This window comes from Vulpes lagopus, chromosome 11, assembly GCF_018345385.1.
Source record: "Vulpes lagopus strain Blue_001 chromosome 11, ASM1834538v1, whole genome shotgun sequence".
In the NCBI taxonomy this organism is placed as follows: domain Eukaryota; kingdom Metazoa; phylum Chordata; class Mammalia; order Carnivora; family Canidae; genus Vulpes; species Vulpes lagopus.
Window position 1 is genome coordinate 90351536 of NC_054834.1, and position 120838 is coordinate 90472373.

The 120838-nt window shown below is 38.6% G+C and overlaps 1 protein-coding gene across 1 annotated transcript; it reads right to left on the reverse strand.

The window, feature by feature from the left end:
• Positions 1–21186: 21186 nt before the first annotated feature.
• On the reverse strand, positions 21187–100115 carry TTC21B (tetratricopeptide repeat domain 21B). Its single transcript, XM_041722765.1, has 29 exons — positions 99984–100115; positions 95487–95616; positions 95287–95397; positions 91912–92078; positions 89454–89576; positions 86514–86671; positions 81129–81213; positions 79450–79548; positions 77581–77773; positions 76829–76926; positions 76310–76510; positions 72502–72631; positions 69010–69167; positions 67313–67537; positions 65256–65494; positions 63812–63884; positions 63229–63339; positions 62151–62289; positions 57477–57583; positions 50955–51143; positions 48601–48711; positions 47313–47394; positions 39271–39421; positions 38903–39064; positions 36666–36861; positions 33242–33466; positions 27454–27574; positions 23490–23557; positions 21187–22285 (listed from the first exon to the last, which is right to left on the reverse strand). Exons 1-29 carry the CDS (start codon positions 100002–100004, stop codon positions 22208–22210), a joined length of 3951 nt encoding a protein of 1316 aa, XP_041578699.1. The 5' UTR covers positions 100005–100115; the 3' UTR covers positions 21187–22207.
• Positions 100116–120838: the final 20723 nt, after the last annotated feature.

Sequence of the window (120838 nt, forward strand, 5' to 3'; positions counted from 1 at the left end):
CAGAGAACACTAGCATGGACCCTGCACAAGGATGACACTCAAATTCATGGAGCATTCCATATTAAAAAAAAAAAAAAAAAGGAAATTACTCCATTTATCTATATCTTTGGGGAATGATGAGATGTTTTATATAAGAGATTCATCACTTAACCTGATGACTACTTCTTTTTAGTTCACTCACCTCTCTTCTTTTTAATATAAACACTTTCTGTAGAACTTTCTAGTTTGTACAGTGAATAGAAATTAATGATATACCTTTAAGCATAGGATCTCCAAGTATCCATCAACTATTTTACTGTGATGTAACTTAGTAATGTCCGTCAGGGCCTTTGGGGAGTAAAGGCTTAGCATCATACAAATCCCATTAAACTCCACATGTTTACAAAGCTCGTCTGCCTTTTATTGGTATCTCCCTTCTCAGTCTTCTGTCGTTTCCTCCTCCATGATTGTTTTAGCTGTTCTACCCTTTCTTGGCCATCCCCATGCCTACCACATTGACATGCTCTCCCATCAGAAAAGAATCCATGGGGCAGCCCCGGTGGCTCAGCCGGTAGCGCCCCCTTCAGCCCAGGGTGTGATCCTGGAGACCTGGGATCGAGTCAGGTTCCCTGCATGGAGCCTGCTTCTCCCTCTGCCTGTGTCTTTGCCTCTCTTTCACTCTCTCTCTCTGTGTCTCTAATAAATAAATAAAATCTTAAAAAAAAAAAAAGAAAAGAATCCATGGACTTTGTGACAACCATGTAGAGTAGTTATTTCTTCTTACTTCCTGCTGTGTATCCACCTCAAATACCCAGGGGAAATTCTAAAAGCATAGTGGTATCCAGATTGGAAAATCCTTTCTGATTGAAATTATTTTAAATCAAACTGTGATGACTTTTATTAGGATTTCCTGTCCGCTGATAGATAAATGTGCCCCATTTGGACTGTATAGTTCATTTCATTCTACAAGGTGATCAACCAGGACACCAGACAAAATTTTATCGGTATTTACTTTATCGTGCTACTCCTGCATGTTACTAGTGAGTTCAAAATAAGTTTTATTTTCTTTGCTCTCTTCTGCTAACTCCAAAATTTTCCAGAGGCTAATAACATCTGAATCTTAATAAGGTCCTAGCTATAGCAACAGCAAAATTTAGCATAGCTGAAGAGATATGAATAAAACTTCCCAGGCTTTTTTCTCATTAGAATGCTGCTCTCCAGAGACATAGAGTAAGCCTCATGAATGAAGCTCTCTCTCTCTATCTACATGCTTAACCGTAACAAAATTTCAGTGAGCAACTTTTCATTGGAGGCCCTCCAAAGTTGATCTTTTAGCATGGCCTACATAAACTATGACCCACAAACATAAACCTTTCAAACACTAAATACAATGCCCTGTTCACAGTAGGTACTTTATAAATAGTAGAGCTCCACTTCCCTTTCCTTACTCCTTAAAGTAACCTCAGTCAGTAAACATTTCAACCTCATTTTTCAGAACGGAAATTAAAAATAACAATAACCACTCAGCCCAACCTGGTCAGAATGGAAGAAGGTACATCCAACTACCCACACTGGTTACAGAAGCTCAGTGGTAAAACAATTTCTGAACTGGTCTGCATACTTCCAGCTTAGACGCTTCCTTAAGTATCGGCCACCATCCCTCTTTGCAGAACTGTAACTGCTAGAGTTGAGGAAGTGTTGGGAAGTCTGGGCTGTGCCCCATGTCATGCGCTGCCAAGTCAACCAGATGGCCATCAGAACAGCGTGAGGACAACTGAATGCCCACATGAGTGATTCTGAGTTTGTAAGCACAGTCAGAGTGTACACAGGAGAGCAACGCTTAAAAGGTCTAAAAAGCCTAAACTGCAATATGCTGGACTCCCACAGTCACACTCCAATTCAATAAGGTGTTCAATCAGTATTAATGAAAGGTCTTTTTAGGGGTTCACGTGTTATTTTCCTGAAAGGAACAAAACATGTCAGAAGACTATCTTCTAATTCCTATCTTAGTTTCTTCAATATTATTAAAAAATAATGTACAGTAAACTCTGGTGCCATACTGAGGCAATGCTTCTGTGTAAACCTAACATTTATTACACTCTCAAGTCACAAATATGATTATATCATAAATTTACATGCAATGCATAGTCCCTAAAGAAAGAATTCCATTCCTTAAAAAAATGACAAAGCATTTAGGCATATTTCTGAGCAGTAACATTCAAATAAAGATTACCAACAAGTGATAAGTGACCATTTTCAATGAAGAAAACCACAGAAAACAATTGAATCAGTTTACCATTTGTAGCAGAAATAAAATAATCCATACTTGATGTATTCTGTGATACTTTAATAACTTTCCAATCACGGAAAATGCAAAAAATAAATGTGTGTGTATCTAATACTTGTCTTCTGATATACATGTAAGTACAATAACTCTCATGGCAATCAAAAGTTGTATATAATTTTTAAATTTGATTTAGGAATGTTCAGTGGAAAGCCACTTTTAAAGCATCATATGACAATAATTAAAACATCTACAGTTGATTAAATTTAAGAATATTCTTTTACTTTCCACCTTGAAGGTCAATAATTAATTCATGTTATTATAATTTATTTGTAATTTACCTCAATTTAATACTTGCAGAATTAACATATCTGCAACTTATCTTTCTGTAATTCAAAGTTCTTTCTAGGTTTCTGAAAATATTGATATTTTCTTCCCCTTGTATAGAGGAGTTACTTTTTTGGAGGTGGAGAGTTGCTTTGAAAAAAAAACCCACATGTGAAACATGAGTGGGCATCCAATTACACACTATTTTAGTTTAAAATGAGAGGGGATGGTGGTGGGAAATACTCACAAAAAGATATCTGTCATGCAGACTCTTCAATTCTTTCATTTTATATTTTCTTTCTTTTTCCCTCCTTAATGAATGAGAGGAAAATAAATCTTTGGCGTTCCAAGGAAGTGATTCTGAAGTGGAACCTCCATCAGATCATCTAGAACGACTGTCCACCAACATTATATTAAAGGCAGTAAATAAGGTTGTTCCTAAGGCTCTGAAAGCCAGAGCTTCTGTCAGTGGCCATGACTGAGGCTCATCATGGTTTGGACACTGCAGCTGAAACCTCAAGACTTATGCACTGAGCAACAATGAAGATATTGTACAATCAACTAGGATTACAGTGAAGAAAAACAAAGTGCTTTCAGATTGTAAAAGAAAATGATCATCACGAGGAAAGGGAAGTCACTGTTGGATTTAAAAGGCAACCAGAGAAAAATAAAAACAAAAATAAATATAAAACATCAGCACCCTACCCCAGAGGATGTTAAAATCACAAAGAAAAATTTCCAAAGGAAATCTAAGAAGCTCACAGATGAAAAAGCATTCACACAATCCATTTTAGCATGTGCACTCTGCTAAATGGTCTGCAAAATTAGAAAAAGAAACTGATTCATTGTCGAGGTGCATTATCTGAGAGAGTACACAGTGTCCAGAAATTCTGTTGCTTCTTTCATCAGAATCAATGTGAGGTTTGCATTAGTAGTGATGGTGAAGTTATTTTATAAGAAGAAGGAAGAGGAGGAGGAGGAGAGGGAGGAGGGGGGCAGGGGAGAGGAGGAAGGGAAGAAAAGAAAGCTAGAGAAGGAGTATCAAGCCAAGAAGCAAAAGAGAGGGTCAACAATGTTTATTTCCGAACGCTTATTGAAATATAATGAAGTGTGTTCTTTCTCCTTCAACTAAGATATAAAAGTTAAAAATCTCCAGGACTCCAGAAAGAGATTGTTTCTGCAAACGATGCACATTTTAAATACCATTCAATAGCCATTGTTGAGGGACACCTGGGTGGCTCAGTGATTGAGCATCTGCCTTCGCTCAGGTTGTGACCCAGGGTCTGGGGATCGAGTCCCCACATTGGGCTCCCTGCATGGAGCCTGCCTCTCCCTCTGCCTGTGTCTCTGCCCCCCTCTCTCTCTGTGTCTCTCATGAATAAATAAAATCTTAAAAAAAAAAAAAGCTATTTTTGAAATCTGGCTCATGAAAAACTTGCCAGAGGGCAGGGGCAAAACAGGCGAAGGGAGCAGAAGATACAGGCTTCCAGTTCTGCAATGAAAAAGTCACGGGGATGAAAGTTACAGCACAGGGAACATAGTCCGCGGCATTGACCAGTCCTGTGTGGTGACAGATTGTAGCTACACTTGTGGTGAACATAGTCTAGACTTGTCCAATCACTATGTCCTATATCTGAAGCTAATACAACACTGCGTCTCAACTATTCTTCAGTACAAAAAAAAAAAAAAAACAACTCAAAAAAGCTGCAGTTACACATTTCATGAGGCAAAGGGCATGAGGCTCCCCAGTTAGGTGTGCAGTATCTTGCCACTGTTTTGTTTCAGGTACACCTGAGTCAAGATTTGCAACAGGGGTTCTTGTCCTTTTATGTCCCATTACACCTGATGCAAATATTATTCTCCTAGCAGTAACAGGCACCACTACAGTAATCATGAATCCTTTCAGAGAAGTTGATGTTAAGTGTTAGAACTTTTTAGTGGGAAACTGAGAAGGGGCTGCAGCTTTAAACATGTTGCTCAGGAGCTTCTGATAGGACACCCAGGTGTTGTAAGCCTTTCCCCTTTTGAGTATCACCAATCTTCTCAAAGGTTATAAACTCCTTTCCCTCTTAAGAATAACTGATCTTTGAATGAAGATAAAGAATTCACTTTTTTTTTTTTTTCTCCATGCCAGGTTAACAAGCTTCAAAACATGTTATGTATATGCTGGATTCACCAACGGCCTTCACTAACCCACATTTGGTAGGGCTTGAACTTTGAGATATTATATTTATATATATATATATATATATATTTTTTTTTTTTTTTTTTTTTTTTCTTATAGCAATGAAAGACTTATACCTATCCATCACTTCGTTGTGATCACCAGCAGAAGAAAGTTGTCTGGGACTAAGGGTATAGACAGGCCATGGGATAGAATAAAGTTTCACTTTGGCCTATCCGTTCAGCAATTCTAACCAAAGCTAATATACCACAGATCAAAGTCATATGTTTACAGCGATATTAATGACAACCTCCGTTCTAAGTAAATTATCTGGGCCTTTCATTCAGATGTTTGGATCTTAGGAAGATGAAGGAAGCAGTCAGGCGAGCCTTGGCTGTGACGACATTCCTTAGCATCACTAGCACCTGAAACAACTAGCTTTGGGAGCGACTTAAGTCTTTAAGTGCTTAATGACTATTTTTCTATCCCAATGATCGAAAAACTGTACAAAAAAGTAATCTCCTTATAGATAGGCATCGCATCCCACCAGTGGATCCTGTAGTAGGCATCTTCTTCTTTAGGATCAAAGCATTCCTTCCCCAGCTGCCAGGACCCTGGCTGCTTCTGGCTCACAGCTAAGCCCTTTTTTTGGGGAATTATCCTTGGCCTAAGATATATCTCTTACTGGAGTCGGGGGAGGGATGGCCTGCACACAATGCAGGGCCAACAGGAGGGTGGAGCAAGTGAGCAACTGGCCTTGGCGTTCAATTTAAGGGGGAGCCACAAAACTCAGTAGTCAAGTAATATCTTAATGTGCTATTTTTAAAAATAACAAATATAAAGCATCCACGATGATCAACTATCACAATTTTAAATAAAGACAGCATGGGTAACAACCAATTTCTCCTTTTGCCTGAGGCTGCAATATGGCTCCACACAGCATTCTTACTGATCCCATCCTCAATATGTTCGATATTTTGTTCATTGTGGACATTGTATTAATTTAGATTTTGAAAAATAGTGCATTAAAATATTTATCTTGGTTACTGAGTTTTTTGGCACCCCTGAATTTTGTCCTTGAGCAGAGTGACTCCCCTACCTCACCCTAGTCCCAGTCCTGGCAGGTGGTACCATTGCTTGGCTCATTTGCCCTATAGAGAGAGGGACAATGTTGGAGGGCCATCCCATCGAGAGTCCCTGTAGGACTGGCTGAAGCCTTTCTTGTGACTTCATTGAGGTCCAATCCTTCTTCCCTCATTACCTTCCCAGGGTTATTCCAAAGAACACCCCTATAGGCGAGTCTCTGTTTCTGCATGTGTTTCTCCTAAAACATCCCCATAGAAGAGAGGTGAAAATCAAAACTCAGAGAAGCTGTGGACTTGCCCAGGTTCTCACAGTTCCTAAGAGGTGGGGATGAGAACCCAGGAATGTCTCTAACTGGAAGCCAGTGTTCCTCTTTGTAACATCCTATAGACTAGGATCAGAATTTGGGACTATTGTCAAATAGCCAAAGGTCAAGCCCAGACACCAACAATCCGCATGCATTTACCTAACAGTGAAAGCAATCCTCTGATTATGTCAGACCCTCCAGAGGATAGAATAATACCCGCCCCACCTGGCCCACCTTCCAACAAAGGTAACTACATCCCAATCCCCAGAACCACTGAATATGTTAATTGACTCGGGAAAATAGATTTTTCAGATGTGATTACATCAAGGATCTTGAGATGGGCAGATTATACTGCATTTCCAGGTGGGTCCTATATAATAATTATAAGGGTCCTTTTTAGGGAAAGAGATGTGACGATAGAAGCAGAGGACAGAGGGGTGTGACCATGAGCCAAAGAAGAATGCAGGCATCCTCTAGAATCTGGAAAAGTCAGGGAACCGATTCTCCCCTAGAGCCTCCAAAAGAAACAAGGTTCTCCTTCCACCTTGATTTTAGCTCCATAAGACCCATTTGGACTTCTGACCTCCAGAAGTTTGAGAATATAAGTTTGTGCTGTTTTAAGCCACTCGGTTTGTGGTAATCTGTTATGGCAGCACTAGAAAAGGAAAACGATCCCAAAGGCAGCATCTTTGACCCCACGTCACGGCACTGGTCACATCACGCAGAGTTGGAATGAATCCCTAACAGAAATCTGACAGAACCAGCAGAGGAATTTAACAGTAACTTCTCTGTTGTGTTATATGAAAAAAAAATTTTTTTTTAAAGAACATGGATATGTGGAAGGATTGATGATCTTGTTCTGGCTCCAGATGGTCATGTTCTCCTAATGACAGATGGAAGTCTAGGACAGGCGGGCTCATCTACATGGGAGGAGGAGAGAAATGATTAATACGAGGAGGCCAGCAAGATCCAAGATCTCTTTGAAGCACGCTTTTTTTGCTTTTCAGATTCTTCACTAATTCTCTTTGAACTGTGAATATTGTTATGTTCCCAATATTTTATCATAGGACCAACTACTCTGTTTTTCCTCTCTCTCCTTGCTGCAACTAAAGAGTTTAGAGTTGTAGCTTCTCTTGCACTTAGACGAAGGTAGGCATTCTTTGTTGTTCCTGTCAATTAGATATTGGGTCTGGTGTGCCATCCGTTTTATTATAAAAAAGCTGAATATATTAAGGAGGCTTTTATTTGTTTGTTTGTTAAAACTCCTTATAAGGAAAAGGACAAAATACTTCTGCTAGAAGCCAAAACAAGAGAAGGTGGGGCCCAAGAACATATCTTAAACGGAAACAGAAAACAGTAGGGCTTCCCTACAGGGAAGAAAGGGGTGCTGTCATTGGGATGGACAAGAAAAGGGGAGAGGAAAGTACCGTGTGTCTGTAAACCAGGGCTGAGACAGGGAGGAGAAGGGGTCAGGGGAGGTGGTGATATCGGAGTAGATGGGACCTCGAGCAAGCTTGCCATGATGTTCTCACCTCAGGTGTGTCCCAGCACGATGTGGAACTGCCACCAGTAGCCCCGTAGGAGCAGTCCTCACTGGCAAGTATTAGCTTTTATCTAAATAAGCATCACACCAGTGAGAATGGGGAAAATTAATAAGACAGGAAACCACAAATGTTGGAGAGGATGTGGAGAAAGGGGAACCCTCCTGCACTGTTGGTGGGAATGTGAACTGGTGCAGCCACTCTGGAAAACTGCCTGGAGGTTCCTCAAAGAGTTAAAAATAGACCTGCCCTACGACCCAGCAATTGCACTGTTGGGGATTTACCCCAAAGATACAGATGCAGTGAAACGCCGGGACACCTGCACCCCGATGTTTACAGCAGCAATGTCCTCAATAGCCAAACTGTGGAAGAAGCTTCGACATCCATCAACAGATGAGTGGATAAAGAAGATGTGGTCTGTATACACAATGGAATATTCCTCAGCCATTAGAAACGACAAATACCCACCATTTGCTTCGATGTGGAGGGACCTGGAGGGTATTATGCTGAGTGAAATAAGTCAATCGGAAAAGGACAAACATTATATAGTCTCATTCATTTGGGGAATATAAAAATTAGTGAAAGGGAATAAAGGGAAAGGAGAGAAAATGAGTGAAAATATCAGTGAGGGTGACAAAACATATGAGACTCCTAACTCTGGGAAATGAACAAGGGGTGGTGGAAGGGGAGGTGGGCTGGGGGTTGGGTGACTGGGTGATGGGCACTGAGGGGGGCACTTGGCGGGATGAGCCCTGGGTGTTATGCCATATGTTGGCAAATTGAACTCCAAGAAGAAAGGAAACTTTGCTAGCATCCCCAAAAGGCCAAATAAATAAATAAATAAATAGGCATCTCCTGACATTGACGGGAGCCCAAGAAAAGGGGGTTGGAGTCCTGGACACTTGACGGGATGGCATCAACAAATCCTTGGGAGTTGAACGCAACCAGCCGAACGTGGTTACCCTCCCAGGATCTGTCTTTCACCTGAGCTGGGATAATGTTTAATGGCCTCCTTGTACATGATAATAACATGTAAATATAAGGGCTCTCCTGCACAGAGGGGATATACAGGTCAAAGGTCTTGTTACAGCTCAACATCTTCTTTGAAATAGCTTGTTAATCAATATGGAGGAGCACTGGTCATTATGGCTCCTTTCCCCTGATTTGGAAAAGGATAGGCCGGACCGTTGTGAAGCCAGGAGACTGTCAGCAAGGCAGGCCCCTCTGAACTCCCAGCCAGCACTGAAGTGGTGCAGCACCCCGGTATGTCCCAGTTGGGTTTTTCTAGACATCTGGGAGAAAGAAAACAGATGGGAGAATTATGACTTTGGACAAATAATTTGCCACGTTAAAAATTATGGTATCAGTGAAACTTGAGTAATTTTTCCCATTATTTAACTGAAGTTTGTGCTTTTTCATGTAGTTGGTCAGTGATACTAGTGCCTGCGTGCCTTTTTTATTTTTATTTATTTTCTTTTCTCTTTTTAAAAAGATTTTATTTATTTATTCATGAGAGACACACAGAGAGAGGCAGAGACACAGGCAGAGGGAGAAGCAGGCTCCCTGCAGGGAGCCCCATGTGGGACTCGATCCCAGGACCTTGGGATTATGACCTGAGCTGAAGGCAGATGCTCAACTGCTGAGGCGCCCAGGTGCCCCTGCTTGAGTGCCTTGAAAAAATATATATTGTATTAAATACTGTGGAGGAAGATGTGCAGAAAAGGTCAGAGGGCATGCTTATAGTGGAGCCTCTGGGCTGCTTGCCCAGAACTTTCTGTTCCAAAGAGGTAGGCATGGGTACCTGTTTCACTGGGCAGCCTCTCTCGTGGCCAGAGTGGGAGAGAGGTGGGGCCAACGGGCTGCACATCCGTCCCTGCAGGTGGCTAAACCCCTAACACGGAAGCAGTGAAATGTCCGTGAGAAATGAAGAGCATGTCTTCCCTGTTTGAGCTGCTTCTTTTGTCTGGCACAGATGTCTCCAGTGAACATTGTTGAATGACATGAATTAGCAAATGGAGGCTAGAAGGATGAATGAATACAGACATGCAGAACACAGCAGAGGCAAAGGGCAGAGTCCTGCCCACAATCCAGGCCCTGCTTCCAGGTTTTTCCTGCCTCCAGCTCCAGGGCTGACCTTGGTAGCCCTCCATGATGTCCTAGGAACCTCCTGTCTACCTTGGGCCATTCTGTGTTGGTTTCTGTTACTTGTAAATTGTAACCACTAGGGACACCTGGGTGGCTCAGTGGTTGAGCGTCTGCCTTTGGCTCAGGTCGTGATCCCAGAGTCCAGGGATTGAGTCCCACATGAGACTTCCCCACAGGGAGCCTGCTTCTCCCTCTGCCTGTGTCTCTGTCTCTAAGTGTCTTTCATGAATAAATAAAATCTTTAAGAAACTTGTAATCATTCATAATGGGGGAGTTTAGAGTCTACTTTGTGACGAACATGAAAAAAATCTATAGCACTTATTCTCCCTCTTTATATATGTGTATATTTATATGAATGTACATGTGTGCATGTGGGTGTGTGTATAGTATCATGTACATACATGTCTCTCCAAATGAACCAGATAAATCAGCATCCCTGAGCTCTCTTCCTTATATGTAAAATGAAGGGATTAGATTAAATGATTTGAATTTTTAAGAGGTAATGCTTTCTAGGAATTATGCCAATGATTTGTATAGAAGGTATAACGTTGCCAGAAAACAGTGCCCAAGACAGGCACTTTGGAAATTCTTATATTTTCCATGTTGTGTCATTGCTGAATACAGTTGGGCGGCTCTTTTGGAAGTGCATTCCGAGGTGGTCGCACATTATTTTAACTCCCTCCACCGAGGCAGCCCTCCAGTCTGATGAAAAGGTGACTGAGGGTGCTGGTAACACCAGTTTGGGCAGAAGGCAAAATTTGGCTGTAAAATAGCAGTGAGGTTTCCCCTGAACCGGCCCTGGAGGCAGACCCCAGGGCGTGCCACGTTGAGACAGAAGGAATCATCCGTGACAATGTGGTGCCAGATTGGAAGGTCTGGAGGGGGGATAACCTGCAGCAGTTGCTCACACGTGGCTGCCCTCCTTTAGGATGGGACCTCGGTGTCCCTCTCACATTAAAGCACAGGGCTGTGCCTGCACCATGTGGTCAATAGGCACTGGGTAATTAGGCCAAATTCATAGTGACAGCCATGGGTGTTTGAACTTTTATTAGTGTCAGGTGCTTGGCATGTATTTTCTTACTTCACACTGTTGACAATCTTCTTTTAACTCCCATTTCAAACATTAGGAAAGAGGGACTTCAAGAACTTAAGCAACTTGTCCCAAACCCCACTGCTAGAAAGGTGACAGAGGATGTGAAGCCAGGTTGCCTGACTCCAGAGCCCCCCATGCTCTCCTGCCTCCCCCTTCTCAGCCACAATTGGAGGCAAGTGAGAAGGGCGTCTGCCCTCTGCCGGATTTGACCTCGCGGTTGTAAAGACCCTCCGTTACCTAATACTGATCTGAGCTGCCACGTTCTCCCGAAGAGCACTGTGAGTGCCTAGAAAATAAAGTGAGAGGATCGTAAATAATGGTCCAAAACATTGTGCATAAAAATATTTTCACCGTGCGAAGCTACGTGCACTTCTAGCTGTTGTTTTTGACTTTGTATTTTCAGAATGCCTTTAGGGGCAGCGCATCTGCTCTAATGCTCCCGTGTACGTGTCTCGGGGTCCCTGTGGGTGTTACTGGCACAACGTTACTGCCCCCCCTTCTCCCATAGGCCTGAAGTTAGGGCAATCCTGCCACCCACTGAAGCTCGCCGCTGGAAAGCTAATAGCTTTGGCAAAACAGCAGAGGGGTTGGCTATTTATTTATTATTTATTTTTCAAGTCAGTGTGGGGGAAAGGGACTGGGACAGGTTCCTCCCAGACGCCTGGTTTCTAGCCCGCACGCCCGCGATCCCAGCCCTCCCGCGCCCGGGGAGGACCCGCCGCGGCGCCTGCCCGCGTCGCTATGGCAACGAGGCTCCGCGGGCCGGCGCCGTCATCGAGCAGGACGGGCTTTTAGAACTTGCGGGGAAAGTGCGCTTTCATGTAGGAGGAAGGGAAAGGCGAGCGGCTTAATTAACGTGTCCCAGTTTAACCTGGGGATACAGGCCCTTCCACGGTCGCAGCAGAGCGCGCGCAGCTCCGTTAGGAGACTGAGGCATCAAAGGGGGGGGCATTTCTCTGTCGCGTGTGAAGTGTACAAAGTGGGCAGACAGGCAGGGACGGGCTGTGTTGGAGCCTCTGCGAAAGGTTTTTCACTTTATAAAACCGTCTCGGCTGGAGAGGGCAGAGAAGCACCGCGCCCCTCCCGCATCCGCAGAGGCGGCCTGGGTGATGCGTTGCTAGGCAACGGCGCGCAGGCCCCGGGCGCCTGGAAATGCGCGCGGCCGACCTGGGGGCAGCGCGGCCTCGGCGGCCCCAGGCCCCGGCCCAGGCCCTGCACGCGGGGAAATAGCTACAAAACGTAAACACAGAAATAAAGACTCCGGGCCATGCATCTAACTTACTCAAGCCAAGACCGGGATTCTCTTCATGAAAAACGGCAACAGTATGCAAAAAATAGTAGGTTGGGGGGATCCCTGGGTGGCGCAGCGGTTTGGCGCCTGCCTTTGGCCCAGGGCGTGATCCTGGAGACCCGGGATCGAATCCCACATCGGGCTCCTGGTGCATGGAGCCTGCTTCTCCCTCCGCCTGTGTCTCTGCCTCTCTCTCTCTCTCTCTATGACTATCATAAATTAAAAAAAAAAAAAAAATCTTTAAAAAAAAAAAATCTTAAAAAAAAAAAATAGTAGGTTGGGGGGAAAAACGGTGTGAGTGGCTGTAAATCCAGAAACTTGTATTTTGAATAATCTAGGAAGCAACCCTTCCCGTGTTTTTGGAGACGTTGGTAACCGCCACGGAAACTATCACAGCAAAGGGTCTGCAAATATGTTATGTTTAAATAACGTAAGGGCAAACAAAAGAGAAACCAGTTTACGATAATGAGACCTGCTACATTTTTTTTTTTTCCCATGAAAAGCTCAAGTCTCAGTCCTCAGCACCTGATGTTTTTGCTTAAGCTCCAGAGTCTCCCATTCTCTTTCCTGCCACTCCGTCATTAATGTGACACTGGCTGGTGGGAGAAGGGATGGCATTTATTTTGCAAGTAGATGAATATTTGGAGGGAAATTGCAAAGCTGGTTTATGGAGCAAAACGTACTCTAAAAAAAAAAGGTACTCTAGTCAGCAATAAATTATTTAGTTTGATTTTAAAAATACCTCGTACCACTGCAAAATGCTCATGGCAACACGTTATGATAGGTTGTTAAATTTATCAACATTAAAATCAATCAAAATTGGTGGTGCTCAGGAAGGCAGGGGACTGCAAATCCATCTTCAGGTCTTTCAGTAGTTTTTTTTTTTTTTTTTTTTTTTTGTCATGAGTTTTGGGTGAACCAATTCTGAAACTATTTTAGATGGATTATAGGATAGGAGAAATGAACAAATATGTCGAGGTTGTTGGGACTCGGGGTATCACTGTTGAAGAAGGGATGTACAAATGAAGACTAGGGGAAAGCAAGAAAGAATCCAAAATAAACCAGAATCAGACAAATGGACGTCATTTTGTGATTTCTGAAATATGGGAGTACAGGTGTGCGCATGTGTACCCTATGTGTATGCATATACATATGTACGTGTACATATACATGCATGTTTTTTATTTGTTCAGTGTTTAAATTTCTTTTTATTTTTTTTAAGATTTTATTTATTTATTCATGAGAGACACAGAGAGAGAGAGGCAGAACACAGGCAGAGGGAGAAGCAGACTCCATGCAGGGAGCCTGACACGGGACTTGATCCCGGGTCTTCAGGATCACACCCCGGGGCTGAAGGTGGCGCCAAACTGGTGAGCCACCAGGGATGCCTAATTTCTTTTTATTTAAAAAAAATTTTTTTAAAAGATTTTATTTGGGAGAATGAGCAAGGGGAGGGGAGGAGGAGAGAGAGAGCACAAGCATGGGGAGGTGCAGAGGGAGAAGTAGACTCCCTGTGGAGCAGGGACCTGGACGTGGGGCTGGATCCCAGGATCATGACCTGAGCTGAAGGCAAATGCTTCGCTGACTGAGCCATCCAGGTGCCCTTAAATTTCTTTTTAAAAGTTTTGTTTACTGGAGAAAGAGAAAGAGTGGGCAGGGAGAGGGGCAGAGGGAGAGGGAGAGAATCTCAAAGACTCCCGGCCTAACAGAGCCTAACATGGAGCTCTATCTCACACCCCTGAGATTGTGACCTGAGCCCAAAGAGCCAGATGCTTAACCAACTGTGCACCCCGCCCAGGTGCCCCTGCTCCAAGTGTTTAGAAGCAATTTACCCTAGTAGCAGTGAGCACTTAGCAGTAAGATCTTGATCTCTAATACCATTCCTTCACTAAAGTGAACCATGGCTCCTCAGAGAAACTGCTGATTGCAGGCCTGGGGCAGGATAATTAGAAGTTTAACCTAGGACATTTTGTTATGCTAGAAAGTAGGGAAGTACTTTAAAAAAAAAAAAAAAGACAGGGACATGTCACAAGGCCACAGGAGCCAGCGTAAAGCAGCTCCTGCTGGCAAAATCTGAAACAATTTGAGCACCAAAATAGGGACATTAATGACTTATGAGTCATTGGGGGGGAAAAAGAATTCATAAATAATAGTCCATAAATAATAGATTAATTCATAAAAAGTAAAATATAATAATAAATAAGAAAGGGAGGGGCTCTTGCTTGCAGTAAAATGCTGAGGGCTGGCTGGTTGGTACATGTGGAGGAAGTGCTGATGATAGACTAGACAGTCTTTTATAACCATCACAGTAAAGAGGCAATCGGGCAAGAATCATGCTAATCTAGGGGATATTTTTGAAGAAGAGTAGACTATTTGTATGATCTAGAAGTATCTTCTCACAGATTGGGTACTAGTTACAAGGGAAAAAACAAGGTCAGAGTGGGAAAATTTGGCTGGGGAATCAAAATAGATGTCACCAATGAGGACCGATGGACACTGTGTGCTTCCAGAAGATACCCTGAGGACAAGGCATTGCTTATATAGTATTATGGCCAGGTATGCTCAGTGTAAATCTAATCATGAGGAAATATCAGATAATCCCCAAAGGGGGAACAACTCTACAAAAGAAAAGGAAGGGCTGGATGACTGCATCCTTCAAACCTGGCTGTGTTACAAAAGACTGTGGGAATTGGCCCAGATTGGACAAGACTAAAGACACCTGACAAGCAATGCAGTCCCTGATCCCAGAGTGGAACCGGACGGGAATGACAAGGATGCTATAAAGGGTGTTATGGGATCAACTGATAGTCAAGTGGGAGATTACAAGTATTGTTATCAAAAAAAAAAAACAAAAAAAACAAGTATTGTTATCTATGTTAAATTTACTGAAGCTCACAACTGTACTGTGATTGGAGAACATCCCTATTCCTGGGAAACCCACAAGAAAGTACTTCGGAGGACAGGGGCAGGTGTAATATATGCAACTTACTCTCACAATGCTCAGAAAGAAACATTATGTATAGGTATGAGTATGTAAGTGTGTGTGGATAAATGTATATATAAACATACATAACCACGCAGAGAAGGCACAAAGGATGGAGCCAGTGAGGTGAAACAAAGGCAATATTTTAATATGTAGCTGGGTAAGTGGCAGGTGGGTGCTCTTTGTCTTATTCACGCACCTTCTGTGAGTTTGAAAAGATTTCTAAATGAAAAGTTAAAAGTCAACCAAAAAAGGAAAAAGAAATTCTTTTTTTAGTGAAAACAAAACCAATTTGTACTGGAAATAAAATAATGAATATTTGACATTTCAAGAAATCTGTGAAAGCAACAATAATCCAACATATACAAAAAGCTACCACATGGTAACTCCGAGTTACGTGTTTAGCCGGAGAAGTGCTATCAGGATCCAGACACACTCTGTTTGTAACATTTCTTCCTCTTGCCTCTTTGTGGGGCATATGTTCAATCATTTTAACTTTGCTCTTGGGTGTTCTCAAAATCCTGGACTTCCCCAATTCCTAAATTCCCCTCCAAATGCCCCCTGCAATTTGTGACTTAAGTCAACATGAAAAATTGACCAGACGTTTTTCAAGAAATTATTGCAGAGGAGAAGTTTTAATTCATTGACTAGAGCAATTTCAAGTATTTAACTTAAACTGTTTGGAAAGAGCATTTATATAACTGCTTAGCATTTTAGCTCTTTTTCCTGCAAAGGTTTTAAACTTGGTGTGTTTTTCAAAGAAATTTTAATCTCTAACTGAGAAGCAGGACCTGTTTACCCTGCCCCATTATAAATAAGGATACTACTGACTACTTCCCAGCTCTGTTTATGATTCAAAAAAAATTTTTTTTTACAGCTTCTTACATCATTTACCCATTAAAAATAAAAGTAGCCTGCCTTTGGCGGAAACTGAAATAGTAATTACCTTCTTAAAATACCCTTCTGTTTTTTTTAAAAAAACAGTTTCTTTTATGTTGCCAAAACAATTTGTTTGAAGAAAGATAAAAATAACATGCACACTCTTTGAAAACAGCTTGGTTTAAAGATCGCCATATATTCTAAGGTTATACCACTCGGAAGGAAGACATTTAGAACCTGCTCATTACTCAGCTTTCATTTATGGGATCAAATTGCTTTTATGGGCATCGTGCCAGATTCATTTATGTGCACTGGAAGGCAGATTGTAGAGTGAAGCATTTTTCTCGAAAACATCTGGTTCTTAAGAAGAGTATTAAAAGGTGGGTAGCACTTTTTCTGCCCGTAACTATGATTTATTATGTTACAGTAACCCCCCTCTAATCCTGCAGGCAGACTTCCAGCAATCACAACCAGGAACATGGAAGTAAGTGAAAAATACTTCAGAGCCCAAGGAAAACAGAAGCCCCTAAATTCCATGCATATGAAGGAGTGGTACTGCACTTAGGTCAAAGTCCATTTCATTTATTAAAAACTATTGGAACCAATTAGCATAAGGGCTCCTCAGGCCACCTTTGAGCAGCATATCTCTTTTCTGCTGTTATTCGGTTCTGATATTCTTACAAACATCACACATCCCTGCAAACTCTGATTCATCTAAATGCCCCTGGAACCTCATCCTTTTCCTACTCCAGTTTTTCCGCCTCTTTCTTATACCTTCACAGTCTGTTGGCTTTAAGTATTCTGTAAATATTCCGAGATGCCCAAGCAGCTTCTATCTTAGCAAACAAAATAACAAAGACACTCATCACATCCCCCTGCAGCCGCATGCCGCCACTCCCTGACCCTCAGCTCTGTATCTAAACATTTTCCTACGTCATCTAGGTCTATAGTTCCTCACCTTCCATTCACAGGGCTTTCACTAACCCACAAGAAATCTTTGTTCAAATTAGAAGCGGGGGGGCCGGGGGGCTGCACCTGGGTGTCTCAGTGATTGAGCATCTGCCTTTGGCTCAGGTCCTGACCCCGGGGTCCTGGGATCAAATTCCACATCGGGCTCCCCACAGGGAACCTGCTTCTCCCTCTGCCTATGTCTCTGTCATGAATAAATAAAATCGTTAAAAGAAAAATTAGAAGAGGGAGCCCTCTTCCTGGAGGGAGGGGGGGGGCAGTTGCAGGGCATAAGACTTGGGTGCTGGATTTCAGCCTCCACCCACTCTCCCCTCAGCTGGATCCCTACCATTTAGGACACAAACTACCCAACCATACTTTGTGGCCCTGTGTGATTTCCGTTATTTCCTATGGCTTCTTATTAAATTTGGTAGGATGACACTAAAACTCTAGCAGATTATGAACCAAAAGTGCAGAGAAACTGGCTTTGCTCTCAATTTTCCTGCAGTTGTGAGACTGTGCTCTTTACCCATCCATTTTGACAAGAGAAAATTTCTACCCTCCATAGTAATTTCCATGTTCTTTGGTTATCTTGGCTAATACCACTCCTGCAGAGTCTTTTTCTATCTTCTACATCCTGAATCTTTTCCTCTGACAAGTGACATACACCAGATTACATTTTGCGTAAACAATTAGTAGTAAAGTGTGGGTGTTAAGAGTTGAAAGAATGTTAGCTTTTGTTTAGATTTTCCTACTCATCTTTGCTCAGCTAAACAACTTTAAAAAATCAGCAGGAAGCAAGTCTGAGAATGTTATTCTCTAAAAAAACAAAACACTTTTTTAGTGTATATGCTCATTGCAGTTCATTTGTAAAATAAATAAATTTGATTATTTTAGCAAAGAAATACATTTCTGGTTATTTCAGCAGTCAGATATAACGAGTTAAAATTTGAGTTAATTTCTTTTTTCAAAAAAGATTTATTTGAGAGAGAGCACGAGTGGGCTGGGGGGAGTGGCAGAGGGAGAGGGAGAAGCAGTCTCCCCGCTGAGCTAGGGAGCCTGATGTGGGGCTTGATCCCAGGACCCTGAGATCAAGGTGTCCCCCCAGAATTGGGTTAATTTCATCTGATTTTGCATATATCTATATCTATGCATCTATTTTTTGTAGGTTAGTATTTTATATACGGTTGTTTCCTGCTATTTGAAGCTTATTATTTTGTGAGAATTTTAGCAGTTAAAAATCTTTGAAGAAACTTTTTAAAAACACATAAAAACATCTTTGAAAATAGTTTTTGATGACTACATAGTACTCTATTGCTGGGTAAACTTTAACGTATTTGACCACTTCATTTATGTTGAGTGTTTTGGTAACAATAAACAAAAAAACTGAAAAAACAAAAAAATAAGCTTTCTGCTGCTACTTTTTTTATTAACTGCAAACTTTGAGAAATTTCCAAATATCTCCTATGAAAAACTTCTCTAAGTGGGATTACTCAAAGGACAAGCTCTTAATTCCTATTGCCAAAAAGCCCTCAGGAAGGCTGCGCTACATGGCGCCAGAGCAGGGTACGAATGTGCTAGTTTCCTTGCACCTTTGCCCATCCTTCTTTAAAAATCAAACATTTATTACTTTATTAGCACCAGCACTGCTACGTAATCCCATCACAAGGCTATTCACTTGTCGTCTCCAGTCCCAAACTGAGAGTTCCTGTCAGTCTTCATTGGCCAGTTGGTTTTCCACTGTGACTCTATTATTTATGCCCTAATGCAAAGTTCACCCTAGCTTCCTCAGCTGGACCTGCAGAAAACCCTTCCAGAATTGCTCGAGGTTCTTGACTTCTAGGGAAGAAAGCGACTCCTTCTTGGGACCCAGTTCACCAGCTGGCTTACAGTCAAAGTGCATTAAACCTGTAACTGCTTCCTTACCATGAGGGGATGGTACTCTGATCCCAGATTGGGTTATGCTCCTCTGGCTCTCTGTCCTTAGTGGGGCTGCCAAACTCTCATTTAACCGGAGTCCTTCAATTAGTAGTAGTTCAGAGCAGTCTGAGCTCCCACTTTCCTGGACGCATGATCTTAGGTATGTCACGTAAGGCTTGGTCATAAACCTCACTTCAGAGAACAAGAAAACATCGGAGACTGGGTAAGTGCTAATCAGAATTTAAAAAGGGTGATATGATGTCGGATGGCAGGATGGCTACTATAGATCGTGGGCCTGGACATGGACATGGCCTCTGAGGAGGGGACAATAAACTGATGCCTCAAAGAAAGAAAGAATAAGGGCAGCCCGGGTGGCTCAGCGGTTTAGCGCTGCCTTCAGCCCAGGGCGTGATCCTGGGGCCCGAGGATCGAGTCCCATGTCGGGCTCCCTGCATGGGGCCTGCTTCTCCCTCTGCCTGTGTCTCTGCCTCTCTCTCTGTGTCTCTCATGAATAAATAAAATATTTTAAAAAAGAAGGAATAAGCCTAGAGTGGGAAGTTTGGGAGACAGGAAGCATGGTAAGGGAGGGGAGAGTGGGGAGAGAACCCCAGGTCAGAGGAGGCCAAGGCAGAGGCAGAGATGGATGGAATGAGATTACGCATGTATAAAGAGTACAGTATAGTGTTTGGTGAGGGGAGGGGAGAGGATGGTGGGGGGCGGGGGGGGGGAACAAAGGGAGTAGGGAGGGGAGGAGGGCGAGCATGAACCTGGACCCCGTATGGCTGAGCAGTCTTGGGGAACTCACTTGTCCTCTTGATCTCACCTCAGATTTCATCTTTTTCTTCCGTGAGGGCTTTTCTCAGTTGCAGCTACTACTTGGCCCTGTTCCATTCGTAATAAATAAGTAGAGGCATTACTTATTAAGAGCCTAAGTGAGCCAGATTCATTATAGGTTTTAAGTATGTTCTCTCATTTAATCCTTATGACAACCTGAGGCAGATTATCCTTATATGCTTTTTTACGGGCGAGAAAACAGAAGCTCAGAGAACCTCCGTACCTGGAGAAAGATTAAACACCTAGTGGTAGAGGCAAATTGAAACCCAGGCTGGCGGGACTTCGCATCCGTGTACTTCACTGCTGCACTACGCCACTCCTCAAGTAGACTTCCCTTCAGGAGTTTCACGTTTGTAAGAACTCTTCATTCCACTCAGTTCACCTTGTTCCTCATTACTTGCCTGTCTCTGTGACAGAAAGCTCAGTTTCTTCCACCAGCCAGATGTAGACAAGAGCGGTTGTCCTTATAGACCCAATCTCTCCTACTTACGCAAAATGTCTTAATATAGGAAGCAGGGTGTGGGCTTTGAAGTCGTCTGACACTTTTACTGTGACCTTGGGCAAATCATTTAGTTGAAGCTCCATCCTCCTCAACTGAAAAATAAGAGTATTATTTCTCTGGAGGGTGGAGTGAGAATTAAAAGACCTGATGCAAGTCAAGTTCCTAGAATAGTACCTAACAAGCGGCAGGTACAAAACAGTCAGTGGTCACTAAAGAAACAAAACCAAGCTCCCTATTTTGCAGATAGGAAGACTGATTTGGAAGTGTCTTGCTGGGGGAAGAAAGATTCTACTTTCTGTCTCCAATTTCTAGGACTCTAGCGTCCCATGATGCAAATTCACTGGAACTGCTTAAGGTGGTACCCTGTTATATAACATCCTTAACAACGTTCATTCAGTTCAATCACAAAGAGCTAATCCCGCCACAGTTCCAGAATCATACAAAGGGATACTGGCACCTGTGTTCTAGGGTCATGGGGATCAACTGTAAAAAGACATGTGAAATGCTTCATAAATGCTCTTATATATTTTCATGAAACGCCATAAATAAGGTAGGTGAAAAAGAAGAATGATTAGGATTTTATGATATATATTAACTGGAATTAAAAGGATTCTGGGAGGGACACCTGGGTGGTTCAGCGGTTGAGTGTCCTCCTTCAGCTCAGGGCGTTGATCCCAGGGTCCAGGGATAGAGTCCCACATAGGGCTCCCTGTGAGGAGCCTGCTTCTCTCTCTGCCTCTCTCTCTGTGTCTCTCATGAATCAATAAATAAAATCTTAAAAAAAAGAACAACAACAACAACTGGGAATTCTGGGAAATTGCAGAAGTAATCAAAAACAAGAGACTATAGCTCAAAAGAAATAAACGCAGGACACTTAAAAGCAGCATGTGAGTTAAAAATACTCTGTATTTATTAAAAATGCAAATGAAATAGAAGACTCTACTTATGGTATTTTTAAAGACAACTGAAAAAGATGCAGATGACAAGTCGGAAATAATGCTAAAAATTGAGTTTATTAAGACTAGGTTAAATGTAACCTAAAAAGGCTGAGAACTGCTATGCCAGGGGCAGTAGGCATGGCAAGGTAAGCAGAGGCTTTCATAGGCTGTTTGGTGAGCCCCTGCTGACCAAAAATACTCAATCACCCTTCCCTGCCGCCAGATGTTAGTGTCTGAAGTTACACCAAGAGATCTAGCCTTTGGGCTAAGGTTAATTATTGCTACAAGAGTTTATTTAAACTGATTTCACACACAGATTATTTCCTACGATCACATTGGCATCAAAAGCATAAAGAATGAGTTCAAAAAAGGGAATGGAAATGCACATTCTTTATAATTTTCCAAAAAGATTTTTTTCTAGGAATGTTACATATTCCTACTACTCATTAACACTGCAAATTGTTTGGGGAGCTTACCCTGATTTTGCAAAACTGACCATGTCTTTTGAGTTCTAGGAGTAATACAAACCGTAAGCTTATAAAGTTTTTATTAAAATATATTTTCCCTTTTTCATAAATCATTTACAAGAAAATTTTACCAAACCTTTGAAACAACAGAGAGCGTTGCAAAAAATTTTAACAAAGAATAACAGCATTTTAAATATATTGCCTGAAGCAAACAACTAATATTCCTTAGAAAAGATACAGGATACTTAACTACCCGGTATTTAACAAAATATTCTTTATAGAAATTGGTTATAATCTTTACCACAGAGACACCAAATCTGATCCTAATCAAGAGTCAATCAAATAAATCCACTCCCACTGACCTTCTCCATCAGAAACCTACCCATTTGACATAGTATTTCTCTTTAAGATACAATAGCAGCCTCTGCTGGAGAAAGAAAAGTACACTTCTGTTACGAAGTTTAACTCAAACCTGATTCCTTTCATTTCCTGCTTGACCAACACACTAAATTAAAACACTTTTCAAGGCCTCAAAGATGTACGGGCCTTATCAAGTATATCCTTCCTGATTTTTGGATAAGTTGGATGTGCTTCAAGAACCTGCAAAAACAGAACAGAACAGAACAAAAGCACAAGAACTTGTAACTGATTACTGAGAATTAGAGAGCTATAAAACTTACTGGAAATGAGCATTATTGTTGAGATTTTGTTGTACTAATATTACAAATATAACAACACTTCTTAAAGGTGACATCTGAAATGTGACATGACTCGCAGTAACAGTAATTAGATGACAACAATAGAACACAAATATATGTGAGAAATACAACAAATATAATGAAGTCCTTAATAGATCAGTTGCAAAAAACAAGTATGTATCAGTGATTTTAAATATTTAGAAAATGTAGCTATTCACATGATATTTACGGAGTAATTTCTGACCAGGAGCACAATCAGATTTACCTGGAGGGATTCTGAAACATAGAAATTTCCAGGCCTACTGAGTCTGGGAGTGGGGAGATGGTCATTTTAAAAAAAGAATTCCACGAACGATTCTAATGTATAACCTTACGTTAATGTACAACCTTAACCTCAATGTGAAATACTACCTTACAGAGAGGTTCCATAATCAATAGCAATTACTGAAGCCAAGTATTTACCATAATGATGCTGATACAGCGATCTGGGATAGGAGACATTACATAATTCTTTTCTAAGGAGCTTTTCTTGGAGCTCCTAATGATGTTTAATATAAAATGCCTTCTCAGGAACAACAGGGCAATTCCTTATATATCAAGGGGGCAGTGCATATATAAAGCAACTGCAAATTCTAAAAGTGCAACTTAAATTTTTGTCACTTCAACAAGGGATCATTTAGCTAGGGATCAATTACAGATATGTAATTGAATGACTTCTAAATAACAAAAATATTTTTATCTCCAATTTATAAATCTGAATTCTCTACTACCCAGACTCAGACCCATTCACAAGAGCTTCTACTGAGAACAATGGCTTGGAGAATCCGTGGTTTTATTTCACATGCTTCTCCAGTCTCTGTCTTTAACATGATAAGAAGCATTTTATTATTGGAGCCCCAATTAAAAACATGTTTGATTTAAGTACACTTTATTAAGTTCTACACTTCTACACTTTGAAAAGTGGTAATCTCTCCCAGATGTATCTGATGAGTCATTTAACCAAAATACAACATCCTCTACCTCTATTCATCTACATCTTGCGATTAACTAAAAAGCAGGAAACTGTGCGGCTGAAAAATTTTAAGAGATCTAAATTGAAGTGTTACCTGGTGACATATGTCAATTGCATCCACATATCTTTTTGCTTTTAAGTAATTAAATGCCAGTTTGTATCCTGTTAAGACAAAAACACCATAATGAAGTAGTACTATTTATAGAGCACACTGCTAGCATTACCTTTTTTGCCTCCTCCTTTGTTTGTTTACTCCTTTGAGAAGTCTAAACGAGGCTGGTGACTACATGATAAGAGAGAAGTGATGGGATGATGGAAGGTGGAGCCACACAAAGAGCAAGCAGCAAAAAATGGAGTTGGAAAAAGGACTGCAGTGGGTTAGAAGACGGCCATGCTCCAAGAGTGGCTTTTGTAACTTACTAAAAAAGTCCCATTTATTTCAAATTATAGCACAAACTCATCACCGGGCAGTAAATGATAATAAAGCTATTCATTTATATAGTATAGATTTATTTAGCACTTAGGATGTTGGGCAAACTGACCCCTAAGTCAGGAGGTTTATATTCTATTAGAAAATAAAGCATGCTATTGAAGGAATTTTTTTTTAAGATTTTTTTATTTATTTATTCATGATAGACATAGAGAGAGAGAGGCAGAGACACAGGCAGAGGGAGAGAAGCAGGCTCCATGCAGGGAACCCGATGCAGGACTTGATCCAGGGACTCCAGGATCATGCCCTGGGCTGAAGGTGACGCTAAACCGCTGAGCCACCCAGGGATCCCACTATTTAAGGAATTATGTAAGTTAACCACTTTCAAAAGTGAAACAAATGGCTATGAAAGAAAGGTACCAGCCAAGACACCTGTAATAAGAAATCTGGCTTGGGAGGGGGCAGGTATCAGGCAATGCTTGAACTCTGAAGGATGAGGCCTAAACTGGGTCAATGCAACTGGAAGCATGAACACTCTCAGGCAGAGGGCACTGTGTGGATAGAAGGCAGTGGTAGGAGCCGCAGAAAGCAGATGGACCTGGGGTATCCAAAAGGACAGGGCAGTTAGGAGAGCGGCCCAGAAAGGGGTAGAGTAGTTGTCAGATATCCCACATCAACGATTAGTGACAATTATCAATTACTGATATTGAAATGTCGTGTTTCAAACACTGACATTTAAAATAAAGTTTTAGGGCAGCCCGGTGGCTCAGCAGTTTAGCACTGCCTTCAGCCCAGGGCATGATCCTGGAGACCTGTGATCGAGTCCCACGTCAGGCTCCCTGCATGGAGCCTGCTTCTCCCTCTGCCTGTGTCTCTGCCTCTCTCTCTCTCTCTCTCTCTCTCTCTCTCTCTGTGTGTGTCTCTCATGAATAAATAAATAAAATCTTTAAAAAAGAAAAATAAATAAAGTTTTAAAACATCCTTACTTTACCTCTTACAAATATAAATTAGGGACATTTGAATGCTACTTTTGGGCCCCAATAAAAGTACCAAAACATTTTTTTTTTTTTAAATTTCAAACAAATATTTGAAAAGAATTACTGGCTAATGTAATCATAGATGATAAAGGTAAGAAATAGGAATTGTCTAAAATTCATAATTTGATATAAACATACATAAACATACATACCCATAAAGTTGTCAAAGATAAAAACAGTAAGTTTCAGAGAGTTAAACTTATCATGACAAAAGAATTGTCAAATGGGCTAAAAATAAAGTTGGTGACATTTTAAAGGGAAAACAATTTAAGATGTCATGCCATGCCAATCATACTTTACATAGAAACTAGAGCCAAAAAAACCCGGATTTAAGTTTTGGTTGCTGGCTTTGAGACCTCAGCAAGTCAGGTGGGCTGTCAATTTCAAGTTCCTCATTGAACTCCACCTCCCATGCCCCCAACTCTTAGTGCAATTTTAAGATCAGATGAAATACTTGTGAAATGCTTCTAGAAGTTTTAGAGAACCACACAAATATTAGCAATTTAGTCAGCACTAAATTGGAAGCACAACGTTTTAATCCTGGAAGAAACCTGACAGATCACCTTGTCCAAAAAAATCGCAGAGAGGAAATAAAGGGCCAGACATGACAAAGAAAACATGTGCTGCAGCTGCATTACACCTGTCACACTCATACAAACTCAGTGGCAAGTAATTGGGGGAAAGAAGGCAGCAGAGGAGGGGAGAGGAGAGAGGAACATGAACGCTATAAACAGTCTAGTAGTGGGTGTCACATGGCCCAAGAATGGGTGCAGAGGGGCAGACAGAGATGTGTTCTCCCCCCGGATCTCTGTTCCTGCTGCTTCTCACAGTGACAGTATTCAAGCCTCAATCTTATGGGAAGAAGATGACTGTGATTTTAAGGATTTCCTGACAACTGAAAAGGTGAAATGCACTGTGAACTTGGCCAGGCAACTGCGGGTGTTAGATGCAACGACAATCTTAAGAAACTAAAGAATGAATTGAGGGCCTCAGGGAAAACTTACCATTAAGCAGTCAAGCAAATTGATAAAATCATCTCTAAAATACACAGATGACACAATGGAAGAACAAATGAGTTGGAACCTCTATATTTGCTGACGTCTTCCAAGGAACAAGATGTTTAAATAATTTAACTTCTAAATATATATCATCTATGGAATAGTGTCAAAATTACATATATTTTAAAGATATTTAAGGAATTTTCATTTTACAAGTTAACTTTATTCTGTAGGACACATGATACTTGAGAAGGAAAAATAGCATCAACAAATGGTATTGTATTAGTTCTCCTGTGCCCTAGCAAGTCTAGTAAAATAAGAGACCCCAGAAAAATATGTGGTGTGTGTGGGGGATTGTCTTGAACTAATGCAATTAGCAGTTAATGTAAAGATGACCTATTGGATTGCAAATTAAACCTGAGTCCATACCATGACATGGCTGCTAAAAAGACGGATGCCACCATAAGCCTGAGTTAACAACTATTAAAATACCTAATAAAAAAACAGCTTGATTATACATATAATTAGATCGTAAATTATACTTTGACCTGGTTCATTTCTGGAACAACAGGTCAGGAGGGGAACGGACAAACAAAACGGCCATTTCCAACCTTACTTGGCCATGAAATCTAATCTCCTCATACTCAGTGCTTTTTATTTTTTCTTTTTTGTAAAGGAATAACTATTAATATCTCACCAAGTATTCCAAAGCACAGATTGGGAAGCACTATTTTAGAGTTTCCAGGAGACAGCAACAAGGAGGGTGAAAGATTTGGAATCAAGTTTCAGGAAGGATGGGTGAGGAACAGAGATAGTCTGAAGAGAGGCCTTGGGTGAGAGACGCCTTGAGTGAGACTGGACAGAAAGCTGAATTATTAGAGCGCCACCATGTGTAAGAGGGAAAGGGCCCCATGGGCTGCCCCAGAGAAGCGACCTGGCCAGGTTCAATGCAGGGTATTTCAGCTCAGTACAAAGAAAGAGAAGAGCACAGGGACAGCTGCCCCACAATGTGGGGGGGAGGCTAGTCCCTAAGTACATTCCAGACGCTGTCTATCTGGTAGGGATGTTGCAGACCGCATTCCTTGAGTCTATCAGTGGAACAAGCTGATGTTTCTAGATGCTCAGGAAAAAAAACATGTCCCATGGTCCTGTTATTGTGGGACACGTGTCCCCTCTGTGACATCCATCACAACATACATGAGTGTATAAAGGCACAGAGGAAATCCTGCAGTAAAGAAACCTGCAGAACTTGATTTAATGAAACGTTTTCCTAGCTGCCCCGACACTGGCACGCCTTTTCCCCTAGCATTGCCATTTTGGAAACAGCAGAGGCTTAAGGGAGAGAAAGGGGCAGAATTAGATTAGATGTCCTTTAAGGTGACTGAGGACCAGTTTGAATCTCAGGAAATTATATTAACTATTAAGCTAATAACCTATTATAAATATAAAGTTTATTTTTCAGAAGAACTAATAAAGGAAGTTGGTTCTTAATGCATATTTTGTTCTTAAAAAAATCAACTGCATTTAAATGCAGATTAACAAATAGAACCCAAGTTTCCAGTGAAAATCTAGTATCTAATTTGTTAAACTCACCAACTGCTGGATTCGTCTGATTGCTGTGTTTCCACGCCATCTCATAGTTTAAGGCAGCGTCGGTATATGCTTGCTCTTTTTCCATAATGTATCCCATATATTCATAAGCTTTGCAGCAAGACTGAAGGAAAATAGTACATGTGTCAATAGATTACACTTGACTTTATGGGGGTACTTAGGACTGTAGAGGTCGACCACATTAACTCATTTAATTGGCACATAAAACAATGTTTTTCAACCTTGGCTATGCAATCAAATCATCTATGGGACTTAATAATAAAAGATCTAATCAAGCTCAACTCCCATTCCCCCCGAAGTTGGGATTCTTAGGTGACAGGCAAGGGAATGTATATTTATATATATATATGAAATATATAATATATAAAATATATAAAATATATATAATATATAAAATATATAATATATATAATACATATATAATATATATGTGTGTATATTATATATAATATAGTTTTTATCACAAATAATTTCAACTTAAAATTAACCATGTTAAAAATCCATGAATCTGTATCTTCAACAATTAAATCATGACTAATACTGTTTTAACCGCTAGCCTCATACCTGTGCTGTCCTTCTGTATTAGAAAATAAAATATCCTCAGTGTACTGTCTCATTCATACATCTTTTAGTATGCCTCTTTAAATATAAGGACTTCCTTTAAACATAACCAGTTTATCATACCTAAAATGTAACAACTCCTTGATATTACCAGATATCCAGTCATTTTTCAAATTTCAATGGTCTCAACATAATTATGTTTGGTTTTTAATTTGTTAGGATGATGAACCAAACAAGGCCCATACTCTGTGACTGGCTGAAATGTCTCTCAACTTCTTTTTGATCTAGAGGTTCCCCTCCATCTCTCTCTATGTGTCTTTTTTTCTTGCAGTTAAATGTAGCAAACAAGGATTTTTATCCTACAGTTTGTCACAACCCAGATTTAGTTGAGTGCATCCTTGTGGTGCTTCTCCTATGTTACTGATAGGTGGAAATTGTAATTAGAGCTAGAGATTTAAATTTGATTTCAATCTTTGGGTAAAGAGGTGAAAGACTTCATAGGTCAGTGCCCTACTGAGTCACACTGGAGCCTGAGGTAAAGGGAAAAAGGCACAAACAACTCTGCATACATGTTTTTGTGATTTTTTTTTTGTGTGTGTGTGTGTGTGTGTGGCACTGTCAGGAGGGATTCCTGACTTTTTTCTTTTTTTTTTTTTTTTAAAGATTTTATTTATCTATTTATGAGAGACAGAGAGAGAGAGAGAGAGAGAGAGAGAGAGGCAGAGACACAGGCAGAGGGAGAAGCAGGCCCCATGCATGGAGCCTGATGTGGGGCTCAATCCCGGGTCTCCAGGATCAGGCCCTGGGCTGAAGGCAGCCCTAAACTGCTGAGCCACCGAGCTGCCCTTTTGTGATTTTTTTAATTGCTAGTTTTTTCCCTAAACATTAATTTTTACAACTCAAACTGTAAAGTGGGGATATTGAAACTCATAACATTTTACATTTGAATATTGTCTTTATACCCAAACAAAATTTATAATAATTTAATTTTCCTGGGGGATCCCTGGGTGGCTCAGCAGTTTGGCGCCCACCTTCCGCCCAGGGTGTAATCCTGGAGTCCCGGATCAAGTCCCACGTCGGGTTCCCTGCGTGGAGCCTGCTTCTCCCTCTGCCTGTGCCTCTCTCTGTGTGTGTCTCTCATGAATAAATAAATAAAATCTTTAAAAAAATTTTTATTTTCCTGACTTTAATGGGAGAAAATATGTCAATATTTTCATTAAAATCATAACCCATCGAAAAATACATAAAAACATAGATTCGGAGGCATAATTTTTCCCTTTTGTTTCAGGTTTCAATACTGCTTAGCACAGCACTGTCAGTGCTATTTAACATTTTGATATTTTGATTTAAAAAATACTGCATTATTTATTATAATAATCTTTTATTATAATACTCTTGATTACCTTGATTAAATGATTATCTACAACGGAGTGAATGTTTATATTCCCCTGAAATTCATATGTTGAAATCCTCCCCCGCAGTGTGATGGCACCAGGAGATAGGATCTTTGAGAGGTAATTAGGTCATGAGGATGCAGCTCTCATGAGTGGGACTGGTATCCTTATAAGAGACCCCAGTCAGTTCTCTCACCCTCTGCTTTCACCATGTGAGCATACAACAAAAAGCTGGTGGCCTGCAACCCAGAAGAGCCCTCACCAGAACCTAATCAGGCTGGCATGCTGATCTCAGACTTTTAGCCTCTAGAACTGTGAAAAATCAATTTGTGTTGTTTATAAGCCACCCGGCCTAGAGTACTTTGTTACGGTAGCACCAGCTGCCTACGATAACTACTTAAAGTGCCCTTTTAAATTCTGGACCCCAAGTGAGGGTTTTACTTGCTCACCCCAGTCCAGCCCCATCACAGATGGCGTGTTCTTCCCTAGGAGGCACATAATACCAGATTCTCTTTTTATGATGTTATATCTATTCATTAATTTATCAGGGATTGGAAAATGGTGATAACCTATTGCTCTTTCTTCATTTATTAGCTGGAAACATCATGAGAACATCTCCTTTTATACTATATTGTTACCCATGGTATAGTTCACACGGAAAAGGTAAGATAAGTGCTTAATGCACTTCCTTTATTTGCCAGGTTTAGAAATAACAGTTCATCGGCATATTTCAGTGGTGACCAATTAGGTTTTTGATTTTCTTTTCTTTTTTGAATCTTTGTAAACTCATGGATTTAAACTTATTTGCAGTTTCAATCCACTGCAGTTACTATTCTTATCGAAAGTTAATGTGTTCCAACTTTGGCTAGTGTGTCTTCAAGTTGGCTCCTGAGTCCTTGACATGACTCTAATCATCTTCGATAGCTTCCTTGCCATCTGGTATGACAAGATGGTCTAGTGTCATCTTGTACATTTCTGTCCCAGATCTGGATGATCTCCATCTTTTAATTATACAATTCAAGGTTTCTAAGCTCTAGTTCCTGAATCTCATGCTTCCAATATTGACATGTCTAATCAGCCAAACTGGCGCCTCTAAAGTAGCCATTCGTGTTCAACCATGCAATATACTGCTGTCAGTGTTCTGGCAAACTGAAATTCTATCTGCATTGAAACCTTAATTCCCACATAATCTTGCTTAATCCTGGACTAGGCATGTAAGGGTCAGCCGTCTGGCAGTTAATATTTTTCTTTTTCTTTTCTGTTTTTTTTTTTTTTTTTTTGAGGTATAGTTGACTCACAATGTTACATTAGTTTTAGGTGTACAACAGAGTGATTTAACAAGTCTATACCTTATGTTATGCTCATCACAAGTGTAGCTACCATCTGTTACCATACAATCCTATTACAGTATCATTGACTATATTCCCTGGGCTGTACCTTTCATCTCCATGACTTATTCATCCCATAACTGGAAGTCTGAACCTCTCATTTCTCTTCACCCACTGCCCACCCCCCCAACTCCCAACCTTTCTGGTAACCATTAGTTTGTTCTTTGAATTTATGAGTCCGTTTCTGTTTTTTGTTTGTTTAGATTCCACACATAAGTGAAATCATATGATGTTTATCTTTCTCTTACTTCATTTAGCCTAATACCCTCTAGGTCTATCCATGATGTCACAAATGGCAAGGACTCATTCTATGGCTTAGTAATATTCCATTGTGTGTGCGTGTATGTGTGTGTATGCTACATCTTAGTATATGTGCTGCTGAAGCGAGCACAATGCTACATCTTCTTTATTTGTTCATCTATCTATATACACTTGGGTCACTTTTTAAAAAAGATTTATTTATTTTAAAAAAAGATGTATTTATTTTAGAGAGAGCATGAGTGAGGGGAGGGGCAGAAGAATGTGAAGGGGGGTAGGCGGGTGGAGGAGGTAGCAGATTTCCTGCTGAGCACAGAGCCTAACATGGGGCTTCATCATAGGACCCTGAGATCATGACCTGGACCAAAATCAAGAGTCGGATGCTTAATCAACTGAGCGACCCAGGTGCCCCATACTTGGGAGATACATACTCTATACATGTTATTGTAAATAATGCTGCAATAAACATGGGAGTGCATATGTCTTTTTGAATTAGTATTTTCATTTTCTTTGGGCAAATACCCAGTAGTGGAATTACTGGATCATATGGTATTTCTACTTTTAACTTTTAGGGGAATGTCCATCTGTTTTCCATAATGGCTGCTCCAATAAACATTTCTACCAACAGTACACAAGAGTTTCCTTTTCTCTACATACTTGCCAACACTTGTTATTTCTTATCTTTTGATTCTAACGTTTGTGACAAGTCTAAAATAATATTCCATCGTGGTTTGGATTCACATTTCCCTGATGGTTAGTGATGTTCAGCATCTTTTCATGTCTTCTTTGGAAAAATATCGATTCAGGTCCTCTGCCCATTTTTAAATTGGATTATTTGGAGGGGGCGGGGTTGGTATTGAGTTATACGACTTCTCTAAATCTTTGGATATTAACCTCTTATCAAATATATCACTGCAAATATCTTCTCCCACCTCACAGGTTGCTTTTTTGTTTTGTTGAAGATTTCCGTCTTGATGCACAAGCTTTTTATTTTGGTGTAGTCCCAATAGTTTATTTTTGTTTTGTTTCTCTTGCCTGAGGGGTCTGGAAGTTTAGATTTTTCAAGACCTATTAATGATAATCTGTTTTTCAAGGTCATTTTAACTTAAAATTAGATCTACAGACTATAAATTGATAAACGGCTTGATGTTTTAGGTTTTTATTTTTATTTATTTTTTTAAATATTTTATTTATTTGTTCCTGAGAGACACAGAGAGAGAGAGGCAGAGACACAGGCAGAGAGAGAAGCAGGCTCCATACAAGGAGCCTGATGTGGGACTTGATCCCAGGACTCCAAGATCACGCCCCGGGCCAAAGGCAGGCACTCAACCACTGAGCCGCCTAGGCGTCCCTGTTTTAGGTTTTTAAAGTTCGTAAGAAAGTAACTTAGTAGCATTAGACGACCATAGCTCTTTAAAAACAAAAGATCCACTTTGTAATCTAATTTGCTGGAAGAGAATAAAACAGATTTACTATGATTAAAACACTGAAGTAATTGGTATGGATCTGTAAAGATAAATATCCTCAAGTTTCTAAGTTGAGTACAATTATTTCTCAACAAATACTAACAAATTCTTAACTTAAAAAATGTTATAATAAGACACTCTTTTGGCAATGCCCAAATGCACTGTAGTTCCTAAGAGACCTTGGATTTCTACGGACCTGAAGATTCTCAATTTCATACCTAAAGATAAGGACTTTTTAATAAACAAATTAAATGCTGAAAAGACTTTTACCCAGAAAATATATTATGCATAGTGGATTCTAATAATGTGAAAACAACATGCAGCTGCAGTAAATTCATCTAGAGTATTTCTTAATGGGAGGGACAGGCGTCCGCAATTAACGTTCTTCTGCAATTTTCATTAGTTCTGGGATGAGCTGGATAATCACAGGCAAATGCTTGACATTCCATAAACACTTTCTGTAAGTGGGGCATACCACAGCTGAAACTTGAAACTGCATAAATCTCTATTTTTCTTTATTTTCAAGAACAAATGGCTTCTTTCTTCTCATTAATGTTTATTTCCTGATTGTGGTAAGAATAAACACTTTTCAAAAAAACCACACAAGAATCCTTAGAAATGGACCAACATTCTCTAATGACCTATTGCAGAAAGCTCCTACATCAAAAGTTAACGACTATTTTTTTACTCTTCAATCACCTACCTTATTATGACGCAGGCACCGTTTTAACAGCTCTTCCGCCATGTCGTATTTTGCTGATTGAATATAAATATCAGCAAGCAGCAGCCAGCCCTTCTCGAAGTCTTCAGCATCAATAGGATTCCAGTTCATCTTCGCAATTCGCTTCAGCTGGTTCCGGGCTCGTGGAGTCTGTTTCAAGATCACGTAAGCTGTTGCGATTCCCAAAATGGCTGGAACGTGATCCTTCTGTAAGAAAGCAACACTTCAGATCCCCTAGAGACTCTAGATTAATGCCCCATGTTTGAAAGGAAACATGGCAGGCAGCGAGTGCTCCACAACATGAGAACTGTCCTGTGGACTCGGTATCTGGCTCCGCATAGACCACTGTGCAGTGGCCTTTCATCAATACACCAAGTAGCCTCAAGCCACCATGAGGAAACTTGGTCAGGAAACACGTGGCCAAAATAAGTTAATAAGTATGCAGATACCATGACCACACGGTTCAGCTTGATAGTGTCTGGAAAACACAATGGTCCTTTAGAGAGAGTTCAGTGTCACAAAATGTCACTCTATGGAACCAACAAACTAGTAAGAATTGGTAATAAATGGAAGCCATTAGGGATCTACCCAGGAAACCCAGTATGTGTATATCCCTGCTAAAGCTAGGGTGGCTTCTTACGTTTCTGCCGAGGGACTGTGATGTTTTTATAACGAGGAAGGCTTCAGGTTAAAAGACAAAGGGTGAGAAACTGTGATACAGAAACTACAATATCATGACCGTAATAAAGGTGCACTGTGAGATAACAAGTTTGGGTGACCGATAAGGAATGCTACAAAAGGGCAGTAGAGTGGTATGTTCATGGCCCAACACTGATCATCAGGGTTGGAAGTCAGAAACAACCCCGGAGGAGAGAAGGACAATTCCTTAGAGCTTGATGAAAATAATTTTAATTTTGATAAGATAAAACTTATCTTAAAACTTAGATTTAATAATTTTAATAAGATAAAACTTATTTTGGTTGTAATTCTATGCCTACCAACAAACACCCAATGTGTAATTGGTTCCCCTAATTAAGGAATGGCAAAAGGTCTGAGGGCCAAATCCAGCCAACTGGTGGTAGATTTTGGAAACCTGAGGAGTATGTCATCAATTATTGAGCACCCCTGCCCTCTGCTTCCTCCTGGAGAAAGGAAAGACAGTAGAGGCCTGCTCTGAATTTGTCAGCCAGATCCTAGGACGGTCCAAGACAAGAAGGCTCCTGTAAAAAATGTCCGGATCTAGTCACATGCTAAAAATACCCCACAATATACATTTAAAACTAAGTTTTCTGATTTGAGAATATCACACACCTTGAGTTTGCTTAGAATTAGTTCCTCACAGCTTGATCACTCCTGAATGAACTCAAGAATAGTTTCTAAAGGTACAAACCCGAGTTCCAACCCCTGCATTAGACCCACGTGTCTCTTCCGGTGCAGACATCCCACGGTGTTCAGCTGGCTTTTCTCCTCTGTCACTCTGAGCTGCAGCAACTTGAGATTATGGAGGATAGTACGGCCATGCGACAAACAACGCACCCTCCTGGTTCAAGGTGACAGGATGAAAGCAGGTGGAAAGCTTTGCTTGGGTTTAATGTAGCTTCCACTGCTTCGTCCCGGGACTTCCTGTCACGTGCCTGTTTTTCCATCAATGTGGATGCCACATTGTGTTGTGAATATGCCCGACGCTTCCCTGCCTCCTTGCCTTTGCTCACATTTTCCCCTGCCCCTAAAGTGTATCTTCTCTGTCTCTGCCTGTGAAAATGTAATTTATCGTGGCTCTTCTTAGAGCATGCTTCTCCACAAAAGGGCCTCCCCAGTCTCCTAATACTACTTCCTACAGCACTTACGGCAACTCGAGGACAGAATGTACTAGATTCTGGTTTGTACAGTCTGTATGCTTTGCCTCATCTTCCCTGGATTACGATAAACTTGACAGAAGAGACTGCACTTGGTTCACCTCTGCGACTCCCACTGTGCCTAGCACCCACTGGCGGCTTAATGGGTATTCAGTATCTTTAATACACGCAGCTTAAGAATTAAAAGGAAACAGGGCAAGATAAAACTCACTGTTTCTGAAACTTCAGCTCATGCATCAGTCTTTGGCCCGTATGGTCAGTACACAGATTTGAGGGCAGGATATTACTAATCAGATATGTAAGACTGATAAAAATAATGCAGTCTCACCAACACAAAAAACTGGTGTTTCTAGGAAACCGCCGTGATGTCACTCACTGCTTTTGGTGTTCCCTCAAACCTCACAATTTAAACTCTCTCCCCTACTTCTGGTCTCTATTTGTCAGCCACTCTCATCAGTCCACTGCCACATGGCCCTCCACCCAACTCCCCCCGCCAAGAAAATGACTTCAGGGTCAGCAGAAGGGCTGCTCCAGGAAGCCACTGCTGCTGGTGCTACCTTGCTGGTTAGTTCCATGGTGGCTGGCAGTGGTGACTCAGCACCATCTAGGATACTTGTTCTCAAATGGCAACAGGAGCTGTGAGCTCCCCAAATCCCCCATGGGGTGTGGGAAGCAGGAGGAAGGGGCCACTGTAGGGAGTTTCTGGTAGCTTTCTGCTGCCACTGTGCCCTCTGAACCACACGGATACACAGCGGAGTTCTGTATATCCTCTGGAGACATAAATTATGGTATTATGGAGACATAAATTAGTGGCCTACACTACTGCTGAGTGGATGATCGTGAAACCCAAGGAGTATGCTCAGAACTAGCTACCACGCACTGCTGATGGAGTGGGGACCTAGAATCCCTTCCTTACTCCAAGCTGTATTGAAGAAATACAGCACTATGTGAGGGAGGGGAAAAGAGGGCACCCAGAGAGCGAGAAGGTGGATCTGGGCGAACCGAAAAGAGAAGAAAGCCTTTGCTCTAATTATTATTATTGTTGTTACTACTATTATTACTGCAGGGGGGGGTATTTCAGTGTCGCGAAAAAACACCACCATTGTTCGCATGACTGAATTACAAGTTGTCAGTATTGATCTCATTTAGCCCTAGAGTTGGGAACATTTCAAGTTTGCCTATGTGAAAAGGTGAGCTAGCAAGGCAGCCAGGTGTTTATTTTCACTTAGTCAATTAAGTGAAACAACACAGAAATCCTCCAGACAATAGAGCCAGTCCTCTGAGAGTTAATTTATGCCCTTTTGAAGAAGAATTTCCTTTCTCTAGAATTTACCATTCTAATAGAAAAAATATATCAACAACATATCAAAGTAGCAACAAAAGAGTATCTTCTGGAAACAAAGGTACGTTGTGTAGAATTATGGCAAGCTAGAGAGGCAATTTTTTCTTGTAATTAAGTCAATCTTCAGAACATAAACAGCTAATTGAAATACATATTTCTATACTGCCAAGGAAAGAGAATATAAAGCTGAAAAACAAAATCTACTGACCTCAGATGACGCTATTTCAGTGAAGGTATTCAATGCTTGCTCAACATTAGACTTCTGTTTGGTAGCGACCAGGCAATAGTTTTCCATTATGCGAAGCTGTACATGGCCCTGAATGGTCTGAGGTTTTAGTTCTTTAAGGAGTTTTTCTGCTGTTCTCACTGCTAACTGCACGGATTCTTGCTTCTCAGTTGAATTACTGTATACAATTAAAAATAAATCTCTCGTGTCTATTACTCATGAAGTACAATTCATTGAGATTAGAATGAGCCCCAGGGTACACTGGTTTCTCTTCTGTTCCTAATGCCAAGTACTCCTTTTGCAAAATATCACTCATTCTCTTCTAATACAAAGTGAACCACAGTTATAATGCATTATATTTAAACACAATTAATATAGCTTTAATAAAACATCATTAAACATTTATTTACTTTAGACTGAAGACAAACATTGGACGGTATCTACATGTGGTACGTGCGTTCGTTTCTGCTAATATCAAGCTAGAATTCAGGATAAGTAGAATCATACAATTACCAAGGGGTAGCTCTACTCAGAAAAATGAAAGGGAAGAAAGAAGGGAGTAAAAAAGTAACTAACCCTGCTGAAATACCTACTGTGTGCCAAGCACTGCAGTGTTTTTAGCCTGCCTATCAGACTTTGAGAAAAGAAACTACGTATCTAGGGTGCTTGGGTGGCTGTCTTCTGCTCAGGTCATGATTCCAGGGTCCTGGGATTGAGCCCAGCATCTGGCCTCCTAGGCTGGCTCCCTACTCAGCGGGGACCCTGCTTCTACCTCTCCCTCTGGCGCGGCCCCCCACCCTGACTCGCATTGTCTCTCAAATAAATAAGATCCTTATAAAATTATGTATCTGTCAAAAGGCTGTAAATTTCAAGTGTAATAATAATTTGAGTATGTAATAACAATTATCTTATTTTTTAAAGAAATATATAAACCAATTAATAAAAGGAAACTAAACTCTCAAAGCCTAATCACTAAAGCCATGGTCTTTTTCTCAGGCTTTAGGCTTTATCTTCTCTAAAACACTTCACACTGTTGGCGACCTTCTTCAGAGTTTCCCTCCTCTGCCTTCTGTAACACTACACAGTTTGGGGTCTCTTTCTACCACACTGCCCTTCCTCCTCCAATCCCCTTAAATGCTAGCATGCCCAAAATTAGTTCTCACTGCATTCTACTTGCAAAGAGGGCCATTCGTTGGGTTCTAACTACCTACTCTGGGCACACACTCCCCCAAACCTGTATCTCCAGCTGTGACCTCCCATTTGAGTTCCAGTTTTGTATTTTCAACTATTTCGCTAAGGATTTCCAGGAGGACAGCCTATAGTTGCATAACAGTATGTTACTTAACCTTTCTAAAACAAACATAAACATGCCTCCCCCTTGCTCTAAAACTTCCAATGGTCTCTATAATCCAAGCTTTCAAATCTGTCATTAAAATCTCTCAGCAGTCTGGTTCTAATTTGCTCACTCCTCTGTTCATCTTCCCCTGACTGCTTGGCACTGCTAAGATTTCTACGAATTCTTGTAACACTTAATATCCATCTCACCCATTTCTGCTTTGTCAGAGATTGGTTTTCGAATATTGTCTTGCCTCCTAGGTGAATTACCTGCTCCTGAAGGCAGAAACTACCTTATATACCTCATACATTTACATCCTTATATACCCCCATCATGCCTTGTCCAATTCTGAGAACAAGCAACAGACACAGGTTGACAGCAATGACATCATTTAAGCACAGTGCACAGGCTACCAGTAGGAGCTTCGAATCACGTAGAGCTCAGGCCACAACTTGCCCCCATCATTTACTATGACCTTAGACAAGTTAATTCTGAGCGTGGTTCACAACGCTGTAGCAGGGAGCAAATAGGACAATGCATATGAAGTATGAAGCACAGGGTGTGGCATAGAACTACCATTTGCTAAGCAGTTACCATTGTTGTGTGGACAGCTTTCACTCAAGTAATCACATTCTACAACTTACCTTGTTTTCAACTTGAGTAATTAGGGGGGCGTCTTCGTAACCTGCTTATTCTGATTCTAGAAACCTCCTAAAAGCATTTCATGCTTGTTTCAGAGAATAGCTATTCTAGCTATGATTTTTTTCATCTGACCTTTCATCAGTGCTGTCCTAGAATTGAGCCCTCCTTTAGAAGGTATCCTTGCTTCTTATCCCTAATAAGCGTTTTCAGAAAAGGGATACTTTGTCAAATGATAACTCACCCAAGGTCTCCATCCAGATTTTCAAATACTTCGCCTCCAACAGTTTCATTATCTGGATTCAGACAGATTTCTATCATGTTATAAAGGGCATTTTGACCCCAATCACTGTCTTTCCGAGCTTTATTAAAATGTCGAAGGGCATCATTTGGTTCCCCAGTATACCTTGTTAGATGTTTAAAAAAGAAAAAAAAAATCACTTATTTCAATCATTGACTACAAACTTTAAGTCATTTATAACCTCTTTGGTAAATAAAATCGTTAACATATTTTGAAATGCAGTTTTATCTTAAGACAAATGAAAGGTTATCTACTTTATTCACAAGGAAGAAAATAACTATTACATAGTATTTAATCACGAATAGATTTACCAAAGATATAGTCCTTTACAGTACTGAAATCCTGGCTCCAACTTTGCTCTGGAGTTACGTTTTTCAGCCATTGAGAAAAATCTTGGAACATCCTCAAGTTTGCCACATCTTCTCAGGAAATCAATTAAACGAGATAATGTCATATAATTATCTAGAAAGAAACAGTATTTCAGACATGGACAACATTTTATATTTCTTGTTTTGACAGTTATAATCCAATTTCATTAAAATATAGTTTACTTCAAATGAGCAGAATTTAAATACAAGCAAAATTAATGTCTTAGGGGTTATAAAGCCCTAAAGAGACTGTGTGAGCAACTGGATAAAGGTTCGGTTGGTCTGGACAGTGAGAGAAGCCAATCTACAAAATACAAGCCAATCTATTAAAATGTACATTTGTCATAACTTAATTTTCAGCTGTTCCTGGGACCCAAACCTACAAAGAGTCTCTGCATTGGTCATCTAAATCCTAAACTGTAAAATTCAGAAGGGTTGACGAGATTGCACAGGCCGAGTCTATCTCTGACCTCCTTTCTCACTCATTGCACCTAGGAAGGGGGTGAGAATGGTACCTTTTGGTGCTAATGTCTGGGGTGGGCAATTAGAAATTTTACTCTACACTTGCCCTATAATGTATATGTGACTAATTTACTGGATGTTAGCTTACCATAATATAACTGTAACAGATTAGTCCCAGTGTTTTAATCCTATTTTATCTTCTAAGAAAAAAGAATTGATTTAGTTCTTTGACGTCAAGTATAATTTCCTGGCAGATTCCTAGAAAGCCTTCTCCCAATTCTATCTAGTTCTTTCGCATCACTAAAATACTAAGTTTTGAGAAATATTTTAAAATGTTTTTAAGATTGCAAAAATAATACATGGACATTTTAGAAAATTTGGAAAAACACAGAAAACTATAAAGAAGAAAAAAATCACTCATATTCCCACCAGCTGGAAATTAAAACATTTTGGTACAATTCCTTTCATATATTTATGAGTGAAAATCATTCTGACAATACTTAAATGAACGCTTAAAAATTTGTTTCTTTGCTTACATATATACAAAATTGAAGGCACACTTGGGATTTTAATTTTGGTTCAACATTACACAGTAAACATTTCCCAACTGTCAATAAACGGTCTTCAAAAATGGTTGATTTAAATGGCTGCATAATAGTCTATTATATTGATGGCTCACATTTTATTTCTCTATAGTTGTGCTTTGTTAGGTATTTGGGCTCTCAAGTTTCAGTTAGCACAGGATTCGTAGTAGGAGATTTGCAAAAATCCTCATTATATAAGTTATGCCGATCATTTTTGTAGAGTGAGTGAGAATTAAAAGACACAAACAAATGCTTTTTAAGCAATTTAATCCTTGATTTTATGTTCCAAGAAGAGAAAATATCATATGATCTGGCAAGTCCACTTCTGGGTATATATATTCAAAAGAACTGAAAGCAGGGCATCAAGCAAATATTTGTACACCAGTATTTACAGCAGCATTACTCACAATAGCCAAAAGTGGAGACCACTCCAATGTTCATCATTTGATGAATGAATGAATGAATGAATGAATAAATAAATAAATAAATAAATAAGGGATATTATTCCACCTTAAAAAGGAAGAGAATTCTAACAACATGCCACAACTTGGATGAATCTTGGAAACATTACACCAAATGAAATGAGCCAGGCAAAAAATGACAAATACCACATTTCCACCTTACATAAAGTATAGTCGTCAAATTCATAGAGGGGAAGAATGGTGGTTGCCAGGGGATAGGGAGAGGGAACCTTGGGGAGTTAGTGTTTAATGGGTACAGAATTTTAGTTGGAATGACGAAAAAGTTCTGAAGATGAATAATGATAATGGTTGCAAAATAATTTGGATTTGCTTAATGTCACTGAACTGTACACTTAAAAATGGCTAAAATGGTAACTTTTATGCTATGTATTTTGTTATGTTACCACAATAAAAAAATATATAAAAAACCACTGTAGGCTCTCTATCATATGATGTCAAGATAATCTAGGTTATGACAACAGTATCATTTGCCTTCCTAGGCCTATAATCTTGGGTCTCAAGATTTTTTTCTTCCTGCTTTTTAGCATCACTAAAAAGTAGAGCATGATAAGAATAGAGTTTCAGAAAAAGAGGATTCAAATGTATCAGTCTTGTCATTTAGTTATACAAATTCAAGCAAATTACTCAAATTCTCTAAATCAAAGATTACTGATTTTCTTAAAATAGGAATATAATGTTGACCCTCAAAATGCCACTGAGGCCAAATAAAACAAGATCATGAGAGCTTTAAAAATACAATGGTCATTAGGAATATTTACAAGTTCAAAAGTTTTGATAGGAACTAGGGGTATCTACCTATAATAAGTTCATGGAATCTAGAAGCTGTATTGGATGAGGCTTAAAATTAAAATTAAAATTAAAAGGTTAAAATTTCTGGCCAGGGTAGCCCAGGTGGCTCAGCGGTTTAGGGCTGCCTTCAGCCCAGGGCATGATCCTGGAGACCCCGGATCGAGTTCCGCGTCCGACTCCCTGCATGGAGCCTGCTTCTCCCTCTGCCTGTGTCTCTGCCGCTCTCTCTCTCTCTCTCTCTGTCATTAATTAATAAATAAAATCTTGAAAAATAAAAATAAAAAAATAAAATTTCTTGCCAAAGTTTTTTTTTTTTAATGATATTGCTAATACATATGGTGCATCATATTGCTAATGTTTTCTAAAGTCAACGTTGGGAGGCTAGGTGATAATTATCACCTTGTAATATTACTGAAATGTATTACTATTCGAATACATTCAAATTATCATCACCACTGATAGATTAAATTACATTAATGTCTTTTGGTTAACCATGCAATCTGACAGCAGGCACGTTTCCGTACTTAAGGAATCCATTGAAAACTGAAATGTATTACATTAAAAAAAAAAAAAAACTTAGCCGTACTTGTTGGATAGTGAGAAAATATCAAAATAATTATAGTGTGATGTGATATGGCATGAATAAGGTGCTACATGGAATTACAAGGCACAGAATCCCTAACTTTGCCTGCGGGAGGCAGGAGGTTTCTCACACAATCAGCCTTCTGGGCAGCCTGAAGGCTAAGAGGAGGATCCCGCCAGGCAGCAAAGACATTCCGAGGGGGGCAGATGGTATGTGCGGAGACAGAGCAGTGGTGCTCAGGGAGTGCTGGTAAGTCCAAGGTTTCTAGATCTTAAAGCGGAGAAAGAGGGGTAAGAGGTGCAAATGGACCAGTAATTTAAGCCTAGCTTATTATCAAAAGAATGCTGATTTTAGACTACCCTGGAGAGCCATCCTCAATTTTAAGCCAAAGAACAGCTTTTGATTTATGAAAGTGAGATGAAGTCCTATGAAGGTGTGGGGCAGCAGGAGCCGAGAGGCTGAAGGTGAGTGTGGAACCTGCGCTGGCCGCCGGGTGAGCAGGGGCTAGGAGAGGCCGCCTGTGTGTGATAGAGGCTCCTCCACAGTCAGACCTGATGGGCCCTGTTCAGCAGTTGATGTGAAGGGAGGGAAAACCCAGAGAGAGACTTTGCCTGATGGAGATTTTGAAAGAGAAGAGGTGTCATCTGTCAAGAGAACAGTAATTCCACCCATAAGAAGGATTCTCCACTAAGATTAAGTCAAATTAGACAGTGTATTTCTGAAGTAAGCTAAAATACAGCATTAATTTAAGGTATGTGCTGCTAAGGATGACTTATAATCCATGCGGAAAGTATAAATACAGAGGTGTTAGAATAGTTCTGATAAAACAGATCTGTGAATGGAGTCCTACTAGGAATAAAGCATAGAACACAAGATTAAAAACATAACAACGACATAGACAATGACAATTTTCTTGACATTTTATATTTTTAAATGTCTAGATATTTGAGTCATTCATTGATCCATTCAGCCAATAAACATTTCTTTTGCACCATCTATGTGTCAGGCAATGTACCCAATGCCAGGGATAGTAAGATGAACGTGACGTGATCCCCACAAACTTGAGGAGTTTGCAGTTTTGTGGAGAAGACAAATGTATGCACAAATATTTTCAGGCAATCGCTAAAAGAAATTAAGAAGTATGAAGGGAGTTATCCAGGACTGGGATAATCAATGCATCCCAGATCGTTGAGACCTTCTTTCTTTTAGTTTCGGAATTCCTGCATTATCTAGGGGATCCTTCAGTCTCAGGCAAATCGAGGTAAATGATCACCCTACTCAGCAGCACATAAGGCATCTTCTACTAAGTGGTGCCAGAAAGACACAAGCTTTTGTTCTTGGCAGAGGGTGAGTATATTTTGGACTATGTGTTGGGAAGGATAGTGAAGAAGAATAACGAAGGCAAAGTACACTATAGGCGAAAGGGAAAAGAAACATGCAAGGATTTGGAGGTGTGGACTCCCATCATTTGATGTTTGCTATTTCTGGAGTACAAGGTCCTTACGCTGAATTTACAAATAATTTATTTTGTACTTGTTTATAAACAGTCCAAAGCTGCTAGTCAATTTGACTATTATTTATTTTTAAAAAAGTGCTGATGCTAAGTTACTTGGCTGAGATGAAATTCACATGACAGATGAGGGCTTCTTCAAATCTTCTAGGTGAGCATCCTAATGTCATCAAGGACTTAAAAATATTCACAAGGGCAAAGGTGTGTTTTTTAAAGAAACCAGGATGGATTATTCTCTCAGAGGAAAGTGCTGCTACATGGAAACAGCTGGAGACAGAAGGAAAATAGCATGTATGTTCCCTTAAGAGGCAGTTCAGAGAAGAAGGAAAGGACAAAACGGAGTCTGGAACCCAGGAGAGGAGCAGCAAGAGAAAAATAACAGGCTTAAAGCAAGCAAGAATCAGCTGTGGGCAACTGGGTGGGCAGGATGGGCCTGTATTTTGAACTCTCAGAGAGTAGAGGGGGTAAGGTGTTGACATAATTAACACAGAGCAGAAGCTGGGACCCACGGGGGCAAGAAACAACCAGGTGTCCCTCAAATTCAAGTTTTTTAAAGGTATAAGCATTAGTAACTATAACACATAGAGGGCTTATGGTTCTTGGAGTTGCCCTGCTGGAAGGAGAACCACCCTGGGTTCACACCATCCAAACCGGGGAGCTCTGATCGCCTGTGCCATCGGCCCACCATGAAGCCACCAGGGTTGACAAGAACTGAATGACAGCTCTAGGACTTCTCTGAGCCTTCAAACTCTCCTTGGTATAAACACAGCTAATACACAGGACTGTTTCCACCTTCCTTTCCTGCCCTCCCTATCCTTCCCCCCTCCCTCCTTCCGTCTCCCTTCTTTCCTTTGCTCCTTCCACTCTTCTTTCTATTCAATATTCACTGAGCATTAAGCTGACCAGATACTGTTCTAAGTCCTGGAAACACAGCAGCAAAGACACTTCCGGGCCACTTGATGTTTTTGTTCTGTGATTTATGATTTTTGTTTTGGGAGCACCTGGATGGTTCAGTGGTTGAGCGTCTGCCTTTGGCTCAGGTCATGATCCCGGGGTCCTGGGACGGAGTCCCATATTGGGCTCCCCACAGGGAGCCTCCTTCTCCCTCTGCCTATGTTATGTCTATGCCTCTCACTCTCTCTGTGTCTCTCATGAATAAATAAAATCTTAAAAAAATAATTTTTATTTTGGCTTCTTTTACAAGGGTGATATTAAAACACACACACAAGGTAGAAAGCAGAGCAGTAAGAGGTGTTATAGATACAGGATGGCCATGGAAGGGCACTCTCGGGAGACCAAAGAGAAAGGCAGAGGATTCAGGTGTCCTGTTGATACTGTGGAACCTTTGTGACACTCCCTGCATCACCTACTTTTAAACTTCTTGTACGTAAGATAAAAAATTAAAAAGCAATAATTACTTGGGTCACTGGAATTTCGAGGGGGGAGGGCATTCTCTGCTACTTTCTGTTTTCAGCAAAAAGCATTCCTAAACTGTCCAGAGGCAAGGAACAGAAACCAGGGTGAGTTACGGGAAGAGAGCAGTAAAAATCTATGTGAGAGATGACGGTGGAGACCAGGTGGCAGCAGCACAGGAGGCAAAAGGTGATGGGATTTCAGATTTACCCTGAAGGTAGAGCAAACAGGGGATCTGCTGACAGACGGGATGTGGTACAGAGAAAGATGAGCCAAAGGTCACTCTAAGGGTTAGGGCCTGGGATGCTAGGGTGGCTCAGGGCGCGATCCTAGAGTCCCGGGATCGAGTCCCACGTCGGGCTCCCTGCATGGAGCCAGCTTCTCCCTCTGCCTGTGTCTCTGCCTTTCTCTCTCTCTATGTCTCTCATGAATAAATAAATAAATCTTTTTTAAAAAGAAAGGGTTAGGGCCTAAGTGGGTAAGTAGTGATGCTATTTCCTAAGGAGAAGAATGAGAGAAGGAGTAGATTTGAAGGGAGGGAAAGATCCACTGTTCTCTGTGGACATGTTAGGCTTGAGATCCTGGGACAGCCAAGGGGGAATGTCAACAGGCGGTGGTGTGTAGGAGTCAGCACGGAGATGCACAGCTGCAAGACACCAGCACACACACAGCACATAAAGCCACAGGCTTGGATGAAGTCAGCCAGTGGGCTGAATGGATTAAAAAAATATTAAAAAGTTCAAGAGCCACGGTCTAGGACATTCTGAGATTTACAGGTCATAAAGAGAAGACAGATCTAACAAAGGGGTGGACCGTAGGAAGGGGAAAGCCCAGGTAAGGCTAGCAGGCCAGCAGCCAGTGAGAGCCCTTCTTGGGGAGGGGGGGGAGAGGGGGGCCATGCTGAGCACAAAGAGCCCAGCAATCCACGCCAGAGCTAAGAAGTGGATGCACTGTGGAAGGAGCCTCGGCGTCCATCGACAGACGAATGGATAAAGAAGCTGTGGTCTATGTATACAATGGAATATTCCTCAGCCATCAGAAACGACAAATACCCACCATTTGCTTCGACATGGATGGACCTGGAGGGTATGATGCTGAGTGAAATAAGTCAATCGGAGAAGGACAAACATTATATGGTCTCATTCATTTGGGGAATATAAAAAATAGTGAAAGGGAATAAAGGGGGAAGGAGAAAAAATGAGGGGGAAATATCAGAAAGGGAAACAGAACATGAGAGACTCCTAACTCTGGGAAACGAACTAGGGGTGGTGGAAAGGGAGGTGGGCGGGGGGTGGGGGTGACTGGGTGGCGGGCACTGAGGGGGGCACTTGACGGGATGAGCACTGGGTGTTATTCTATATGTTGGCAAATTGAACACCAATAAAAAATAAATTGATTAAAAAAAAAGGAAGAAGTGGATGCAGGATCCGGATGCAGGATCCAGCCGCACCGAGTGGCTGGCTGCCCTGCAGAAGGTGCTGCCCTGGGCCCTGGGGGCGAGCCGACACAGGGGACACAGCACGGGTGGACGCCGCCTACAGGAAATCTGCTAGGAAGGACAATGCAAGAATGGAGCAGCAGCTGGAAGGAAGAGTAACTGGAGAGTTAAGAATGGGTTCAGCAAGGGGCTCTCACACCATGCTCCTTGCAGACGGAGGAAACAACGAAGGGGGCAGGAGAGAGAAGCGGAGGGGGAGAGCCCTCCAGGAGGTGGTGGGGGGCTGCGCATGGGGGGCACACCCGGGGAGGACAGTCGCTAGGGGCAGGCAGGCCTGGTGACAGGCCGATGGAGACCTTCTCTTCCAGTTGTTCCTCCGACTCAAGTAGGAGGCAGCATTTTTAGCTGAGAACAGGGAAGGGGGAAAGGGGACTGGAGGCTTGAGGCTTGAGGAGGGAGGAGAAAGTGTACAAAGCAGTTGGAGTGAGAGAATTCACTAGAGAAACACAGCAGCTGCCAGGCAGCATGTGAGGGCCCACTGGGGTCTGTGGTCATAATTTAACGGGAGGCAGTCAATGGTGTTGCGTTTGCCTTACAGCTCTTCCTGCTGCTCAAGGGCAAGCGTGGAATACGTGGACAGCTGGGTTCAACCGAGGCTTCCCTAACAGGCAAAGGAGAGAAGAGAAGTGCTTGCGTTATAAAAACACAATCAGTGGATATTTACCTGGTTTGCGCTCTAAAAGCTGCTGTAAATGAAACACCGCTTGTTCATAGTCCTGTTTTCTGAACATGAGGTCGGCCATCATCTATAAAGGTAAAAGTTGGTTCTAAAAATATTGCCGTATTGACAAAGCGTATCCTTTCCTGTCAAGGTTTAGGGCTACGTAAACACACACACGAAAAACAAGAGGAGGGCAAAGTTTATAAAAAGGAGCCGTTTAAAATTCAAGTATACCTTCAGCAGATTAGCCCTGATATCAGCCTAACGGGAGATAATTAAAGATGTGAAACAGATCGCTCTGCTCACAAAACTTTATTTTTAGCAGAAAATATGTCTCAAGTGGTTATTTTAAAAATAGAAATTTGAAGGGAATTGCACACTCTATGTGTTATCATAGAAAAGATGCCTCCCTGGACGTGGCTAAAATGACGAGAAGATTTTTAAAGACCCCAAACACTCTTAAACCCTAAATATTTCAAAGGAATAAAATGAGCAAGATCTACTGAGCTTTTCTTATTGTGTGTTTTAGAAGGGATACTTTTTAAATTTCATTTTAGCTATAATGATAACTTTCAGTGAACCTCACACACTGTCATCTACGTAGCTGTTTGAAAAGCAATGCACACCTCAACCCAGGCAAAAATGAGGAAGCAAAGCAAAACTCAGAAACACACCATCTTAGAATGACAGTTTTTTTTTTTCTGTAACTCCAAAAGTCCCACAGAAACTTTTAAATGAGTCCAGCATCTCTGGCTAAGTACAAAAAACTTAGTCTTTAGCAAATGGTAGCTTTATCCCGTGAACTCCTCCTGACGAAGGATCCTCTTAGGCATGAAGGAAAATTAACGAGACCCAAAAGCGTAAGTAAAGGCTAGACTGGGTTTACTATTCTTTGTTTCTTAAGAAACAAAAAGATTCTTGATCTTTATGGGTAAAATGTATTAATGATGTTAAAAATATTATTTCTTCCAAAAGCCAACACAAGCTAGGCCTAAGTATTAGTTTTATCGGGGTAAAATTTGAAACCTCCACATGGAATATAAAACACAATGCCTTGGGGATCCCTGGGTGGCTCAGCGGTTTAGCACCACCTTCGGCCCAGGGTGTGATCCTGGAGACCTGGGATCGAGTCCCATGTCGGGGTCCCTGCCTGGAGCCTGCTTCTCCCTCTGCCTGTGTCTCTGCCTCCCTCTCTGTGTCTCTCATGAATAAATAAATAAAATCTTCAAACAAACAACAAAACAAAACAAAACCACAATGCCTTTACAGCACTGAAGTCTCCTGGACTAACCATGGTGGCAGCCTCATTGTCCTGGTCACTCTGGAGAAGTAGAGCACACTGCCGAAGGCAGGCATCAGGGTCTTCCTGTGCCAGGTATAATCGTGCCAGCTCCAACATTATCTGTACAAAAAAAGTGCAACACCAGTCAGAAACTGTTTTGGAATAAAAAATTAATAAGGAAAATGTCTGGACATGGATTACACTTTAGTTGACCAAAAGTGATTGCAGTAAACATGCCCAGCACGACAGGCAGGAAAACTATAGGCATGTTCGGCTCTACTTTCTCCGATACTGGAAAAAAAGGAAAGAGAAACACAAAGCACTGTGGAAAGGATGCTGGTCTTAAACCAGATAGTAGATTCTAGTCTAGGCTTCTCCACGATGGGCCCAAGTCCCTGTTACCTCTTGAAACCTGTTTGCTCATTTGAAAAATAAAAAGCTTGAAGCAGATAATTTCTAAGGTATCCTTCAGATTTGAAACCATGATTCCAACTCCTTTAGCTGTCAATAAACAAGGTACCTGTTTGGTTATACCTTAAAGTTTCTTTTTGCCTTACATCTGAGTTGTATTAATTTTAAAAGGTTCAATTTAAAACCTTAAATTCTAACACAGGGTTGTCTTTTGTTCTACATCATGAAATAATCAATCCAATCATGAAATGGGCAAAAGACATGAAGAGAAATCTCACAGAGGAAGACATGGACATGGCCAACATGCACATGAGAAAATGCTCTGCATCACTTGCCATCAGGGAAATACAAATCAAAACCACAATGAGATACCACCTCACACCAGTGAGAATGGGGAAAATTAACAAGGCAGGAAACAACAAATGTTGGAGAGGATGCGGAGAAAAGGGAACCCTCTTACACTGTTGGTGGGAAAGTGAAATGGTGCAGCCACTCTGGAAAACTGTGTGGAGGTTCCTCAGAGAGTTAAAAATAGACCTGCCCTACGACCCAGCAATTGCACTGTTAGGGATTTACCCCAAAGATTCAGATGCAATGAAACGCCGGGACACCTGCACCCCGATGTTTCTAGCAGCAATGGCCACAATAGCCAAACTGTGGAAGGAGCCTCGGTGTCCATCAAAAGATGAATAGATAAAGAAGATGTGGGCTATGCATACAATGGAATATTACTCAGCAATTAGAAACGACAAATACCCACCATTTGCTTCAACGTGGATGGAACTGGAGGGTATTATGCTGAGTGAAGTAAGTCAATCAGAGAAGGACAAACAGTGTATGTTCTCATTCATTTGGGGAATATAAATAATAGTGAAAGGGAATAGAAGGGAAGGGAGAAGAAATGTTGGGAAATATCAGGAAGGGAGACAGAACATAAAGACTCCTAACTCTGGGAAATGAACTAGGGGTGGTGGAAGGGGAGGAGGGAGGGGGGTAGGGGTGAATGGGTGACGGGCACTGAGGGGGACACTTGACGGGATGAGCACTGGGTGTTATTCTGTATGTTGGTAAATTGAACACCAATAAAAAATTAATTTATTAAAAAAATAATAAAAAATAAATTACAAAAAAAATAAAATAAAATAAAACCTTAAATTCTAACATAGGGTTGTCTTTTGTTCTACATCATGAAATAAGTCTATCAGAGACAAATACCATATGAGTTCACTCAGATGTGGTGTTTAAGAAACAAAACCAAAAAGCAAAGGGGAAAAAAAGAAGACAGGGCAGCATAAACCAAGAAATAGACTTTTAACCACAGAGAACACATGGAAGGTTACCAGTGTGTGTGTGTGGGGGGGGGGGGGGGGGGAGGGGAATGGGTGAAATAAGTGATGGGGATTAAGGAGGGCCCTTGGAGTGATGAGCACAGGGTGTTGTGTGGAAGTGCTGAATCACACTATATGGTACATCTGTAACTAATATTACTGTGTGTTAACCAGAACTTAATTTAAAAAAAGGAAAAAAAAGAAAAATATACGTCTTTTTTTTTTAAAGAAATAAATCATCTATCAAGTTCTGAGAGAGTAACAGGATTTTAGTTTACATGACCAGACACGATCCAGATATTTGAGATTGAGAAATTGTTTTACAGTGATTACTAAAATACAGATTAATATAAAAAAAAAACTCCAGAGCTTATGGATGTTCTTTATAACACTTTACCATAATAATTTTTAAAGCTCTAATATTAGTGTAAGGCATCATATAAGTATTTTGAAGAATTTCTAGAAAAGATGCTTATTTTTCAGCTTGTATTTTTATGACATTTTTCTTTTCTTTCTTTCTTTCTTTTTAAACAAATAAGCTGGTCAGAATTTTACATTTGGGGCCACAGTATAACAAATGACATCTGGAATAAAAGGTGGTGAAAATTTTACAAAGGTACTGACCTTATTATCTGTTTCACAGTGAACAAGAGCCTCTCTATAAAACTTAATTGCTTTTTCATAGTCTCGCTGAGCAACAGAATGTTTTGCAATCCCTGCACAAATTTCAGCTGCTAACTGTTTCTGTGCGGGAGCTGCGTCTGGCTGTTCCATCTGAACACGCTTTAGTACCCGAGTTTGTAATTCTCGAGCCTAGAAAAAAAATAAGGATAAAAAGGAATTTAAAAAAGAAATAGAAAATAAATGAAACAATTCTCAATAACTCACACGCAGCATAATTTTACAGAAGATCTACTTATGCCTTATTGGCCCTCAATCTAACAAAGCCTGATCCAAGGAAAATGTCTTAATTGAGGTCTTAAACATGCGCTTGTTTGCAAATGAGCCAGCATGCACGTATTTTTCCAACTGAAGTACACAAAAATTACTGAGTCTTTTCCCACTGTAATCAGGATTATGTACAGAAAGCTCACTAAGGAGGAAATGCAGCCATGAAACAAATATTTGAAAAAAGAATCTAGGTGCTGTAATTAAATAAGTGGAAATGTAAAATGTTTATTAAATTAATAAACTACTATCTAAACATTATTAAATCAAATATTGGCAAGTCTCAGGCAGTAAGTACATCCATATATTGTTGATGACATACAAATGAATCCAATCTTCCTGGAGAACATCCTCACAAAACATGCTAACTCGATAAACTAACCAGACTATTGAATCTAGCTGGTTTACTCTTTGGAAGGTTATTATGGATATTACTTAGAAGAAAAAAAGAAAACATGTTATCTGTCATAAGGGAAAAAATATCTTTTGTTTGTCGTAAAAACAAAAAAAGGAACAACAAGAAAAAAACAAACCTGAGAGCAACTCAAATGTCTAATGACAGAGAAATGACTATTGACTGGCAGAGTATATGTAAGGTCCAATGCTAAACACACCCAGGAAGGGGGGAGGGGGCGCCTTCGAGGTGAGAAGGTACAGTAGGTTGCTAAGCTGGAAGATTATGGGCCCTACTACCTACATGTTTGATTTCTGAAACACTGAGACCTTCCTTTCGTAATTGATAGAGAAATCCTATGTTTTAGGTCTTCACAATAAAATTTAACTTTGAGCTATAGATAAGCATCCACTAATGCATTCATGCATTCATTTAACAAAGAATAAATGGCCACCATCTGCCACACATTCTGCTACACACAGGGAGCCCTTCTGGGCACTCTTGTCAAAATGTTGGTTGACAATTGGTCTTTGATGAAGATGGTCTAAAGCTGAGTATTCTTTAGAACCAGAGGTCATAATATTAATTTAAGGCATCATAACAAGCGTTCTTTTAGAAATGAAAGAGGAAAGATTAGAAAATAATGGTGTATAGAGCATGTAGTAAAGATTAATACCGTTTCATGAAATTTTTATTTTGGTTATACTAATGTATGTTTACTTAAGTGTACACAGGATTGTTTCATGTTTTGTTGTACCAGCAAATATTGGTGTGCATGGTTTTGCACATAGGTGCACAAACATCCACTCTTACACACAAAAAAACTCTGAAACAATTGGTCTAAATAGAGTGATTGTATCTTTCTGTTTCGCAGTATCTTTTACACCTGTTGTGCCAGCTTAATTATTAATTCTACCTTCTTCCCCTTCAAAAGTATTTGACTTGAATCATAAATTCTATGGTTATCCTACGTCTCAAGGATATACAATTCATTCTCTAAATAGTCTAATTTTTACCCCTGCATCAACTAAATCTCTACAAAGTCAGATAAGATCTCATTAGCCTAATGGCCTAGATGTTGTAATGCTTTGCATTTTCTTTTAAGAATTTATGTATTTATTTGAGAGAGAGAACATGAATAGGGAGAGAGAAGCAGGCTCTTTGAAGAGCAGGGAGCTAGATATGGAGCTCAACCCCAGGATCCCAAGACCCTGACCTGAGCCAAAGGCAGATGCTTTAACTGACTAAGCCACCCAGTCACCCCTATGCTTTCCGTTTTCTTAAAGGTAAATAATCAGGGCACAGTTTTTGAGCACAAAATTTTTGCATTTCCTATTAAAGGCATTTCATAAAATAATACTCATAAATTATTATAAGTATATAATATTAGGAAACATACAGAATAATTTTTTTGAATAATTGATACTATTCCCTATGCTTTCTCTTGGATTCCAGAAAGATCAGAACTAAATTTAATTATCTGTTACAATAAGTATATACAATGATCATTAGGAAACATTTTCATATAGAATAATTTTTTTTGAATAATTGATACTATTCCCTATGCTTTCCCTTGGATTCCAGAAAGATCAGAACTAAATTTAATTATCTGTTACAATAACTATGTTAACTTTGATTGTCAATATATTTAACTTTTTTCCTCCTCTTCTTATTTTATAAATTCCCTAAATCCTTGGATAAAATGAAGTATAAACATCTTATTCCACAGACTTAAATACAATCTGTTCATATTAATGAAAACTACATATAAAGTTATAAAGTCATAAAATTGTTAGTGTTTTATGGCATATAGGTTGTTTATATCAGATTTAGATTTTATTTTCACACAAAAAATGGTTAATATGCTAAAAGTTGACTTTTTTCCCCCCTATATTTGTTCCTGAAATTAAAAACTTAAAGTAAGTTTCCTTTCAGCCCCTCGGTTTAAAATTTTAAGCACCTATCATGGAAGACAGATTTTTTAAGATGACTCCCATGATCCTCACTTCTTGGTCTTCACTCCCTTGTACGATCATCACCCCTCTCTGTGTGAGGTGTAACCTTAACTTGCTTGTAACCAATAGAACATGGCAAATATGATGGAATGTAACTCCCATGATTACAGCACATAAGACTCTGTCTTGTTAGCAGACTCATTCCACAGTCCTCCTCCCTTGCTGACTTTGAATAAGATATGTAGTCATATTAGCTGGCCTACCAGGGAAAGAGCTGAAGAACTTCTAGGATCTGAGAATCTCTAGGATCTGCAACAAGGAGCAAACAAGAAGCTGGAGCTCTTGTCTTATAGCCTTGAGGGAATGAATTCTACTAATAACCTATATAAGCTTGGAAGTAGATCCTCCACCAGGTAAGTCGCTAGATGAGGACCCAGCCCTGGTTACAACTTGACTATCTTGACACCTTGTAGAGGACCCAGCTAAACCGTGCCCAGAATACTGACCCACAGAAACTGAAAAAAATAAATGTCTTCACCAACTAAAATTTATGCTAATTTGTTACACAGCACAGAAAACTAATGAGTCAAGTATTTGCTAGGGTCATAAAACATGAGACTATACCCACACTCATGGAAATTTTAATTTTAGCAGAAAGATACATAATAAAATAACTACCACAAATTATGAGTTTTATGGCTGAGGAATACCAGTCCCTGTAGGAGTACATAATACGAAACCTAACCTAGTCTTGGAGGTGAAGTGAGATTTAAAGAATTATTGGTAGTCACACCCAGGTGAATTTGGGAGTAAGAAGGGAGATGGAACTAGAATATAGGCATTAGGAATTACAGGTGAGGGATACTATTGCTTAGCCAGAGAATTAGAAGGAAAAATGGCTAGAAATACAGAGAAAATTTACATCAGGTAAGTTTGTTAAATTATTTGGTTTTTATTCTAGAAGGAAGCTTTTTCTATAGGGGAATTACTACTACATGTTTATAAGCCATGGAGTGACAAGATCAGGTCTGCCTTTCAGACTAATTATGCTGGTGTTGGAAGAGAATAGGGATCAGTGAGGAGGCTATTGGAGGCATCTGGCAAAAGATAATGCTGGACGGGGCTAAAAGGTGACAGAGATGGAAAACTGTAGAGTTATTTCAGAAATCTGAAATTTTTAGAAAGTAAAATTAATAAGACTCGGGGCTTCCTTAAATGTAGTACGTTTTTCCACTCCCTAAAATGTTTAGCAACTATGCAAAAATACTGTGATGGAATCCTTCAAGTCCTATAATTTGGGGATTAGGCTCAGTAAATGGCTCCTAAATAAATGAACTTAAAATATCAAAAACTTTTATGACTTTATAAGTTTTTATTTGAACTGTAACTCAAGATATATCATTTTGGAGATAAGAATGCAGAGAATGTTAACAAGAAGAATTTTATGGTTCTTTACATTTTATTAAAGATGAATAATCTCTGTGCTACAACATATAAGCTTAAAATTAGTAAAATTTGGTTCATTGACATTGTCTAACCATGTATATTGTTTATTCTCCTCTTAGTGTTGCTTGATGTATCTGCTCAGATAACATAAGGACTCATGTAACCAGGGCAGCTGGGACTAGCAGTATTTATAAAAAGGTAAAACAGGCCAAACTCACTTCTGAAATATTTTCGAAGTCTGAATTTACTAAAATTATATGTTCCTTGTAGCTAATGGTAGCTAACCTAAGGTTAGGTATAATTTTCTTATCATGTGATCAGAAAATACGGATTAAAACATACCAACAATTAAGGATAAGATATTAACATTTTAAAGATTACATGTTGTAATGAAATCATAAACTTAGATGGGTATCACAGAAATCAATTCATTCACAACTAGAATAAAAAAATTGGACACTTTGACAAGTTATTAAAATATGTTATTTTACACACATAAACACACACACACACACACACACACACCCCACTGTTAGCTAATGCTCAAAGTCAAAATACTTGATACCTTTTTTGAAGAATGCAGAACTCTTTTGAGTACGTGAAAATTAGGTCAAAAGGTGGCAAGTAGTGTGGTCTCCTAAACACAGGATTACTAGTGAAGTGCTCTATGTTCCACTTCAAGCTCAGAAAAGATGTAGGATAAATCAATCAACGAACCTGACTTAATAGACACATGTTGAACTAAGCACTCAGTAATGACAGAAACACATTATTTCAAATCTACATGGAACCTATACCAAGACTAATTATAAGACAGAAAGCAAGCTTTAACAAATATCAAAGGATTGAATCATTCAAACTATGTCTTTGACCACGATGGAATTAAACTAGAAACTAATATCCAAAAGATAACAAGGACTGAAATATAGAGAACAAACTGGTGGATGCCAGAAGGGAGGGTGTGGAGGGATGGATAAAATAGGTGAAACTGATTAAGAGGTACCAAAAAAAAAATGATAGCAAGAAAATCAGAACTGCTTGGAAATAACCAAGGAGGCAATCAAAGTAGAAAGGAGGGATATTATGAACTGAGTAATAATAAACTTCATTTATTATTTAAAGTTTAAAGGAGGTAGCTAAAGCAATGCTTAGAGAAAAATCCATTACCTTAAAGGAACAAGAACAGAACTAATGCCAACTAATCCATTATCTAACATACTATTTGAATAAGCTAGGCAAAGATCAGCAAACCAAATCCAAAGAAAGTAGAAGAATTTAGTTAATGACCTAAAAGGAAAAACATTAATGAAGCATTAAAGGCAAAAGTTGTTTTTTTTGGAAAATATTAAGATAATTAATGCCTGCCATAATTTATATTAATAGTAGAAGGAAAATAAAACAAAATCTCCTATATCAGGATCATAAAATAAGTCCTTTTTATAGTACTTGCAGACATTCAAAAATGATATAATGAAGAAATTTATGTTCAACTGGATAATTTGATGAAATGAACAAATTACTAAAAATTCAACAGTTCAAACTAATATAAGAAGTTTAAAAAAAAAAAAAGAAGTTTAAAAATATCTAAAAATCTGGAGATGTTGAATTCACTAATAAAAACCTTCCATCAATGAAGGAAGATCCAAATGGGTTTTAAGATCCAAATGGGTTTTAATATTGAATTGTTCTAAACATAAAGAAATAGCAACAGTCTTAGAGATCCAATCTCCCTCATGAACACAGATATACAAATTTTGAACAAAATATTAGTATCTTTAAATTTCAGCAATATCTTTTTAAAAATCACAACAAAGTGACATTTATTTAAGGAAAATAAGGGTGATTTAACATTTGAAAATCAACCGATTTAATACACCACATTAACAGGGGAAAAATAGGAGAAAAGTCATGAGCATCTTGACAGCTGCAGAGAGTGCAGTTGATAAAATTTAAGTCATCTATTTAAAAAATTGTCAACAAAATAGAAATCAAAAAATCATCAAAAACCATCAGCTGCTTAGGAATACAATTAAGCAAATGTGTAGAAAACCTCTTCTTAGAAAACCTCAAAATATTAAGAGAAATTAAGGAAGATATAAATAAGCAAAAGAGAAAAAAATGAGTTCAAATTCTGCCTTTGACCTAGTCATGTGACTACACAAATTATTAAACCAAGTTTCTCAGCTCTAAAAGAGGATTAAAAATATCAACTCATTCTAACTGTTATAATAATTAGCAATAACATTTAAGCAGTATAATCCATTGGCATTCAATCATTATTTCTATTTTGGCTTATTTTCTGTGGCAGTTGGGCTGAAATAAATTGTCTTCCTCTTATATGTGGCATATTCCCTTCTGCTCTGACCTCCCACCCCACAACCATTAAGAAACAAATGCATATACCTGTTGTAATGAAGTGATTGCATCATCAGGTCTTTCCATTTTACTATAAACTTTTGCTAGAAGAACATGAGAACGTCCATCTTCCATTAGAGCTGACAGTTCATTTACTATAAAAGAAGATAGTGAGAACAAATATTTATTTTAAATGAATATTTACATTTTCTACAAGTTTTGATAGTGGTCTTACAAAAGAACGATTTGACTAATAGTGAAAAAAAGTTGAAAAACTTTGTTGGTTAACTGAAGAATGGCCAAATTAAAAAAAAAGAAGATTTAGGATAAAAACTAGCTGGAAGAAAAGTTAAAGGACTAGATAACAACAAAGTTTTCCTTTTTCTTTTTTTTAAGGATTTTATTTATTTATTCATGAGAGACACAGAGAGAGAGGCAGAGACACAAGGCAGAGGGAGAAGCAGGCTCCATGCAGGGAGCCCGACGTGGGACTCGATCCTGGGTCTCCAGGATCACACCCTGGACTGAAGGCGGCACTAAACCGCTGAGCCACCCGGGCTGCCCCAACAAGGTTTTCCTTAGAAGTGTATTAAAAGATAACAATGTAACAACACATAGGAATTTCAATTTTCATTTTTAAGCCTATAAACATCTTTGTTTATTGAGATCATTAAAAAATAATAGAGACAAGTTGCTATGGGCAATTAAGAAGGTAACTGCTGTTTTTAAAATAACAGGTACTTGATACGTGATGAAATATGGACCTTCAGAGCACCAACTTTGATGGCAATATGGTTTCAAATCTAGGCCTTCTCATTTACTAGCTATTTAACCTTGAAAAAGGCACTGATCCATTTTGTGCTTCTCTTTCATCTGTAAAATAGCAGAAATAACAGTACCTATCTCATAGGGTTGCTATAAAATTTAAAAAGTTAATAAGTTATGAAATAAGTTGCATATGCAAAGCAATTAAAATAATCTAGTTAAGTACTATTTGAATACCTGGTATTATTACTTAGTGATTTAAGAGCAATAAAAAAACCCTAGATAAGTAACAAAAATATGTTTCTTCCACTATCAAGTGCCACATGTATATCAAAGTGGTTTATATATATTATTTATTTCAAATCTCAGCCTGAGGGGCAGGTTCCATTATTGCTATTTTACAGGTAAGAAAAGCCATGAGATGGCACAGGAACAAGGAGACTGTCACATGGGTCAGAGGAGTAATGTTGCGTACATGAGAAGGGCCCCATAGCTCTCTCTGAAGACTCTCTGAGGGAAATGGGAGATGGCTGTGAGCTTGAGCAGACAAGAGCAGATCTATTTCGTTTAAAGGCTCAATGTACCTTCCCTACGACCCACCAATTGCACTACTGGGTATCTACCCCAAAGATACAGATGCAGTGAAATGCCAGGTCACCTGCACCCCAATGTTCATAGTGGCAATGTCCACAACAGCCAAACTGTGGAAGGAGCCACGATGTCCTTCAACAGATGAATGGATAAAGAAGATGTGGTCTATATATACAATGGAATATTACTCAGCCATCAGAAAGGATGAATACCCACAATTTGCTTTGAAGTGAATGGAACTGGAGGGTATTATGTTGAAATAAGTCAATCAGAGAAGGACAATCATCATATGGTTTCACTCATACTTGAAATATAAGAAATAGTGAAAGGGATTATAAGGAAAAGGAGGGGAACTGAGTGGGAAATATTAGAGAGGCAGACAAACCACGAGCGAGTCCTAACTCTGGGGAACAAACAGGGTTGGGGAAGGGGAGGTGGACAGGGGGCTGGGGTGACTGGGTGACGGGTACTGAGGAGGGCACTTGACGGGATGAGCACTGGGTGTCATACTGTATGTTGGGAAATTGAATTTAAATAAAAACAAATGGAAAAAAAAATAAAATAAAATGTAAATAAATAAATAAAGGGCTCACTGCAGCTGCCAGGTTGAGAGAAGCTACAGCAGGGCTGTGGGGCTGAGGACGGAATAGGGAGTAGAGGTGGCAGGTCACTGCCACAATCCACTGGAGACGACGGCAGCTTGTACAGGGGGGCAGCTGTGGAACCAGTGACCCAGAGTGGGGTTCTGAATATATTCAGAAAGTATAATCAACAGTCGGGGACCAGGGTGACAGCTAGGATTTGGGCTCTCAGCACGGCCAAGAGGATGAAGCTGTTACTGAGACAAAGAAGGCTACAAGGGGAAGAGATGTGGGGAGGCAGCTCAGGAATTCCTGTGCAGACAAGCCAAGTTTAAGATGCTTATTAGAACCCAAGGGCTACTTCTGCTACATGAAGGTGGGCGTGTCAAGGAAACTGAGCCTTACATTGCCGATTTAAAGACGGGGGTAATCATAATCACCTCAAAAACAAATGTGGACATTAACGAAATTATAATGAAATGCTCAACAAATATTTATCATGTGAAAGCATTTATATTACAAAAATGTCATAAACTTACACCCATATAAGCAGAACGTGCCACTTGAATCTCTCTTCTTTTATAACCTTTTCAAAACTGCATATGCACATGTAAGGCCATCTGTAGTGTTTCAAGCAAGGTCTGACAGACCCATGTAAATATTTTTATGAAACTAATAACACTTTATATAGTAAATGCATCCAAAATCAGAAGAATTTAAATACCGACTTCATCAAAGCAAATTAAAATACCATTTTGAAAACCTAGGAAACGTACAGTGGGCTGACCTTATCATGTATCTGAAGACATTTACAGTGGACATGACACTGGCAAAAGCAAAATAACTCAGGGCAACAAAATGGAAGGTTCCCAGAAGCAGTCATACATATAAGTAAGTTTATTATATGATAAAAGTGGCATTTCGATAAATGGCACTGAAATAAAATTGTTCTCCATTTGGCAAACTATATAGTAAAAAACTGTATGTGGATTAAAGCACAAAAATTAGAATTCTACAAAAATTCCAGAAAAATATAAAAGAATATTTTTACAATGTTAGGATGAGGGAATTTTTTTTTTCTGAGCATGATAGGAAATTTGGGACTCAGAAAAAGAAAAGATCAGTATATGTGATAATTAAGTATTCTATCTGAGGAAATAAATTCAATTGAAAAAACAGAACAAAAGGATAGGCTGGAAGAAGACGTATGCAAATGAGTAACAGGTAACAGATGATGAATCAGAGGTTCAGGGTTGAAGACAAAGGATATGAACAAAAACATCCCAGAAGAAAATGTGACCTACAGACACAAAATGATGACTAACCTCATAACCATCAAAGAAATGCAAATTAAAATGGTTTTCCCCACTATGAGCAATACTACCCAATGACAGGCCATGGTAGAAAGAACCGTGGAGCATATAACTCAATTCTAGGAAGCACACAGAGGTATGTAAACAAGGGCCCGGTCTCAGTACAGCCTCTAACTTCTACAATCTAACTGTCTATCAACAGGAGACTTGTCAAATAAATCATGACATCAAGATAGAGTAGAATGCTGTACCTGTGCTAAAGAAAATAAGGAAGAGCTACATTTACCAACAATAGAAGCTATTACGCGAAAAATGCCTACTGCAGATGGGTAGTATAATATGATGCCATTTTGGAAGGAAAAGCATGGTATGTAATTATGTGAGAGAGAGAGAGAGACAAAGAGGCAAGGTGGAGACATTAATTAGGATGATACACAAGGCAAATATGGTTTTGTCTGGAGAGTGGGGTTAACAACTTTCATTCACTTCTATAATCTTTAAATCCTGACAATGAATAAGCGCTAGATTTTATTTTAAAAATAAAGATCTTTAAAAAGCAAATTTGCACAAACTTGTAAGAAGGCAATTTATAGTATCCAGTTAAGTTTTAAATCCACACAGTTTCTGACTTAGCATCTTGCTCTTAAGAAATATAAGCAAGTACATAACAACTAATGAGCTAGAAGGATATTTACTGGAACACAGTTTAAATAAAAAGAATGGAAAATCAACTAAATGCCCAATAACTGAAGGAAAGTTTAAAAACACTTTGGAGTTCTAGAATATTACAACATCATTAGAATGATATGTAATGTACTAACATCAAACTATATCTGGGACATGCTGTCTGTGAAAAAGGTACAGAATGGGAAGAACAATACATGTGAAAGGAAAAGTTATGCATAGTGCACTTACATATTTACATATACACCAGAACACAAAAATGGTTACCTCTAGAGGACAGTTTGAGAACAGGCAAGTAGAATTTACAGGAGAAATTGGGGACTTATATATTATACTCTTTTAGAGTGTTGAATTTTTTTAAAAAAAACTTAAAGAGGAGTAAAGATTACAAAATGTTTACTTGATGTATAAAAACATCAGATGTAGCTGCAATTTATTTATTTATTTATTATGTGTGTGTGTGTGTATGTGTGTGTGTGTGTGTGTGTGTGTGTGTATGTATGTGTTTGCAGTTGCAATTTAAAAATTCCCTTTATGTCATTTTGGAAAGTAAAGTATCCCTCCATCCTAAACAGCTAACAGAATTAGCTGTTTCATACATCTGTTTAAATTAGATTATTAAAATATCTTATTTTAGTGGAGCGGCATGCTCATAAATGAAATAATCAACCTCACATATATAAAACTGAGAATATGAATACACATTTATATAATATAAAAATAAAATAGATCTGACATATCAAGTATGGTACATTTTTTTTTTTTCCAAATCAGAAAGACTTTCATACCAGGTTCACGAGCTAGAGCATGTTGAAGAACTTTTTCTGCTTTGTCATACCATTTCAATTTTAATAAAAGCTCAGCCAGGTCACAGCAAAGGTAATTTTGTTGTCCACTTTTCAGAGCAGCTTCATAGTAAGTAATTGCCTAAACAAAAAGCATTTCAGTTAGGAAAATAAGCCAATGAGAATTGTGTTAAGCACTGATATTTTAGACATTCTATACTTAAAGCATATAGAAATTGGAAATACCTTAGGAGAAGCTTAGGCATGTACCTATTAGTTAAGCATACATTTTTCTTAGACAATCAAACATCACACAAGGCAACTAGCATTTCTTATGAAATGCAGCTGATGAAAAGTGTTGGGTGAATTTTTTTTTTTTTAAAGATCGTATTTATTTATTTGAGAGACTGAGAGTAAGTGAGTGAGAGAGAGCATGAGTAGGGAGAGGGGCAGAGGGAAAGGAAGAAGCAGACTCCTTGCTGAGCAGGGAGCCAGACGCAGTGCTCAATCCAGGGACTCTGGGACCATGGCCCGAGCTGAAGGTAGATGTCTAACCGACTGGGCCACCCAGGTGCCCCTAGGTGAAAAAAAAATTTTTTTACCAGTTTTATTCTAGGGGCCAGTGAACTTTATGAATGCAAATACTCTGCTAGTCGTTGTATACATGTTTAATAGTACCAGGAAAAGAATAAGAACGTAACAACTAAAGGAAAATCCACTATCCCCATTAGAAGGCCGGTATAGTGCACAGCTTACCAAAACTGGTTCAACAGAAAGGACATCTATTATGTTTTGTCATATAATGAAAACGAGGTAACCAGAGCAACTTGCTCAGAATTGATTGGTTGCAGGGTTTAAGGTTAGGTTGCAGAAGTATATTTTAGGGTCCAAAGAGTCTTTGTAAAATGCAGCGATGAAGAGACACTGAGAAAGTCTTTAACATAAATTCCAGTTTGTGAATATAAATTTGGAGTTTACAACCATCAAGCTATAAAACAGTGTTTGCTGAAGACTTCTCACAGAGCAGGGCTTGAAACATTTCATTCAATACACATATATTTCAAACACGTAAAGTACTTACCTTTGCATAGTTGTGAGTTTTGACAAGTGCTTTCCCAATTTTGCTTGCCAGTGTTCCATCTTTGGGATTCTGATTTAATGCTTGCTCATACGCTACTATGGCTTCTTCGGGCTAATGTTGGCAGATACAAAAAATAAGCAATGAATAAACAGCTGAGCTGGATCCCACTAAAGGGCAACATTTCTATAACTGAGTTCTATCCCTGGAGTATTCACTCAGTGAGACAAATAAAGCACATAGTTAAGTCTAGACACTTAACAATTTTAGAGAGGTGACAGTCACTAGTGTTACGTGTAACTCATTAGTAAACACTTTTTTAGCCAGTAGCTCTCTTCATTCTTCTGCTTACAAGAGACTCTTGCTTCTGATACCATCTCTATTTCAAATGATAGTGCTGAATTACTGGATCTCAATTTGAAAACAATAACTATATCGTAATGCTTATCTCCATTTTACTGTGATGACTGAATCATTAAATATTAAATAACATTTAATATTTAATAGAATATGAAGCTAATCATAATAAAAAGAGTTTTGATATTTTTTTTAAAAAATCTGAGTTCAGTAGCATCAGAATTTTTACCTCTTGTATATTCATGTATGCATCACCAAGGAGAAGAAAAGAACGGGGGCTGGGCATTCTCTCAGCAATTTCTCTAGAAATCAGACCAGCTGTATTTAGTACACTGAATACAAATATCTTCTAAACCAATTAAATAAAAGATAAGCTCACTTATTTCAATTAACCAACAGCCTTTAGAGTCCCTTCTATAGTTCCAACAGTGTAACACTGTAAAAGAAAAAACAACCCACCCGTACCCACACCCAGATTGTTTATGCTAAATCAACCTTTTTTTCATTGAGTCTTTGCATCTTCTGAAATGCAGGTAATGAGTACTGGTAGACAATAAACATATAAATTCTCACTATACAGAAATAGCTTATTTGTAATGATGTGAAATGATGTGGGAGTGAAAGCACAAAGCTATGATGTGATGCTATTGTAACATACAGTTTCTCATTCAACTGGTCTGAAAACTATATGAGAAGTATAATTTTATAGATGATGCTAAAGAATTGAAGTCTACAACTAATGTATCAGATCTTCCTGAAAGCCTGTGTTTTAACTATGATATTATAGAGCATCCAAAACAAATCGACCCTATTTTAAAACATTTTCCTATCATGAGAGATGACGGCGCTGATCTTTGGGAAACATCATAGAAAATATGGTCTAGGATCTCCAGTTCACTCATCTATACATGGGATGCTGCTCAGTTTCTTTGAATCACTCAGCAACCACAAAGAACCAGAGCTGCTTTCCACATTTTGATATTTACATAATATAGATGACCAGTGAGTTAACTCACCAGCATTCTGCTCTGTTCTCAACAGATAAAAATGTTGATTTTCTCTTACATAAAAGTGTGCGCTTGTATGTTTATCTTTTTGTCTGGGGAGAAAAGTAAGAGAAACCTGTGGGGTGTGTGTGTGTGTGTGTGTGTGTGTGTGTGTGTCTGTGTGTGCTGTGCATCCCAATCATTCCTAAGGGTACCAGTGCATGACACAGCTTTTAAAGTCCCTGCCCTCTCACCAAGAAAAATTTGGAATCCATGACCTTGGTGTGGTGTATACTAAGCCATAATTTTCTATTGCTATTATGCTGAGCACTGAAAATGACCCTGAATTGTGACATCACACAGCTTTCTTAAGCTATTAAAATACATGTAACTGTTGCTCTTGCCTAACCCAAACAGGAAGATTTAAGGTCTAGAAATAACATCTAATGAAGGAGGACAGCTAAGAACCCTGAGTAAGCCACAGTTTGAAATAATTATTATCACTACGATTTATGTCTTTAGGGAGAGTGAGTTACTTGGTTAATGTGATTGCAGTTGGTAGTAGAACACGTTAAGGAAGTGGTCAATCAAATATCTGTAAAGCAGTTAAAAGGAAGAAAAAATTAAATTTGGGGATTCATTTTAAGAAGTGTGTCAAAATACAATGGGTTAAAAATAACCATTTACCTATAACAAGAAATATATAGCATTTTCTCTTTTCTATGCTTCAGATAAATATCTGCCATTTTCTCTTTGGCCTCTATGAAATAAGGCTGTTCAGCTGTAACATTCCGAAGCATGCTTAAAGCTCGCTCAACATCTCCTTGGGTCAGAGCCAAGTCTGCATTAGCAATGGTAACACGTAATTCTTCAGATGTCCCAGAAAATTCATGGATGGCATCTTGTAAGACTTTTGCTGCCTCGTGCTGTAAAGATAGAAGTTAAAATAACACTTTCAAAATATTCAACAAGTTCCATTGGAAATGGAGCTTTTCTCCTGACCCAGAATGAACAATAAGTGCTAGCTAGTACAGTTAGGATATTCATGAAATATTGACAGATTTTTAAAAAGTACAAAAACTTTAAAGCCCAAGACTAAATTCAGATGACGGTATAAATGTCACTCAGCTGGAAAAGTGTTTTTATGACTAGGACAATGGCAGTGGCTACACAAGAGCTGTGGCTACGGCAATTTAAGAAGAGTTTACTTTGCATCCAGCATCATATTCGTGCATTTAATTCTCACAGGGATCCTCTGAAGTAGTTACTATCATTATCTCCACCTTGCAGTAAGGAAATTGAAATTGGGAGAGTTAAGAACAAATGGCAGACTCAGAATCCAAACTCAGGCAGCCTGACCCCAGAGCCTAAACTCTCAGCCATGTTCACTACCGCCTCCTTGAAGGGATCCAGTCCACAATCATCCCCTGTACCCAATGGCTCTTCATTAAGTAGCAGTTTTTTCCTTAGGGCAGGATCTCATTTCTGTTATGCCTCAGCTCAATACATTACCTGATTTCCAAATCTGTACCTCAATGAATCTAAAATGTCACTTAAGATTCATCTCTAAGGGATCCCTGGGTGGCGCAGCGGTTTAGCGCCTGCCTTTGGCCCAGGGCGCGATCCTGGAGACCCGGGATCGAATCCCATGTCGGGCTCCCGGTGCATGGAGCCTGCTTCTCCCTCTGCCTGTGTCTCTGCCTCTCTCTCTCTCTCTCTCTCTCTCTCTGTGTGACTATCATAAATAAATAAAAAATTATTTAAAAAAAAAAAAAAAGATTCATCTCTAAGACATTCTGATTTCAGAAACGGTAACATGTGGGGAAAAAAGTGTATTTTAGAATCAGCTATCTATGGGAGAATTGGTTCTTCTTAAATATATATTTATGTTAATATATTAGTGAAATGGAAATTATTCAGAGATTTGGCAAGTATCTAGACACAGCCTTCTTAATTTCTACTAAAATATGAAAATAACTGATGAGCAACTGTTACAATCTAAGAAACAGATATGATGTGAAGTTCCTCATTACTACAAGGCTTTAACCCTTCGCTCAGAAGTGCATGCTTGCTTGCTTTCTATTTATTATTACATTATATTGCTATATTATATTATACTATTATATACATTATTTTAAGTATTTGATTATATGATCATCCTCTGAGTTTACCAAAGCTGCATTCATCGAGTGGTTCTTCTGTTCTCAACTGTTAGAATTTTAGGCTCGTATTATCACTGGATTCCAGGAGTACTTTGTGTGTGTGTGTGTGTGTGTGTGAGTGTGTGTGTGTGTGTGAGTGTGTATGTGTGTGTGTGTGTGTGTGTGTGTGTGTGTGTGTGAATCTTTTCAGGAGTCCACAGAATGATAACCACGTTATATTATTACCTTTTATGATAGCCAAGGTCATCAAATATTATATTACTTATATTACTATATACATTATATACATTATATTACATTAATATTTTATGGTACATATTAAGTTATATTCCTGTTCTTATATTATACATATACTACTATATTGCCTGGTAGCTAATGAAAGTACATGGATACCTAAGGTCATCCACGTGCAAATTATGTTTAACCTGCAGAAAGGGCATGATTTGGCACCAAGTGATAAATAAATTTTCTAAGCTTTACCAGTTGGGCAAGAAAATAATTTCAGCTTTTTCATCTCCCACTAACATACATACTTGTAAAACAAAGTTCAGAGCTGAACCACTGAATTAAAATCTGACTTACCTGTTCTCCATTTAAGCGGTGGACCTCTGCCAACTCAAGAAAGATTGATAAACGATGGTTTGCATCAACTTCGGTTTTTCTGTATTTTGATTTTGAAGAAGATCCAATTCTCCTCATTCCTGGTAAACTCATGGCCATATGCAGAGTTTTAATTGCTTCTGCTATTTCTCCCATTTTCTTTTGTGACTGAGCTTTTATCAAATGATATAAAGGGTATTCCCTCACCTGAATAAATAATATTCAGAAATACTTCCTTAGAGTACTTACAACACCAACACATAATTTACAATCCACCAAGCATTAGAATCCCTGAGGATAGCCTATACATGAGGTCTATTTCTGTCCTTTTATTAACTTTCTGATCATTCATTGTATTAAATCAGATTCAGGCAATCTGCCAATACCTAGCATCTTCCTGGATAACAGATAAGGTCATTAAGGGCTTTTACCATGATAGAAGGGAAAATACAAAAAAACTTGTAAAGCTACCAAATATATTCTAAGAAATTTAGTTTTCAGGAAAGGAATTTATCTGGGACTTCTAGTAGCAATAATATAGTCATTAGATTTCTAGAAATACATTTTTCCCTTTAATTTTTAATTTTAAGATTAAGATTGAAAATCTCAGAATAATTTAGCAAACATGGTTTTACCCTCTGATATTACTCTGAAATACTTAGTAATGAAGCTTCTGTCTTTATTTTGGCTATCAAGTGTATCAAGAAAAAAATATGAAAATGACAAAATGAACGAAGGAGTCAAAGGCAGGAGATAATCCAGAATGAGGTGATATGGTAGCCATGTAATGTCTAGGATGGCTACAATCATCCTTAAGGTCATGGCTGTAAGCCTTAGGTAGGCATTGCATTTTCTGGTGAGCTTCGTGTAAATTCTCATGCTTCTGTTCTCTCGGAGATTTAGATACACTGGGATGGGATACTGGCCCTGGGATTGCAAGTGCCACTAGTCTTGAGAACTACCGACCTAAGAAGCAGGCACTATCTTCTGCAAATCCTGAATTGACCAGTCCACAGAAGGGCCCTCAAATAGGGTTCAAGACCCTGTGAACCAAAGCAAAAGTTTGAGAAGCTCCTCCATGACTCTAGGTAGTTCAGGAAGCACCTGAACCTATGATTTTCCCTAATGATATGGGATGTAACACAGAATATCCTGCATAGAAATCTAATGTGTTTATATCCTCAAACCAAATATGAACTTTCAAAATGCTAGGTGCTCTTTGATGATGACTCTAAAAAGTTATTAGAACCCACAATCCAAGACAGAAACAAGCAATAAAACAGAGTTCTTACACGTAAAAATATTTGGCATAATGCTCTATACTTTACAATCATCTTTATATACATCCATTACCGCATTTAATGCCTACTATAACTGTAGGGTGTTATTATATGAATTTTATAGAGAAGAAAACAGGTTCTGGGGGGGGGAGGGAGAGAAGTGGGAAAACCAGACACTGACCCCCCAGGCCTTGTCTCCAAATCCATACTGCTTTTTAATTACACCACAGCTGCCCCCACTTTTTCTCCCACTGCTTGTGAATCCAAACTTTTTTCCATTAAAAATGCATTTATTAGCAAAACATTATAGGCAAAAATACAGAACAGCTGCATATGTAAATACTTGCTAAAGGTTCAAAAGGGTAATATGTCTTATCCATCTGAATGTGGAATACTTACCTTAAAATTATAGCTCAAACAAAGTTCAAGTGACTGAGAACACAATTTGAATTTTTCCTGAGACAAATAAACCTGAGCTATCAGGAGATGAGCATCTGCATAAGAAGGACTGTGTTCTAGGCAATGCTGCAGGTTATTGTAAGCTGCTTCAATGTCACCTAACAAGAGAAACAAAGCATTATAATTCATATGGTTGAAAGATTAGAGATGTGAGAGAGAAGAGGGACATGAGTAGTTTATATAGTTCCAGTGTTTAAACCTAAAGTCCTCCATTCATAAGGCAGTGGCGTAACCCCTACCTGCCCCAAGTAGCCTCTTTCCGGTCTTCATGAAAAGAATATACCTGTAAGTCAGACCAGTCATAAGGGAAAGCTGTGAAAGGATCAATCACCATCACTACTGAGAGGACTATAAATATAAATATTATATTTATATATAAATGTCATATTTATATATAAATATATTATAAAGGACTATAAATGTACCTTTATTTTCCCGATCAAAAACCTTTTTACTTACAAATTCATTACAGTAAGTTTTGTGAAACACAGACATTTAAGTGGCTAGAGTTCTGTACTATCATTTATATTAACAAAGAGGACATAGTCTTATAATCATCCTTGGCCAGAAATTTTACCATTGTATAAAAAATAACCAAAGAAGCATAAGGATATATTCCAGACATTCAGAAATATGAGCTATTGACTTAATATGCCTTTAAATGCCAACTGTAATAGCCCATGTTTTGGACACACGTCATCTGTACATCTGGGAGTCGTAGGTGGAAGAAATGATAAAAAGTAAAGTGACAGGAATGGTGAATCTGTTCAGCTCGGGCTGGGAGATGGGGTAGAAAGAGGCTCTGCAGAGAAAGAAGAGCATAAACTCTAGGTCCTAGAAGAACTTCCTAGTGATGTAACCCACAGCAATCTGCCTAAAACCATCTCAGACTGGCGTTAAGTAGACATAGAGCCCAGCTCCCCATTCAACCTTGCTAGAAGCATTGGGGAGGAACAGACCCTAAATTACTCTCTGTTCCATTACATTCCTCAATCTCACCTGATATTTCAATAGACCAAACAAGGTTTACAGTTAGGGCTTCCAGTTCTCAAAGGCCCAACCAACCAATGACGGAGTCCATTTAAACAGAAAACAGTTGTCTGAGACAGAGGATTAATAAATAAGTAATGGGCTGAGGCTGCATAATACTTATTAAACAGAGTATCAAAATTTGCCAATCAACTATCAACATATTAAATAATATTGGATTCTTTTTAGTCATGATAACAATCTAACACTCAAGAACTGAACAGGCGGAAAAGGAAACAGGAAGGTTAAGTGTAATAAATTGGTGTGCAAATTATCACCCCCATGTTCTTTTATGAGGAAGAGGATTAAGGAGATAACCTGAAGGTTACTGCTAAGGGGGAAGTACAGAGGAAAAGAATCAGAGTTTACAAATAGGAGACTGAAGAATATGAAGACTGTATGAATAATTGAGATCAGAATGTTTGTTTCTTTTAAGGGTGATGGAGGGGGAAAGATGTGTGGTTAGTATTTAGAAGGTCACTAAATACTTAAAAGTGAGAAATGGGTAATCACTGTTGTAGAAAATACCCATATAAACAACACATCAACATCACATTTTTATCTAAGAGTAGCCCAATTTCCCTTAAGAGAAAAATGAAAGAACATTTCTGTCCTGCATGTATGTCTTTGTTACGGCCCTACGTAACGCAGAATTTGGCTGGCCTTTGTCCCAGGTTCCTAGGAGAATTTCCTGAGTGAGAGGAGTATCTTTGCCGTTTGAGGTTGGCTCTGATCATTTATGTAAGTGAAAAGATGAATGATAAGCCCTAGATAGCTTATGTTAAGAATGTGACTCAATGGGGACTAGCCATGCCAGAAAGACCAACCATGTAGAGTGTTGGGGCCTGAACCACATGCTATCTACCTGAACTGGGGAGCAGGACCCTGGGGATCAATCATGTGCCCTATGATTCAATCCATGCCTATATACTGAATCTCTAATAAAAACTCTAAGCCTGGGGTGAGCTTCCCTGGTTGTTAATGCTCTCTATGTACTGTCATATACAGTTGTGTCGGAGAGTTGATGTGTACTGACTCTACAGACAGCTTCACATTTGGGACCCTCCTAGGGCTTCGCCCTGTGCATCTGTCCCTTTTGCTGGTTTGGATTAATATCCTTCTGCTATACTACAACTCTAATTGTAAATAGTGATTTCTTGAGTTCTAGGAGTCATTCTAGTGACTTTGAATGTGAGGGGTCATAGAAACCCCAAATTTGTAGTCAGCTAGTCAGAAGTTCATATGGCCTTGGCAACCCCAGAACTTGTGGCTCCTGTCTGTGCCCTTAGCCTATGAACTCTGGTCCAACTCCAGGTATTTCTGGGTTGGAAGTCATTGCAATTGCCATCTTATCAGGATACTGCTATTCGGACATATGCCAGCACTATTTCAAATGAATCAATGCTGCTGTTTTTAAAAATGGGGTCAACATACAAGACTTTCATTTCCAGAGACTTTGGAAATTAAGAATTAACTATATTGAGACTGATTTTTATCAATTTTCAAAATAAAAGATGTCCAATAGATTAATCACAGAACTCAAAGTCCCAGTTTAATTACCTAGTAGATAATACCATTTCAACTGAGAGGAAAGTAGAAATATCACGTGGCTCAACAGAACCTAACCAGAAGAAGGTAGTATAGAGCCATTTTACAACTAGAGGTTTTTTACTGATACAAGATTTTAAGATCATCTAGGTTTTTTTCTAACAGTTAAAATCGAGGTCCAAAAACTTAGCAAAGCCAATCTTTTAATTCTCTCCATTACATATAAGAAATAGTTGTTTAGGATGATACTTTATTTTTTTTGGATGATACTTTTAAGTTGGTTTCTACCCTTTACGATTTTACACACTTAATTTACTTTGTGTGGCATTCATCTAGAAAAGGTACGTAAATATAAGCCCCAAAGGTTGGTCTATTATGTAACAGTCACACGCATGTTTGTGTCCTAAAAGACTAAGGTTATATATCTGGAATTAATTTTTTAGCTATACATAATCACAGAAACTAGACAGGAATTAATCAATACATTTCACAAAGACCCAAAACCTGGTAAAACTTTGCATCTGGCTATGCCAATGAGTTACTAACTATAGACTAAAGACTGTAAATTCTCATTGTCATCTAAGTATCACCTGACAGACTTTTTTGTGAGTGGTACAACGGCATTTCCCCAGCAATTCACTCAAACAACAAAAGTTTATAGTAATTTTTAAAGAATTAAATAGAAAAGATTATTATGCACTTTTATTTTGGATTAAAATGATTTATTTGTCCACAAGTAAAATGCATTTCATGGGACTTTTGTCCATATATGTGGAGTACTTAAGTTTATTTACCCCTGTTTTTGTCAACATCAGAATAAAAAGGTTTTTTTTAAGTTTTTAAGGTATATCCTACCTGACAAATATTTCACTTTTGCTATTAGGAAGACAGCTTGCTGAAGACCTGGTACAGTTCTTACTATAGTCTCCAGGACTGAGGTACAACGTCGGAGAAGTGGAGAAAGAGGTTGCCCAGGACTTGCAGGCTAAACAAAACAAAATAGCATATCATTTTATGTGTTTATTGTAGTATTGACTTAAGAGTGAACACACGTATTAAATTTTAGTATAACTGGCAAAACTAGGTATTTTTCCAGAATTTCTGTTATTCCTTTTTGCACAGTATCTTTATTATAATGTAACTAATACTATGTTATCTCCCTGGGATCTATGAACAGATCATGTAAATAATGGCTTCTATTCAACAAAATAGTCATGAAATTATTACACAATTACTGATTTGATTAACACAAAAGGAGCATGTTTGTTCATTGTGAAGGAAACATATTCAAAGTAAAGATAATTGAGAAGTAGAATTTCTTGCTGGAATTGAGAGCCAAGGCAATGTGAATTCTAAGTGTAGACCTGCCTTGTGATTTATTCAGTTCAGTGACTTACATCACCCCGTGGAGTACTATAAAATTAGTTTCTAGAAAATTCTTTTCTTTCCCCCTAGTAGAAATCAGAAGGTAGATTTCTGTAGTACACGTCATACGTGCTTTACTGAGTATCTCATACCTGCACACTCTCTGCTTTTCTGCCAGGCATGCTGAAGGCCCACAAAAGTTTTTTTTTTCTTTCTCTTTTTATTAATACGCAGTGAATATGATAACTGAATCAGTATTAGGACATTTATTGTTTTAGTGGCTGTCTACCCAACCAAGCTGTACCCAATGGATACAAACTCACAAGCTAAGAATGTGATCTTAAAGTTTAAGTGTCAAATCCTCCTTCTCCTGGCTTTGCCCTACCAATACTGAGTCCCTTATCTGTAAAGCAATCTTCCCCATTGTCCTCCTGCACCCCACAAATACAAATTGTTATCTAGAGTATGGTCTCTTACTGACAATCTCTCTATAACGCGATGTTGTTTCTGACAAGAAAGTGCCTCATCTCTTCACTACATTGAAGCACGAAAAAATGCACGCTCAAAAGGAATTTCAATGGTGCCTAGAACACCTCAACTTCTTTAAATTTCCACAGCACTTTTAATCTATGTAATAAAATTGAGCATTGTATAATATCTTATATAACTCCATAGTAGTTTCACAGTTTGTTCTGCTTTTTACAGGGCTAGGATCTTTAATGTGCCTTGAAGATTGGAATTTTACACGTTTTCACACAGTAATGAGTACAGAGTAAATTCTTTATTTTTTCAGTGTACTTGAAAATAGTGAAAGTATAGGTGATAGTGAGGTTAAGGTTCTTTGCCATCTGCTAAGAATTACTTATTGAAAAATATATTATTTTATTAGAGAACCATCATCATTTTTACTGTAAACACTTTCAGGGGGGTTGATTGTGGACAATCCCTAAGCTAATAGCTGTTTGATTTAAAAAAAAAAAAAAAATATATATATATATATATATATAAAAGGGGCAAGGAACAGAGCTGGACAGACAAGTCTGTCTTTCCAATATTTCCCCATGAAAATGACATGATAAATGCTAATTAGATGTCATCATGCTGACAAAGGTTATATTGTAGGAACACAGAATGTTTTGGACTAGGGACACAATTGGCACTTAACACATTATTTCTTGCTCCACCTACAATTAATCTTTAGCATAGCTGCCAGGGAAATCCTTTTAAATTGCTGAGTCAGATCATGCTAGAAATCAAATTGAGGCCAGGGGACCGACAGCAACAACCTCTAAAGCCCTACGTGGTCTGCTGTCCTCTGCTGTGACCTCCTCCTCACTCCATCCCGGTCACATTAGTCTCCATGTGTCCCTTTGGGCCGCTGTGCAACAGAAACATCTGTGCCTGAAACAATCTACACCATATTTCTACCTGAACTCTTCAGGTTTTTTTTCACCTTTAAGCATCTCAATGAGGCCTAGCCAGACCATCTTACCTAAAATTACCAACCTCCGACCCATTCTGTTATTTTCCATTATATAATTGACTTGATTATATTATCTGTCTGCTCCTACTAGATATATATGCTTCAAGAGGGCAAAGGCTGTGGTTTACTCCTACACAACCACCTCCCCAGCTCCAGGCAGAGGCTTGGGTACTCTACAAGCATTTGTTGAGTGAATTCTGAAGGCTGCACCAATAGTGAAAAATGAATTCCAACTCTAAGCAGCTGAAAACAGATCATAACAGGGGAGCCTGGGATCAATCTTAGGTGTTATTCCAGAAGGGTTAATTTATTTTTCTTTCTTTTCAAGTATTTATTTAAATTCTAGCTAGTTAACATACTGTACAATAGGGTTTCAGGAACAGGATTTAGTGGTTCATCACTTACATGTAACACCCAATGCTCATCACAAGTGCCCTCCTTAATCCCCATCACCCATTTAGCCCATCCCCTGCCCATCTCCCTTCAGCAACCCCTCCATCTGTTCTCTATTCTTAAGAAGGGTTAATTTAAAACAGAAGATGAAAGTCTGGAAAAGGACATGGTGCTCAAAAAAGCAACATGGCTTCCCTAAAGAAAGGCCATTATCCTCATCCTTGTTAACACCTTTATGGAAGCTGTAAATCAGGGAAAATGCTAAGAAGACTATACTTTTAACAATGAAGTATTTGATACTACCGTTATGATATTCCTGTGCCGAACTGTGAGCTGAGTATAGTAATGTTAAGGCGTCTGCTCACTGTCTGTAATAAGAGTGCTAACGATCTACATAAATTTCAACTGAAGTCTCTGATAGTAGAATAAAAGGATCCATTCTCAGTTCTACTCAGAGGTAGATAAGGCAGATGGCAGATGACAATAAACATCATATAAATAGATGATAATCAGGATCTAAAAGAATATGGTAACCTGGAGTTACAAGATGAATCTGAGGAGATAAAATTTCATAGGGATAAATATACAGTCTACATGCGGGTCCTAAATTGTATGAATAATAGACCTAGGACTTACATTAACTATTAATTCAACAGGGGTCGATAATGATTCACAGAAAAAAGCTAGGGAAACATCCAGAATCAGGGAGGCAGAGGATCTGCCAAGGTCAAACCTGTATACGCAACAGCGCGTGAGCTGAGAGTTGACTAACAAAATGAAGGCTACCCTCAGGCTCACGACCAGGGTTCTAATTATGTCACATAAAAAATAAATAGCTAAAAGCCTGGAATTGTTTGGGGGGAACATGAAAACTAATTTCTAAAATCCAAAGGTCTGTTTTATGAATGAGGAATAATTCTTGCTTTGGCGAAGTAACAACTTGCTCTGTGCCACCTCGGAGAGCAGGACTACCAGGAAAAGGGTGAAATTTTTTTAAAAGACAAAGTTGAGTCTGGCAACATAGGAACTACAGTGTAACAGTCATAGTCATACAGTAAGAACTACATTTTTGAGTGTACTCAGAGGCTGGATGGGCATTTGACGTGGATGTTATGCAGCATATTCAAGTATCACAAGCACATTTGAATTAAAAGACTTCTAATATTTTTTCTGAACTTAGGATTTTAAGATTTTATGAACTACGTGTGAATATTTGTAAACAAATACATTTATTATTTGATAGGAGTCATTGGTATAAACATTCTGATTTTAAAACTATTTCAACTAATATAGATACCAATACTGCCACTGTCAAATGCTGATACAATCTAACATGTGAAAGACAATTTATTAGCATGTTTTAAAAGATACCATGTAAATGATGTTGTAAATATTTTCACTGAAAAGAAGTCCCAGAATTACCTGCATTGGACAGAAATTCAGATATTCTGTAATAATTTCCAGCAAGAAATCAGGATTTAAGCTCTCAAAATACTGTATGCCAAGTGGTAAATCTTCTAGCTGTGAAAAATGAGTGTCCAGAACATCGTTTAGCAAATTAATAACTTCTTCTCGAGGTTTATTTTTCTTCATTGCAAGAATCGCACGTAAATAGGTTAATTCCTAGAAATTAAGTAGTTGTCATTAATTATCCCATTCAGTTGCAAAGCCGTTTATTTCTACTTATATTTCAAACGTATATGAAGTGCTATTTATGTGTAATATTTGTTCAAATTCAAGTATTAGCTTGGACAAACTTTTAGAATCTTACACGAGAATATTTAAAGTCTAATTGTGCATGGAGGTAAGTTAGTAAATGCAATTATATATTAAAATTTGTATATATTAGTCTTTAAATCCATTACTAGTACTAAAATTTAAAATCTCTTATTTTATAAGCAGTAGCTAGGATCTACCATCTGATAAAATAAAATACTGTACCGGAGATTTTCCAATAGACTGCTGAATTTCACTAAGGAACTCTAGCTGCTGATCTGCGTCCTGTAACTGTCCTTCTATTAATTGACATCGGATAAACCCTAAAAGCAAACAGGACAAAAATAGTCAAAGTCCACATCAATTCAGCCTTGTACATAAACATTAATAAAACACATTTCCCCCATAATATATTAAAGTATTAATACATTATCATAAACTATAATACATTAAAGTAGTACTACCTCAGATTTCTAAAAAAGGAAAAAGAAGAAATGAAAAGAAAATGGGTAGCTTTGTACCCAAATTAAAATCAGGTAGTAAGAAATTCAGAATTTATAGGAACTATCACATAAAAATATATTCTCTCAAGATATTATTTAAGAAATAAGACTTTAGTTTTAAAGATCTGTGGGGGGCAGCCTGGGTGGCTCAGTGGTTTAGTGCCTGCCTTCAGCCCAGGGCCTGACCCTGGAGACCCGGGATTGATTCCCACGTCGGGCTCCCTGCATGGAGCCTGCTTCTCCCTCTGCCTCTGTCTCTGCCTCTATCTCTCTGTCTCCTCTCTGTGTATTCTCACGAATATATAAAATCTTAAAAAAAAAAAAAAAAAGATCTGTGGGTTTTTTTTTTCTATTGTGGATAATGAAGGACATTTTAATTTTAGAAATCCACGACATATATCTTTTTAACAGCAGGTATTAAAAGGAATTGTTACTTGCACCTATCTGAAGAACATTTATAAACAGCTGTCATACCAGTTAGCGCAGGAATATTAGTTTCATCAAGTGTTAGGGCCGTCTTATACCACTTCAGTGCCTCTTTAACTTTTCCTTGTAAAATCATTTGATATCCAAGTTCTGTAGCAAATTCTGATTGCTGAGGGGTTAAACTAAAAGCTCTTTCCAGTAATGTCTGAATTTTTTGAAGAATGAGTTGACTTCGCCCACACTAAAAAGAAAAAAGAAGTTTTAGACTAGAAAGTCAAACATTTCTACTCAGGTAGGAGGATTATTTTTTCCTAGAATTATTTGTATTTCATAGAAATAGACTTAAAATTATTTAATAATAAAAACCTAAAACTTCTCTATTTACTATCTAGACAGTACATACAGCAAGAAAGTTTATATCCCATCAGAATGAAAGTCCTAATGAGCAGTGCTTTTAAACAATAGCTTTTTGAAAAGTATACTCTAATGATGTTGCTGCACAAGTATATTTTTTAGAACTGTCTCATGATTGTTTTACAAATTAGACAAGAAAATTGTTACTTTAAGTTTATATACATGTGTGTGTGTTTATATATTTTTACACATATAAATCTATATCTATATCTATATCTAAAACTATCTATCTATAACTCTAATCAAAATACAGGACAAGGATTTGTTTTCCCCCTAAGGAGAAGATACGCCACCAGGGAAAATATTTTAAAAGATCACATGTTAGAATTTTTGTGAAAAAAGCTTCAAATATGTTTCCAGAAATGGCAACTCTGCTAAAGGAAGTATGCAATGTCCTAACATAATAACTTTTAAGACTAAAATACTAGGGCAGCCCCAGTGGCTCAGTGGTTTAGCACTGCCTTGGGCCCGGGACGTGACCCTGGAGATCCGGGATCGGGTCCCAAGTCGGGCTCCCTGCATGGAGCCTGCTTCTCCCTCTGCCTGTCTCTCTCTCTCTCTCTCTCTCTTTCTCTGTTTCTTTCATGAATAAATTAAGACTTTAAAAAAATTTAAACAATAAAAAAATAAAGATCCTTCTTTCAATTATATATTTAGTATTTTACCTACTTGTGTGTACTGCTTTCCTTATTTTTTTCCTAGTTTAATTAAGAACTTTCCAAACCTCTCATTCCTTGTATTGGTTTTGAAAGTCTCCTATTCCATTCCTGATTATCTTCTTATTGGATGTTGTAATAAAAACGTTTCTTTACTATTGTATATTTTTTAAAGGAACAAGATCCCAACCATTTGCCCCACCAAAATTGTCTGTTATCCATGTTAAAACTTCTTTTCAAATACAATTGGCCCTTGAATAATGCAGGGTAGGGTGCTATCACCCACATACCACCTCTTCCCTCACTGTTGAAAATCTGCATGCCCAAACACTTAATAGCCTACCACTAACCATACCTTCCTGATAACATAAACAGTCTACTAACACATATTTTGTATATTATATATTCTTACGATAAAGTTAGAGAAAAGAAAATCATATGAAAAATACATTTACAGTACTGTACTGTCTTGACTGAAAACACCTGCATTCAGTGGATTCACACAGTTCAAACCTGTGCTGTTCAAGGGTTGACTGTAGTTTCAAAAAACAAAACAAAGAATAATCCTAGTTATAAATCCTATGCTCTGAATAAAATAAATGACTTTCCATTTTCTTTGGAATTTCCCATTTCCCTATTCTTAAAGGCTCAACAAGCCTCCATGATGCCTTCTTGTGGTTGAAAATCATATCTCCTCTGAACTGACTTTTTAAGGAGTGTATCACACACTTATATATGTATGATATTTTCATTCTGGGCCAAAGGCTCTTTGATACCTCAACCTTTGTGACTTATTTTATATTCCCAGCCACAGATAACAGAGCTGTTCCATATCAGGCGTTCTTACAGTTCTGCTGAAGGCTAATGTGATCTTATAAAAAAGTTGACCATTCTGTGGTTCCATGGCATCCAATGCACTTTGTAAGTTTTCCAGCTTGGTGGCAGCCTAAAACAAAAGTATCAGGATAATTTTAAAACAAACTACGAAAAAATGAATATGTGACATATACACTAATAAATGTTAATATTAAAAAATCTTTGCTTTTATAAATTCCCTCTTGTCCAGTGAAATCTTCTATGCTGCGAAATGTATTAAAAGTTCTTTTAAAAAGTTCAAGAATTATAAATAAGGAATTGAATTTTAAAATGTGTCTTTTACCATTTGCTTTGACGTGGATGGACCTGGAGGGTATTATGCTGAGTGAAATAAGTCAATCGGAAAAGGACAAACATTATATGGTCTCATTCATTTGGGAAATATAAAAATTAGTGAAAGAGAATAAAGGGAAAGGAGAGAAAATGAGTGAAAATATCAGTGAGGGTGACAAAACATGAGAGACACCTAACTCTGGGAAATGAACAAGGGATAGTGGAAGGGGAGGTGGGCGGGGGGGCTGGGGTGACTGGGTGATGGGCACTGAGAGGAGCATGAGCACTGGGTGTTATTCTATATGTTGGCAAATTGAACTCCAATAAAAAAATTTTAAATAAAATAAAATAAAATAAAATAAAATGTGTCTTTTAGGGGTCCCTGGCTTGCTTAGTCAGAAGAGCATGCAACTCTTGGTCTCAGGGTCATGAGTTCCCACTTTGGGTAGAGAAATTACTTAAATAAATAAAACTTAAAAAAAATAAAATAAAATAACCCTATGTGTTTTTAAAATATTTGTTATTGAATGGAAACCTTTGGGTAAGCAAAGATATCCATAATGCTCAATTAACTATATATGCCAAGATCCCTCTTCAATAATTACTTCATGACACACATGAGATATCCACAACAACATATAAACATTGGTATTATATGAGATCAGATTTTGGATTAACTATATAGTCTGGCTTATATTAAAATATTCTCTAGAACAGAAAAATCATTATGACACTGTAAGTAATTTTAATGCCTAGAAAATTTACTGAAGAGTTGCCCCTGGTAAAATTCCTCTAGTATTTACTGAAGAACTTCTTAGTTAGTTGCTGTCACAACTAACAATTTAACCAGACTAAACACAATTCAAATCTACTACTTGTTATACTACTATTTTGTGACACTGTTTGCTTCAGACTGGGTTTTGGCATTCCATAATGCAGTACATAATCACTACTAGAAAAATGTGTATCTTATTATAAGGTCCAGTGGGATGTCATCCTAAGCCCATTTAAATGATGCAAACTCAGTTAAACTGTAAAAATACTATGAATTATATTTTGCATACACATTCTTTCATACCTAGCATTACCAGTTACATTAATCATGTAGATTACTGGATGTGAGTTTTAATGTAGAAAACCACTTATGTTTTAATGATTTAAGGAATTTTCAAGGTATTTTAACTATTCCATTATTTTGCTTTATTAGTTGATTTAAGAAGCTCATCAATATGTTCAAGTGTATTTCTAGGAATCAAGTAAAACTTACCATGGCACACACTCTGAAAGAGCTCTTCAAGGTTCTAATGTATGTGCAGATGTGGGTGTAACTACATATTTTTTTAATACAGGAAACTTAAATAGTACAATACAACTTACCTTCTCTATATCCCCCTCCCTGCACAAATAGTAAAGAGCCAGGATTCTTAGCGCTTCCACATTTTGATTATCTTGAAGCATTAACCTGCAGAAATAACGTTTCGCTTAATGTTGAAATAGCTTAATGTGCTTTCTTTCTTTGAGGGTTTGAAGAGTCAGTTTTCTGGTCTGACTATTCCACTGTCTAAATAGTAATTTTAATTAGTAAAATAATATATCCTTTATTAAAATTACCAACCTCATTATTTAAGCTAAAAAATACCTCTGAATCTGAATCTTTAATAATATTAGTTTAAAGAAGATATGAATAGATTGTATCAGTCTCTTTAGATTGTATCAGTTTCTTTAAATCCTTTGGCGATCCTAAATAAAGTATTAGTTTACCATATAAAACAGTATATTAGAGAATAATTTGGGAGCACCTGGATGGCTTAGTTGGTTAAGTGTCTGTCTTCAGCTCAGGTCATGACCCCAGGGTCCTTGAATGGAGCCCCACGTCAGGGACCCTGCTCAGTGGGGAGTCTGCTTCTCCCTCTCCCTTCATGTTCATGTTCACTCATGTTCGCTCACTCGTGTACTCTCTCTCTCAAATAAATAAAATAATGAAAAAAGAAGAATTTGGGGCACCTGGATAGCTCAGTTAAGCATTCTACTCTTGATTTCGGCTCAGGTCATAATCTCATTGTTGTGAGATGGAGCCCCACATCAGGCTCCGTGTGGGATGTGGAGCCTGCTTAAGACTCTCTCTCTTCCTCCTTCCACCACCCTCTCCTTCTCACAAAAAAGAATTCACCTTGACCAGGAAGATTTATTACAAGAATTTCAGGAATGAAAAGATGGGTTAAACATTTAAAAATCTGTTAATGTAGTTCACAACCTGAAAACAGATTTCTACGTGATAAAAACACATCAGAAAATATTATGGAAAAATACCTTATTAGTAATAGGAACAGCTCCCCTTCCCCCAAAAAGATACAAACTTAGTAAAAAAAAAAAAATATGCAAACGCTATACAAATTCCTAAACTTTACGCAAAAACATTTAAAAAAGAAACTGAACAAATGGGGTAACTAACACACTTAGGTTTTCTTATCATGAATGGTGTGGTACACTGAATTATTAGCTTTAATTTTCCCACTTTCCATTAATACATGCTTTCTGCCATGAAAGTGAGCCACTGCTCCTATGAATGCTGACATGTACTTTACTGCTTCTTGGCTGTGGCCCTGGACATCTTCCTTATATTGATCAATGGAATGTAAGTAGGAGTGGCAGTGTGCCACACCAGTTTCAGAGGCACTGAATATTTCTGGCTGTCCCTTACATCTCTGCTATCACCATGAGCAGAGCTTCCTCTGGGTAGCTGGTGCTCTCTGGCTTGCGCCCAGAGAAGAACACCCTCAGAGCTGACCAGAGACCAAACTGCAATGAGGTGCCATCCCCACCCAGCTGGATCTAAAATTTGAAGCAGAACACCAGGCAAGCCTGTGGAGGTCAGAGGATCCCCACCAAAATGAGAAATGAGTGCTTACCATCATATGCCCTGAGATCTGTAGCTGTTTGCTATGCCTCAATAGCTGCCACATGATAATACTCATTTTTGGTTAAAATTTTTTTTCCCTAAATAATCTATAGATTTAATGCAATTCAAACCAAAATCATAAGGTTTCTATTTTTTTAACTTGATTAGTTAATCAATTGCAAAAGAGCCAAGAAAACTATCAAAAAATAAACATGATAGAGACCTTTCCCTAAAAAATGCAAAAATCCATTTGAAATATAAGAAAGAATTGACCCAGTTAAGAAAAAAAAAAAAAAAAAAAGGACCAGTCACTATACAGGGGGCAAAATAGCTTTTAGGATTAAAAAGATGCTCAATCTCCATCTGCCTTTGGCTCAGGGCGTGATCCCGGAGTCCCAGGATCAAGTTCCGAATCAAGTTCCCTGCATGGAGCCTGCTTTTCCCTCTGCCTGTGTCTCTCACAGAGAGACATGGATTTGTATGACATGGATTTAACTTGTGTGTTAAATCTTAAAAAATCTTAAAAATCTTAAAAAATCTTAAAAAAAAAAAAAAGAAAGATGCTCAATCTCAACATAATCAGAGAAATGAAAATAAAAATAAGGTTTTATTTTACCAGATTCTACTACTACTATTCTATCAAAATTGTTAAAAACAAAAACAGAAAACCACACCAATAATAGCCAGAATTGATAAGGACGAGGGAGGGGGCATTCCACAGGCTACTGATAGGAGTACAAATTAGTATAACTTCTTAGGAGAACAACTTGGTAGTGTCTTCCAAAGTTTCAAATGCATTCCTGAGGTTGAGATTGCAAACTGTCTCCTCAAATCTACTATCTCCCCATTGGCTCGAGCACACAGCTGGCCTACATTTTCCTGCCACCTTTGGAATTAGATGCGGCCCGCAGGAGACAAAGCTACGCCTGCCATGCCTGGGCCTGGGCTTTTAAGAAAAATAGAATGAACCCTCCACACTCTCTTTCCCTTTGCACCAGCTGGATACCAATGGTATGAGGTTTTAGGATGAGAAGAATCACACACAGAAAGGGACCAGGTCCTTCAATGACAGTGTGGAGGACGGCTGCTTCATTGAGATTTACGTCCACTCAAAATAGTTACATATAACAAGAAAAAAAAAATTATGTATTTAGACCTGTTCTTTATAGGATCTTAGCCCACCCTAACAAATATGATTCCCTTTAAAGCATTTGGGAAGCAATCTTCCAGAAATACACCCTATATGTGCATGGGGTGTGTGTGTGTGTGTATAGGCCTAAATGTCTACCAATGGGAAAAAATCAACTATCTGTATGTTTATTTTATAGATATTTTTATTGTTAAAAATAATTATGTATATCTGTGTGAATGGATATAAAAGAATATCCACAAAACACTAAAGAAAAATCAAGTTTAGGGGCACCTGAGTGGTGCAGTTGGCTAAGTGTCCAACTCTCAGTTTCAGCTCAGGTAGTGATCTCAGAATTGTAAGACTGAGTCCCACATTGGCTCCACACTCAGCACTGAATCGACTTGAGTTTCTTTCTCCCTCTACCTCTTCCCCACCCCTTGTGAACTCTCTCTCTCTCTAAAACAAATCTTTAAAGAAAAAGAAAAATCAAGTCTAAAAACTATATAACAAGTCTATTTTTTTACACACATCCCTCAAAATATATTTCTTATATATTATATTGATACCCCTCCTAACCCCTTCACTCACACAGTGCCCAGAAAAGAAATCTAGAAAAATCTAAACATCAAAGAGTTACCAATGCCCAAATTGTGGCCTCCAAATATCATTTCCCACTAAAAGGGATTAGATTGCATTCCACAATGGCTAATACTTGTTTGGGGCAGTAAATATCCAAATTGACCCAGGTATATCTTGCTATCCACCAAATAGCAAGGAAACTATGAAAGACTACTAGGATCATATGAAAAGAACCTAAGAACTAATTTTAAGAGGCTACTAACAGCCAAAGATGAAACAATTTGAGCATCTAAAATAACCGAAATGTTTAGAAACACACAAGTTAAATCCATGTCATACAAACAAATCCAAGCTACTAATCAGTCACCATTGCAGGATGCCACAGAATTTAAAAAAAAATTTTTTTTTTGTTTTTTGAAACCCAGAAATAAAAGACTCAAGCATTCATTTAATTTTTCTTATATGAACCATAACACCAAATAACCAACCAGATTAGAAGGTTTTTTTTTTAATAGTATTCCAGCTAAGAAATGAAGAAAGAATAACATAACCCTATTATAATTCTAAAGCACCTATGTAGTTAGCACAAATTTCTGCTAATGAGGTGCCTGGGTGGCTCAGTCAGTTAAGTGTCCGACTCTTGATTTTGGCTTAGGTGAGGGTCTTGGGACTGTTGAGCTCAAGCCCCACAGTAGGTGTGGAGCCTGCTTGGGATTCTTTTTTTTTTTTTTTTAATTTTTATTTATTTATGATAGTCACACACACAGAGAGAGAGAGAGAGAGAGAGAGAGAGAGGCAGAGACACAGGCAGAGGGAGAAGCAGGCTCCATGCACTGGGAGCCCAACGTGGGATTCGATCCCGGGTCCCCAGGATTGCGCCCTGGGCCAAAGGCAGGCACCAAACCGCTGCGCCACCCAGGGATCCCAGCCTGCTTGGGATTCTTCTTCTACCTCTGCTCCTCCCCGCACTACCTCTCTTTAAAAAAAAAAAAAAAATCTACTAATACCACAAAAAGACAAGGAAAGATTATGTCCCTTTGATGAAAGAACACATCACCACTTACAAAGTAACTGCAAAAAAAAAAAAAAAAAATTGAACATGTACCTAACCAAGTCTTTCTTTTTTTTTTTTTTTTTTTAAATTTTTATTTATTTATGATAGGAACACAGTGAGAGAGAGAGAGAGGCAGAGACACAGGCAGAGGGAAAAGCAGGCTCCATGCACCGGGAGCCTGACGTGGGATTCGATCCCGGATCTCCAGGATCGCGCCCTGGGCCAAAGGCAGGCGCCAAACCGCTGCGCCACCCAGGGATCCCCTAACCAAGTCTTTATATCCAGTACCAATTTATAGGAACTTCAGAGGATAAGCAACAAGTTATATAGTATGTGGCATGTAATCAATAGAATTCTTACAGAAAACCGACAGGATAAAAGGCTGGTTTCTTAAACAACAACAGCAACAAAAAGGTGGAGAAGTGAGAGGGCAAGTGGAGAGAGAAAGAAGGAAAAGGAGGAGGGGCAGGAGAAAAGGATTCCTCCAATGACTTCACACTTCAGAAGAAAAATCCAGATCCTTAAGGTAACCAAGACCCTGCACATGCTGGCTCCCCTGTCCACCTTCTGCTGACTTCGCTGCCCAGCCGTTTTATCCCCTCCCACTCCTTAAAAATATGACCCAAACTATTGCCTCTAGGTCTTTGCACTTGGTTTCCCTTCTTTCTGCAAAGTCTTCCCCCAGATATCTGCATGGCTTGTTCCCTTAGTTCAACTGTCATCCCATAAAACTGAATCCCTCTTCCCACTCCCTATCTCAATTTCCAGCTTTCTCTTTTCTCCACAGCACTCAGAGCTCTCTAACATACTACATAACCTCTTATTTGTTCTGCTTATTATATGGTTCCTCTCATTTGAATATCAGCTTCCCAAGGGCAGGGATATTTGCATAAGAGTGTCTTAGAACAGCTCTTCAGATATTTATGTAAATCAATAAATTCAGTTTTTAAAAACAATGCAGTGTTAAGGTCTTCTTCAATTCTCTATTGTTTGAAAAAATCAAACTTCAAATATGATAAAAAAATACACACAGATTTTTTTTTAATGGAAATTATATAACCACATCCAAGGTATTTGTATTATCTTTTTTTACTTAACCTCTGTGCTGTTTCAACAGTCTGGTCCCAATCCTGTAAGGCGAGTTGTAGTTTCATTTTCTTTACAAAAGCTGGAAGGAAACTTGGAAAGTTCACTATTATCTGGTTCACAGCCTCCAGAGCACTGGAATAATTCTGGTGCATCTCAAGGCATTGTGCCTAATGGGAGAAAAAAACATGACATCAAAACTGATCACGTACGCCGAGCTTCTCACAGCAGTTATCCTGGGATACATAGAATACTAGTGTTTAACATGTTCTGTATTTTTGTTTTCTGACTTTTCCGTAAGGAACAGTTATCATTTTTATAATGAGGAATACAAAATAAGTTTTTAAGAAATTAAAATTTTAAAACTTCAGAACAAAAAATATTTTATGTAAGTGGCTTTGTTATAAAACCCTAATAACTAGAACAGAAAGATTATCTTTCAGAATAAAATATTTCCAGGATATTTGCAAATAGTATCCAAAATGAAGATTCTGTACCTTTTTTTTTTTTTTTTAATTACTTTCTGGCTACAGAAGATAAGACTTTAAAGAATAAGCCAAATAAAATCCAAGCAACTCATTCTAGCTCAACATTTTCAATTCTAGGAAGTATCTTAAGGAAATAATTGAATAAGAACACGCATTAAAATAGTACATTATACTCATGACAGATTTATAATAAATCCAAAATTTTTTTTAAATTCTATTTATTTATTCATGATACACAGAGAGAGAGAGGCAGAGACATAGGCAGAGGGAGAAGCAGACTCCTTGCAAGGAGCTCAGTGCTCAACCACTGCATCACCCAGGCGTCCCTATAATAAATATAATAGAAAAAAATCCAAAATGTCCATACAGGATTAAATTATAGCATACGTATTTAACCAAATTTTAGATGGCTATGTAGATTTATAGATCTGTATTTACTGAAATGAAGAGATGTCATTTAATATAATAGTTTAACTGGTTATCTCTAATGGTAATATTTTTTTCTTAATTCAGATATTACTGAAATTGAATATTTTTACGTCTATATATTACTTTCATAGTAAAAAAATAAAGCTATAGAGTTAGCACTTTATGAATGATATTTATCACATATCAGATTTTTAAAAATTTTCTTCAAGATCTCCATTAGGAATAAATCTAGTCCTGGAATATCTCAGTTCAAAATGAACATCCATTTCAAAAGATATATAATTGTAATATAATCCTAAAATCTGTTTGAAATTATATCTCATGTAATATTCCCATATAATTATATTCCCATATAATTAAAAGAAAGTCTGAGACCATCCAAAGATGACACTATGTCAAAATAAATTATTAAAATTTCGGAGTAACTGAGAAAGATTAATGCAGAGAATTTTTTCAAATTACATAGATCTTTAGACTCTACCTAAATAGCTGGCAACGTAAAAAAAAGAAAATCATGCTAAAAGACCACATCTATTACTTCCTTAGACAGTCACTTCCCATATGATGCCACTTATATATTAAATGAAACTAAATTTCCTGTGTATTTGGTTCATGTTATTACAAGTTGGAATTAGGCTAATGCAAACATCCTCTTGAATTAATTGAAAAATAAACACATAATTGGGGTGGGTGGTATCAGAAAAAGAATTTAAACCAATCTTAAGTATTGGAGGAAAAAGGTAAATCCCTCCTAAACTATGTTAACACCTGAAAGAGACCCACCTTAGAAGATTATCAACTAGCTTTTCTTTAAGGAATAGGAAGGAGGTGAAATGATAAGAAAAACTCGATAAAACTCAATTTCTCTAGCAGTGCCGTTAGTTAACACTTGACTCCAATCACCTAGAGAACTAGTGGTGGCACCAAAGGCAAATTTCTGAACGAGTTCAGTAGCCAGAGAAATGGGCAAGAGCGAGTTGGGGATATTAACAGTCAAGACACTAATAATCCTCTCCTCTTCTTTTTTATCACCCTCATATTACTGCTTATCTAACAAGCTGTTCTCCTAACATATAATTTTAATTTCCTGTTGCTAAACCAAAAATTTAAAAAATTTTAAGGCATTCTGAAGGCATCAATGGAACTAAAGAAAAAGGTCTGAATAATACATTCCTACCTACCAATGATTTCTAATGACTCTGCCAATTAATTGCTCATCCCTCACAATGTAAGGTCACTGGCTGCCTATCTATCTGGTTCAAATTAAAAGCCAAAGGCTTTATACAATTAGCCCTGCCTCTCTTCATTACCCCCATGCCCACCTGCCCCCACCCCACCTTCTTTTCCTCCAGCCTCCACTTTTATCCTCCACCTTGCTCATTCCATGTTCATCTCCTGGCCTCCCAGCAATGCCTAGAACACGACTTAAGGTATTTCAACTTGTTATCTCCTCTATTTGTAATGCTTCCTGCAGGTGCCCACAGAACTTTAACTCTCACATCCTAGAAGTCTTGGATCAAATGTCACTTTCTCTGACCACATCATTTAAACCTGTAAATTCATACCCGAGCTCTACGTCTCCCTCTTTACCAGATTTATTTTTCCACTGCACTTACCACCTTCTACTATACTATGTAATTTACTTATTTTTTTTTTGTCTGTCTCCAACAACAGAGTACAAGCTCCATAAAAGCAAGAAATTTTATTTTACTTCAGGGTATCCCTGGTATCTAGAATAATGCTTTGCACATGTTAGACAAACTATGAATGTATAGTGAGTAACTAATATAGGAACCAATACCACCACCAACAAAAACAAAACCAGTCTAGATTCAGGAAGTTGCTAAGGAATACATTCCTCTGGTTTGTCACTCACTGACCTATACAAATAAAATCCAAGTCCCTCCTATAGTTGAGAGCTGAAAAAAGTAACACGACAATTATTATCTTTCTTGAGTTATTCAGGTTTGTTGGGCTTCAAATATATTATGAATACATTTTAAAACATGATTTATTTACCCTAACCCCAACTCACCTTACCCAGCAGAGCAAAAATATCATTTCCATCTTGTAATTCCTCTTCAAAACATTTCAGTGCTTTTTTAGTGTAAGGTTCTTTCCCTTTTGTGAGGTCAAGCCATGCTTTCAAAATCTGTCCCTGTAGGATGAACAATTCTAATCACACATCCATTTTATTGGAAATGAAAGAAATAAGTATAGATGAAAGAGGTAAACCTGACGTCCTTTTTTTTGTGATTAGTAAAGAAATCACCCGGTCAAAAAATGTTACAAATTATAAAAGTGTTCAGTTAAACTGTTTTCAAATCTTTTCCAGCCTAGAATCTTGTGAACTGTTAGGTATTTTCAGCCCTTACGGTTATAACGTGTTCAATATTAAAAAATTTGTCAAATATTCCATGAATCTTAAATAACCAATATTCTTATCTGGGACTTTGCTAGTAAATCATTAATCATAATTGTTAAATATGTAACTCAACACACAAACAAGAATCTGTTACCTCTTTTCTGGGCAAACAGACCATGTGAACTAAGATGGAAAAACATCAGTGTCTTGCTTGATACATATTAAAAATTAAGATAATCTGACAACTATCTTAATCCTTGTGATAGTCCAGTGCGTTTCAAATGAAAAGATCAATGGCCTCAAACTCAAAGGCTGAAGAAATCACAAATGTTTACTTTCAGAAATGTTAGTGAGTCAGTGGCTTATAAGGTTTATAGGATTAAAAAAAAGATAGATACAGGTTAATTTACTTTTCAATGTCAAATAAAAAATTGTAAAATCTGTCCTATCAAAAAATTTCTAGGCCAATTCATAGACTTACAAGTCTTTAGGATTATATTCATCTCCCTCTATCTCACCTGAAAAGACGTATATAAATACTAAAACAACACTATTTCTTTTTTCTTTTAAGGAGTTTATTTATTTGAGAGAAAGAGAGAAAAAGAGAGCCCAGGCATGGGGGTAGGAGGTGGGAGGAAGGGCAGAAGAGGGGATGCAGACTCCGCTGAGCAAGGGTCCTGATGCAGGGCTTAATCTAGAGGACCCTGAGATCATGATCTGAGTAAAGGCAGATAATGAACCGACGGAGTCACCCAGGCACTCCTAAAACAATCCAATTTCTACTCACTAGGTCAATGTCTGCATTTGAATCATTTCAACTATTGCCTCTACATGGATGATTCCTAGTCTTTATTTCTAGTCCAATACCTCTTAAACTTTTTTTTTCCCCAAGAGCTCATCTACTATCTCCATCTCACTGTTCCACCAGAGACAGAAACAGCATGCCTGGAACCAAATATATCACCTACCCCCTCCATGATTACCTTCTCATCCCAACATATTCTCTATGTTAACCAGTCTCTGAAACTATACAGGTTTAAGACCTCAGAGAGACATTCTTGATATCTGACACCTCAAAATTTTGCCCCCGCCACTTATAATCAGTCGGCAGCTCTTGTGGGTATTAAATATTCTCAAACTCATACCATAGTACAATATTTTAGTTGTAGGCCCTCAAAACCTTCTGCCAGAAAGTATATACTACCATTTTGGGGGCTTCACTCTCCCCAGGGTCAGTTCATCCTATAAACCATTGTTCAGTCTTGTGAATTTGCACTCTAATAATACCACCATCACGATTAAAAACCTCCATGACCTCTCCACGCCTAATCTCCACATTAGATATAAATATACGTATGTAGCTAGCAGCCAAGGCCCTTCACTTTGTCCCAACCGACCTCTCTAAGCTTTCCTTCCACCTTCTTCATCTGTGTACCCAGTGTTTCCATCAAATGTGAGCTTCTCACTATACCTGGAACCAACACATCTCTTTGTTTTTCTCATCCCATTTATTATTTCCCACCTTGAGAGTACCTGTTTCCCTTTCCCTTCATCTTTGCATTTGGAAACTGTATCCATCTGTCAGGTTTAAGCTTAAAACGCTACTTCCTTCAAGAAATTCTTCCTCATTCTCCTAACATTTACAGATGCAAGCTCTCCTTAAGTCCTCAGAATAGTACCTAGCACGAAGTGAGAAGAACTATTAATTATTTATACTTTAACCACATGTCTCTCATACCATTGATAAATGGTCTCACAACATTAGCTGGGTATGTGCTCTATGACACTACTGGATTGATCCATCCATGTAGTAAAGTTTATGTATATTGCTCATCTTTGTTTTATTAACAGTGCAAATACTGGTGCCTTGTATCTAGAGCAGCTCAATAAGGAGAATGAGAGGGAAGGACAGAGAAAAGGAGAGAAGGGAGGGAAGGAATCAGAGAGGGATCTTTCCAAGAATTAATAAATAGCATAAGAGTAAACAACCTTAGACAACCACAATTTTATAAAATAATATTAAAATAAAGCTGCTCTTTACAAAGTGATAAAAGAGCAGAATAACAAAGAATACTACTGAATATAAGCTTTAGTAGTATACCTATTTCAAAATAAGAAACCCAACTACCTCTTTACTGCCATTTGACATTTTGATCATTCTGTCAATATATTCTCTCGCTTTGTCAAGACGGCCAATGTGCCATAAAAATAAGCCTGCATGGTACAAAGCTTTTGGCCCAGCTCCTTTACGTTGCTCCTTCATTCTGGCATCTGATTCCAGAATAGCTTCTCTATCTAGGAGGGGAAAAAGGCATTAAATGAAAATTAAATTCTAGATCAAGTGTTCATAACGGATCAATTAACAGAGCACAGAATATAGTCCTCTCTATAGCGCCACTGTCTAATAGAAATAAAATACAAGCCACATATGTAATTTAAAATTTCCTAGTAGTCACATCAAAGAAGTAAAAAGAAACAAGTAAAATTGATTTTAATAATGTATTTTATTTAACTTAATATATCCGAGTTATCATTCCCACACAAAATTGACACGAAAATTATTGAGATACTTTTTTCTTACTACATTTTAAAAATCTGATATGTATTTTACACAAAGTACATCTCAACTATGATGCTAAATTTTCTCCAAAAATACTTGATTTGGGGGTGCACCTGGGTGGCTCAGTCGGTTAAGTGTCTACCTTGGGCTCAGGTCAAGATCTCAGGGGCCTGGGCCCTTTATTTGGCTTCCTGCTCAGTGAGGAGTTTGAGTCTCTCTCTGCCCATCCCTCCACCCCTGCTCATGCTCACTCTCTAGCAAATAAATAAGTAAATAAAGTCTTTAATAAAAAAAATACTTGATTTGTACTTAGATTCCATAAAATTTATAGCTGAAAACAGATTCATATATTCATTGTTCCAAACATAACTTTTCTAAAAACTGAATCAAATAGCAGTTTTAAATTTAAAATTAATTAGAATTAAATTTAAAATTCAGTTTCTCAAGCTAGATACATTTCAAATACTCAACAGCCACATGTGATTAATGACCACTATAATGTACATAATGTAATACACTATATAATATATATATATACATAATGTAATACACTATAATGTACATAATGTTCTACAGTTTATGTCATTCTCAAGATAAAGGCTAAATAGGCATTTTTTTTAACAGTAAGTAACTTGAAAAAACTAGCAATGATTCTAAAATTATTAGAGGTAAATTGAGGACTAGTACCCAAATTACCCAACTCCTTAATCCAATTCTAAAATATGTAAACATTAGTGGCTGTTGTCATAGGCCAGTGAAAGGGAATACAATTACTATTTTTTGCATGGTTTAATACTGGCTGCTTGGCAGCTCCCTTAAAAAGATGGTCTACCTGTAATAACTCTAACCATTAAATCTATTACATGTGTGCTTAGGCCACAAATGCTGATTATATCCAAATCCTGAATTGAATCAGAATATGGATCAACTATGCAATAAGTCACAAGAAATGTCAAAGTTGAAGGCTGTGATTCTAACCAATGACCTTTCTGGAAATGGCCATCCAGAAAAAGGTATTGTCTCTTCCTTTTATCTCTAATGATATCAACCTAAACTTAAATGTGGAACCACCAAGGCACAACTTTATGAGTTCACAAAACAAAACTGTTTCTGGAAGGCTACAGATTACTTGGCAAGAAGACCCTCCAATACACCCACTTGAACACCTTCATAAGTTTTCATTAAGTAGTCATGGTATAGAGACAGAGCTCTATAGAAACAGAATTTATCAGGGAGGGAAGGATCTGTAGTTTCCTGCCAGATGCCCATCAAATCCCAAGTGGGGGATATGTTAGCTGTGACACCATCTGCTCAAAGCTGGCTCTTTCCAGATATCAGCTCAAGTTCTTAACGCACCAAAGTCCTTTTTTAATCAGGGCTTATGTCAGCATTTAAGAATGGACATGAACGGCCGAGGCCCTTTCTAGGGATATCCGGGTCCCTTCTGAGCTTAAGCCCACTCAGAATCATCTATGGTAGAAAAGTAGAGTCAGTACTTAGGTGTTTCTAAACAATATTTCTGTCTCCATCTTTTTTGGTGTCCTGGAAATCACATTTCCCAACAGAACTAACACTCTTGAGAATAATCAATTAAGTGAAAACTTGATTCTAAAAGGAAAATGTTTTACACTAATTTGTGTTTTTTAGATTTACTGGCTATATCTCTCTGCGCAAATCCTGTGCTCCATCTAAACACACTCCTGCTGGATCACAGAGATCCATAAAAAGAGCCTAATCCTGAACCACTTCACATATTTGCTCATTGATTGATCCTGACAAGTTGCTATATATTCAAATCCTACTTGTCCTTCAAAGACCAGATTAAAGGCCCCATCTTCCCCAAAACCTTCACAGGCTCTATGGATTAACAGTACATACCATTTCTTCTATGGATTAGCAGTTCATACCATTTTCAGTTCATTTTGGACTCATTTGTTTTCTCATAATTTTATTTAATAGTAACATTAGAATTTAACCTTTTGTGGGTTTTACATTTTCTTTTCTTCACGAGACTATAAACTTGATGTCATGGATCACTTCTTACAATTCTTTTGTATTCTCTAACATACTTGACGCGGTCCCTTGCAGATAGTAAGCATTAGTCTAGTCATTAGACTTGTTTACTTGTTAAACATATTAACGCTTTAACTTTTTTGCTGATCTGTGCAAGTGCATGTGGGGTGCAGGAGGTATGTGATACTTAGGAAAAAAATGTTCTAACATTATAGAAAGTTGTAACATCTGATTTTTGTCTAATTATTTGAAACATGATCTATATTTATAATGCTATTAGCTGTTACTGAATATATATAAAAGAATACAGTACTATTTCCTCTTTATTACCTACAATTATGATATTCTGCTTCCGCCATTAAGAATCATCATATATTGACAGTTCACACAATTTTAATTGCTGGTTTATGCATAAAGTTCTTTCCATAATCGACTTATATTTCCCAGCCTATCACTAGATAGAAATTTACTGAATATCTTCCAAGAGTTAGCAACCCCCTTGTGCGGATGTGTACAGGCCTTTAAGAAGCTTAAGATATAGTGGAAGAGATAAACTGCACGTAGCTACAGCTTTGCACATAACAAACTACAGAGTTGGCTGCTGCAGAGCACTTTATGTATATACTTCTTCTGGGCTGTCCTTTGTTTAATAATTGCTAATATACATTCCACTTGATATTAATTCAAATGATCCCTATATATTAATGAAACTTCTGTCTTAGGATATAAGGAATATGAAAGGGATATAAGACATATATTTCTTATGCTTGATATATCTGTAACCTTGCCAGAAAGATAAAACAAACTGATAAAGTAATAATTACAGGAAATTACAATAAAGCATTATCAGACTAAATGCTGTGGTAATTGAGAAAAATAAATGAAATGAGTAGAAAAAATTGTCCTAAGTACCATACTTAAATACTATACCTGGATTAGGACTCATTTTATGGGCATATATCAGTGCAATCAGAGAACAAAGGGATACATCTTGTTTATTTTTAATAGCCTCAAATTCACGAAGAGCGTCTTGAGTTTTACCTGAAAATCAAAATTACAAGGTGAAAAACTGTCATAGTACAAAACAAGAATTTAAAACGTATGGAACATGTTTAATAATTAGCACGTACCTTCCATTAATGTACCATAGGCATGATAAAACCTGAACACTGGATCATTACCATACCTCTTAACTCCTTCACTGGCAATAAGTAACACATGATGGAAATATCTCTCTTGACAATAGTAATGAATCAAAGTCTAAAAGGAAATAAGAAACAGATATTAATCTAAAATCTTGAATAATCTAAAGTCAGATAACATGATTTTTTTTCTTTCAAGCTCCTGAAAATATTGTTAAAGGCTAAAAGCTTAACATTAAGGTATGCAAAACACAATGAACACAAAATTTGGGGGACAACTCAATGTTTTCTAATAATTTCAGTCTTCTTTTTCTGACATATTTGTTAACACTGCTGAAATTAGGCTACTTTTACCTCTTGCCCTTCTTTTGCCCACATTTTATTAAAGGTTTTAGAAGATGGGAGAACAGACAAAAAACAGGAATAAGAAGGGCCTTCCATTGCCAGACCAGAGGATTCTTTCAAAAAAAAATCTTGCTTCTATTTTGTTTTTAAAGCATTACAAAGTAATGACAAATCGAATTCAGCAATTCATTGTCAAATGCTGTCTTGTTTTCTGAGTTCTACAAAAAATAACTGTCAGTAGCAACAAATGTGCTAAACTGTTTTTTAGTGGAAATTACTATCTGTAAGCTTTTTTCAAAACTGTATTATTTAGATTTACACGGCAGAAAATGAATATCAAGAGATACTAACTTCTGATTAATTGGGTCTATGCTTTACAGCTTTTTCTCAGGATCACATCCAAGGCTTAGCTGCTAACCTCAGCAAAGAGGGAAGCCACGTTCACTACCTCTGTGATACACCTAACTTCCCTCCACTGACCAATGTGGGCCATCCCATACTCACCTACTCTGACTCTGCAGCTGGGATAGCAGGAGCAAGAAGTAGGGATGAAGCAGCGACCGACAGGATTGAAATATGAGTGTCTGTTTAGCTCTTTTTCTTTTAACAGCCTGTTATTTCCGGGGGGCTACAGTCCCCATGCTTCTCTAGAACAGTTAGGCAAACATTCCTAACTTTTACTCCACTTACCTCCTTGTGGTTACCGCCCCCTGGTTCCTGGGACGCCCACAACACACTTTAGTAAAGTGCAGTTTTTCTCCTAAGATTGCAGATAACCTCTTAGTTTGCCACAACTAAGGACCTCTGTTCAGCATTTAAGCACCCATAACTCTCCGGAAAGGTAACATAAAAAGGATGTGGATTTAAAGGTGGAAAGATTTCAAAATTTTGGTTCATCTTGGGGTACCTTAGTTTGCTCATTTGTACAACGCTGCTGATCATTGTGACGATTAATTGTAAGATCATACTGTAAAACTCCTAAAAGAAAGTTCCTCTGAATCCCATACATTGATGAAGTAAAAAATGTAGCATTCAGCCAAGACCTCTCATCTAAGCTCCAGATTCACCTTTCCATTTGCCCCTGTACCCAAGCCAGAAATCAAGTCATGGCATCCTCCCTTCCAGTTTGCCCAGTCCCCCTGATTCTAACCAGTCAGTAAGGCTCTTCGGCTCCTCTAGCCCACTTCCTACTCTTCATACCTTCTCATTCCTTGGTTTGTTCGGTCCAACAAACGTTTACTGACTACTAGTGCCAGGCACTGGGCTAGATGTGAAGATGGAGAAGACATGGTTCCTGACCCAGCTTAAATTCTACAACTGAGACTAAGAATCTACAGACTAACCAATACAATTCAGGAAATGCAAGCAGGAAAAAAAACTTATAAAGTACTTTGGAGACGTAGAAGAATGAGGTTGGGGTGTGGGAGGACGAAAGAATAAAATCAAGGGAAAGAGTCTCCTGGGGGACTTCAGAACTGCCTCCTGCCTGGTGAACGCCTCACCCCCCCCCCCACACACACACACATACACTTTCTCCCTACTTTCCTTTCATGATCCTTGAGGAAGGCAGAGGAGTTAGCCAGGCAGAGGAACCGCAACAACAGACATAAGAAATCAGCAATGATTTTACAAGGACGGAGTGGGGACGGGGAAGTCTGAAAGTCATTCTAGATTGTAGAGCAGGAACTGGCAAAAAACTATGGCCTGCCACCTCTTTTTGTACAGTCAGCAAAGTAAGAATGGTTTATACATTTTCAAATGGTTGAAGGGGGCGGGGCCCCTTCAAGAAAAAAAAAAGAAAAAAACACAACATGAAAATTTTAAGAAATTCAAATTTCAATGTCCATGAATAAAGTTTTATTGGAACAGGGCCATGCTCATTTAAGTATGTCTAGGGCTGCTTTCAAGCTGCAATGGCAGATTAGATGCCAGACACTTTGGCCTGAAAAACCCAAGATAATGTACTATTTTTATAGAGAAAGTTGGCCATTCCTTGTTTTAGAGTCTTAAGACAGAGATTACAGGGTGAGGAGGTTGGAGAGAAAGGTAGGATCGAGCAAGGCCTCACTCATATTAAGGACTTGGATTTGCTCCTCTAGACTAAGTGATGATGATGTAAGGATGATTTAGGGGCAGATGGGACTAGGCCGGGAAAGATAAGGGAAGGCCGAGTCAGGCTCCTAACCATCCCAAGAAAACAGAGATAGGACAGTAAAACCAGAGAAAATAATAAACCTGGCACCCTAGCTCCAAAATGTTAGGGAGTATCTCCCTTTATCGGCTACCAAGTAATCACAGAAACTCACCAGACTGCAAAGAAATAGATCATTAAGGTGTTATCAATAGTCCCTGCTCAAACCAAGACAGCACAAGAATCTCAAGGCCATGGGCTCCCCGGCTAGGTTCTCATTAAAAGACGGCCACTAAAAGCCCTCAGTGGCAACCCCGACAGACCCCTGTCACTTCCGAGAGCTTCCTCTGTATCTCGGCCTAGTAAACTTCCATCGCTTTGCTCACTCTGTTGTGTCCACAAGATTCATTTCTTTGACTCTGTGAGACAAGAACCAAGCTCTCTTGTATCAATGAGGCACCAGGTAACTATTTGGTGCGAAAGTGTTTTTTTCTTTTTTAAGATTTTATTTATTTTTTCATGAGACTCACACACACAGAGAGAGAGCAAGGCAGAGACACAGGCAGAGGGAGAAGCAGGCTCCATGCAGGGAGCCCGACATGGGACTCGATCCCCGGGACTCCAGGATCGTGCCCTGGGCCAAAGGCAGGTGCTAAACCTGAGCCACCCAGGAATCCCCAGCGCGAAAGTGTTTTTATTAAAAAGTTCATGTGGGTGGTCGTGCAAAGGATAACTTAAAGTGATGGAAAAAAAATAAAGAGATGGGAAAAGAATTCAGAAAATAATGTAACTCAGGCCAAAAAAAAAAAAAAAGGCAAAAGACCTTGCAGCAAGCAGTCCCTCTCACTGCCAAACTGTCCTTCCTCCACTTACCATCATCTAACATAGTACTTCGTATCTGACTCCTACTCAAAGGCAAGCTCCAAGCCTGGGAGACTTTTTCTTGGTTTTGATATCCAGGGCTTCTCCTCTTCAGGGCTTAGGACAGGGCCAGCAGTAGAGCGCGCTCTCAATGGGGCACTTGGCGGGGATGAGCACTGGGTGTTATGCTATATGTTGGCAAACTGAACTCCAATAAAAAAAATTTTTTTTTGTAAATATCTGTGTTTGCTTATCAACAGCTCTTTATCGAGTGTAGGTTTTTGCCCAGCAGTAGACTGCAAAGTCTGTGAAGGCAGGGGCTGTTCACTTCTGCTCATCACTATCTCCAGCTTCCAGGGGACACCCAGCGAGCCCCCCCCCCCCCCCCACCATCTACGTGTGCTGGAGAAGAAACTCTGAATTCCCAAGCCTCGTGTCCCTGTTTTTAGATCATTTCCTAAGTGGTCGGTGCTAAAAGATTTGCTTAACAGATGAATCGGGGACCACCACCCCAAAACGAAGACGCTTCCATTTCCAAGCTTCTTTGTTTTCACGGAATCTCTGCAAAGTCCCTTCCATCCGCCAGGTTTACCGGCCCCAGTTGGCTTAACGAAGCCCTGGACGCTGCCCCGGGAGGCGCAGGAGGGGTTATCCGTCGACCCCGGCTGTCCCAGCCTTTACTTGGACGCAAAGTCCAAGTAAACAGCAGCAAGGCGGAGGGGGCCGGGGGGGGGCGGGGGACAAGCACACGGACGGCGATTCGCTGGCAGCCGTGCGCGCGGGCCGCCGCGACCCGGGATCGCGAGGCAGGGCCCCGCGGTGCAGCCCCGCGGTGCAGCCCAGGTGGTGCAGCCCAGGCGGTGCAGCCCAGGAGGTGCAGCCCCGCGGTGAAGCCCAGGAGGTGCAGCCCCGCGGTGCAGCCCCAGGAGGTGCAGCCAGGCGGTGCAGCCCCGCGGTGCAGCCCAGGCGGTGCAGCCCAGGCGGTGCAGCCCAGGAGGTGCAGCCCCGCGGTGCAGCCCAGGAGGTGCAGCCCAGGAGGTGCAGCTGCGGCCCGCACGCCCCGCCGGGCACCTGGCGCAGCGCGGCTGCAAGGGCACGGCCGCGGAGCGACGCCCCCGCCTGCCCGGTGCTCCCCCGGCCCCGCTCACCTTCAGCCCCTGCGAATCCATGGCTCCCCGGGGACTAGATCGCGGCCTCCGAGACCCACCGCCGCCGCAGGACAGCCCCGGAGCCCCGGGCTCAGCGCCGCGCAGCTCAGGCCCAGCCCGCGGCTCGCGCTCCGGGACGCGGGGGGCGGGGCAGGGGCGGGGCTGCGCTGCCATTGGCTGCCGACGGCGGGGGGCGGGTCCTCAGCGCAGGGATTGGCTGGGGCGGGGGCGGGGGCGGTGCTGCGAGGACCCGGGAGAGGCGGGGGCCGGCGCCCTGCGGGTGCGGACGGAGGGAGGGCTCGGGGCGGGCCGAGCCTCGGGGAGGAAGGAGCGAAGGAAATAGCACGGCCCGGTGCTTCCCGTCCGGCCACAGGGAGACACCATCTTCTGCGCGGCGGTGCGGAGGCCGCTGCCCGCGACGCGGTATTGGGAGGCCTGACGGCGCCGAGGGGGACCTGGGGCGCGGCCGCCTGCGTGGCCCCGCGGCTGAGCATCTGCCCTTGGCCCAGGGCGTGGCCCCAGTGCGGGGATCGAGTCCTGCAACGGGCTCCTGCGTGGAGCCTGCTTCTCCCTCTGCCTGTGTCTTGCCTCTCCCTCTCCTCTCTCTCTCTCTCTCTCTCTCTGTGTGTGTCTCATGAATAAATAAATAAAATCTTAAAAAAAAAAAGCTGTCTCTCTGTGTGTCTCACGAATAAATAAAATCCTGAAAAAGAAAAAAAACCTTGGGCTTTCACGTAGTTGCGTGGCCGCCGCCAGGTGGCGCAGACGAGTCCGTTCTTCACCCGCGCCGAGCTGCGGGAGCTCACCTCTGTGCACGCGTTGCTGCGATCCCGTGTTTGCTGTTAGCATTGGATCACTTCTTGTCTCTACGAGCTCCGACACTGATGGAAGTTTTTTTTCCCCCCAGGATTTTATTTTAATGATGCACTGCTGAGTTGAAGCTGCCAGCGAGCTGAACTCCCGTGCGCGGGGCAGGCAGGCGCCCGGTGGCTCGGTCCTGGAGCCTCCGACTCTTGTTCTCAGTCCTCAGTTCTGCGCCCACATCGCGGGTAGAAATCACTTCAAAGAATTAACTCCTCTGCGGATGTTTATGTTTGTACCCATCGGGCAACTCTGACAGCTGCTCACAGATTTCTTTAGGTCGGAAAATTTTTAAATATGATGAATTAAGACATCTGTTTCAGCTTACAGTTACTTTGAAAACGGTGGTAAAGATTTGAGGTTTAAGTGGTGTTTTTTTGTAGATTATAAATGTCCATCCCACCTTTAGTAATCTTACTTTAGTTGATATGTTTGGAAGATGCCATAATCAGATTTTACATTCGTTGAAGAGGAAGGGGGCCTAAGGGGCTCCCTCTGCTGAGCTTTCTGCTTCAGGTCCTGAGATAGGGTCCTGAGGTCAAGCCCAGTGTCTGGCTGGTACTCAAGGCAGCCGGCTTCACTCTCTCCCTCTGCGCATCCCACTCATGCTCACTCGTGCTCACTTACATACACTCTCTCTCCAATAAATAAATCTTAAAAAAAAAAAATCTGCTGAGGAGGCAATGAACATTAGCTTTTCTCCATGCTAGTAGGTTAGGTAATGACAATCTAGAAGGAAAAAGTGGTTACTTTCCCAGACTCCATGGCTGGGTAACGTTCTTCATTGGTTTATGTATAAAGATTGCTCCACCCAAAGTCGCATATTGTTTTCATGAGGATTATTTTTTTGTTTCCAGTATTTATAGTCGAAACTAGACAACTGCGCTGATGGACAACGTGTAAGTGCTGGTCTGAATCTCAAAGCCTGTAGTATAATTTGCACTTATAGGTCATGGTGCTCATCAAAGTGCAGAATCTTGAACTCCTTGGTTTTGCTTCTAAGTGAAAAGTTCATTGGAAAGAAAACATTTAAGGATGTGGTTAAAGGCACAGGTGATCCAGCTACTGTTCTGAAAACTTTAAAGTCTAAACTTGGACCATCAATCAGACCATTGGAAGGCTGCATGCTTGGACCATGTTAATTTAGCCCTTTATAGAATTTCCTTCATTGAGTTTTGTTCGATGATTAAATTATTTAACACAAAACACCATCCCTGGCACTCCATGAGTGTCTGTTGGATTAAATCTACTTTAGAAATTTTCTTCGCCGAGGCTGGCACCTTGATGTTCGCCGTATAAGGTAAGAAGTTTCTTTTGGATCCCAGGCCAGGAAAAACTGTCTTCCCTAAAAAACCAAGGCATGTGTTCCTCAGCTCAAACATTTTTATTGACTCACCTTTGCCTACCAACTTCTGAGTGTGGCATCTAAGACTCTTCACTTCATCGTCTTCTTAAATGTGCTTCACCCTCCCCAGAGCCTGTATTTTAGGCAAATGGGACAACCATTCTTTCTTCTAGGAATGCTTCCCCTACTCTGGGCTCGATCTTCATCTGAAAAAAATCTACTCTTTCTTCAGAGTTCATCTCAAATCTCATTCTGTATGAAGGCTTTAGGATTACCATAACTGGACGGATGTGAGAGGTTGCGTGGAATGGTAGGAAGAATATGGTCTCCCAGACCTAAAGTAGAACTCTTACCTGTATACAATTGTGACATAGGAAGAAGCACTTTCCTGAGCCTTAGTTTCTTCAATAACTGAAGAAACTAAACACCTAACACACATGGAAATTTCCTAACATATAATAGGCATTCTACAACCAGTAATTCCCATTAAACGCATAGTGCTCTGCACCACCTGCAGCACTCACGTGTTCCTTATACTCTGGTTTTGGTGTACTCTTTGTTAAATTTAATCTTGTCTATTATATGGTGAGCTCCTTAAAGCCATGCATGTAGTGTAGTCGGTAAGAGCTTAGTCCCTCGAGACAGATCATCTGAGATCATATCCTAATACTATTATTTACTAGTTGTCCATTGGGAAAAATTACTTAGCCTCTCTGTGTTTCAGCTGTAAACTGAAACTAATACCTCAGAAAGTTAAAAAGATTAAATTAGTTAATATTTAATGGATACAGCAGTATTAGGTATGTGGTAAGCATTGAATAACTTTAACCTCTGATTATTTGTACTCCCAACTTCTCCAAGTATAGAATATGGTATTGATTCTGTAAGCATTTAGTAAATCTTACAGGACTGTTGGGGCTCTACAATTGCGTCTGTTTGGCTTTCTTCTTTCCCATTCTTAAACTAAGCTACTTGTATCTACATTATTTCATTATATAAACTAGAAGTTAAAGGAAAAACATTTAGGATAAACAAGTGGTTCTGGTGAAGACAAAAGTAAAGAAAAAAATAAAGCAGACATATGGAACATGGAATCTGGTAAGAACTTTTTTTTTTTTTTACTTTTTTTTTTTTTTTTTTTTAATTTATGATAGTCACAGAGAGAGAGAGAGGCAGAGACATAGGCAGAGGGAGAAGCAGGCTCCATGCACCGGGAGCTGATGTGGGATTCGATCCCGGGTCTCCAGGATCGCGCCCTGGGCCAAAAGCAGGCGCCAAACCGCTGCGCCACCCAGGGATCCCTGGTAAGAACTTTAGAGGGACGCCTCGTTCGGTGGTTGAGCGTCTGCCTTTGGCTCAGGTCATGATCACATATCAGGCTCCCCAGAGGGAGCCTACTTCTCCCTCTGCCTATGTCTCTGCCTCTCTCTCTGTGCCTCTCATGAATAAATAAAATCTTTAAAAAAAAAGAACTTTAGAGACTATTGTCCAACCTCTTTATTTTCCAAAGGAGTAGAATGAGGTCCAAAGAGATGAAATAATCCACCCCAAATCTCACAGTTTTCTACTTCCAATGTAGCCTTCAAAGCAGTTATGAAGAATGGACAAGATGAAGTGTTTGTCTTTCTTCTCTTCTTAAGGCTATTACTATAAAGTTGAAACAGGAGATGAAGAGGTTAAAATGTATGAAATCCAAATAAACCAGCACACAGCTCAGTCTCAGAGGGGACATTATAGAAAAGTTAGAGGTTAACCGAAGGCAGGAATCTGAGTTATGGCTCTGACCCTTAATAACTTTTCAACCCTGGGCAAGTTTTTAACCTTTTTCTGCTTTAGTTGATACATCTGTAATGAGTAATTGGAAATAGGATAATAATATTTGCTTTATCAATATTTAGACTAAATGAGATTATAGTAAGGTCGTTGAAATATTGAAAAGTCCCATGTGAAAGAACGTAGCACACTTACAGGAAAACTCCTTAGCTATGAGGTGTTTGACTATGGGGCAACCACCTTGCCTCGCTGAGATTAGGATCCAACCTTTCATACGCTGTCTAGTGCTCTTTTCTTTTCCAAATAACACAGGACAAAAGTACCATACTTTTGAATCATGTATGAAGCATGGTATCTGCTAATGCAAAAAATATGATTTTTGTAACTCATCCATTTAAAATTCTACAATTTGAGGCTCCTGGGTGGCTCAGTTGGTTAAGTATCTGCCTTCAGCTCAGGTCATGATCTCAGGGTCCTGGGATGAAGGCCCATTTTGGGGGCTCCCTGCTGAGTGGGAAGTCTGCTTTTCCCTGTCCCTCTGCTGCTCCCCCTACTTGTGCTCTCTCTCTCTCTCTCTCCCTCTCTTGCTCTGTCAAATAAATAAATAAAATCATAATAAAATAAAATAAAATTCTGCAATTTTATTCATTTAAGTTAGGGAGAAGACAGTAATTCTTGTTCCTCTCTTCCTATACTTTAAAGTCTAGTAAAGGTGAACAATGAATGGGTAGTCACAATAGGAAATGAATAAATTATAAGTAGTGATCTCCTTAATTGCTGTTTTAGTAAGTGCAGTTAAACAGACTAAATTGAGTGGTCTCTTCACAAATTTAGGGATTAATGTATTAAGAACAAAGTGCAATTAACATCACTTGTTATAGTCCAGAGAGTTCTTCTCCTCAATTCCTACAATTGACTTCTTTTCAACCATTGATACTTTTTCTTTAAAAATACCCATGCAGCTCAGCTATCTGATGGCTAAGAATTCCTAATAACAGAAAAATTTGCCTCTTGCTCATCTATCAGATGTGGTGACTGTTTCTACTCAAATACCATGATGGAGATTTACCAAGGGAGTTATTTTTTTTTCTTGGTTTTCTTGATTATATTTTGACATTTAATCTATGCAAAAGTAGGAGGGGGAAGATACAGAAAAATATTTTTCAGAAGAGTCTGGAATTTTGAAATAGAAATAATAAATTATTTAAATTTACATTTAAATAACGTGGTTTACAACCACGATATACAGAACATCTTCACGAGATGCCATCTGTCTTCTTTCTACTCCTTTCAAGAATCTTTATCTGGTTGATAAAATAAGAACAAAGAATAGTGACAACTCCTCCGTCAGCCTGGAATTTACTCATGTGGGTCCAAGTTCATATCTGAAAAATCTTACCCAACATCAAATTCGCACTGCGGTCTTCCTAGACAGTGTTATTTCTGGATGTAAGATAACCAGCGGTCTGTTCTACTTTTTATCCTAAAGTTGAGAAAAATCATGCTTTGGCTTTGTAGGTGTATGATTCTTGATAACTTTGTTTATGGCAGTGTTTCCATTTGGTCACCAACATTCCTTAGAGGCAATACATTCTAATGTATAATGTTGAGTTTGCAAAAATGAATGAGGGAACAGTGGCTTCATGCCCATGCCCAGTACACATGAGGTCATGAAGGATGCTGTGCTCTAATGCGATTGTCTTTGAGTATTTGGATAAGATTTGTCTTACTGGCCTTCCTTTCTCTGCCTTTCCCATTGGTCTCTCTCTTCCCTGCATCCATTTCAGCATCTGATGTTAACAGCCACTGTATGATACCTCTGCTCCAATAGATTGCCTCTTCAGTTTGTCATTCTAGTGTGCTTGCCCTTAATACCTCTTATTTCTCCAACTTCAGAAGCTCATTAGAGTGTCACTTCACCCTGAGGCACATGGCATGCCTTCCACCCTGAAGGCACCTGAGTCCATCAGTCCTCTCAGGAAGAGCACCTTTGCCAGAGTGATGCCTGGAAGCAGGGCTTATGTTTCCCTCTCACAGCTTATGAGATTTTTTTTTTTTCCTCTCCAGGTTTTTTTCTTTTCACATCTTACTCCTGGCTTCTCATTCATAGACTCCTCCTCATCGGCCTTACCACTTATCTGAATTAGCTGAATTAAAACAGCTGGAGCTCACACCACAGGATCCCTGCTCATAAATCCATTTACAACTGAGCTCTAATTTGTGGCAATATATTTTTCCCCAAATCTTTATTTTGAAGATTTTCAAACATGTGAAAAATTGAACAATATAATGAACATTCCTATACTCATCACCAGAGAACTTTTCTGAGATGCTATTTTATTGCTCTCTGGATTTTCCATTCTCTTCAATTTATGTGCATGACTAGGCCCTTAGTATTTTGTATCAGGGTGGAAGCAAAAGTCTTTAGAAACGTGCTGCTCAGTGAAACAGCCACTAGCCACATGAGGCTATTTCAATTTACATAGTTAAAATGAAAATTAAATTCATCAGTTGCTCTAGACACATTTCAGATGCTCAGTAACCACGTGTGTTGTGGCCAGCACGCACAGAGGACAATTTCATCGTCTCAGGAAATTCTATTTTACAGCACTTCAGAAGAATTTGAGATCTTTTCTAAAATAAAAGACCTTTCACAAAAGAGCTGGGTTTCTTGGCAGATAGAAGGGGCCAGATCAGTGCCATTAAGGCAAAAGAGGGAGGACTTTCCAGAAACAGAGACAGAGACAAAAGTCAATAGAGTCCTGTAATTTCAGGTATCCACACCGCCACCCCCCCCCCCACCCCGCCCATCTGTGACAGTGTACCCAGAGGGAGGTGAAACTTCAGAACTTCAGATACATGGTTGCATGGTGGACCCAGTAAAGCTGAATCTGTAATACCAACCTCAGGGACCCACTTTAGTTTGGACAATAAGGAAGTCATCAGAAGCTGTCATGAACTGCGGGGGTCAAGAAACGTCTCCCCTTTTTTGAGCACCATATGAACCTCTTGGATTCTAATTGAGTCCTGGGAGAGGAGGATGTTCCTATCAAGTGGAATTAATTTCCTGGCTATCCAATAGACTGATGCTAAGCTTTGAATTTTATTAGATTTAAAAGAAGAAAAGAAAGAAGAAGAAAAAGAAATAGAAAATTTTTGCACATATGAATTTCAGGACTGAATTTCAAGCCCACTAAAAATAGTGAAAGTTGTCTTTGGTAATTATTTAAAATATATGTGTATTTAAATAGTGTATGGGTTTTTGGCCACTGGGGGACATTGTTGCCCCATGCATAAGACAAGCAGTATTCTCAAACTTGAGCATACATCAAAATTACCTGGAGGGCTCCTTAAAACACAGATCGGGAAGACCCCGAATAGCCAGGGGAATTTTAAAAAAGAAAACCATAGCTGGGGGCATCACAATGCCAGATTTCAGGTTGTACTACAAAGCTGTGGTCATCAAGACAGTGTGGTACTGGCACAAAAACAGACACATAGATCAATGGAACAGAATAGAGAATCCAGAAGTGGACCCTGAAATGTACGGTCATCTAATATTCGATAAAGGAGGAAAGACTATCCATTGGAAGAAAGACAGTCTCTTCAATAAATGGTGCTGGGAAAATTGGACATCCACATGCAGAAGAATGAAACTAGACCACTCTCTTTCACCATACACAAAGATAAACTCAAAATGGATGAGAGATCTAAATGTGAGACAAGATTCCATCAAAATCCTAGAGGAGAACACAGGCAACACCCTTTTTGAACTTGGCCACAGTAACTTCTTGCAAGATACATCCACAAAGGCAAAAGAAACAAAAGCAAAAATGAACTATTGGGACTTCATCAAGATAAGAAGCTTTTGCACAGCAAAGGATACAGTCAACAAAACTAAAAGACAACCTACAGAATGGGAGAAGATATTTGCAAATGACATATCAGATAAAGGGCTAGTTTCCAAAATCTATAAAGAACTTATTAAACTCAACACCAAAGAAACAAACAATCCAATCATGAAATGGGCAAAAGACATGAAGAGAAATCTCACAGAGGAAGACATGGACATGGCCAACAAGCACATGAGAAAATGCTCTGCATCACTTGCCATCAGGGAAATACAAATCAAAACCACAATGAGATACCACCTCACACCAGAGAGAATGGGGAAAATTAACAAGGCAGGAAACAACAAATGTTGGAGAGGATGCAGAGAAAAGGGGAACCCTCTTACACTGTTGGTGGGAATGTGAACTGGTGCAGCCACTCTGGAAAATTGTGTGGAGGTTCCTCAAAGAGTTAAAAATAGACCTGCCCTACGACCCAGCAATTGCACTGTTGGGGATTTACCCCAAAGATTCAGATGCAGTGAAACGTCGGGACACCTGCACCCCGATGTTTCTATCAGCAATGTCCACAATAGCCAAACTGTGGAAGGAGCCTCGGTGTCCATCGAAAGATGAATGGATAAAGAAGCTGTGGTTTATGTATACAATGGAATATTCCTCAGCCATTAGAAACGACGAATACCCACCATTTGTTTCAACGTGGATGGAACTCGAGGGTATTATGCTGAGTGAAATAAGTCAATCGGAGAAGGACAAACAGTGTATGTTCTCATTCATTTGGGGAATATGAATAATAGTGAAAGGGAATATAAAGGAAGGGAAAAGAAATGTTGGGAAATATCAGGAAGGGAGACAGAACATAAAGACTCCTAACTCGGGGAAACGAACTAGGGGTGGTGGAGGGGGAGGAGGGCGGGTGTTGGAGGGGAATGGGTGATGGGCACTGAGGTGGACACTTAATGGGATGAGCACTGGGTGTTTTTCTGTATGTTGGTAAATTGAACACCAATAAAAATTAATTTAAAAAAAATAAATAAATAAAAAAAATAAATTTGAAAAAAAAAAAAAACACAGATCGCTAGATTGCCACCTGCAAAGGTTCTATTTTAATTTGTGGGGAGAGGGGGCTCAAAAATAGGAATTTCTAACACATTCTCACATAGTGTTGTTGCTGCTGGTCTGGGGACCATGCTTTGAAACCCACTGCTTTAGCGAAAAATGGAAGCGAAAATATAATATTAAGACTATTTATTGACCAAACTTGTTTCATCATTAGGGTATTCTAATGGACACAGAGAACAATCTAGATTCTATACTAACAACTGGCCTTAGTCTAGCATACGAATTTTGCGTGGTATTCCAATAGTTAATAAGAGCACTTTAGAAAGTCATAGTTTCTATATAGTTGAAGTTCATAGTTCTGTATAGTACAATGGACGGAATGAAGTTTAAGACCAAAAATATTCATGGCTTCTGTGACTAAATTAGCTTAGGTCTAAACAGAACTTGATCCCCCAAATAATGGTTTAGAAGACGCTCTCAAGATGCGTACCCAAATATACCTTAAAACCCGATAATTTATTTCCAAATTATAATTCAAATAATATCAAGGAGACTAGATTTAGCAGGATAATCCAGGGTGAGGTTCTATTTCAGAGTTGCATTGGAGACTTGGACATGAGCCCCCTCATAAAATAAGACTTTCAGAGCAAAAAGAATATCATTTTTCATGGGTTCCAAAGAACTGGTGGTCTCTCTATAATGTTTGTATCTTTTTCTCCCCTAGGTATTATACCAAAATCAATGTGTAGATAGCAGCTATCCCTTCTCACGAAAACTCCTTTGTATATTGTCTTAAAAGCCTAGAAAACTAATTTAGGGTTTACTTGATTTACCATGTTAATTATGGTAGTTTATTGTTTTATGCTGCCAAAATTGGTTTTGCTCTCAGAAAAGTAATGTTTTGAAATTAGAATAGACCTTGAAAATTCATGTCTTTTTAAACCCTGCATTTTGTAAATGAGATTCTAGTGTTCAGGAAAGTTAAATGATGAGTTCAAAGTGTTACAGCTTTTATTAGAACAGTATTTCTAGTCTTCTGGAAGAGCAACAAATAGTAGCGTAGGAAGTTTAAAAGGTTAAGCAAATGTTTGGATCTAATGTCACATGTAGTAATAAGCTATGAAAAAATATAAATCAAATTTTAGCAATATTTGTCGTTGGGCTTCTCATTTTCTACTGCGTAAATTTTATAGGCTTGATTTTGTTACAATAATCGTGTTTTGCTATTGTAATGAAAAATAGAGATAATTTCTATTTCAGAAATAAATGTAGCAGTACTTTTCAATATTTTATTTTATTTTTTTTCTTTTCAATATTTTAAAAGAAAAACTATTGCTGAATGAGATAGCTTAAGTATTATTGTTCATAGGTATTTAATATAAATTACATTCTTTATTATTCATAGGATATGTAGGAGTTAAATAGCATTATATAGGCTAATAGTATTTGCCATAACTCCTCATTTTCATTCTCAAATAAGCATTTTCTTTGAATAATAATGTGATGATATGTGGCTCCTATTATCTGAAATGACATTGTTAGCATGCTGCTTTGTGTTGGGTTCACTGCAAAAAAAAATTGTATCATTGGCTTTATGTTTTTAATCCTAAATTTCAAGATATTGTGAGAAAAGTTTTCAGTTTGCAATATCTATCCAAGTTGGTAGGTTGTTAATTTATTCAACTTTTTAAAAAGTGCAGTGCTGGCACTATTTGATACTATGTTAAGATGGCTGTGGTTCCGGCTCTTAGAGGTGTTTTGGTTGTAGAACTGTTTGTCCTGGAAGAGATGTTGGGCGATGAAAAATTAAAGAGTATCCTTTGCTGGCTCCTGCTTCAAGGAGAAGCACCTATACCTAAATCCAACTGTCTAATATAAATGTGGAAAATGTATCTTTGACCTAGAAAACCCAATTTCAGAAATCTATCCAACAGAAATACTTACAGGTTTCACAAAAATACCAGAACAAAGATATTCATTATAGCCTTGTCAACTGCAAAGCAAAATTGGAAAAAAATCTAAATGTACATCAGGAAATTACCCATTAATTAAATCTATAGAATGGAATGCTATGCACCATTTAAAAAGAATGAGGTAGATTTAAAAAATTGTTTTAAAAAGATTTATTCATTTGAGAGAGAGAAAGAGCACATGTGTAATTTGGGGGGAGGGGCAAAGGGAGAGGGAAAAAGAGAATCCTAAGCAGATTCCCCACTGAGCACAGAGCTTGATGTGGGGCTTCATTTCACCATCCTGAGATCATGACTTGAGCCAAAATCAAGAGTTGGATACTTAACTGACTGAGCCACCGAGATGTCCCAAGAATGAGGTAGGATTATATGTGCCAAATGGAAATATACTCAAGATACATTAATTAAAAGGGCAAGTTGCAGAACAACATATGTATACAACATGATATGTGTACAACAATATGCATACAATAATGCCTGGACCGTTATTCAAGAACTATTTAAAGAAGACAGCGGGAAAATATGATTTTATACCTTTCTGTGCTGTTTTAGTTATTTTTCTGAAATAAAAGGCATGCTTTATTTTTATAGCCCAATCAAAAGCAATCTCTCTTGAATAAGTAAATAAAATCTTAAAAAACAAACAGACAAATAAAGCTACATCACACTTCAATAAAGTTTGCAAAGACAAATACGTACTGGTCCCAATCCCTATTATAACTTTTATATTCTCATATTTATCATAAAATGCTATCTGGGTGGAAAAAAGTGTTCCATAGCCCTAAAATATTATAATGGTCATTGGACTAGAAGTTAATATTTGCTATGTGATCTCTCTTGGTATTGTAGTCTGTGTCATTAAATGACCACCAGCAGCTCAGACTATCCTGCACCAAGATACCATGTCCCAGTTACCAAATTATTTATCCCAGTGCACAGCTCTTTTCCCCAGAGGAGAAAGGGAAATCCTTCCTAATTTTTACAAAGATCTGTATGAGCTAATCGTGTCCTTGATGTTAGAATTTATCACATGTGCTAAAGATAACCATTTTGTTCTGCTTATTCAGCCTAGATTGCTGGGAAGACTTTGGGCACCCAAAAATATCATATGAAATCAAACTCTAACTCTGGGATGGTCCTTGGTGATGCCAGCACATTCTGACCTTTAAGCATTTTATTGGTTTAGTACTATTATCAACTAATGATGAGTTCCTGAAGCCCTGAAACTTACCAGCTTGCCTACCCCTAAGCGAACTTTTCACAGACTTGCTGATCATAAAACTCTCCTGGAGAGCTTCCTCCACCTCATTCTAACAGTGTAACTCAATAGACATTTTTGAGTCCTTTTCTAGAGATTCTGACATAATTTGAGGTGAGGCCTAAAACTGTAATTTAGCTATTGCCCTGGTAAGTTGTTAGGATTAGATAAGGAAAAAAAAGAAAGAAAGAAGAAGAAAGAAAGAAAGAAAAGAAAGAAAGAAAGAAAGAAAGAAAGAAAGAAAGAAAGAAAGAAAGAAAGAAAGAAAAGAAGAAAAGAAAAGAAGAAAAGAAAAGAAAAGAAAAGAAAAGAAAGAAAAGAAAAGAAAAGAAAAGAAAAGAAAGAAAAGAAAAGAAAAGAAAAGAAAAGAAAAGAAAAGAAAAGAAAAGAAAAGAAAAGAAAACTGCCCTAAGATTGTTGAAAGCTAAGAGAGGCTATGTAATAGACTCAGAGACTTGGAGCCACCATATTGAAGTTATCCTTGGATTGATTTGGACTCTTAAGGCCTAATTCAGGGAGAATACCGTGGAAATACCTAGGTTTTGGGGTGGAAGAGAGAGTATCTTATAGTTGTAAGACATACCTGGATAGTGTACTAAATTTCATGCAATTAACTGCACATTGAGTTTTATTTTAGCAAATCATAACATACGACAAATAGGACAACTTCTGCTATATTTGAATGAAGTCCTTCCTCACTCTCCTTATCTCTGAAGAAAATATTTCCAGGTACTTTCACCATTCTCCATAAATCCTGTTGTCCATTTCCTTATATATTTATAAGATCACAATCTTATAGTTGCTATCTATAGTTTGCTCTAGCGTTGCATCTATTTTAGGTTATCAGTTAGCATAACTTCATAGATTTTTCCCTAAGGTCAGGCAAATGGCTGCACTTACAATTGAGGTTGATCAAAGGTACAATCTATTTGCCTTTAGAAATTTGTGTTTTCTACGACTGCAAGAAATACTGCTGAACAAGACATTTCTTCACCATCTTTGATGAAAGATGAGCATTAATAATGCAGGTAAGAATCAAGCCAAGTGATGTTGAAAAGAAAACAAGGTCCAGTAGCCCTAATTCCTTTTAAAGGAATAAATTTAAAATGGCAAGCTCAATAGTTCCACCATAGCAAAGAATGGGGTATTATATAATCCTTAAGTTCTAAAGAGTTAAAAATCAATTTATGAACTCTTTTACCTTGGAAATATTTATGTATATACATATCTATACCTATATCTATGTCTTTTTCTTTATAGGTAATAGGTAGTGTATGTGCTCTTATGGATAGATGTAATACTCATCCATTTAAATATTTATTATATATATATCCAATATTACTAAAATATACTAAGGCCGATATTCATTTGTAACTCTTGAAATGTTTTATTGCTTTATATATCTTGTATATAATAAGAGCCCTCTGATATTATATAAATAAAGAGGAAAATATCTTACAGGGGTAAATAATTTAAAAATAGAACTATTTTGATCAGTGCTAAAAATTAATTAATTTGTTCATTTGCTTAAATACCCACTGAAAACATTCTGTGTGCAAAGCTCTATAGAGGATAAAGGGCCATTTATAGCCAGTCTCTGCCTATCAGACACTATCAGGTGTGTGAGTTCTTGTGGCAGAAGTAGAGAGGGTGGGTGGTCAGAGGAAGCAACCACATTCCAGACCACTGCATCCTGGCAGTTTAAGTGCTATATGAGGTGCTCTCATGTCCTGGTTTGCCTCCTGCTTTTGCATAATTATTAATAGTCTCTTCCTTCATTCTCAGAACTTCTTGGGTTTGGAAATACCCATCAGAATCCCTTGGAAGTTCCTAGGAGAGAAAATTCTCTTGCAGTAATAAGATGCAAGGGAGGTGTCACTGAATCCCAAAGTTTGGGTTTGGTTTCAGTGGGGAGAAAGGGAGATGAGGAAGGTACTTAAGCCTAATCAAGTCTCATCATTGCTTGCCTGGTTCTCCCAGTAGCTTTTTAAATTATGTATCTGCTGTTTCCTTTTCCTTAAAGTCAGAATCTTCTCTAGCATCTTCACTTCTACCTTTGCTTATTGTACAAAATGTCTTAACGATTCTTTATCACTGTACTTTGGACATGCACTCAGGGCCCTTTATTATCTGGCCTCTGCCTGTCTCTCAGTCACTGTCAATACTTACTTTTCATTTTATTGTGAATGCTCTGAACTTGTTGTCCTGTTTCTATGTGTCTTGGTCATCAGCAGCAGGGCATATATATGTGTATAGCAATTACTATATGCTTGGAACTATTGATCTAAATGCTTAATTTGTATTAACTCATTTAATCCTCATAAAATTATTATTACCATTTTAAAGATGACAAAACTGAGGCAACAAAGGGTTAAGAAGCTTTTCAACGTTGTTCAGCTAATAAGCAATATAGCTGATATTTGAGTCCAGGCACTCTGGCTCCAGAATCTATGCTTTTGACCCCTATTCTATAATATTTCTGCTCTTCAGCCTGCCCTGCCCCTCTTATTCTTCAAACTCAGGCCAGAATTTACTGCTGTAATTGTTCCTACATCATCCTGTAGAGGATCATCAATCCCTCTGTATACTATGTAATGTGTACTTACTTCTTTTCTTGAACTAGAAGGATAACCCACAAAATAACAGATATTGGGAAAGCAGGTCGACTTCTGGCTAGTTTTGTCTACTAACTGAGCCAGCTGAGAGGAATAGAATGTAGTCAAATCAGTTTGGTCATATTAAGTGAAAGGTGATAGTTGAATATGCAAATCTAAAAGACCAACAGAAAGTTGAAATTGCAGGATCAGCTCAGCAAAAAAAAAAAGCTGATGGTATTGTATATATCCAAAAGGAGAGAAAAAGTTAATAAGCGGTAAAGGCAAAGAATCTAAAATATAGGAAGAAACCTAGAATAGTTTTATGGAAGGCAAAGGAAGACGCGATTTAATAAAGAAGGTATTGATGATGATCAACATCAAATTCTAATAATCTGTCAAATATAATAAAGATTGAATAAAGATCATGGGGTTTGGGTAATTGTAGGTTGGCGGGAATAGTACCCTTTTTTGAGAGCATTAAAGAGAGAAAAAAGAGCTATGGAAGAATAAGTTTCAGCATTGATATGGCATTTGAATCTGTTAGAGTCACAATTTATATCAAACGCTTGATGAAGAAAGATAAAACCTGTATCTTAATGTTTTCCAAAAACATGCACATGTACACACAAATGCACATTTTGGTAACTTTAGTACAGGATAGTGAATTCATTCATATCTTAATGAACAAATTAAATTTTGTATGATAATATATTTTCTATGAAAAATTTACACTTAAAATATAACTTCCTATAAATTTACTTTAAGACGATATTTGCAAATGACATATCTGATAAAGGATTAGTATCCAAATTTTTTTTTAGTGTCCAAAATTTATAAAGAACTTAGAAAACTCAACACTGAAAAAAACATATAATCCAGTTAAAAATGGGCAGAAGACATGAGTAGACATTCTTCCAAAGGAGACATTCAGATGGCCAACAAACCCTGTAAAGATGCTCCACATTACTCATCATCAGAGAAATAAATACAAATCAAAACTACAGTGAGGTATTACCACACACCTGTCAGAATGGCTAAAATTAACAACACAGGAAACAGGTCTTAGCAAGGAAGTAGAGAAAGGGGAACCCTCTTACATTGTTGCAGGAATGCAAACAGGTGCAGCCACTCTGGAAGACAATGTGGAGGTTCCTCAAAAAGTTAAAAATAGAACTGCCTTATACCCTAGAAATTGCAGGAGTAGGTATTAACTCAAAAGATACAAAAATATTAATTCAAAAGGATACATGCACTCCAGTGTTTATAGCAACATTATCAATAATAACTAAAGTATGAAAAGTGCCCAAATGTCCATCAACTGATGAATGGATTAAGGTGTGAGATACACACACACACACACACACACACACACACACAGAATATTATTCAGCCATAAAAAAGAATGAAATCTTGCCATTTATAATGACATGAATGGAGCTAGAGAGTATATGCTAAGTGAAGTAAGTCAGAGAAAGACAAATACCATATAATTTCACTCATATGTGGAATTTAAGAAACTAAACAAATGAATATAGTGGGGAAAAAGAGGAAAACCAAGAAACAGACTCTTAACTATAGAGAACCAACTAAAGGTTACCAGAATGGAGGTGGTGGTGGGGGGTAGGTAGAGAGGTGGGTTAAATAGGTGATAGAGATTAAGGAGGGCACTTGTGATGAGCACCAGATATTGTGTATAAGTGTTGAATCTCTAAATTCTACACGTGAAACTACTATTATTCTGTATGTAAACTAACTGGAATTTAAATAAAAACTTGGAAAATACAAAATAACTTTTTGGTCTCCATGCCTTATAAATAAAGGTCATATTCCTGGGAAACAAAACAAACAGAATGCAGTTAACAGTTGAATAGCTCTGTGAATACATTTCCCTTCTAAGTAAACATTAAATAGAGAAGATGTAGTTCATGATAACCAGAAACAGAGCCTGTACAGCTTTGCTCCATGTGGGTGATGTTCTTTGTGCCTATAACTACCTTTTGTAAGTTTTTTCATCTTTTCCTCATAACTTTATTGATAAAAGCCAGTATAGCACTTTGAAAATTCAATGTGCTTATGTCAACAAGATTTTCTTAAAAGTCATCTCTGTATCCAACATGAGGTTCAAATTTACAACTCTGAGATCAAGAGTCACATGCTCTACTAACTGAGCCAGCCAGGTGCCCCCAACAAGAATATTCACAGTCAAGTTTTCTCATCAACATCACTGGGATCTTTATTTTATGTAATTTTAGCCAAGAGTGAAGGTAGTCAGTAGAGAATACTGATTTTAGAAGGTAATTTTTAAAAAAGAATGAGATAATGAGACAGTGCATAAAGCATCAAAGTTGAGCAAAATTAGTTTTCAAGTTTGGAAGAACCAATTTTGAAAGCACAAAGCCTGACAGAAAGGATCAACCAAGAAGAGAGAATAAAGATACGAGAGAAAGTAAATAGCTTATGGAGCATGGTATCAGAGTCTGTAAACATGAATGGGGAGAAATTATTTCTGGACAGATAAAGGAATAGGCAGGGAGAGAGAGAAGGAAGGAGAAAGGAAGGAAAACAAAGACAAGGAGCAGAAAAGGAAATGGAAGGGGAGACAGGAAAAGGGGAGACAAGAAAAGGAAATGGAAGAGATGAGATGGGAAGGAAGCCATATTTTTCACTGGAGAGGAAAGAATTTGAGGAAGTTCATGACAATGTCCTTGCGTTTCTTGGTCAGTAAGAGGCGGAGCTATCTGCAAATATGAGGAGTGTTCTGAGGGGATGAGAGAGCACTTGAGCAACACAGTTGGCATTGCAGATTATTCAGCTGTGATGGTAAGCATGTCTTGGTGATGCAACTTCTCTAGCAACACTCGATTGTCTGGAATATTTTTCTCCTCCAGGGCCTATGCTGCCACACTGATTGAATCAATGTTCATTGATAACTTCAAAGAGTATTCCCATGTGCCAAGAGGTACTATCAGCTGCACCTGATTGAAGCAATAATGCTTTTTGATTATTAACATTTTAATACATTCGTAATGATTGAGAAACATTTGTTTTCTTATAATAATATGAAATTCCAGTAGAACAGGCAATTACAGGACATATTTGCTGTCTTTAAAACAGTTTATATAGTTCTAATCTAGCTTTCTGGTGCACACATACGAATATACAAATTTATGAGGTCGAGTAGTATTTGTCTACCCCAATGGTTCCTAGACTTTTGAATTCATGTACCAGTAAAATACAAATGCGAGGACCACCACAAAGTTGCCAATTTTTAATCTGGCCAAAGAAAATATTAAAACAATCCACTACTATTTATTCTCACCATAATTTCTTTTTTTAAAGATTTTATCTATCAATCTATCTATCATCTATCATCTATCTATCTATCTATCTATCTATCTATATATATATATATATCATCATCATCTATCATCTATCTATTTATTTAAGAGAGGGAGCACTTGTGTGAGTAAGCAGAGGGAGGGGCAGAAGGAGAGAGAGAGAGAGAGAGAGAGAGAATGCTTAGCACAATGCCTGCAGCAGGGCTCCAGCCTATGACCCTGAGATCATGACCTGAACCAAAATCAAGAGTCAGAGACCAACCAACAGAGCCACCCAGGCTCACCATAATTTCTAAGGAAAACATTTTAACATAAAAATGATTTTAGTCTTTGAAAATAATATAAAAGATACACTTTTGCAATGAAATTATTAAATAGAATACATTAAGCTTTATAAATATTTATGACATTTAATTTCTTGGCTTAACTATAGGCATATGAAAACCTTGTCATGGGGGTGATGGTCTGTGGAACTGTGTTTGGGTTATGTCTGGGTCCCAGCTCAGATAGCCAATAAGCCACCTTCTTTTATGGTATGGATAAAATCCAGAGTTTAGATCATAAAGCTCCAATTTAGGTCTAATTTCAAATACAGATGTCTTAACCATTAGGTCACATATTTCTTTTAAAGTCTTCTTTTTTTGACAATGTAAGGATTATCATAAAGGGCAAGAAATATAATCATTTAAATGACTTGAGAAAGATGACTTATAGGAAAAAAGAATTGTAGCTAAAACATAGCATTCTTTGAAGTAGTTAGAGATAGTATATCTAATTTTGAGGGTAGAAATAGTCAATTCTAGGACGCAAAAAACAAATGACAGAGTGAACACACATACATAGACACTTCAATAACTCAATCGGAACAAAAAACACCCTTCCCAAAAATATACATGTATATATATATATATATATATATATATATATACACACACACACACGTATACACATAATTCATTTTCCTTTGAACACATTTTCTTTTGATAGTGAATTGCAGACATCATCTCATTCACCCCTAAATAGCTTAGTGTGCATTTATCCAAGAAGGACATTACTCATAATTATGTAATAGCTACATTAGACTTAATAAAATGATAAAACTCAGCTTGCATACTACTAATTAAACAGCAGTCCATATTCAAACTTAGTTTTCCCAACATTATCTTTAATCACTGTTATTTTCCATATAATATCCAACATTTTCCAGTCTAATATCCAACACAGAATCACAGATTGTGTTTGGTTTTCATAGCTCTTCCATCTCAGGCAGTTCCTGACCTTTCTTTGTTTTTCATGACCTAAACATTTTGAAGAGTTCAATTCAGTTATTTTACAGAATGTCCTCAGTTTGATTTTCCTTATGGTTAAATTCCTAATTTGTGGATACTAAGAAGTGATGTATCTTTTTCAGTGTAGTTGACAGTTGACCCTATAGTTGATGTCTTTGAAGGTAGTATCTGCAAGGTTTCTCCATTGTAAATTCTTCTTAATTTTTTTTAATTAATAAAAAAGAGATACTTTGAGACAACATAATTTTCTTATTCCCCATCAAACTTTCATTCATGAGTTTGCATGCATTATTCTTGCATGAATAAGTTGTCATTATCACAGTTGCCAAATGGTGACTTTCTAATTCCAGTATTTCTCCTATCCTTGTTAGTTAACTTTCACCTGTAAGGGTTTTACTTTTTTCCATTTATTTATATCAGTATATATTTGTGGATTCTTATTTTTATTTAATGGGTTTTAATATACTACTTTTGTTATTTATTTTGATTCTCAAATTCCCCCCAGTTTTGGCCAGTGGGAACCCCCTTCAAGCTGTTATTTTTGTTCCACTGATACAACTTATTATTCCTTAAACATTGTATTACTTTTTGGCACAACAAATATTACATAAAGTAATACCAAAAGGAATTTGGTAATTTACAATTGTATTTCACCAGTTCTTTATGTATTTGGAAAAATACCACTAATTGTGGTGTGGATATGAAGTATAAAAAAAAAAAAATCTCAATAGGAAACAAAAAAGTAACTCAATAGGAACTAACTCTATGGGAACAGAGATTCTCCTATAATCCTTACTGTGTTGGTTGGAAACAGGAAATTATTTTTAGCCACTAATAAATCAGAACTAACTGTCATGATACGATGAAGAGACAAGTCAGTAAGTGTGGAAGGACAGGAGAAGCATTGTAAATGACTGTTCCTTTCTTCATCGACCTGTGTTCCCGCTTTAAGCTTTGCAACTGAGATTGTACTACCTTGATGACCAGGGAAGACTTCTCCTTCCTCGTTAATTTAGATGTTTTTGAGGCTGTTGCTCTTACTGTTGGGACCACTCTGGTAACATTTCTGTGATCTCTAGGAATAGAATTCTTTATTGTAATCCCCTCAGTTCTTATTTCTTTATCTACCACAGCCAGTTAGATTGAATTTCCAAGGTGACTTAAATCAACTCTGCCATTTGTCCCCTTCCGTAAGCTATTTAATTACTGTCTGATCCAGACAGGAGACAAATGAAACAAACAGATGAAGGGGCCGTTTGAAGGGGTGTCAGCAAGATGAGGGGAAAGCTACAAGGAACAGGGAAGACCAGCCACAGGTCTAAGGGAACCAGTAGGGGAGTGATGACCACACCCCCAAGTAGCTCTTGCTGTGGAATGGACTGTCTGACCAAAAGTATAGCTTTATGTTGATGAATGCGCCACTGCCAACTGAGAGCAATTCAGCAAAGAAGGATCTGGGGAATAAATACCCAAGTTCACTCTCTCCCACTGATGCTTTCTTTGATGATGCT

What these genes read in the sequence shown, in the direction of transcription:
- TTC21B (XM_041722765.1), bottom strand. Translation starts at nt 100,004, where the DNA reads ATGGATTCGCAGGGGCTGAAG. An exon ending in TGGATTCGCAGGGGCTGAAG is followed by an intron (nt 95,617 to 99,983) that starts GTGAGCGGGGCC and finishes ATTTCCTTTTAG; the next exon opens with ACTTTGATTCATTACTATTG. An exon ending in CTGAAATAGCGTCATCTGAG is followed by an intron (nt 33,467 to 36,665) that starts GTCAGTAGATTT and finishes GCTTTCTTACAG; the next exon opens with AAGGATCACGTTCCAGCCAT.